Source organism: Anolis sagrei, chromosome 4, assembly GCF_037176765.1.
Source record: "Anolis sagrei isolate rAnoSag1 chromosome 4, rAnoSag1.mat, whole genome shotgun sequence".
Lineage (NCBI taxonomy): Eukaryota > Metazoa > Chordata > Lepidosauria > Squamata > Dactyloidae > Anolis > Anolis sagrei.
The window spans coordinates 76,657,469-76,796,878 of NC_090024.1; the positions used below are offsets into that span (position 1 = coordinate 76,657,469).

At 40.4% G+C, this 139,410-nt stretch overlaps 1 protein-coding gene across 1 annotated transcript; it reads right to left on the reverse strand.

Moving 5' to 3' along the window:
• Window positions 1-285: 285 nt before the first annotated feature.
• PARD6G (par-6 family cell polarity regulator gamma) lies at window positions 286-93,751 on the reverse strand. Its single transcript, XM_060774927.2, has 3 exons — window positions 93,295-93,751; window positions 68,393-68,615; window positions 286-2,230 (listed from the first exon to the last, which is right to left on the reverse strand). The coding sequence occupies exons 1-3, from the start codon at window positions 93,364-93,366 to the stop codon at window positions 1,371-1,373; spliced, it is 1,155 nt and encodes a 384-aa protein (XP_060630910.2). The 5' UTR covers window positions 93,367-93,751; the 3' UTR covers window positions 286-1,370.
• Between the last annotated feature and the right edge of the window lie 45,659 nt (window positions 93,752-139,410).

The following is a 139,410-nucleotide window of genomic DNA, read 5'->3' on the forward strand; positions in this document are numbered from 1 at the left end:
CTGGGTTTTTGATGTGGTGCCGTGCTGCTTTTAAGGGCTGTATATTGTCTTTTAATAAATGTTAATGTTTTAATGTTTACTGTATTAACTATACATATACATACATACATATATATATAACTTATATTTTTATTAATGTTTTTGTATACTTTTTAATTTGTATTTATTGAAATATGCTGTTAGCCACCTGGAGTCCTATAACTGGGAGAAAGCCAGATTAAACATGGATAAAATAAAATAAGTAATTAATTTTTTTAAAAAAAAGGTTCTGAGTTAAGCAATATAAACATTTCTACGGTTTTATTTCAAGTACAAGAATAAAAAGCCTTATCAACCCTTCAAGGGTTTAAACCCTGCATAGTACAAAGAAATGGGGTATAAGGGATTGGGACTATAAATTAGAGAAAGCACATTCCTTTAGAAACACTTTAATACACAGCACTACACAGTAAAAAAACAATAATGACAGCTAAAAGTAGAAAAATACATTGTAAAACAATAAAAAAAACTTCCTAAATATTTAATGAATATATTCTTTTTTTTCTATTAAACCATTTTAACAACTTGTGGCATTTTACCAAACAGAAACACGGAGCTGGGAGTAAACTCCCCTCCTTTTGGAATAGTTTTACTGGCATAACTTATAGAGAACTACAATAATGATAATTTAAAATAAATCTTATTCAAAACATCTAATATATTGCTGAATTGTAGAGTCCAGGGCCAAAGTTTTAACAAAGTAGATCAAAAAGTCAAACAATATATATCAAAAGAGAAGGATCAGCTTTTGAGATTAAAGACTCCATGGGTTCAAGTTAATTTTAAACAGCAAGACAAATTTAGATGGAATTCTTATAATGTCTTAGAAGAGTCATAACATGTGTCTAAGACAGGCATGGGCAAAACAAATCAACTTTCAAAACTTAAAACATTTTCGTATAATCCCCACCCACCCCCCATATTAATTTATTAATGCTTATTGCAAGTTCACTGTGTTTAGTTATTTATCACCCAAATATACACCCATTTCCATGTATGGTGGCAGGGCACCTTCATAGATGCAGCAGATATGTAATTCAATAGACAGCATTTTCAGCAACCTATCCAGAGGGATTTCAGAGGAGTTGTTTTAAAAAAGATGATTATTCCATCCCTTATTCTGGGTCCAAAAATCATATTTACATTTTCTCTTGGGTTGCAGTAGGTAACCCTTTGATGTCTAACTGCAAACACCATCCTTTCTGGAAAGCTCAGCTCATCTCACACACCAATAGGTCCTTGAGAATAAAGGTCCTGTCTTTCTTCAGTGTGTGGCTAGATTTGTTCCAGTTGGCACTTCAGACTAGAAACACACACACTTGGGAAAACCATTAAAGTGTGATCACCGTTCCATCCTCTTCAATGCCTCCTTTGGGAAGAACCAAGCTATGGCGAGGATCAGATTTTAAGGAACTTAAAATTTTGTGAATATTTCCATTGCTTTCCCGTCCCAAACTGTTGTTGATTACCAGGTCCCTCTGTGCTTTGGGGCTAAGACTATTGCCGTTAAGTCGGGAAAGGCTACCGGAAGGAAGGCTATGTGATTTTGGAATGGGCTGAGGCTCCAGACAGCCCTCAATGACAATGTCAGCATCCTCATCGCTCTCCATTTCATCCGGGTGGAAGTTTTGCAAGACGTGAGTGGAAGGCAAACTGTGGTGACTTGTGGTACTATCCGTCGATTGGCCAGAGCTCCCAGACATCCGGCTGCTTCTGATGATATTGTTCCTTTGATTTGCTGGTTTGACAGTGATGATAAGATTATGGCTGTTGGCAATCATCATGTCCGTTACTTGATCTAAAGTTTTTCCTGCAACTTCTATGCCATTTACTTCCAGGACCTCGTCATTGACAGCAAGTAAACCTGTACTCTCAGCTAAACCACCAGGAACCATCCGCGAGATGAAAATGCCAGGTACCTTCTCCAACCCATGAGGAGTTACTCTTACACTTGTCCCATCCCGAATGTAAAATCCTAATGGTTTCTCACAGCCGTGCCGATACAGTCTTACTCTCCTGTGTGTTTCTGGCAGAATGTCCACATCGATGATGGATGAAACTGGTCTAAAGTCTTGAGGCATGCTAATGTTAACATGGGGACGCTTGCGAAGATTGTCATTCCGGAGGGTCACCAGTGCCTTCTTTTTTCTGGTTAAGGTGTTTGAACCAAAGTTACCATAATCGGCTTCATCTGGAAAGAGAAGAACATAATTTCAGTTGCACAAATAATCAAACTATGGGCTACAGCTATTATAAATTGTTAATATATGTGTAGCACCTCAGAGTAGAATCACCTTGCTTCAGACACCAAACAGCACACAAGCAATAGTCTTTATGGTTGATTAAAGTAAAAGATAAAAAGTTCAAAAAGGCAAAAATATAGTTCCAAAGATCAATATAAGGTAGCACTGGAAAACAGGATCCACGAAGATATAAGCAAGGCAAAGTCCCATGAGAACATGACAAAGTCCTGAAACCATGAACATGAAAACTGCAAGATCAATCCTAAGTCTCTTGGCTGAAGCGAGAAGTTCTCTGACACTGGGATATTTTCAAACAGCCTGTTTAATACCCCTTGGAAAACATGAAGGCGTTCCTCTGGCCCTTGGCCTCCCTCTCTCTCCTGCTAGCAATTCTCACACTTCTTCAAACCTTAAATTCCAAACAATTAGCTCGATCTAAAGCTCCGGCCTCATCTAGGTCAATCTGTTCGTTAGTGCTTTCTTGCTCATTATCTGGCTGAGAACAACCACCCTCCCTTCCTGAATCAAAATGCTTTCAGTAGTTTCATTATCAACAGCGTCATCCCTGGCTGTGGGAAACAACTGAACTTCTCTACCCTGTTCTTCCTCATCTATCACATCGCTTTGCACCTGACTGTGAATCTGAATCCCATCAGACTCATTGACATTATCACTCTGTGATTCCAGCTGAGTCACAACAATATAGATGCTGAAATCTGTGCTTTAAAAGGCTCTCGGTTTCATCCAGATAGTGAATGAACCTGTCAATCAATAAGTGCTGCTGCTGAAAAACTACATCTGTGAGTCTCTCTTCAAGAATGTCAAGACCAGTGGTTCTCAAGCTGTGGGTCCCCAGGTGTTTTGGCCTACAACTCCCAGAAATCTCAGCCAGTTTACCAGTTGTTACGATTTCTGGGAGCTGAAAGCCAGATTCACAGATCAGGCCAGGGGCAAATATGAAGCAAGTAGCCCAACCTATGTCTTACTCATTAGTTGAAAACATACTTGCACGAAACCCACCAACTATTATTGAGATGAGAAGTACAGGACAACAAATGTTTCGAGGAATAAGCAAATATACTTCTGGTTGTTGACCATACCTTCAAAAATCAGGTAAGAATCAATTTTAGAGCCCAAAATCTCCCATCTCAGTGGTGAGCAAAATGTGGTCAATGGTTTCAATAGTTAGCAATTCCTTTGTATTTTTTAACAGGTAATGGCACACACATTTTCGCAAATTCCATTCCTTTTCTGTTTATAAACAATCTGTTTCCTGGGTCTCAAATGGCCAAGAGACACCAATCCAATAAGCCTTTATTGGCATATATATAGCAAAACATTATACAATACAGTATAAATTATAGAAAAGGGAACTTCACATTAGCTACATGTTCAGTTTACAGACACCAAAGAGTTGTAAAATAATTTACATGGCTCAAATGACTTTAAAAGGCAACTATTTGGGGGGGGGGGGGAGGGGATGTCACCAGGGCATCTGATGCATGTGTATCTTTGCAATGTCCAGGGGATAGAATATACAACCCTCTAGATCAGGGGTCCTCAAACTAAGGCCCAGGGGCCGGATGGCCCTCCAAGGTCATTTGAAAGCACACAACAACAGCAGCAATCCTATCTCATCAGCCAAAAGGAGGTCTATACTTTCCATTGAAATACTAACAAGTTTATATTTCTTAAAAGCAATACAATAATTGAAATGAAGAACAATTTGAAGTGTTTTTTTGCACTACATAGGAATTCATTCATGGTTTTTTCAAATTATAATGAGGCCCTCCAACAGTTTGAGGGACTGTGACCTGGCCCTCCGTTTAAAAAGTTTGAGGATCCTGCTATAGATCTTTTGAGGATATTCACTCCTGCATTTTTTGTAAAAAAAAAAAAAAAGACATTTGCAGCTATCTGCGCCAACATATAAAAGCTGGGTTTAACCCACTATCTGCAAGTTGCTTTCCACTGGTAGATAAAATATGGATTTGCAGATTGTATCAGATTACTTGATGGGTTAGTATTCTGTCCATCATTACCACATTTAAAAGAAGTAAACTGTTCTTAAATTGGACTGAATGGGAGATCTGTATCTTTACACCTTATTTATCTTTTAAGCATAATCTTCTCTCATTTAATGTAATTCCTTATGACATGTTGTGATCCTAATGATAAAATTATTGTACAACGTAAAATGTATGAACTATCATCTTTATGAAGGCACTATTAGAAACAAATGAATTTCCTGCATTAGTATATTTATTTTGTGTACTAAGGCACATATCTGAAAGTTGCTAGATATGCTAAGTTGTACATCTGAAAGTATGATGTACATGCAGAACTATCATCATCATCCTGTCACCTTTTTCCCAGTCTAGGACACAAGGTTGGTTACAAAGGTTAAAGTAGTTACCACATCATACAATATATATAGTTGAATTATTATTAGAGTAAAAAGCATGGGCATTAAAAAGCAGACCAATAATATAGAAAACACAACACCTTATAAAATACCTTTTCCCACAGAACACAACACCTTATAAAATACCTTTTCCCACAGAACACAACACCTTATAAAATACCTTTTCCCACAGTCAACCTCAAAGGGTCAACTGAAACAAAAATTGTCTTCACCTGCCCACAGAAGTATAGCAAGGAGGGTGCCAATCTAATTAATTGGTTAAAAATCTAGTAACAGAGGACAGATAACTCTTCTGTGCCGCAGTGGTGCAATTGGTTAAATCCTTGTGCCCACTGAACTGCTGACCTAAAGGTCGGTGGTTTGAATCCGCGAGACGGTGTGAGTTCCCATCTTTCAGCCCCAGTTTCCCACGCAGGGACATGAGAGAAGCCTCCCACAGGATGATAACACATCTGGGCATCCCCTGGGCAACGTCTCTGTAGATGGCTGATTCTCTTACACCAGAAGTCACTTGCAGTATGTTCTCAATTTGCTACTGACATGACAAAAAACCTGATACATTATCAGATATGTCAAAGGTACTTGGACTCTCAAGTTGAACATGCCACATCCAAGAGAAAGAATAGCAAAGGTGTGATGCTCAAAACCCAGTCTGTGGAAGAGGACTAGCCACCATTGCTGCTTTCTCCAACTTTCTGTTGCTGTTGGATGAGAGAACGAGGGAGCTATTGGTGAAACATCTAGCCTGGCAAGAAGACCCTGTCCCTTCTTAATCTCATGTTGCTATGGTCCTTGGAGCATAGACTTAGTGCTATCAGTGAAGGCTAGTGGTATTTTATTTTCTTGGTTTGCCAACTTCAATTTCTACAGAGATTTTTTTATTTCAATCTACTATTAAATATATCCTATTTTTGTCACACTGCTCTTGCATTGTTGGAAAGCAATGTGTTTGGTAAAATGCTTCCTCCTTCTTTTGTGTGACTTTTTCATTAGTTGATGTTTCTTGTGACTCCCTTTGGACACAGTCCACTCCTTCAATGCAATGTATAAATACATTCCGGTTTCAGACAATCACTGGGAAAGGATTATTAAATAATACACAAACAGAGGAGAATATGAGACTGTGCCAATGCCAACTAAGAAACCATCCTTTTAAAACCAGAACCTGTTAATCAGATTCAGTTAACAGGGGAAAAGAGTTGGAAAAAAGTATCTGTTAATTGGCAGCTATGCTATGTGTTTCTTATATTTTTTGTTGCGTAAGTGTGACTGTGAACAGGCTAGGAAATTAGCACAAGTCATTTGTATATTAAATTTTAGGGCACAGTATGTTGGTTATACACATGTGTGAAAAAAACAAAACAGAATGATAACAGAGAAGAGAAATGCTCCCTCAATCTTCAGAGTCTGACATCAGCAAATATGTTGAGCAAAAGAGGACAGGGCAAGCGTTTCCTGTCACCGCTCACTAGTTCTCCTTCTGCCAAAGACAAAATGAAGCCACAAGTGCCACGACAAGTCACAGCACCTGGCTGTGTGGGTGGGGTTGATGAATGGATAAGTATTTCCAAAGCTGCTTTGATTTATGGCTCTGGTGAAGCAACTGAGGTTAGGACACATCCACTGTAAGCCTCCCTCCTGCGTGTGGTCAAAACATCCGCTGAAAGGTATTATTTAAATTCCACACCGTTTAGGAAAGGAATGCAATTTGTTCTGCTCTCTTGACCTCCTCTCCATTTTGCCCATCTTGAAGACATTCCTCTTACAGACAGATCAGAAGATTAAACTTTTCAGAAAAAAATTATCACGGCAGTGTTTGGAGGAAGAAAAAGACATGCGTCCCGCCGATGATGTATGTATCAAGATTTTCTGGAGACAAGCACCCCTATTTGCTTGAACACATCAGGATTCAAAGTATGTGCAAGACAACCCTGTGGTTTTAAGTGGCAATACAAGTACAAATATTCAGTTATATGGCCTGATGAGACTGGTTTCTAATTGGACAGAAACTTCCAGGTGCCTTTACTCCCAATACTTTGCACTAAATGCAAGGAATACAACAAACAGGAATGCCCAAGGTAAGTCCAAAATGTACACTCATCACTCCTCCTAACCCCACATTTTCAGGCAAAAATGCTACAAATTCTGACAATTTTCTTGGTTTCTATTTTTAAGAAGTTTTTAGTATTCTGAATCATCACACAAGAAACTGTTTTTAATTGTAAAAGAGCTCTTTCTGGAGCAACAGAATCTAGTACATTTATAGAAGTGCTCTAAATATTAATCTCAGCAGATGTCTATAGGCACAATAGGTTAAACCCTTGTGCTAGCAGGGTTTGAAGACCGACAGGTTAGAGGTTCAAATCCAGGGAGAGTGAGGATGAGCTCCCTATGTCAGCTCCAGCTCCCCATGCAGGGACTCGAGAGAAGCTTCCCACAAGGATGGTAAAACATCAAAACATCTGGGCATTCCCTGGGCAAGGTCCTTGCATACGGCCAATTCTCTTATACCAGAAGCGACTTGCATTTTCTCAGTTTGCTCCTGACACACACACACACACACACACACACACACACACACACACAAAGCAGATGTCCCTGGATACCACTGTAATTATATCATCTTTAATATAAGAGCCACACTGGACCCCTGCAGATCCATATAAATATTAAGCTGGCCTTAGGAAGAAACAGCATTTTGAGAAGAGGTTACTAACTTCAAAACCAACACACACACATACCAGAAGCAATGCTCCCACTGCTTGGACAGCTGCCTTTCATAGGGATTGTCAGCCAGATGAAATACCAAAGCTTAGCCAGATAACATTATGTAAACAAGCAAGATTCCACAGAGAACCAGACTGTCAGGCTCCTATAGGAAGAATTCATTTTGGACTTTGCGTTTTCAGCCTGCTCATGCTCCTAGTGCATTATTTCCTTTGGGAACTGGGCGACATTGGTTAACAGCTCTGGAAACTACATCAAAGACAGAATTACTTCCACTAAAGAGAGCAGAAGCACTTCGGGCAGCTTTAGGAATGAAGCCAATGACTCATTAAGAGCAATGGGCTGCTCCTCAAACCCATAGATCTCTATTACTGAAGGCAAAAGTAAACAGACAACTTAACACTGGGATGCGGTTCAAGCCTTGTACGTATTGCACAATTGCTTTCCAGACAATTTACAGAATAATAATATTTTTATTTTAAAAAACTCTGTTGTCACACACACCTCCTCCATAGCGATCAAAACAAGCTTTTCTGCCATGTGATAAGCTTGGCAGGGGAACAGTCCCATCATTTGTTTAAAAAGTGATGGAACAAGCAGAGATACAGAAAGTTTTAAAGGAAACAGATATATAGTGAACTTTGACTCAAGCTGCTTCCTTTACACAGCAGCGATAAGCAAGAAAGAACAACAAGACAGATATTCTAACCAAGCTGATTTACACGAATGCCAAAACCTAGGAACAAAACAATAAACTCTAACAAACAAGAGTAGGTTTTGAAAAGCAAATCTCCTAAAATAAATGCCAAAATCTTTATTAGGATAATATCTTTGTTAGACCAACCAAAAGGCCATATGTGTACATCCATTTGCATGCTAGTTTTTGAGTTTGCCAGAAATTTAAATACAGTTAGATGGTAGCCAAAGCAGAGAAAGAGAAGAGTTAAGGTCTGGCTGATGCTGAAGCTACGTCTGCATTCATTTAGTCTCAAGAAAGAATGCAGGAGAAGGCTGCAAATGTTCAAACCAAACTTTTCTAAGTGCTATGGAGATTTCAGTTTGCACCTAGCTAGCACTTCTAGGATGACAAAACATACACATAGTTGAATTTCTGGGAATATAAGATCCAACTTTGCCCAACTGTGTGTTTTCTGGTTAAAGCAGTGGTTCTCGACCTGTGGTTCCCCAGATATTTTGGCCTTCAAATCCCAAAAATTCGAACAGCTGGTAAACTGGTTGGGATTTCTGGGAGTTGGAGGCCAAAAGATCTGGGGAACCACAGGTTGAGAACCACTGGGTTAAAGTTACTTACTTTCAAAATTCCATCCACACACCCTAATAAATTGTACCTCAAGTGTGTTTATGGGGCAGTAATCTCTTTTGATCTCTCCTTATAACGGATTCTGTCGTTTCTACCCTGAACTCACCTCTGTGCTTATTTCCTGAAGCATTTGTGTTGCTCTCCCAACAAAGCAGTCCTAAAAGGTACTCATATCCTGCCCACTAGAAGAACCAAAGCTGGAAAGCTTGCCCAAGGTGACCCATTGGGTTTCCATGACCAAGTGGGGATGCAAGTTTGGTCTGCACTATACCATTGGGTGGTTATGAAAAGATAATTAATACACAAAAGTAAATTAAAGTAGCATGTACTAAACCCATTGAAAAAACAGAACCTGAAAACCAGAACCCAAGAACTCCCTCTTTTTGCTGCATTCAGAAATCAATGCATAATTGCTTATATTCTGAAAAACATACTTCTTCATGCATCCTCACTCTCTAACTCAGTGTTTCTCAACCAGTGGGTCTGGGACCTCTGGGAGGGTCACAAGGGGGTTTCTGATGGTCTTAGGAACCCCTTTGGCAGAGAAGGCTGAAGACCTCTATGCCTGCCCTTCTCTTCCTTTTTGGAAATAAAAAGCCCACCTCTGTTGTGATTGGCTGGCCTCTCAGCCAAGCGGAGGGCTGTTTCTGAGTCTCCAAGCGGGAGAAGGGAAAGCAGGCATGCTCGGCACATGGCAGCATTGTGCGCATGTGTGGGCAAGGGAGAGCACGTGAGACAAGAGAGGCTCGCGCCAGTGACTCCCTTCAAGGCATGGGGGTTCTGCATGGAAAGTTTGACCCAATTCTATCATTTGTGGGGTTCAGAATGCTCTGATTTTAGGTGAACTATAAATCCTAGCAACTAATGTCAAGGTATATTTCCCCAAACTCTACCAGTGTTCACATTTGGTCAGATTGGGTATTCATGCCATGTTTGGTCCAGATCTATCATTGTTTGAGTCCACAGTGCTCTCTGGATGTAGGTGAACTACAACTCCAAAACTCAAGGTCAATGCCCACCAAGCCCTTCCAGTATTTTCTGTTGGTCATGGAAGCTCTGTGTGCCAAGTTTGGTTCAATTCCATCATTGGTGGAGTTTAGAACGTTCTTTGATTGTAGGTGAACTATAAATCCCAGCAACTGCAACTCCCAAATGACAAAATCAACCTCCTCCAACCCCACCAGTATTCAAATTTGGACATATTGGGCATTTGTGCCAAATTTGGTCCAGTAAAGGAAAATACATCCTACATATCAGATATTTACATTACAATTCATAACACTAGCAAAATTACAGATACGAAGTAACAAAAAAATAATTGTATGGTTGGGGGTCACCATATCATGAGGAACTGTATTAAGGGGTCCCAGCATTAGGAAAGTTGAGAAACACTGCTCTAGGTGCTACCTTGCTTCCTTTTTCATCCTTTACCTCCACTTCGGGTTGTATATCTGACCACTGTTGTACTGCTGAATTTTAGTGAAAGTGGGAATAGAAGTCTGCATTTAAATGCTTCGTTTTTTTTTTAAATGATTGGCATGTGTTTTATGGAAAATGCCAATCAGCTTGTAAACAAAGCACCTTTGCTTATATCCTTCTCTTTCCCAGCCCAAAGACTCAACGTGGATTGCAAATATTAAAGTACAGAAATTATTATGTAAAAAAACCCCTCTGTTTCTTTCCACTGCACCACCAGAATTCAACAACGGGGCATCAGAACCAAGAAAAGCAAGTATGGCAAAAGAGGGCAGGGGATAAAGCTGTACGCTGTCTATCCTGATGGAGAGCATATAAAGCCACTTCTTAAACTCTCCCACTGACTCCTGGTTTCCATCCAGATTCCTTATCTTTTTCTTTGAAGCCATCTGCAGTCTTGCCCTCCTCCACAAATAAATTCCCTATTTTAGGGGCTGGGGTGGTGCAGTGGTAATCATGCAACTTTATAGCTGTTGTTGGTCTGAAATTCCCATTGTAACCCAAGATGAAGAATGCTGGAAGTTCCAGACCAACAACACCTGGAAGGTTACATGAATATAACCCACTATGGCAAGAAATGGTCATCATGTTAAAAGCCTCTTCCAGTAAGATTCTGTAGCTGAAAGGAAATGGAAAGATATGGAGAAAATAGAGAAAATAACTGAAACATCTATAGCAATAGTCCACTCTCAACCTTTGGTTCTCCGGGTGTTTTGAACTTCAGGTCCCACAATTCCTAGCTAATAAGCTGGCTGGGATTTCTGGAAGTTGAAATCTAAAACAAATGGAGGACCAACGTTTGGGAACCACTGATCTATAGCCTTCTTTTCTTAACATGTCACTATTTTTGTTCGTTTATCCCATCTTTTTAAAAAGGGAATGATTTTACATGAAACTAATTAAACTGTATTTAAAATATATTTGAACTTTATCCTAAAATAAATTTCTCACCTTGAATATTAAACATTTGGGGAACCCTTAAGCAATGCTATGGACTATAATCCCAGGAATCCTTCATTATTAGTCATGCTGGCTAAGGTTTCTGAGAGTCAAAGTAGAAAATACCTAAAGGCCAAAGGTTTCCCACCCAGGCTTATCAAGAAGAGAGGTGGGTAAATGTTTGGCTGGGTGGACCTATTTGTTTTTACTGGACAACTGAGGCTTACCAGCTGGATTCAGAGGCAAAATGGTGACATCATTGCTTAACAAAGTACATCTATATAACTTTTAGAACCAAAACAGGGATTTGCCCACCAATCCTTTCCAACGTTAATTTCATTCCTGCTCCCTCATATGCTATTTTGAATGTAATAGCCTGATTTAGGAGGAAATACATGCTTCTTGTTTTTTGCTGCTGTTTAACAGATGATTTAGCGTTTACTAAATAATCTACTACAAACCACCCAGACATCAACCTTCTCCATGGTCTTTTATTAGAGCCAGCTGCTTTATTTTTAGAAGTCTGGAAGAGCTCTGTTTTTACATAACAGCTATTACTGTTAACTTAATTGCACAAGGAGACATTGTCCTTAATAACATCGAGACTTGGCTTTGGAAGGTTTAATTGAGAGACAGAATTTTTGGATGAAATATCTCAACAACCACACAAAGTTTGGGTAGCATTAGGAAGGCCTTTGGTTCAGTTCAAATGTTTGAGAGTTAATCTTTCTCACTATAAGGCTTATTGTTATGAGCTAAGCATGGCGTTTCTGATTTCAAGCACTTCATGATCAGGACTAGCTATTACGGAAGATTTATATTCAGTTTTGCTTTCAGCAATTTGAGTCAATGACCACTGGAGGCCACTGCTCAGCTTCCAGATGTTTTTTACTTAGGCATCAAAAGCAAGAATGGCATTCTGTACACACATACCTATATGTGCACACACTCACATCCGTGCGTTTGCACAATGTTGAATGAGTCACAGAACTGGAACATTTACATGTATATGTTTCAAGCAAAAAAAAAAACAACAACTCTGGTGTGGAAAATAGGTTACCACGCATATCTCACGGCATCACTTTCTTTATTAACCTATGGCATGGAAATGAAAACTGGAACGGAAATGTTCCTTTCCACTTTCACAACCCTCACACTACCTACCACTTTCATTACTTTTGAGGCTACCTAGTTTTTACAATCAATTATGAATTTACACAGAGTAATATTTGTGGTGTAGAAAAATCAATTTATGTTGGGTTTTCCTTTCAGTGCAGGGATCGAAATTTGGCATTAGTTGATGAAAGGAAAAACCTTCCATATAATCTCCCACTTTGCATAGTGCATGAACAAGCATGGAAAACACACTGAGAAGAATACCCTTTGGTTTAAATCAGGGACTGTTTGCGATATTCCTACTTCAATATTTCAGTGAGCTATTGAGGACACTTGCAGGGCTTTTAGAAGATTTGGTAGTTTGTTGGTCAGAGTTTCATCAACTTCATAAATCCACTTGTAAATGTTTATTTAGAAGCTTTCTGGTGTCAAGTGAGTGTAGTAAAATTGGGCTGTTGTTTTTTAACAGAACTATGGAACAGAACTATGGGAATCTTCCCCAGGAGTATATTTATTTGGCTGCATTTTCAAGATAGTGATAGCTAGAGCTGCTGCCAGAGGTGGGAAGAATGATGACATTCTCAATCTTTTGTTTAACTGATGGGAAAGGAAATAATCATAATTCCATCAACACTCCCTCCATGGAACTGACTACTGTAGCCTGCAAGGTAACCTTATGTGCCCTTGAAGCAATGCTTATTCTTACCTTGACCATACCTTGAGAGGCCTGACTTGGCCATGGTGGTCCATGCATTGGTAACATCCAGATTGGATTACACTCTATGTGGGCTGCCTTTGAAGATGGCCCAAAAACTGCAATTAGTACAAAGGCCGGCAGCCAGGCTTCTAACTGGAGCTGATTATAGAGAGTGCACAACACACCTATTAAAGCAGTTCCATTGGCTGCCAATAGGTTTCCGGTACCAATTCAAAGTACAAGTTATGACCTACAAAGCCCTGAATGGTTCAGGCCCCACTATTGTTGTGACTGCATCTCCCACTATGAACCGCCACAGGCTCTAAGATCTGCTGGGGAAGCCCTCCTCTTGCTCCAACCAACGTTAGAGCAAGATTTACCTTTAAATCTATTTAGGGAATGTGTTGGGAATGTTTCCCCACCAACACAGGCTGGCAAGACATTGTCTGCCTTTTGTGTCTTCTGAATTGTAGGTTCAAAATACTTATTACTTTTGCAAATGGTTGTACAAATTGTGATTACTTTGTACTACTTTCTTACCACAGCAGGAGGAGCACTATAGAACGAAAGCATTTAATACTTCTTTTAAAATGACATATGGTCTTGCTGAAAGAGAAATCTCAGGGTATGCAATCTTGGCAAACAACTCACAAATTCCTCCTTAAGGTAGAGTTCATAGATTATACCTTTCTTGGGTTGCAGCTGAGATGTATTAGCATCCTTTCTCTTTGCATAGTTCGGCTCTCAGCTTCTAACTGGAACGAGCTATAAGGAGCACATAATGTCCCTACTAAAGCTGCTCCATTGGCTGCCGATAAGTTTCTGGTCCAAATTCAAGGTGCAGATTATGACCTACAAAGCCCTGAATGGTTCGGGTCCCAACTATCTTTGTGACTGCATCTTCCCCAATGAACCAGTGTGGGCTCTAAGATCGGCCAGGGAGGCCCTCCAACCACCGTTACATCATGGCTGGTGGGAACAAGAGAGAGGGTCTTCTCGGTGGTAGCCCCCAACTTTGGAACACCCTCCCTAGGGAGATTAGGCAAGCCCCCACACTGTCCTCCTTTCATAGGGATCTGAAAACCAGGATGTTCCAACAAATATTTGAGAATGACTAGTCCCTACTTATAAATGCCCAGTCCCTAGTTTGCTAGACAGTACTCTGTTCTCCACACTTATTCCAATCCCCTCAGTTTATGCTACGCTGTTTTGCACTAACCCATGCCCAGTCCTTTTTATAGCCTGATTATGCCCATCTCAGTATTTCTTTTCTTTGTCATGCATTGTTTGAGTGAGTCTTAATGCTGTTGTTTTATACCCTTCTGTTTTACTTAATTGTGCTTTTATCTGATTGTTATTCTTTGGTATGTTTATTTTAATTGTTTTTTTAATTGATTCTTTTGCTTTGATATTTTGTGGAAATTTTGTCCCATGTGTAAGCCACCCTGAGTCCCTTCGGGGAGATGTAGGTGGGGTATAAAAATAAAGTTATTATTATTATTTCTTATAGTCAAGAATTCATATTGCAGAAGGAAAAGAATGCCATGCCAAAGGAAGCCGTGTTCCACTCAATGATTTCCACCAATATGGCTTCCTGGGTTTTCTCTCTTTGGTAGCCTTGATACAGAGAATCTCCTCCAGCTTCTGATCTATACAACTAGATGTTCACACAAGCAGTTTTCTTAGGCCCCATCTACACTGACATATAAAATATTTGTTTTGAACCAGATTATATGACAATTTATTTATTTATTTATTTATTTATTTATTTGTAAACCGACTCAGGGCGGTTTAGACTGATATAATGTAGACTGATATAGTGTAGACTGATATAATCCAGTTCAAAGCTGATAATCTAGATTATATGGCAGAGTAGATCCAGCCTTAGTCACACAAGAATTGTTCATTCGCGGCATACAAGATCATGGGAAGAAAAACGTCACCTGGCATTGATTGGGAGCTCCCTTGAGTAAAATGAGTGGTATATGTTTTGCCTGTTTATGAATAAAAATTGAGATATTGATGTGGAGAAAGAAAACAACTGGGCCATAGAGATTAGAAAACTGTAACACAAAAGTGCATGTGAAATCAATTAAGAGTGAGTGGCAAAGTGAATCTTGGTTGACGGTTGATTCCCAGCAGGTGAATCTTGATTTCTTTCAGTAGTCTAATTTAATTTAGAAGGCTATATTGTCTAGATACGATTAAAGTGGGAGAGACTTTTATGAACCTCAAGCAATTAGTACAGTGACTTTGATTCAGCACAAAGCAAAGATGAAATCCAGCATCAATGCAATTCTGTTTAACTTTAAGATCCCAACCTATTATATCTTCACTAGCTCTGTATCAATACTTAGTTCAAGGGAACTGCCCCCTGTCAATTTGGCAATTAAATTTAGCTGGTGAATTCATGCATGAATTTATAAAAGAAACAATTCTTTGAAGACAAGATACTTCACTGAAGCTACAATCCCGTGGGCACTTTCCTGGGAATGATACTGATAGAACAGAGCAGAGCCTGCTTCTGCATCAATATAAGTAAATGTAAAAACAGTTTAAAGCTCCTCAAGAAACCAACTTTATAGACTTCATTTCACTGGAATGTGCCTATGGGAAAATGTAATTTTTTCAATGTACTGGGATGTGTACGTTTTACAACAGAGATGAACAACAATGAAACTCCTACCAGTCCTATCCAACAAAGTCAAAGTGAAGGATAATGGGGGTTGCAACCCAACAACATCCAGATGGCTTTAAGTTCCCCACATGATTCAAAGACTGGGAATAGTAAAGATTTGGGGTTTAGTGTTGAATACTAAGCTGTAGTTACATCCATAGAGATAAAAAGGTGCTTGTTTATAAAGCTATTGTCTTCCAACCCTGTTATATACCTGCGAAATGTGGACTGTTTACAGATGCCACACTCAACTCCTGGAATGATTCGATCAGTATTACCTCTGAAAAATCCTGTAAATCTCTTGGGAAGACAGGCGGACAAATGTCAGTGAGCTGGAAGAAGCAAAGACCACCAGCACTGAAGCAATGCTCCTACACCATCAACTCCATTGGACTGGCCACATTGTCCGAATGCTTGGTGACTGTCTCCCAAAGCAGTTACTATACTCTCAACTCAAGAATGGAAAACAGAATGTTGGAGGACAGAAAAAGAAATTTAAAGAGGGGCTTAAAGCTAACCTTTAAAACTGTGGTATAGACACTGAGATTGGGAAGCCCCGGCCCTTGAGTGCTCTAACTGAAGATCAGCTGTGACCAGCAGTGCTGCCGAATTTGAAGAGGCACGAAAGGAGGGCGAAAGAGGAAGGTGCATCAAGCCAACCCTGACTGGGACCACCTTCAACCTGAAAACCAATGTTCTTACTGTGGAAGAACATATGGTTCAAGAATAGGGCTCCACAGCCACCTACGTATCCCCTACCAAGACACTACACTTGGAAGGTCACCATCCTTGGGCTACGAAAGATCGCCTAAGTATGCAAGTAAGCTGTAGTTGTTCCAGATCTTAAAGCAAGACTGGGGCAAGTTCCCCAATTCCTGGGACAATCCAAAACCCTCACCTGAAAAAACAAACAAACAAACACCCATTCCTTTTCTGATACCAACAACATAAAAACATAACCAAAAGGTCAAGAACTATTCCCGAGTGTCTCCAGGAATGGCAGATTAATGAAAAGTCCCAACATTTACTTTTTAAAAATGGAAAGAGAAATGACTCCCAGTAACATTTTTAGGTGAAAATTGAATGGTGCCACCTACAACAAAAGCGAGACTTTGCCTCTGCTCATGCCACCCTTCCCAACTCCTGTTGCAAAGGACAAAAATATTCAGTTATTAACTCAATTGGCTTTGCTAAAGAGTAAACTATTAAATATTGCCCCTTGCTCAATATGAAGGCATTCTAAAAGAAAGAACATAGAAATAACTGGCATCATATTAAGGAGATGATACAAGAAACCCAACACTCTTTGAATTCCTGAACTTTGGAAGCCTCTCAACAATTGCTCGGAGAAGCTTAGTCAATCTCTAGATAAACACACATCAGGACACAGCTGGACCTTCTTCTTTAATCAGCTCTACACAGTTGCTATCCAGGATACAAAATCTTTTCCGAACTGGCAGCCCAACCTGTCCACCTGCACAGCAGAAGGAAAACAACTGTTCTCTCTACTGACTGAAAGGCTGGGTCCCTTGTTTCTTATCCATTTCATCATGGGGGATGAGGAATTCAATCCTCCAACTTCCGGACACAAGATCCAGTTCCCAGTCACTCATTTCAAAGGCTGCTGGGCGTGCCATGCATTACTCCAGAGCAGCTCCGCAGGGCACAACAAGGAGTGGCTCTCAGGAGCTCCAATGGAGAGTCAGATAGTCATAATTCTGTGTTTGGAAAATGGTTGGGACAACTTAGTGCCTTTAAGACAGGGCGTGGGTAGACCATGGGAACACAGGAAATTAAGAGCATGAAGAGCAAAAAGGATTGCAGAGTCAGGATGGATACTATGTTGTCCACAGTGCATGAGAACTAAGAGGAAACCCATAATTACTAAATGCTTCTCTCCAGCCAAATAACACATTAAAACTCAAATAGCTCTGATCTAATAGATTTGAGAGCTCTCTCGTGTTATTTGTTCCTCATTTTTTAATCTTTTCCCGCATTTGAGAACAGTCAGAAACCTGAGAAGTTTCCAGCTGGCTTCATTTATGTACCACAGATAAAGGAATGTAATGTAAGATAAGTAGGATTCCTCCATTATAGGATGTCCCTCCTCCCCAGTTCTCCAAGAACTTGGCAGCAATAGTGTCCTCCCTGCCTCCAGGTCATTTGTCCCACACTACCAGCATTCCTGGAAAAGATCAGACAAAGTACCATCTTCAGCAGCCCTTCCAGGCAATCCAAGAGTGCATCCCATGAAGACAGGGAGAAACTAACAATGCTCCTTTATATGAAACCAGGTAACAAAGAATTTGCACATTAAATCCTTATTTCTTTAATAAACTAATGACCTATCACATTGGCTGTAGCTCCAGCTTTGCCATATGGTTCTCAGTAAAGTTAAAGAAAATTTCTTGTTTTTTTACAGGATTATTCCAAGAACATTTGCAAGGTAGGGACGCCTGTACAACCACTGTACCCACTGGGAGGGAACCCATGGTTTCCCCTACCCACAATCCTCGCTAGAATTATATAGGTCCTCCAGGAAATGCTTCTGGCAGAAGATACCATAGAGTCACCCTGAAAGATGTAGCCAATTCCTAAATCAACTTCATTTCTAGGAATTTTTTAGTCCTTCAGGGTGATTCTATGATAACTTTTACAGGAAATTATTCATTTCAATAGAGATCACACTTAACCACAATTTCTTGTTTCTTCAGCAAGTTCAGGAACATATTCCCTGAAGAGACGAGGGTTATATAGTACTTATGGTCAAAAACTTTGTTTTCACAGATGTAAACTCCAACTGAGACAATTATCCCCCCTTTTCTTATCAGCTGTAGGCACCTCACCTCAAGCCCAAATTAATTATTTTCTACAAAATTACAGCTATGAAGATGTTATCGGATGTTTCTATACTTGGATTTATAATCTGGAACACTCACACATATTCTGTTCTCTCAACATTTTGCATCTACTCTATGTCATCAAAATGCCATTGTTCTCTTCCTTTTATTACTCTGTTTCTTCAACCCAGTGGTTCCCAACCTTTTTTTGACCAGGGACCAATTTGACTAGAGACCACTCTCCAACATTAGTATCAAATGGGTTGAAAACAGTTTTTGGTCAACTTTAGATTTGGTTTGGTTATTTGGGGTGCTGATTTAAAAAAATGCATTGGATAAATCACATCAGTTCTAGTTTTTGATAGAGAACATATACCATCCAGTAGTCATCATCTGCTCGCCCATAGAAAACCATATTTAATAATCTAGAGCTGATGTAGTCTATCGAAGGGGGCAGGGCTGGTCAGCAAGACGGAAGGAGTGGCAGACAGTGCAAAAGAAGTGGAAATAAAATAAAATAAAATAAATAAGTAAATAAAGAGGAAGGAGGCTCGCGTACCAGATTTTCGTCCTCGTGGTTCATTGGCGGTCTGAGGCCCACAGGTTAAGAACCACTGCTTAACCCAAGTGTTTTTTTTTAAACTGCAGAAAATCTCTACAAATATGGATTGCTTTAGTGCTAATTTGTATTGCACTCGGTAGGTGAATCTTTGATTATTTGATTACCATGGACAGGAATGTATAAGTATGACTTACTCAAGGCCAGCCAATATATATTTAAATTATTTTTAAAAATACTTTTTAAGAACTATCTGCATAGATTCGCTTGGTCCTCAGACAAGATTCCATAAAGCAACCATTGTAATGGGAAAGGCAGCATTCATTTTACTGAATTGCTAAATTGAGCAAGATAGTTCAATAGTTCACAGATGACAGCCACGAGGAAGAGGAGAGGGGGATGAAAATAACATGTAAACATGTTAAAGCTATCATAAAGGGAAAGAGACTTGAGAATCATTGTTATTTACTGACCCTGAGTGCCAGACAAGAAAAAAACATACTAACTTACAGAAAAGTCAACAAGGGTTAAAAATTAAAGATGTGTCTTAATGATTAGGGGAGATAGACAATGGAATCAGGTAGATGTGAATCGCATGGAACCCCCTCCTGTGTGTGTTTACAAGATCACGGGAAAACGTGACTGCAAGCTTATGAGTAAATAAATTATTTTGGCACCCTTCAATAACAATAACAATTTTTAAATAAAAAAACCTTACAAATTAGATAGGGAGCTAGACAGTAAATCCTAGACAGTGAATCCACTCCATCCCCAATGACTGGGAAGTAGCTAATGTGATCAATAAGGATCAATTTCTATTGATCCGGAAAAACTTTATCAACAATCCCCTTACCTCCTGGGAGTAATTTCCTTTGTGAGAAGTGGGGTCCCTGTCTCAATTATGGTATCCCTCAAATCAGATATTGCTTGTGTTAAGGGTAGGTGGGAATGTCAGCCAACTTATATTCAATCAACAGGAGACTGGACTCCTACTGCTCACAGTGGCGGCTTCCTGGTTTAGGGGAGATGGGGACCTTTACAGTCCCTATGTGACCCATAAACTAGAGAACATGTAGGGATTGTTGATGCCATATACAGCCACTTTGAGTCCCCTTTGGGTAGATAAAGCAGGGTATAAATAAATATAATAATAATAATAATGTATGTGGTTACATGTATTTGTAACTCCCCAACAAGATTCCAGACCATGTTTAAAAACGTAATTTCAAACAATAAACATCTGTTTCCATCTGAATTCATCTCCAAGAAGGAGCAACATTTCTATCCCATCCTAACAAACATCTGGTGTCACATTAATAATAGTGCACACTTAATGAGGTTATGCACTTTTAATTGCCCCTGTGGCACAATGGGTTAAACCCTTGTGCTGGCAGGACCAAAGACCAACAGGTCGGAGGTGCGAATCCGGGAGACAGCTCCAGTTCCCCTTGTGGGGACATGAGAGAAGCCTCCCACAATGATGGTAAAACATCGAAACATCCAGCACCCCCTGGGCAATGTCCTTGCAGACGGCCAATTCTCTCACATCAGAAGCGACTTGCAGTTTCTCAAGTCGCTCCTGACACACACATACAAAAATCCCACTGGTTTCAGAAATTGCATATTCTCTCACATTAATAAAATGCTCCGTGGATAGAACCTAGCATGTGCAGAGAGAATAACAGCTTTCTCTCTGAAGTAGTAGCTCTCCAGATACCTAGGGCATTGGAATGAATATAGAAACTGGGATACTGGTGTTAAACCCCTTCTGCCTAAAGTAGTGCAGGGCTTCCTTGACTGTACCATAAATGCTTCCCTTGACTTCGCTTGTTCGAATTTTATTGCAAAATATGAATGATTAACTGATTTCACTTCATCAGTTTGTGTCAGTTTTGTATCTCACGATGTTCTCCCACTCATGCCCCAGAACATCACCAAGGAACTAAATAATATTAATCAGAATTATGCAAAGAGTCCAGCTATTTCCAAGTCTTCCTTCAAAGCTTTGTTCTTCCTAAAAAAACATTGGGCAGGTACAACAAACCTGTCTCAAAAAATTACTGAGACTAACTAGTCAGCAATGTTAAATTCTAGATACCAGTAGTTCCAAGTGGATATTTTAAATGCAAGATAAATTGATTTTACAACCTCATTGCTGGAACAGAATTTGTTAATCCTTACCACCCAGCACCATCACAAAGCATAAACATGGAGACATTGTCTTTGGGTACAATCTATATAAATAAAAATGTAATGTTTGTTTGTGGAATTAACATAACTCAAAAATCACTGGAGGACTTAACACCAAATTTGGACACAATACATCTATCAGGCCAATGAGTGACCATCACTCATGAAAACACTGAAAAACACAGCAGAAGGGACTTAAAAGCCAAAAAAACCCCAAAACATTACAAAGCATGCACAAAACCACATATATACACACATACATGCACACACACATATACACACAAAACACATATACACAGACTGGGCCACAGCAATGCATGGCAGGGGATGGCTAGTAACTTATTATAAATGGTGATGTAGATGTTACTCCTTGAAACTTTAATGTGCAGCAATGGCCAGTTTTGGACTCAACACCTGCATGTTTCACTTAAATCTGGCTTGTTTGTGCATCCAAACACAACTCAGATAAATTGGAAGATCATGATCAAAAATCTGTTAAATACAACTCTGAAAACCAGGGTTCAATTCTCCACTTGGGCATGGAAATCCATTGGATGACCTTGGGCAAGTCATGCACTCTCAACCCCAGAAAACCCCATGGCAGTGTTGCCTTATGATCACCTTAAGTTGGAAATGATTTGAAGATACACAACAAACAGTATTTCCTGGAAATGCTGCAGAGTATTTTTCCAGACAGATATTGTATATTTCAGTTTTGCATGTTTTTGAGCATATGCAGTCAAAGGCCAGAACAATACAAAACAAGCTGGACTTCACACTGACTCCTTTCCCCCAAATGACAGCATATAATGATTTTGGCTAAGCTCCTCTAAGTGGTGTATTAATTAAAACCTGACCATAAACTATGCAGATCACAGGAAGTGAGAAGATTTCTGGACTTGTAACAGTTTTAATCAGGAACTCCTAACAGGCTGATCAAGCTGTGCTAAAAGCGGAAGAAGATTAGATAGGCGGTCTCCCACGTCTTTGTGTGGAGTCAGATGTAACTGGATTTTCCAAATTCTGTCCAAACAAAAATCCCAAACACACAAGTTCACTAAATTGGCTATGGCTGAAGCCTGAATACTCAGCTCGTATCTTAAACAGTGTGGTGACTCTCCTGATACAAGCTGGAAATGTAACTCACATCAGCCCTAGCCAGCATAGCCAATGATAAGAGATTATAGGAGCTGCAGTCCAGTAATATCTGTAAGACTTTTAGGTCACAGTTGCCAAATAAGAGACATTGCTCCATTTTGTACATTTCTGCGTATATGTTGTCTGACTAGGAAGAGCATTGAGCGAAACATGCAGAATAATCACAGGATGTCTTAAACCTACACCTGTTGATAAACTCTACAGTCTAGCTGGCATTCCCCCCTCCCCCTGATGTGTGATGGGAAGTTGCTGCTAACTGTGAGAGAAATGAGGTTGAACACTGTGAAAGCCATCCACTGCATGGCTATCAGTCTCCTTCCAGTAGACTCAAATCAAGGAAAAGTTTCATGAGAACCACCACTCCTCCTAACGTCCCCCCAGCAACAGCAAGAGCATCCCTCTGGGCAGCTAAACAAAGGAAATCCCCATTGGATGGCCCCCCACAAGGGTCTTCCTCCAGAGGCAAACCAAGAATGGGCAACTTGGAAGTCCCTGAACAGATTCAGAAGCAGAATGGGCAGATCAAAAGACAACCTGGCAAAATGGCACTACCTAAAAGAATCGCACAGCTTGTGTGACTGTGAAGCACAGCAGACAATTCCACATCTGTATGCTTGTCCACCATGCCCTGTCTCATGTACAGAGGAAGAATTGTTTGGAGGCTATATACAATTCCATTGCTGTTGCCCGTTTTTGTTCAAAAGATATTTAGCCACTTGTGCTCCATCTATTTTTATAAGTTTCATACTAATCTGTGCAATGCTTTTGATACGAAATAAACAAACAAAAAACAAACAAATAAATTAGGAAGACCATACAAAAGAGAGCTAAAGAGTAAAGGACAGAGGTACCTTCCCTTTCTGTTTCCTTAACAACCTTGGATCTGCAAAACCTTGTACGAAAGTCTGAACAGGTAAATGAAGAACCCTTACTGGCTGCATCCTCTACCCTCCACAATTGTGGGTTTAGCTATTGTGGATTTCATAGAATCATAGAATAATAGAGTTGTAAGAGACCACTTGGACCATCTAGTCCAACCCCCTGCCAATGCAGGAAAAGCACAATCAAAGTAATCCTGACAGATGGCCATCCAGTCTCTGTTTAAAAGTTTCCAAGGAAGGAGTTTTCACCACACCCTGAGGCAGAGAGTTCCACTGTTGAACAGCTCATACAGTTGATTAATATGTTCTTTCTAGGAAATCTCTAGGTTCTCCATTGTGTCTATGGTCAACTTATGGCACTTCTATAAGCTTTTATAGGTCTTCTGGTATGATTCTACGATGAACTTCTGGTGAAAGTTTACACTGGTGGACCTAGGGATCCCTAGAGAGGTATTATTTAAGGTTATAAAAAGTTGTGTTTTGATTCACCTTCCCCCCACTTTTGGGGATCCTGTGCCTCAACCCTGTAAATGTTGAGGGCCTACTGCATTCATACAGTTAAGTTGCTTTGAGTCCCCTTTGGGGGAGATAAAGTGGGGTATAAATAAGTAGTAGTAGTAGTAGTAGTAGAAGAAGAAGACAATGATGACAGAGTGGGACCGCAAGGTTCACATGTGCCCTGCTCTCTCTCACCACACTACCGTAGTTGTGTGAAGGCAATAACCCTCAAACAGGGCTTATCACTTATCACATCAACCCCTGGAAGACAGGGCTCCTTTGCTGCATGTCATGTAGGATAGAACTGATATTTGCATTACAACTCCCTTAATCTCTGACTATTGTCTATGGACCCATCTACCATTTAATGCAACTTTGAGTCAGATTGAAAGTGCGGCAACTATATAATGCACAGTGTGAAAGTGTGATGCCACATGCTTTAAACCCTTTAAACTGAGCTAAGATAAGTCAGTAAACATGCCAAAATAGAGTCCCTAAAGTACATCAGCATGCCATAGTTTAAACCACATCGCTTGGTGAAAGCAACTCGGTAGATTGTGAATCATGGTGCGGTTACCCAAAGCTCCGAACTGAATGCAAATACATATTTCTGCAGAGGGAGTTAAACAAACCTTCAACCTCCATGTATCAAGCCATAGATCCTGTAGATCCTAGAACTGGTTTGAGGTCAATCTAATCTAATCACAGCACAGTGAAACCAGTTTCTGACATTCCAGTGGTTAGTGTAGATGTGCCCTATGCTGGATGGGGGAGTCAAAAATATTCAAAACTTGTATGGCACCAGGCTGTCAACATTTCTTTCTGTAGATATATATGCTAATAGTACTACTGGGCTGGGACAATGGTACTATTAGTGAAAATGAGTGTGTTGTCTCAGGCAGTAGATGCTGGAAGGTGGCAACATCAAGTGTTGGGATGAAAGTGTATGGAGGACACTACTACTCCACTGTCGGTGTCCAGAGGAAATTCAACTGCATTTGCAGTCAGGTTTTGTAGATGGAATTGAATGGAAAGTGCCATCTTGTTCTTGTCAACAAAAGCCTTGATTCTACAATGTGTAATACTGATAACTTCACTGGTGGCAACTACATTATAGCAATTTACAAATGTACTGTATATACCAGAATATAAGCTGGGGTGTCTAATTATATCCCTCAAAAACTGGGAAAACCTATTGACTCGAGTATAACTTATGGACTCAAGTGGGAAATGCAGCAGCTACTGGTAAATTTCAAAAATAAAAAAACTGTAAAAACGTGAGCATAAGCCAACCCGAATATAAGCCGAGGGGAGCTTTTTCAGTCTAAACATGTGCTGAAAAACTTGGCTTATACTCAAGTATATATGGTAATTGTGTTTACCACTTACCTAGCTGTGACACTTTGCATTAAATTAATACAAAGAAGTGTGGCTACTTATTTATTCAAGCAATTAAAATTTCCTGCTTTTCACATCCTCACTCCTATCATCCATATATAAAAGAAATCAAGCTGCCATAGCTAGCATAGATAAATGGCATTCACTGCAGCAACCCCTCTTGTCTAGGCAATATATTCACTCAGATTGTGCTAGAGGAAATATCTGAATAAACTGTAGTGCCGATAATGAGGAGAAAGAAAACATTCCAGAGTGTTCTTCTAGTTGCAAAACTCATCTAGGTGGAAATTTCCCATCCAGCATAGTCTGCGGTCAAAGAAGAGCTAAAGGACATATAACTGGACAAACAAATGCCTCAAACCAGGTTAGGTATCGCAATGGAATGCCAGTAAATCATAATGAAAACACAATGGCTACCAGTTACTGAATATTATCCAAGGTAGGCCAGCATTTAGGATGGGAGGAAATATGAGTCACTTGGAACTGACTCTGCTAAAGGAATGCAATTTTATTTTGTAGGAATTTTTACAGAGGAAACTGCCATCCTGGTTTTGCAACTGACGCGATTCCACTGCCAGTGGCAAATACCTAGGATGGCTATAATTCAGTTGCTTTTGAAGCCTGTACTTGCCAACATTTCTCTGTTGTGTGTCTCACCCATCCTGGTGGCGACAGGAGAAATCAGTGACAATTGGGAAGAGGCCTATTTATTCTATGCAGTTCAGTAGAAAACAGATGGAGGAGGAGAGAGGAGCATTTTAAAAGTTGTCTGACAGGTAAACACACTGCATGACCCAAGCAAAAAAATGTGGGAAAGCGAAGCAGCGGTGTCAAGCAAAAGCACAGCTGACTTTTCATTCTGGGTAACCTCCAAATTCATCCTGGCCACAACGCAGTGTGATATCATCTTATCATAAAAGGGTGCAAGGATTTGTTGTCGATCTTCAGAATACCTTCAACAGCCTGTGTAATCCTGCCATTCAACTCTGAGGACTGAAATACAAAGGAGACTTCTACCATGTCGTGGCTTCAACTGCAGTGCCTACTCAAGTGAGTCTTTCTCCACCCTCCAGCTCATGCAACTCATGATAATTATGTCAGTATTTGTGGAATATTTATGGCTACTTGAGACAAAGGGTGCAGCCAACCATCTCCTTCTGTTAATGGAAGGCTCTTTGTTGCACCAGAGACTTACATTTACAGAAAAGAGAGACAGGGAGACTTCATTGTCTTTTGATAACCCCCGATCCTATCCCGATCCTACCTAGGGCTGGGGGAGCCTTCATAACATTTCAGCAGGACACTGGAGTTGGATGGAAAGAAATAAAGGGATTTGCAAGAATGGTCTCAACTTTCTTCTGTTCAGGAAAGATTTACATGCATAAAAGTGATTTATGTGGAAGGATGACATCTGATAAAACAATAATAAACATCTGATAAAACCTTTAAAAATAGCTCACAATCACCATAACCTAAAGAATGCACACTCTCAAGTTTTCATGTCACACAATTTTAGCACTATGATTGCCATTTTAAAACATTAGTCCATCACTTGGAATTCTGGGATTTGCAGTTCATGGAGGAGCATCTAGAATGCCCCAAGAGATATAATACCCCACCAAATGGCAGAACCCAGGATTTCACAGGTTGCAGTGGTGGCAGTTAAAGCAGAATCACAGTGCTATAACTGGATAGTATGAAAGAACCCCATGCCCTGTTTTGGGCCTCTACTTTCTGGCAAATAAAGCTATTTATTTATTTATTTATTGGACCCCTGGTGGTGCAGTGGGTTAAACCACTGAGCTGCTGAACTTGCTGATTGAAAGGTCGCAGGTTTGAATCCGGGGAGCGGCGTGAGCTCCTGCTGGTAGTCGCAGCTTCTGCCAACCTTGCAGTTTGAAAATATGCAAATGTGAGTAGATCAATAGGTACCGCTCTGGCGGGAAGGTAACGGCACTTCATGCAGCCACATGACCGTGGAGGTGTCTTCAGACAACACCGGTTCTTCGGCTTAGAAATGGAGATGAGCACCAACGTACATAGTTGGACATGACTGGACTTAATGTCAGGGGAGAACCTTTACCTTTACTATTTTTTTTAGATAAACCTGCTTATTGGTCACTTAGCAAAACAAACTCATGTGCTTTCTTAAAAACAAACCTCTTTCTTCCCTTCAAGGAGCTCGGGTTGACATACACATTTTTGTCCCCATCTTATCCACTTAACAATATTATGAGTGAGATTGGTTAGAAATATTCAGAGGTAGTGGTCTAAAGGCAGCACCAAGATGGAATCATCTACTAACTTTATCCCTACTCCTATGTCAGTTTTGAGGACCCACAAAGGAAGAGGATTTACTGTTCCTGGTCCCAAAGCCATTAGATTTTGGCCAGTGAATGACCGTGGGTTTACAAATGTGGGACAATTTGAGCAAATGACTCCCTCATTCCATCAGATTCTCTAAACGAAACTTCCTCAAAAGAATTGCCATGCTGTCTGAGAAATATGAATGTAGATCTGAGTCTCTCTTACTCAAAATGTTTGGGACCAGAAGTGCTGCATATTTTCAATTTTTTCAGACTTTGGAATCCTTGCATAGATGTGAGCCTTCTCAAAGATGGGACCCATGACTAAATACAAAATTCATTTACATTTCATATGTAGCCAAATAGTCTGTATTTTAAATAATCTGTGGATAAAACAACATGTGTGTACGTTGGGCCATCAGAAAATAAAAAAATATCACTGTCTCATCTACCTAAGTGGACAATTTTTGAGTATTTCAGATTTCAAAATTCCTAGTAAGAAATACACAAGCTTTTGTAGTCAGTGTGGATGGTAGAAAGTATAGCAAAGAGAGCCAACACTGTGTTGTGACTTAAATGTTGAGCTCAGAATCCAGGAGACCAGGGTTCAAATTCTTACTTAGACCTGGAAACAGATTGGGTGACCTTGGATTACTTCAGCCCCAGAAAAGGGTGAAACAAACATGTTGATAGGGTTTTCTTGGTTTTGCCAAGAAAACCCTATCAACAGTGCAACTCTTTGCCTCGGAGTGTTGTGGAAGCTCCTTCTTTGGAGGGTTTTAAATGGAGGCTGAATGGTCATCTGTCATGGATACTTTGTGCTTTTCCTATATGGCAGGGGGTTGGACTAGGTAGCCCGTGTGGTTTCCTCCAACTCTATTATTCCATGGTCATAGAGTTAAGGAAGGATGAAAGAAGAGCAGAAATCACTCTTTCTACAAACATACTCCAGTCAGCAATTCCAAAAGAGCTGTAGTTTTAGTATCATATACTAACAAATGTTGCTTGTTTATATAACTATTGCCATTCTATTCTTTCTTTTTTGAATAAAAAATCACATATGTGAAAAGTTTTAATTCTGTGCTTTGGGAGGCACTATTGCTCTATGATAGAAATTGGAGACAAAGAGCGATAACTTATTTCTCTTCTATACTGCTGTAGTTTCCAACTGGGGTTTTTCTCTTGAGGCAGAATTGCTCAAACCTGAGGCACTACAGCCAGCCATGGCATGCCCTAGTCATCCTTCTTTTGAGATAACTCTGGCAAGAAATCAAGGTAGAATTGGAAAGATACTTTTGCACTGCCTTTCCTTCATAAGGTAAGGTATTATCATGCAGTGAAGCAGGGACTTCTTCTACTTCCAGGATGTCCCAAGCATATTGGCCATTGTCCATGCTTACTGGGTATTCAGGGAGCTATGGCACAAAAAATTAACTTTTCCAAACTCTGGATATTTCCCCTTTACACAGAAAACACTTTCAGGCAACTGGAAGATATTTCAAAATCCACTTAATGTAGCAAACTATGAAAAAACGCTGTGTAAACAAAATATGAATGTTAGAGCTATGAGTTGCATAACTAGTTACTTAACTTTTTAAAGAAACTGAACATCCATATAATTTGAACTCTATATTATTTTATGTACTAGAGTACAATAAAACTTGCAAGGTAGGTTTTCCACACTGGTTTAATTAATCTTCAACAGATGTTCAGTCAAAACATCTGTGTATACACAAGCTTCAGGTCAAACAGAGGCTATTATTTTGCAGCTGCTGGATCTGTTGCCTAAAGTGTTAATTCTGATAAAATGTGAAAATACTTCAAAAAAGTAGGTACAATTAACACAATGGCCTAGAGTGGCTTCTTTCTTTTTTCTCCAAGCGTCCTCCATATTAAAAAAAGAGAAATATGGCTAAAGAAATTAGTTATGTAAGGGAGTAACTTTTCAAATATTGGTGCTGGATCTTTTCCAGCTGGAAATGTTTTTTTTAAGACAACTCTTTCAATTTTCCTGAAGAGCTTGGGAAAGAGTTACCCTCATGCACGTGATCTGTTTTCATTTCGTTAATACAAGGGATTTTCTGCTTCGTTCTGTGAGGAAAAGCTCAACATTAACAAACGGGCCTTTTGTTTTTAAAAATTTTGTAGTCACCACGTCATGCCCAAACATTTTTATGTTTCCCACCAGCAACACTGACCTGTGCCAGCAGAGCCCTGGGAAAATATGGTATATGAAAAGAAGAAAAGCTCATTGTTGCTACAGAACCAGCTGAGGGTGCATAAAAACTTTAGTTGACCGCACAAAACCCTGAAAATATCTCTAATGCACAGAAGGAATCTGGAGGAGCTCTGTTTACAATTCAGCACAGTTTTAGAACTGAAACAAAAATACCCAAATGACTCCTCAAAAACAAAACAGTTGTTCCTTATTCTTTCAAAGGGGTTCAATAACTAAATTAAGAGCTAAACCAGAACTAAATGCTTACAGTCCCGAGAAGTAGTGCAGGGAGATAGTCAAGTCATAGAACTCTTGTGAGCCAGTTTCAGAGTCTCAAGTCACGATTTTCTTCCATGGAGGAATGATTTGGCTATATGATGAATAATAATGTTTTAAATGTATTTTAATGTAATGTTTTATCTTTTGTATAATCTTGTTTGTAATGTGTTTTTGTATGTTGTCAGCATCACATTGCTGCCGTTGTAAGCCGCTCTGAGTCCCCCCTCAGGGGTTGAGAACGACAGGGTAGAAATGTTGGAAATAACAACAACGACAACAACAAATAAATAACATTTTTACAATCTGTCATAATGAAAAATTAATGTAGAATTTTTCAAAGAAGATTTGAACATTAAAAAGTTTAATTCCTGCTCAAGGGAGACTAAAAAAACACCTCTCTGCCATTTACTGTACTTTGTTGGATGAGAAAACAACCTATTTGTGACTATGTGCCTTCACGTCACCTGATGATTTATGGCAATCCCATTAATTTCATAGGGTTTTCTTAAGCAAGGATTAATCAGAGGTGGTTTTATCAGTTTCTTCCCTCTGAAATATAGCTTAAAGCTGAATACTATCCCATAAAGCACAATTTCATGCACCAAAGAGATGGCTTTTCAAGCTACAGTTATTACCAGGATAGAATGAACAACTCCATCAGAGATGAGTTTTGCTTTTGTTGCTTTTGCTGTCACAGAAGAGTATTAATAGTTACTCTTGACTATTAAACCTTAATTAGCTTGGGACACTATAAACTTAGATGGCTTGCTGAGGCTCATGATTATTTTTAAATCTGTTTACTGGTCAATTAACTGTCTAAACAAAGGTGGGTAACTTCAGTATATCTGTGGGGTCATTTTCTAACTCAGGACTGTTTGCGGATCATACAGACTTCCAAACATGACCATAAAATGTCAAAAACAAAACTGAAAGCAGCTACCTCGAAGCCTCTCTTTTTATATCTGTTCAAAGAGAGGCTTCCAGGTAGGGCAATTTACTCTTTTATTTTACTAGAAAAAAAGCAACATCTAGGGAAAATGGGTAGTATTTTGCCCACTCCTGGTCCAGAGGAAAGGAAACATCACCCAGAAAACCAAAATAAGGAAATGAACACTTGTTGCTGTAGAAAGCAAACTGAAACAAAACAAAAACAACTCTCAAATGACCATTTGTAGCTACATCAATTCAGAACATTGATACTTCATAAAACACTTCCACCTGACCAGAGATTGGCAGCCAACATTTCTTGGACAATGAAGAAATGAGGAAGCAAACATATTTTGTGGGAGCAATCATCTTCCAGAAAGTAGCTCCCACAAATATTACTTGTTGACCAAGAATACTTATCTTCTCATTTGCAACCATCATGTTCCTAAGAGAAGACCCTGTTATTCTAGAGGAGGACAACTCCTTCAAATAGGAGGACAACTGCCTCCAGCCACCAAACAAAGGCAGAAGAAAACCAACTGTCAACCTAAACTTCCTCTGAATTTCCTCCCTAGGAAAATAGCTTGGATGCAGTGTTTTGTTCAGGGTTGCTGTTCACAGGTAAACTGCTTTCCCACTCGCCATTATGAAATAATTAATTTGATGGAATCAAGACACTGTGTCTCAAAAGACAGTTACCCCCAAGGAAGTAATACAGTCACTACATAAACATTTTCCCTTAACACAAATGCCTACAATATTATTACTAAAAGAGAAACATAAAACCCACTTCAAACCCACAGACCTAACTTCTAAAACACATTAACATAAGAGCAAGAGTGATTTAAAACCCAGCCTACCCACTTTAACTAAATATGGATGGAAATGTAAGACTTTAAAATCATGCCTAAAAGAAAACAAGAAGGGATTCAAATGGTATTTCTCAACTGAGTCAGTTCTGCAAATAAGGGGCTGCCAGAGAAGAGACCTTGTTTTGTTTGCTTATCAATCTAACTAATCTTGTTGGTAGGTTCACACATGTACAGATGATCCTCCACGTAATCCACTGCCTTCTTTCAGCTATATTACTTTATTATTCAGAAGGAGAAAAGGTGTATAATGCATATCACCTCTCTTTTGACATGGATCTAACCTTTTGTACAACCCACATCAGTCCTTACCCATAAAGTTTGAGCAGGTCTCTTCTGAGGAGTTAGCGAAACTACCAGAAGAAAAAGAATAGTTCACCTTGGGGATGCAGTTGTTACCAATTCCACAGGCAGGTTCTTTTAAGCATGTTCATATCTCTTTCAGACGCACTGAATAAAGCATAGTGAACTACTATAGACCACCAAGTCCATATCAGCAAAGCAAGTCACTTGCTTGCTGCTATTGGCTCCCAAAAGCTGCAGGCATGGCAAAGCTCAGTCCAGAAAATGAAGCTGCAAACATCCTGCTAGCCCACATAAACCATACGAGAAAAGTACTAACATATGCTAGTGCAATTAAGATCCATTTCCCCTAATGGCTAAGATTTCAGCTTCCCAGCCTTACGTAAAGTGAATACCAAAGTACGAACGGTTGTCATTGTGTGGTTTTGCAAGCAAGAGCTGTGGGCTTAGTAGAAATGAAAGACTCAAGCTAAAGGAAATTGGGAGGTTTCAGTGCCAAAGGCTAGGGAGAAAAATAGGGCCAACCTTTGGTGTTTTGGCATGAATCCTAGGAAGTTAGAGTCCACCCTGTTTGGTTCAGGGGTTTACCGAGTGCCTCTGTGCCCTATTTTAGAATAACTTCTGCTCCTACATCTTCCCCCAAGACACAATCAGTGTGTTCCTTAGTTCAGGTACATATCACACCACATTGATCGCATTACATTAGGGAATTCTGGGAACTATAGTCCAAAAAGTAACTTTTCACACTGCCAATGTTTATGTCCTTCAGCTTTGACTGCAATTAATTCAAGATTAGAGTCTCTTTACAATAGTCAGCTCTGGATATTTGCAGATTTGATCATTCACGGTTGACATTAGTATAGTGGTCCTGTTGTATGTCAGCTTGTGATTGTGTCTGATGTTCATGTTGATGTTCATGATGGGAATGGGGATGATGGTGGGGTCTGGGTCTGTTGGCATTAGGAATGGGGGTTTGCTTGGGCCTGAGTTCAGTTCAATCAAGAGGCCTGAGCTGTCTCAGGAAGGTTCACAAGGCCACATTCTTGGGAGAGGCCCTTCACAGCTTCTCAGAACAACTGTCTTAAGCTTGGCAAAAACTTGGTACATGAAACTCAGAGTACTTGATAGCAAGACCATGATAAAAAAACAACATTGACCTGAATGAGTCAACTCTTTCCCATGAAGCATTATAAAGCTTTTTCAGAATCCCAAAACTGAAAGGAAAGCATTTCTCCTGACCTTCCCATCAGATAAAGGTTTATTATCTCTCTTTTGCTGTAGATGAACTGATAGTCTCAATCTCTGAAGATTTGTCAGGTGCAGAAGTTAATGAGAAGATAGCAAAAGCTTGGACAGAAAGCAAAGTTTTAGTAAACAGAGGCAAATTTTATAGTGTTGTTTTATTTTCATTTTAGCATTTTATGGTGGGTTTGCACCCATAACCTCAGTGAATATAAGCCAATACATCTGTGTGGGGAGCATGGATTTGCAGAGAGCAGCCAGTAAAGTTCTGATGACCAGGCATGAATCTTCGCCATTCTACTTTCCTAAATAAGGAAAATTTTTCCTTTTTACCTGCATAAGCAAAGCATGACAGGCATTCCAAATCAACTGAAAAATGTTTCTTTTAAATGAAAGAAGAAAGAAGTAATTTCCCCTGAATGCAATTTGGCTGTTCCTTATAAATTGGAAGAACTTGGCAGATATATACAATATATAAGGGTTGATCAAATATCTCCAAACAGAGGAGGTGGCATTTAAGATATATATATTGAGAGGATGGCTTTCAAATGCCGCAATGTTTCTTTCAAGGGCCAAGGAAGGTTTACAAATTAACATTTGCAAATTATTCTGAAATCTAGCCCAAGATATGGTAAAAAGCCAATCTTTTGTTTTCAGTGGAATGACAATGAGATTAAACACAAAATTACAGTGTCTTTTAAACACAAAATTACAGTATCAGAAAATGGGAACTAGAAGTAAAATGAAATGATAGGGTGATAGGTGGCTATGTTGACTGGGGAATTTTGGGAGCTGCAGTAGAAAAGGGTATGTTTTACTATCTACAAAACTATAATTTGGAAAGTGATGCCTATCCCCCACCCCGGTCACTGGGAAATGTTATCATGGCTAATCTGGCAAGCAGATGGCATTTAGAAGTGTCCCATAATTGCAAATGATATTTGAAGTTTCATTTTTATAACTGATGATGTGTGGATTATGCGGACCAAATACAAATCTATTAAGGCAAGGCATAACATCAACGCCTCAGAAAATTAACTAATCCTAGGGTTTAGCCTCTGTCAACAGGAACAGCAGTAAGAGAGATAAGAATGCCTGCAAGCTTATGCCGAGAACCCTTCTCCAAACATGCCCCATAGACAGATATAGAATTACAAAAGCAGAAGAGCATCTGGTTCAGAACAAGGCTTTCTGGTCAATTTTGGAAACCGGGATAAATGCGTTAAGCTTAGAGCTAAAATGGCAGAACTCAACAACCATTAACAGCAAGCCATTTCATGGAGAGGTCATAAATGCATCTGCATTAACTGAACTGACCTAATAATGTCAAATATAGTTGTAGACAACAGCCATTGTGCTTGCTATATATTTTATTTCAGAAAAACAGAAACATTCAGATCAGCAAGTATGAGAAAAACAAAAATGTACAATACTAATTTCTAATTGAAATCTGGTAGCATAAGATTTTTTCCTATTATAATTCTATTTTCTTAATTTTTTAAGGTCTTATAGATAAGGGGGGTTGTTGTAATTTATTAGTATCTCACCCCATGTTCTCACCCTGGGAAGGAATCCCACTGAAGCATTGCACACACTAAAATATCTGGGAGTTACTCAGGACCGTTATCTGACTTATAAGAAGCACTGCTTGAATATCAAGCGAAAAGTGGGTGCCAGAAAAAATATCATATGAAAACTGACTGGCACAACCTGGGAATCACAACCAGACACAATGAAGCTCATGCGCTTTACTACTCTGCTACTGAATACACATACCGAGCATGGAATACATATCACCACATTAAAACAATGGATGTGGCTCGTAATGAGACATGCCACATCGTCACAGGATATCTGAGCTCAACACCTCTGGAGAAATTATACTGTTTAGCTGGTACTGCACCACCTGACATCCGTTGGGAAGCAGCAGCCTGTAATGAAAAGACCGAGGCAGAGACATATTCGGCCCATCCCCTGTTCAGATATTAGCTAGCATGTTAACACACTAAATCAAGAAACAGCTTCCTAAGATCTACAGAGATACCCACAGGAACACCTCAGCAAGCGAGAGTCCAAAAGTGGCAGGCTAAAACCCAGAACCTCAATCAATGGCTGATACTAGATGAGAGACTCCTCCCGGGCACACAGAAGACTGGGTAACTTGGAAGGCACTGAACAGACTGCACTCTGGTATCACGAGGTGCAGAGCCAACTTTAAGAAATGGGGTTACAAAGTGGAGTCCATGACATACAGTACAAATGTGGAGAAGAGCAAACCAATGACAACTTAATACAATAGTGCCTGAGCCCTGCTACATGCACAATGGAGGTCCTTCTCACAGTGATACTAGAGGTACTCCAAGTGGCCAGCTTCTGGTCAAAGGAAATCAGGTGCAATGCCAATTTTCATCTTTGTTTGTGGGTTTTTTAAATATATTATAACTGTACCCTCAATTTTCTTCTGACATGATAAATAAATAACCCCCACGTTATTTCTGAAGTGGGTGGGAATAGGAATAATATATGTATAAATTTATTTCAAAGTAATATTTTATTTTATACATCCTGCACATTTTTCCAGTCCCAGCTTATTCAAGTCTTCCCTCTATAGCAGCTGTGTAAACTGATTCAACATTAGAGAAAACAGTGGAAATAAGAAACAGAGGCACATTTGGGGCTTGCAGTAATAAGGGTAACAAAACAAAATAAAGGAAAGACTTGTAAAGAATACATGAGGAAGACTACTGGGTAGCTATATTTTACTGATACCTGGCATTTGTATGTTGAAGAGCATGGAGAATGCTAGGTTTCTTATTCCCAAGAATGATCGTGGAAGAGGCTTATAAACACCATTAAAAAAAATAACTTGAAATATTCAAATTTCTATCCCTTGTGAGTGTGTGTGTATAATAAAGCCTGGTAATTTTCATGACCAGGCTTTATTATACATATAGAGACATGTACTTATCAATAAAAATCCTTCTATGCCTGTGGTCCCCTACTTTGTACCTTTGTCTCAGATCAAAGTGCTGGCTTTAGCCTAAAAAGCCCTAAATGGTTCTGGCCCAGCTTACCTATCCAAACAAATCTCTCTCCATGAGCCAGCTAGGAGGTTATGATCGTCTGGGGAGACCCTGTTCTCGGTCCCGCCCCCTTTGCAAGTGCGACTGGGGGAGATGAGAGACAGGGCCTTCTCAGTGGTAGCCCCTTGGCTATGGAACTCCCTCCCTAATGAGGTCAGATCAGCCCCCTCCCTCCTGACTTTCAGGAAAAGGCTAAAGATGTGAATGTGGGATCAAACATTCAGTTAGTAACCCACTAGATAATTATGGAATACTGCAATGACAATTTTGCAACAGCCATGAACTATGATTTTGGACAACATGATTTTAACAAGTGTTTTTAAGGTTTGATACATTTTTTTATTATTGCTTTAATATATATATTTATTATATATATGCATGTTTTACATGGCATCAAATTGTTGCCTATATACCCCTACAGGGTTGAGAAAGGTGGGGTATAAATAAGGTAAATAAATAAAATATCTCTTTCCACTATGTATCCAAGATTTCCATATCTATCCCCAAACACTTCTGAAAATGCCCCCTTCTCTAAGTGAGGTACCTCCAAACCTTGCTTCAAGCACCAGAAATACCTCTAATTCTTAATTCACAACTAAGGTGATATCCGGTTAGAGGGCGTGACCAGGCCTTCCCATCCTCCTCCCTTCAACTATTCAACCTTTCTCAAGATTGAGGCCATGAAGCTCTTAGGAAGGATTACAGACACATACTTTTCAAAGTCAAAGAATACCAGCCAGCCACAGATCATTTCATCCTCCACGTTACGATCATCCAGAACTGCTGCCACATCATAACACTCTGCCTTACAAATCTTGTTACCTTATTTTGTATTGGCAAAAGGCATGAAAAGCTCATCTGAGGCTGGGCTGCAGGTCACAGGATGCCTTGCAATAACAGCTTCCAGCCTAAGCTTGTTGAAGCACAGAGAAGGCAGCCCATCTCCGACTGCGCCTTTTGGAGCAGCAAGAATCTGGTATAGCTACACTCCCTCCTTCGAAAGCATGTCTGTTCAAGCCCAAACACTTTGACACAGCCTACTTGGAAAAAACCCTGTGTATACTTCATTACTAGTCTACTAGGAGCCAGCTGGCTGATTTACCCCAATCACTATGCCTGCCGCCAGAGGCAGAAGAGTCATCGCTTTGTGCAAATTATTGAGGATTTCACATTAGTCACCCAGGATTGATGACTGCCTAAGAAACTTGTTAGCCCCCATGACATGTAGCAGGTAAAACTCAACCCAAAGGCTGCTGTCATGTTACACAACACAATTTGTTATTCAAGCCTCATGTCATATTACTGAACCCATGACTCAAATCTACAGTATCCAGATCCACTCCTAGCACCTGATCACAAGAATGGTGTGTCTTGGATCAGAAGTGATCCTGTGCTTTGTGTTTCTTAAGCCAGGACAATTCCTTGCAGCAACCTCAGTATCTAGCACATTTCTCAGTGCCCCAGGGATCACGTAAACCAGGGATGACCTTCCAGATGTTGTTGAATACAGTCCCTATAAGCCAGTGGTTCTCAACCTGTTGGTCCCCAGCTGTTTTGGCCTACAACTCCCAGAAATCCCAGCTAGTTTACTAGCTGTTAGGATTTCTGGGAGTTGAAGGATTTCTGGAAGTTGATGATGTTTTATCAGGGAAGGGTTAATTTTGATGTTTTATACTTTTTTTTATCAATGGCATTGAATTGTTGACAAAATTGTGTCAACAATTCAATGAGTCCCCTTCAGGGTTGAGAAGGGTGGTATAGAAATACCGCAAACAAACAAACAAACAAGGCCAGAACATCTTGGGACCCACAGGTTGAGAACCACTGCTCTAAGCTCTTACCAATGGCCATATGGGGACTTGTTTTACTATTAACATTTCTTTATACCAAATATAAACTTTTCTCAAAAACAAGGACACAAAGCATCTGGTCTCAGTCCTAGTTTGATGCTCTAAATACTACCCGATACTCAAGGAATGGGGGAAATATGGCTCTCTAGATGTTGTTGGAATCAGCTTTATTCATCCTTAGACAGCAAATCCGGGGGTGATGGATACCAGGAGCTGTAGACCATTAATAAAAGGGAAGTACTCTCTTTCTAACTATAGATTTCCCTTTTACAACTCTTGCCTTATTGGAAATAATAGAATACATCACTTCCATAGAGACAGCAAGTGTGGCACAGAGATTTGGGTGCGAGGCTATGACTCAGACAATTAAACCCACTGGGTGACCTTGGGCAAGTCCTGCTTTCTCAGATCAGAAAATGGAAAGACAAACAAATTGCGCCCTGTGGCAAGTTGATCCAAGGCCACCATAAATCAGAAATGACCTGAAGGCACACAACAACACTTGACAGCAGGGCTTAAGAACCTGTTACCCTCTAGGTGCCGATGGATGCCAATTCCCACAATCCCTAGCCAGCGAAAACAATGGTCAAGAATGATGTGTACAGCTCTACTGGCTATCAGTTCGTTTCTGAGGTCAATTCAAGGTGCTTGTTATGAGCTATAAAGCTCATAATTAATTAATTAATTGTTTTTAAACAGTGGTGGCCCCTCGGCTATGGAATGCCTTACCGGCAGACATCAGACAGGCACCTTCGTTGCTGGCGTTTCGGAGAAAGGTTAAGACCTGGCTTTATGAACAAGCGTTTGGTTAAGCAGTGCAACCAATCAAAGGAAGACGGTAAATGGAACATAGGAATGGCACAAGGACTATGAGAACGGATCTGATTTCACTGAGGCGTTATGTTTCATTTTGTTGATTTGTCTTGTTGTGATTTGTTAATTGTTGTGGATTGATGTTGTTGATCCTGTTTGTTGCATTGTTATGTTTTAATTGCACTGACATTGTTTGATAATTTGTACCATGTAAATCGCATTGAGTCGCCTGTTTGGGCTGAAAAATGCGGTATAGAAATAAAGCAAATAAATAAATAAATAAATAAATAAATAAGTCCCTTTGTAGAGAGAGAGTGGGTTATAAATGAATAATAATAATAATAATTATTATTATTATTATTATTAACACAACAAGATTAGTACACAGCAAACAAGATCACTATGCTGGTTGTTGTATTAGATCACATGTCGGACACTTCCCAAATTCTAGGACTATGTGATGTATTGGTGAATAATGCGTGCAGATCCCAGTAGGGTGGCCTTTGGCAGGTGATAGATGGTAATTTTGTCAGTGCCGATTGTGTTTAAGTGCGGGCCAAGGTCTTTAAACACTGCACCCAGTGTACTGATCACTAGTGGGACCACCTTTACTGGCTTGTGCCAGAGTCTTTGCAGTTTAATCTTTAAATCCTTGTATTGTGTCAACTTTTCGGGTTGTTTCTCTTCAATCCTGCTGTCGCCTGGGATGATGATGATGATGATTATTATATTGCTCAAGTCCAAACTATTTGGCTGATGGTATCTCCATGTTTGAACTTGCCCAGCCTCCTGAGGTTTTCAGGGGAGGCTCTTCCCTCAGTCCCACCACCACTGCAAGCACAGCCAATGGGGTCGCAAGAGAGGGCATACTCTCTGGCTGCCTGTAGGCTCAAGGACTCCCCTCCAAGGGAGGCCAGAATGGCCTCCTTCTTGTTGTCCAACCAGTGGCAGGCTAAGTTTTTAAATTGTTTTAACACTGGTAATACTTGTGATTTAATATTTATGTTTTGTAGCTTTTTAAACTGTATAGTTTTCAAAGACTGTGAACTGCTTTAGGTCTCGGTTCCTGAAAAAAGTGGGATATCATCATCATCATCATCAGAAGTTGTATCTAGTATCATCTAAATGCCCTATTATCTGTCCGAATGGGAGTACAGATTTTATTGCTCAGTACAAGTGTTGATTACTAAACCAAACCAAGAACATCGTTTGAAGCTGTATAGCAATGCACAACGTGGTTCACCGGCTGCCTCTATTCTCTGGTGGATAATTTTCTTTCCTATGGCAGTCTAAAACCTTTTTATTTAGACAGGCTTTTAAAGATGAAGGTTTTTAAAGATAAAGTCAGGGTGTGCTATGTTTTTTAAACTTGTGAATATGCTTTAATGGATTTTACCTGAAAATTTAAATATATTGTTTATATTTAATTCTGTTTTAATGTTTGCATATTTGTGTATTTTAAATTGTATGCTAATGCTTTTTTGTTAAGCCACTTTGAGTGTCCTTCAGGAGAGATAAATTGGGTATAAATAAACATAGCAGCAGCAGCAACAAACCTTTGTGAAGAAAATAATGTTAAAATGACTGACTTTAAGAAAACAAAACTTATGGTGATGTGACAATTTACCTGAAGCCAGAGAAAATGTGTACAATGCAGTCATCTTCCTAGTCCCCCCCCCCCTTACTTCCTTACACAAAAATCTCAGACTAAACCCTTGAGCAAAAAGACTTGTTTAAATTTTCACTTCAAGGTTAACTTTGTGATTCTAAACAGAGAAGTGATTTTGTGTACAGATCAAGGGAGCGGTAAACATGATTTGGATGAGGAGAAGCTAAAGTTCACCTCTATGCAATCTCCTTCAATGTCTCTAAAACTCGTGGAAGTGAACATAGTTCATTGCACAGGAGACTGAATATAGATGAGATTAACAGGATCTCTTTGGAGGTCTCTCAATGAACAGTAAAGGTCTAGAGCACAAACCTTTGGGAATTTGCTTCAACACAGTGAAGGCCGAGTTGCTTACATCTGTGCATACTGGTGGCTAGTAGCTCCCATGCCAGTGGGACAATGAATTCACTCCAGGTTTTGGATAGCTTGAAAGAAGGCACTGAAATTACTTGAGCAAAAGCTTGGCACCTTGGATAGCTCTTTTAAAATTCAACTAAAACTTGGGACAGAGCCACTTCTTCACTAACCACCACTGACTGCCTGTACATGAGTCAATTTCCCATCTGAAAAAGTTTACATGGTATTAACTGCAAGTATGTGCATATCCACTGAAGTGGGTTTTTTTTTTGGGGGGGGGGGAACCACTTCAAGACTTCCTCACCATATATGGCCACTGGCCATGATGATAATCAGATTCTGGTTCTTGCAGCTGAAAAAGCATTCAATTATTAGCTATAATTAATTAATTAATTAATTAATGTTAAACTTATCCAAGCTCTAGTCCTATGCAGTGTCTAGGCAATCGGGGCTATTCTTACTGGTTGCAAGCTTTGCTTTTACTTTACCTGCTCTGTAATATACCATTTCTAGTATAGTAAGTTAAGACAGAAATCAGATCAATGGTTTGGCCTGTAACTGCTCTGGCTTACAAAGCATCTGGTTTCTAATTTTTAAACTCTTGCATTAACTGTTGAAAAGGTTTAGAAGCTTCTGCAGAAAGTGGAAAGGGTACTAGACTGAAGTTCTCAAAAGACCCTGTTTGTGTCCTGTTTTTAATACACACACAGCAAATTCCAAAAGAAAATAACCAAGAAAGTAGATGAAACAAATTTATAAACGAAGTAAAATCAGCAAGATCATAAACTAAGCTTATAAAAAGACAGGAAAAAACCTCAAAAGGAACAATAATCTGAGTTGAGTGGTTTAGATTGTGGATGAGGAATGCACTTCTGGATAGTATCCCAACAGACGTGCAATAAGTCACTACCAGAGACACAGAGATTGCTTTTTACAGGTATCCTTTCATCCCTTATCTTGACAAAGTGACTAGTGCAAATTGACCTACCATTCTTTTGCCTGCTATGGGCTTATACCAAGAGTGCATTGGCAGCCATGTGGTCCATGAATGATAATTAGATTCAACCTCTATTAAGGCCCCCCTAATTGCTACAAAACTGTGAAAGATAATCCATTTCTTCAAGATTGAACAAATTAAGTGGTACTAAAATTCGGAAATGAAGAAGGAACAGAATTTACTCAAAAACTAGACCAAAGTTGAGACTAAGAGATCTCCAGTTAAACTCAGTTCCAAATGGAGACTGCATACTGAATGAATCCTTAATAGATATACAGATATCCGAATATACCTAGTGATGCTATTGGGGTGAAAAACTGACAGCTACAGTAAATTTCTGAAGCACATGGATGACTGTATAACTCAGAAATAAAGACAGTCATGTATGGTCATACTAAAGAAAGCCAAGTAGAATCTACTATTCAATTTAAGGCTCTGGATATCACTATGGTATTTATACTGTGTCAGAAAACTCTCCATGTACAGTAAAAAGAAAGTATGAATATTAAGACACAAGAAAGCAAGAATTTCTGTGCATTCATTTCAAACTGTGCATTCATTTCTGTGACAACTACTTCTTCTAAATGTTTAGATGTACTTTTAATAGTTGTACCAAAGAACTGCCAAACTCTAAAGAGTTTAGATTGACATTTTCCCTAAAGAAGCCAGACTAGCTATTCTTCCATAGGCATTATGTTCATTTCAGTGAACCATTGGGAGCCAATTGCTCAAGGGAAAGGGTATTTCATAATGTGCTGCATTGCTTATATCTATTAATTATCTTTTAATAGTCATAGTTTTGATTTTGCTAATAATGTAATTATATTTTAAACTTTTGTATGATATACATTTTAAGCTTTTGTTGTCTTGCATCACAGACTGGGGAAAAGGTGGGATGATAATTATAACAATAACAAAAGCAAATGACACACAACTCTACTACTCTCCTTTCCACCTAACTCCAAGGAAGCCCCCTGGATCCTGGACCAGTGCCTGGCAACCGTGACGGACTAGATGAGGGCCAACAAGCTGAAGCTTAATCCAGACATGACAGAGGTCCTCCTGGTCAGCCACGAGGCCAATCGTAGTTTAAGATGGCTACCTGTGCTTTACGGAGTTGCATTCCCCCTGAAAAACATGAACAGATCCGCAGTCTGGGGGTTTGCACACTTTGCGACCATACCTCGAGAATTCAGTCCATCACAAGCGTGGTTGGTGGGGACAAGGGGGAGTGCCTTTTCAGGGGTGGCCCTCCAGCTTTGGAACACCCTCTCCAGGGAGATTAGGCAGGTCTCCACAGTGTCCTCTTCCCATAGGCATCTGAAGATGTTTAAACAAGCCTTTGAGAACGTCTAGCCCCAATTGTCTGCAATCAATGACACAGCACTGCGTTTTCATCCCATGCCCTGTTCCTTATCTACAATTTGTGTTATCCTTGCCTTTGCCTTTGTCTTGTTTACAGTTTGGCCATGTTTTACAGTAATTGTCACCATGGGTCATGGGGTGCTGTTCTGAGTTTTCAACTGTTGTTTTTATATGCTATAGTTTTTACTTTATTGTACTGTATGTGTGTTTATTTTATGCTTTGTCTAAGCACATTGTACCATATGTAAGTCGACCTGAATCCCTTTTTTGGAGATAGAGGTGGGGTACAAAAATAAAGTTATTATTATAAAGTTATTAAAGCAATTGTTAAAAGCAAGAACCACATTTTTTAAAACCATTAACAAAACCATTAAAAACCTCAAAGTGTTTTGAGAAATATTTGGCTTAATGCACTATTAGGCATTTTGGATACTTAGAGAAAATGTTCATCCACAATAAAGAACAATAAATGGAAGGACTATAGTCATCATTATTTAGTAAGTTCAAACATATTTGAATTGTTCACATTAATAACCTGAATATAAAACAAAATTTTCTTACAATTAGAAGTATTTTGACGTCTATATAACAAGAAGAATGTGTAGAATAACCCTGAATTGATAAACATGAATTTAATTAAAGATTGAGAAAGTTATTTTAGGCCACAGTTCCCAGAATCTCCAGCTGCATCGTACAAGGTGGGGATTTGGGGAGTACAATCCAAAAACAACATTTCCACCAGCAAATCACTAGATAAAACAATATTGTGCATCTCTTTTTACAATCAGTGGTTCAAGATTTCCCTTGTCAAACTCTGTAATAGCTAATAGTAGGGATGGGGAGAGTCTGTGTCTTGTTGCCAGTCTTCCTAACACTCTTCTACAGCTGGCTGCAACCTGCATCTGTTTTTTACCGGCACTGCAGCTAGTCTATCATTTGGAATATATGTTTCAAAACTGCAAGGCTGAGAGGCCATCTTATTATCTTTTTCCTCCCCTCAATATGAGAAAAAAACACATGACTCAAGATAAACATACCAAGCTGGACTTGAAAGGAAGCAAAGACATGACATTTATTGGTTTCTTTGGGAGGATAAAGTTTTTAAAAAGCAATGTCTCATAAAGCTATGCTGAGAATAGCAAGGATTCAACTCCAATGCAAACTTGGACTGGAGCAGGTTTAAAGTAGCCATCATTTTGTTGAAGACTTTCCAAGTTTTTCCAAGTTTGACTAAGAGTTTGAGACACATTCCACAGGCCTTTTGTCGGTCTACAGCACTTAAAATATATGTATGCATATTAGTAAAAAATATTTTAAATAAAATCAAAAGGGCCAGTGAAAATTGTTAACTGAAAATATTTCACAAAAGCACAAGCTTTTCTGTATACAAAAAGCAGTAAGCAGACAGTAAAGCAAGAAGTAATCCTAATTTGAGGAAGGGGGAATCATACCTACAGATTCCTAAGTGAATTATTCTCACCCACTCAGCAAACAAAATAAGGCTGGAAGATAGTAGTGGCATGAGACATTTGGCACAGAACCTTCCCCATAGGTAAAGGTAAAGGTTTCCCCTTGACATTAAGTCTAGTCATGTTTGACTCTGAGGGGTGGTGTTCATCTCAATTTCTGAGCTGAAGAGCCGGCGTTGTCTGTAGACACCTCCAAGGTCATGTGGCCAGCATGACTGCATGGAGCACCATTACCTTCCTGCCAAAGTGGTACCTATTGATCTACTCACATTTGCATGCTTTCAAACTGCTATGTTGGCAAAAGCTGGGGCTAACAGCAGGAGCTCACCCTTCTCCCCAGATTTGAACCACCAACCTTTCGGTCAACAAGTTCAGCAGCTCAGCAGTTTAATCCACTCCGCCACCAGGGGCTATCTAACTCAGTCCTACTCAGTTTGTAAAAGCCTAATGGCTCCAAATATTTTCACTGGGCATAGAAATACATTACTATGTATTTGTTGTTGTTATGTTTGTTGTTGTGTTACACACACATTTTGTCTTCTTCTCTTTCTTTCCCTTTGTATTCCCTCCCCTTTTAACACTCCTCCCAACACCCTTCACTCCTCAACTGTCTCTCCCCTAATCACTATATTTGGAAAATTTCAATAAAATTTTATTTTAAAAAAGAGAAATAAATTGGCAAACAGTAGAGCTTTTACAATAAGGAAGTTGGGTGCTCTGTGTTGCTAGTAGCCCCAATTAACAACTGCATGGAGCTGTATAAGTGGTACCTATTGATCCGTATATTTAGATCTAATACTCATCTTTCCATCCTGTGTTGGACCCCTGCTAATGTGGAACAATAACAGATCTTTCCAAAAGAAGAAAATAAAGACAGATTTAACTGGAAAATGAAGAGCTCTTCAGCAGAAGTCATCCTGTCAACACTGTATTTGGTCATTGCTGAAAATGATTTCAACTTGGAACAGAGCAACGAGAAGCGTCATTTTCATTTGAAAGGGTGTATTTCAAAAATCCCTTGAGAGAAGACACTCCAATAAATCTACATTCACAAAATATATACTCAGCTGCCAGAAGACAGTAGCAGAAGCACACAAAAGGAACTAGGACTAAACCTTTTGCTGAATGCATCCACTTACAAGTAGGGTGTAAGCTGTTTTGGAAGCGACTGGCCGAGTTTCTAGTTGTGACTACTCAACACAGGTCCTCTGGGACAGAAGACTCCAGCGTCCCAACAGCATTTCATACACACTGCCTGCTCTAAATGGCTGGGGTGGACATGTGGGATGAGGGAAATGGAATTTGCAATTTACTAGTAGCTGAACTGCTGACGACAGTTGTTTTGTTGATCTCCTCCCTAAAGAGCAATTCAAAGTTTGGCATGATGAAGATAGCGGACACAGCACATGTGGTTCTGGCAGGAAAATTAATTCCTCTCAGAAGCCTGAAGATTGAGAATTTTGGCACTGGCCTTTGGAGAGGCAAGTATTTAATTTTTTTTAATGACTGTGCACAATGAGGGAGTGATTTCGACACAGCTAGCGTAGGCTCAACAGGAAGAGGCAGGGTGTGGAGACAGGTGTCCCAAGATTCTCCAAACCAGGTAGGCTTGCTCTTCAATGAGCAAGAGAGCAGAGGAGGGAAAGTCACTGGCACCAGAGTGCCTACATACCAGCCAAACTGGATTTTCCCATTCCAACAAAACACAGTCATGGGTGAAGCGAGCACATTCCAATTTGTGGGAAGTAGGTTATTATATTCAGGGCCAACGGTTGATAGCAAGTAGAAAATGAATGCCACAAAGAGCAGCCAGAGCAGCTGCTGTGGCATAATCTTATATATTCACAGGATAGAAGGGTGGGAGATAAAGACAAGTGATAAAAATGAGTAATGTTCATGAATGCTGAGACTGTTAATGCTTTGTAAAGGATAGGCTACATGAGTTAAGGAGGATTCCAAAGGGAGTTTTAATGAAGGCAGACATGCCCTACATTGTCTATACACAGCATGTATGACAGGTTATGTTTGAAATTTGTATCTCTCCTGAAAATTAATTAATTTGGGGCTTTTGTACATACCAGGTACAGTCCAAAATGACAGTGCAGAGGTTGTCCAGCTCCTCCAAAGTACTTAAAGTTCCGTAACACATCAAAAATTATTCTTTCTGACACTGTTTGCTCATTTAGATCCATCTGGAAACTGGTTCTTGCCCCTGACTCTTAGATAACTCATTAAATGTTACATAGCACCAATCAAAATACATATTCTTGGGTACTGGATAATCTTCTCTAATGGGAGAACTATCCATTTTTATCTAGCATGTGTTTTAATTATCAGCCAAATAGAGAGCATATCCTCGTATTCCATGATTTCTATATCTACTTAGTAGCATTTAGTGAGGCACAGCAAAAGTCTTTCCAAAGTCCAAATATTGTCTATTGCATTGTATACCCAGGTACACACATACAATTCCAAACCATTGAGGTGAAACGTCCTTATGTGGAATCTCATAATTATTTATTATGAGCATTTGTAAATCATACTTCAGTTACACTTCCAGGAGAGTTTATAGAAACAATATAAATCAGGACAGTAAATAAAGAGCAACACCAAAAAACAAAACAAATACAAGGGAATTCCAGACATGAAACAATCAAGGCTAGCTAACACCTCCCCCAACAAAGGATTCCCCCAGGCAGGAATCAGCCAGGCTTTGAAGCTGCAAGGCCATTAAATGGTAATCAAGGTGGCCATTTGCAACATTCACACTTGCCTCTAGCAGACAAGAGTTCTTTTTCCCACTCTGGACACTCCACACATAATCCCCACTTGCCCCATTTCCAACAGACCTCACAATATTTGAGGAAGCCTACCATAGATGTGGGCGAAATATCAGGAGAGAATGATTCTGGATCATGGCTATACAGCCCGGAAAACTCACAGCAACCCATCAACAGAATTGTTTTTTCAAAAATAAACAAAAAACCACCAGGTAACAATGAAGCAATGGTAACACAGTGTCTCTAGTTCCCATCCAAGCCAACGGAGCCCCCGGTGGCACAGTGGGTTAAACCCCTGTGCTGGCAGGACTGAAGACTGATTGGTCACAGGTTTGAATCCGGGGAGAGGCGGATGGGCTCCAGCTCCTCATACGGGGACATAAGAGAAGCCTCCCACAAGGATGATAAAAACATCAAATCATCAGGGCGTCCCCTGGGCAACGTCCTTGCAGACGGCCAATTCTCTCACACCAGAAGCGACTTGCAGTTTCTCAAGTTGCTCCTGACACGACAAAATAAAATAAAATATCCAAGCCAACGTATCAATAAGAAGATGAAATAGCAATGGTATTTTAATCTTTTGAGGAGCTTAGGAGAATCAAGAGAGCCAGATTCTCCCATTTCTAGGTCTGTCTTCCAGTACAGGTTGCCTATCATGCCAATAAAAGCTATCTAAACCTTTTTTCAGTCCTCAAATCAAATGGAGCTAAAAATTCAGGAACCTTGTAGTATCTATAGTAAGAAGATATTATTAAAGAGGCTGAGATGCCCTCCAAATTATTTGGACAAACCACAGAATCCACAACTCAGCATAAAAACCCAAAGGCAGCATCAGGCCTTGAAAATAATTCACAAAACAGAATGTTCTGTTTTGCTTCTGCTCTCCCTGCTTCCCAAAGGAATTCATCTTCCACTCTATCCTCAGAAACAAAGCTTTCTTGGATGAGCAATGCTAGAAATCTGGGACTGACCCAAACTCCCCTTTTTAAAGAAGTAGCCATGTTAGTCTCCTGCAGCAGAGAAAAGGGAAAGCAGGGAGAGGATAGAAAGGAATGCAGTAGCACCTATTAAGACTAACTGGTTTTTATTTTTGTGAACTTCATGACTAAGGACTTCCTGCTATAGCCCTAGAACATATCTACTTAACCACCTGCCAAATGAACCTATTGTGATGAAAGAGAAAATGGGTGGGGAGAGGAGAATAAGGTAAACATCAAGTGTATACCATACTCAGCCATTGGCTTGAATATTCACTTATGTTGGCTTAAAAAAAAAGATTTAAATTTTCTAGAGTGCACGGTAATATCTAAATATTTCTATACTGTCAAGTAATTACTATTTTTTTATGTCAGGAGCGACTTGAGAAACTGCAAGCCGCTTCTGGTGTGAGAATTGGCCGTCTGCAAGGATGTTGCCCAGGAGACGCCCGGATGTTCTGATATTCTCTCATGTCCCTGCATAGGAAGCTAGAGCTGACGAAGGGAGCTCATCCATGCTCTCCCCGGATTCGAACCTGCGACCTGTCAGTCTTCAGTCTTTCTGGCACAAGGGTTTAACCCACTGCACCACCGGGGGCTCAGCAATATAGCAATTACCATAATAACTTACAAGGGCCACTGAAAAAAGTCTTGAAATAAAGGGACCTATTAAGTATATTTTATAGTCTTCTATAATGAGTGTGAGAGTGCTTTCAGTGCTGGAGAAGGAGGGCAAATGGACATCCATTTATATAATTGTGTAATCCAACAATAGTGGATTAGGCAGTACCGCAGCCAAAAATTTAAGAAAATTGGGGGAAAAGGGCAGATAGCCAGGCATGATTACTCATATAGTTTTGAAAACTAGATATTCTTTCACGTTACGCAGTTGATATATTTCAAAAACTAAGTCATGGCTTTTGGGGGTATATCCAGAAGAGATAATGTATCACCACTTGGCCCCCCAAAAGGTCAGTCAAAGTGAGTTGGAGAACTAGAAAAGGAGTGTAGGTGTGTGCATGTGTGTGTGTGTGTGGGGGGGGTGTCCATTTAACTCAGTGGTTCCCAACCTTTTTTTGACCAAGGACCACTTGAACACAGACCATTCTCCAACATTAGTGCCAAAAGAGTTACGAATCAGTTTTTGATCAACTCTAGATTCGGTTTGGTTATTTGGGGTGCTGATTCAAAAAATTGAATTGGACAGATTACATCAGCTCTAGTTTCTGATACAGAACATATCCATGCAGTAGTCACCATCTGCTCACCCACAGAAAAAAAACCATATTTAATAATCTAGAACTGATGTGGTAGTAATGTTTCGTGGGTAGTCAGCCTCTCCCCTCCCGACCTCCCCCTTGCTGCAGCACCACTATAAGAGGGTTTTGTGAGACCAGTCACTCTCATTGCTGTGTGATGTAGTAATTGTAAGGCCGCGGACCCTATTTTCATTCTGGCGGACGACTGGTGGTCCACAGATCACATGTTGGGAATCACTGATTTAGCCAAACTCTAGCCTATTGTAAGTGAAACTGTTGGTGTCTGTGTTCAAAGGTACATGTTGGGCCCTCTCAATGGTGAGCTACACTTCCCATAATACCCCAACCCTAACTTTTCTGGCTGGGGCTGTTGGCAGTTGAAATCCTGGAACATGTGTGGTCATGCATGGGCCAACCTGGCTATAGACAAAGCTCCTTTCTAGCAAGAGATATTACCTATCTACTGACTTTTCAGTAGACCTCGGCGGGTTTAAAACACCCTTTAAAAAGAGTTTGGAAGGGAATGAATAGTCCTGTACATGCATTGCTCCAACCCTGAGGGAGGGTTACAGAGGGACATTACATATAATATTGAGCAATGGAAAGGACAGATGGCTGAACTAACCCCATTTGCACTGGACAGTACTGGGCAGTCAAAGGTTAAGCTGGGTTCACACAAATGCAAGCTTTTTGAAAGCCAGGAAACATGACAATGATATAATGAGCGCTAGAAAAGCACTCATTATATCATTTGAGCCTCCTTAGCAGACATGTGTTTATTTTTGTATACAGCAAAGTTATTAAAAAAGCCTCCTGCTGACCCTAAGAACTTAATAAGATAAGAGAAAGTTGGCATGACTGTGCACTTCCTTGATCTTGGCTAGAGGAGCCACCATGAAAAGGAGTGACTCATGAAAGAGAAGGAGATGTGGAGAGCACAAACAAGCCAGCAACCCTATGTGATACACAATACTCTGGATCCAGATGTAGCCACTTTGAAATAAAAGGATCTCTCACTTACTAACTGAAGCCCTCTTCAAGTAAATAGCGCTATCAGGATCTACTTCAGGTAAACAACAAAATCTGGATCTAATCCAGTGACTATACTGTTTACAAAAGGGGAAAGGCTGTAGCTGGACAAGAACCTAAATACAGTGGGTTCTTGGAATCTATTGGGCTTTGGTTTCACAACCTCCTGTGGATACTAAAATCAATGGATGTTTAAGTTCCACTTTATAGAACTGCATAGTATCCCTTTTCCAAATGATATATTTGAGGGGGGTTTTTGGAAATGTAAAAAAAAATATTTTCAAACTGTGGATAGTGGACTCCATGGATGCAGAAACTGTGGATATGGAAGGCTGAGTGTCCTACTGTAATATCAAAAAGTCTTGGTCAGGCTGCTGAAGATATTCCGGGAGCAAGTGTAAACACTTTTTTTCCTGAATTTTGAGCATAAGGTACTAGTTAAAAACATTTGTGAAAAAAAAATTCGACTGATCTGTTCTTATCACAGACCTTTTTGCTTCTCTGTCGATTGAGAAGGAATAGAAACAAAATGTTGGTATGTGAGAGAGAGAGAGAGAATAGAGAAAATCCCCCATAAATTGGATTAAGGGGAGTTAGTCACTCCTGGCTGCTTCTCAAACAGAAGTCAGACACTAAAGACTTTGCCATTCACAGAACCCATGTGTTTACACTGAGCTTTATTGGATGAGAAGAAGACCAGCAAAGAATGGGGAGCAGTTGCCTGTTATAATATGTGATCAAAAGGGGCCCCAAATCTCTCCTCATTTCTATTCCCACAGCATTTCTATTCCCACTGCTGCAAAGTTAACTAGCACAACTATTGCTACTATTCATGGGTGCAAAACAACGCAAATTCAGCATTAAACACTTTCATACTTTCCCTCTGAGGCAACACTGAAAAGCCTAACCACAATCCAAGCTCCTATGCAGCATCTTCCAAGTGAAACTTCCTGTTGCTACTCTCCCAAGCCAAAATATCCCTGACCAAGAGATATTTATTTATCAAAAGCAGTCCAGATCTTTAAAAAAAAAAAAAGGGGGGGGGAAGGAGAGAGAGATAAGAGAAAAGAAGGATAGGAGGGGGAGGGATACTGCTGTAAACGTGTCTTTTCCCCCCACCTCGCCTCACCCCGGACTGAGCTTATTCATTTAGCGGCTTTGCTATTGCAACTCAGCATACATTTACATGACACGAGTGCGGTTGCCAGAGGGAGAACAAGAGAGTGAGAGAAAGAAGGCTGTAATTGAAGCCACCAAAAATAACCCATTGGCAAAAAGGCACTAGCTATTTAGCTCTGCACCCCCCTGCCTCTACAATTCTCATGGACATAATTCAAGAGTTAGTTTTGCCAACACACTGAAATATAAGTGAGTGCCTTTTTACCCTTGGAGAAAAGGCGGGGAGAAACTGACCTACTGCAAGATGTTACAAGTCTGAGAAAGTACGCCAAACGGTTCAAGCTGATTCAATACATCCTGGTGGGAGCAAAGCAGACAAGACCACCAGTTGTTTGAGACTTCTTTGAATCTCCTCCCAAATATCTTCCCCCATCTCTTGTTAGGCAATTCCTGTAGCCTGACTCAGTAGGCTAATAGGAATAACAGCCTGCCTGTAATGAAATGCTGGCGTAAGTCATTTAATGACTGCTCTTCTTGAGAAGCACACCAGACTCAGAGTCATAAAAAGATGCCAGGTGAAGCATTTCCATACGCCTTGATCGAAGCAAGGAGCAGAAGGAAGGAAGCTGATCCACACACTTGTCTCCATTCTAATTTGTAAAATTGTTTAGCAAGCCCGCAGATCAAATGGAGCTTTGCTAAAGAGGTGAAACATAAACATACCATATGAAACATCAAGAAAAATAAACATCTAATCTACTTTCCAACACACTTCACAACCTCTGAGGATGCCAAACATAAATGTGGGAGAAAAGCTTTTGGAACATGGCCCTACAGCCCAGAAAACTCACAGCAATACATCTAATCTAGTACTTAATAAGTGCATTGGAATGCAATCCTCACAACTGCACAGCCAAGTACATAAACTAAATTTACATGGATTACATTCCAACATATCTTGAAGGTTCCTGATTAGGACCTGTTTCTTTAGAGCAGTGTTTCCTTAACCTGGGGGTTGAGACCCCTGGGGGATTACAGGGGGATGTCAGAGGGGTCGGCAAAGACCATCGGAAAACACAATATTTTCTGTTGGTAAAGGGGGTCTGTGTGGGAAGTTTGGCTCAATTCTATCATTGGTGAGGTTCAGAATGCTCTTTGATTGTAGGTGAACTATAAATCCCAGTAACTACAACAACCAAATGTCAAGTCTATTTTCCCCAAACTCCACCAGTGTTCACATTTGGGGGTATCAGGTATTTGTGCCAAGTTTTATCCAGATCAATCATTGTTTGAGTTCACAGTGCTCACTGGATATAGGTGATGTACAACTCGAAAACTCAAGGTCAAAACCCAACAAATCCTTCCAGTATTTTCTGTTGGCAATGGGAGCTCTGTGTGCCAAGTTTGGTTCACTTCCATCATTGGTGGAGTTCAGAATGCTCTATGCTTGTAGGTGAACTACAGATCCCAGATTACAACTCCCAAAATCAACCCCTCCAACCCCAGCAGTATTCAAATTGGGGCGTATCAGGTATTTGTGCCAAATTTGCTTCAGTGACTGAACATACATCCTGCATATCAGATATTTACATTACTATTCACAACAGTAGCAAAATTACAGTTATGAATAATTTTATGGTTGGGGGTCACCACAACATGCGGAACTGTATTAAGAGCTTGCAAATTAGGAAGGGTGATAAACACTGCTTTAGAGTATGTATCCCAAGCTCTCTTGCAGCAGAGAAGGAAAACAACAAATTTTCTGGGGAGCAACAAATTAATGATTAACATTATAATGTTAATGATATAGTGTGTGCATATATATAATAAATAAAATGCACTTGTTATAGTACAGTTGGACTTTGTTTTTCTTCTGGGTTTCTTTTCAGGTGCCTATACTACTCATCCCAACAAACGTAGAGAGCTGACTGTACTCTTAAGCATTGCTTCAGGGGAATGGCATACCTGTATTGTGTGAATTCATTTTTAATTTTTTTTTAAAAAAACAACATGTTTGTTTTACTCACACCTTGATGTATTTAAATATACAGGCACATTTCTTGTCACATTAAACTTTAAATCATTTCAATCTTTATTGAAAAATTATCTAAATGTTTTTATCATATTCCGTATGCCATTCATTTAATAAAAACTTATTTAAGAAAAAAAAAGCATTGCTCTCTGAGGGGGATTTAGAACCATCTTTGCATATGTAAGTGAAAGTCATCATGATGAGAAAAAAATAACACATTGTACAGTTCAACAACAACCTTTTTTTCTTGGTGTCTTGGCTTTTAGGCCTGTTCCTGGGGTTATTTGGGGGTGTTGATTCAGAAAATTGCATTGGATAGGCCACATCAGTTCTAGTTTCTTAAATATGGTTATCATGTGGGTTGTTGTAGGTTTTTTTGGGCTACATGGCCATGTTCTAGAGCAGTGGTTCTCAACCTGGGGTCCCCAGATGTTTTTGGCCTTCAACTCCCAGAAATCCTAACAGCTGGTAAACTGGCTGGGATTTTTAGGAGTTGTAGGCCAAAACACCTGGGGAACCACAGGTTGAGAACCACTGTTCTAGAAGCATTCTAGGAGAAAATGCCTCTAGAACATGGTAATATAGCCCGAAAAAACCTACAACAACCAAGTGATTCCGGCCATGAAAGCCTTCGACAATACATGGTTATCATGGTTTTCCATGGGCAAGCAGATGATGGCTGGTATACTGTACATGCCATGTATCTCAAAAACTAGAGCTGATATGGCAAAACTGGTGCAATTTTTGGAATCTGCAGATCAAATAAATAACTGAGAGGTTGCAAGCTGCTCCGAGTCCCCTTGAGGAGATGAGCAGGATACAAATAAAGTAATAATAATAATAATAATAATAATAATCAAACAAACACAACAAGATTAGTACACAGCAAACAAGATCACTATGCTGACTGTAATAATAATAATAATAATAATAATAATAATAATAATAATATACCCAGAAACAGATCTAACATTTGAGGCACCAAATTGTGTGTTGGCCAGTGTTATCATTGCAATGCTCTTTCAATTATAAGTAAAAAGCCTGTGAGTTGTTACATCCCATAAAACCTGTAGTTTAATTCTTACTGAAGAATTTCATTTGTGGCTAAGAACACTTTACACATATGCAGAAAATAAGGACGCAAGAGACTGCTCACACGATTTGTTCTTTGGAATTTAAAAAAAGTGTGGGATGTTATTGTATTTGCCCACTCAACAGTGCCTTGTGTTTAAAGCATGGGAAATGGAATTCCTGAACAATCATCTTGGCTATTCAGATGCAAAAAGACAGTCCGTGGCTGCAATTTGCAAGGGTAAGTGAAGTCCAATGAGATGACTGTATCCCGTTTACATGCATACTTGTGATTCAGCATTGGCGGGAGCGGTGAAAAGCGGTGCATGCTTAATACGACCATCCATGCCCACCGGACAAAAGAGAAAGTCACCCAAACCTAATGGCCATAAATATTCACCACTGTATGGATACATGTTCCTAGGCAGCCTTCTTGTAATGCTATCATTGTGTTGTCGAAGGCTTTCATGCCCGGAATCATTGGGCTGCTGTGAGTTTTCTGAACAGTATGGCCATTTTCCAGAAGCATTCTCTCCTGATGTTTCACCCACATTTATGGGAGGTATCCTCAGAGGCTTGAGACCTCACAACCTCTGAGAATGCTTGCCATTCATGTGGGCAAAACATCAGGAGGGAATGCTTCTGGAACATGATCATACAGCCCAGAAAACTCATAGTAATCCAATGCTATCATTAGTTTAAATGTGCCATTATTAAAGGAAAAAGAGCAAGAACAAGAAACAATAAGGAACAGCTAATCACCTCCCAACAAAGGATTACCCTCAGGCAATAAGCAGCCAGACCTTAAAGCTGCAAGGCCATTAAATGCTAATCAGGGTGGCCAATTGCAACATTCACACCTGCCTCAAACAGACAAGAGTTCTTTCTCCCATCCTGGACTTTCCACAAATATATAAACTCCACCTGCCTAGTTTCCAACAGACCTCATAACCTCTGAGGATGCCTGTCATAGATGCAGGCAAAACATCATGAGAAAATGCTTCTGGAACATGGCCATACATCCTGGAAAACTCACAGCAATCCAGTGATTCCAGCCATGAAAGCCTTCGACTATACACAGAAAGAGCGAATTCTGTAAATTTGACAAATGCAATCCCAGAATGGCAAGCGATCCCGATGTGCTTCGCCGAAAAGGAAGAACTGTCCTTATTGTGCTTTACAGCACTTCGGGGGGGGGGGGGGGCGCCAGGGGAGGTGCACCACAATCTCTCCAAACAAAGCTATTTTCTTTATGGTCCAGTTCACAAACTCATTAAAACAAAGTACTCCCACTTTTAATGGCCTCCAAACAGCTTTTTAAAAGCACTTGGATGGTAGTTATTGCTATTAGAGTATAGCTCAATTTACTTACCTGTAAGCATTGTAATCTGCTTCATCAGAACAGAGAAAGAGAGCAACGCCAATTAGGTATCATTTCCCCATAGAGAACCTTGAATCTATATGAAGTAAGCTTTCTTCAGCAAAACTAACTTATTTTTTAATATTAAGGGCCAGCAGTTAGTAGTTTCATTCATAACTTATACTTATGCTCTATCTATACTGGCAAAATACCTGATCTAATATTTCTTTGTCTGCAATTGCACATTCCACAGAATAGCGATCTGAAATATCTCCTATAGCCTCGCCTTCGATTTTGGGTGCCATAATACTGCTTCTCAAATGTTTCTCCTAAGTAAGAGAACAAGAATGGACAAAGTGAGGCCCATCAGTCACACACAGCTTCTGGCTTTTTATTGTGTTACATACTGTACTTATTTTTTAATCAAAATCTGCAGTTCAAAACTTCAACAGGCAATCTCTAAGTGGTCTATAGTTAATGGGAAAAGGAGCTAAATGCATTCTAAATAGTGGAATAATGTAATTTATTTTTGTTCAATATCAGTATTTAGTCAATTTTAAGTACAATTAAATATTCACTTGTATAAGTACTATAAAATCAGATATGACTCGATTTATTAACACAAAGTGAAAAGAATTTTAATTCATTTCATCATATGTTATCAAGATTTTAGAATTAGTCTTATCTAATTTTAGTCTATTTACATGTTCCCTAACTTCAAGAAGGGAAAAAAGGATGACCCAAACAATTACCACCTGGTCAGCCTCATGTCTATACCGGGCAAGATTCTGGGAAAGATAATTAATGAAGTAGTATGCAAACACTTAGAAACAAATGCGGTCATCACTAATAGTCAACACAGATTTATAAAAAACAAGTCATGCCAGACTAATCTGATCTCTTTTTTTGATAGAATTACAAGCTGGGTTGATGCAGGAAATGCTGTGGATGTAGCATATCTGGATTTCAGTAAGTCTTTTGACAAGGTCCCCCATAGCCGTCTGGCAAACAAATTAGTCAAATGTGGGCTAGGCAAAACTACGGTGAGGTGGATCTGTAACTGGTTAAACGGACAAACCCAGAGGGTGCTCACCAATTCTTCCTCTTCATCCTGGAAAGAAGTAACGAGCCGAGTGCCGCAGGGTTCCGTCCTGGGCCCGGTCCTGTTCAACATCTTTATTAATGACTTAAGGGTCATTAAGGCATGATCATCAAGTTTGCAGGCGACACCAAATTGGGAGGGATAGCCAATACCCCAGAAGACAGGAGCAGAATTCAAAATGATCTTAACAGCTTGGAGAGATGGGCCAAAACTAACAAAATGAAGTTCAACAGTGAAAAATGCAAGATACTCCACTTAGGCAGAAAAAATGAAAGGCAAAGATACAGATTGGGGGACGCATGGCTCAACAGCAGTACATGTGAAAAAGATATTGGAGTCCTCGTGGACATCTAGTTAAACATGAGCCAGAAATATGATGTAGTAGCTAAAAAAGCCAATGGGATTTTGACCTGCATAAATAGGAGTATAGTGTCTACATCCAGGGAAGTCATGCTACCCCTCTATTCTGCCTTGGTTAGACCACACCTGGAATCACGCCATGTCAAATTCTGGGCACCGCAATTGAAGGGAGATGTTTACAAGCTGGAACATGTCCAGAGGAGGGCAACTGAAATTATCAAGGGTCTGGAGAACAAGCCCTATGAGGAGCGGGTGAAAAAGTTGGGCATGTTTAGCCTGAAGAAAAGAAGGCTAAGAGGAGACATGATGATGATGCATAAATACGTGAGGGGAAGTTATAGGGAGGAGGGCGCAAGCTTGTTTTCCGCTGCCCTGGAGACCAGGACACAGAACAATGGCTTCAAACTACAGGAAAAGAGATTCCACCTGAACATAACTTCCTAACCGTGAGAGCTGTTCAGCAGTGGAACTCTCTGCCCCAGGATGTGGTGGAGGCTCCTTTTTTGGAGGCTTTCAAACAGAGGCCATCTCTCAGGGATGCTTTGATGCAATTTTCCTGCTTCTTTGCAGGGGGTTGGACTGGATGGCCCATGAGATCTCTTCCAGCTCTATGATTCTATATGCCGAAATTTTTAGGTATTAACATTTAAAAAATCCTTAAAACGCAAGGTCCTTCAGCACTTGCCCAAATAAAGTCTCACAGCATCCCCTGGATGTAGGTGATTTTCCTTTTCATCCCATCTACTCCTTGATGACTCAGGTCTGTGTTTTTCAGCTGCAAGAACATTTAGAGATGCTGTTCCATCTTCTCTTCTCTGAATTGAATTGTCCCAAAGATACATGATTGTTCTGAATCTTTAGTTGCTATTCATTTTGTGCAACAACAGCTTATGTACCAAAACTGTAAACTCAATAAGTTTTTATTTAAAAAACCTAGCTCAATGCTAATTAACATGTATTTCTTTTGATTTGGGGTTACCATGTTTTTCTCCAAAGCACTGGCTATGTGCCAAGTACAATTCTTTTTTTTCATGTGCGCCTTCAAGTTGTTTTTATGGCAAACCTATCATGGGGTTTTCTTGTTCAGAGGGGATTTGCCTTTGCTTCCTCTGAAGTCTAAGAGAATGTGACTTGCCCAAAGTCATTTGGCGAGTTTCCATACCCAGATTAGGATTTCAACTCTGGTCTGCAGAGCTGCAGTTCAACACTCAAACCACAACATTGCCATGTACCATACTATGTACACCATAAATGTAATCACTAAGATATCTCCCAAATTACTTTTAGAAGTATAGAATCTGTGACAGAGTGGTTCCTTACTCCTCTTTTGCTTGGAGATGCCAACTCCAAACTCCCATTGGAAAGAGTCCAGGCTGCATTACAATGCCACCCCTTCCAAGAATACGAGCCAGGGAGGGAGGCATGGCATGAAGTCCTCTCGTGACACCTCACTTCAAACATTGCTAAGTTAAACAGAAGGAGCTTGCAACTCTCAAGGTAATGTCAGAAGACACTCTGCAAAAGACAAAGCTACACCCAGTTACATTTCTGTCTCTTCAAAAGTGAATGCAAGAGCTTCCATCGAGCTAGAAAAAAAACAACCCAAACAAGAAACCCTCCATGTGCTTTAGTCTTTGGGCATTTGTTAATGTCACAATGAAAGAACTATCTCCCCATGTTGCCTGCATCATGTACTCCCAAGGATATTGTTAGTGGGAGGTTAATTCAGAAGTATTTACTACATTTCCTGTTTAAAGTTTCTAATTTTAGCAGGGTTTTTTTATAAGGCAATATATTGTTAGTTCTGGACTTAATTTCCAATTGCGGCATACTGTCTGCCAAAAGATCTAATGACTTTCTATGTCCTTCTGAAACAGAGAGAGAGAGAGATGAGAAGGCTCAATGATATAGCTTCTATCTCTGCCTTCTCTGCATTATGTTGGTGAGAAGCCATTGAACTGTTCCTAATTTGTGCATTAGACTTAATGCAAGTATTTGTTCTATTTAAAAGGTGCGTAGGACCATAAAGCTCTCCTAAGCAGAACCACTGTGTTGAGACAGAGAAGGTTCTTCACTTGCCAAATAAACCAACCTGGCCCAGTGAGACACCCAATTAAAGTGTCTCAAGCATTTTAGCTATTTCTTCTATTCATACCAAGACCCGAAGTGCACGTTATAGGGGGAGGGGAGAAAATTACAACGCCCTTATGCTACCAAATCTTAACACAACTTCTAAATTTACAATTTATTAAAAAATCACTGCATGTTGCTCATCCCTAATCTCAAATGTTTGAGATCAGAAGTGTGCTGAGTTTCATTTTTAATTTTTTTTTGGAAAACCTGTATTTGCATACACATACATAATAAGATATCTTGCAGATGAGACTCAACCTTAGACAAAATATTCATTTGTTTTAAATATAACTTATACAAGGTAATTGTATACAATATTTTGAAGCAATGTATGCGTATCATCAGAAAGCAATTTTGGAGTATTTTGGAATTCCAAATAAGAGGTGCTCAACTTCTAATAACTGAGTTCCTACAGAAGACAAGTTGGTTGATCAGTTCAGGTCTGGCAGATAGGAGATTTATTTCTTTATTTCATGTCAAAATCATTGCATAAATAAATAAGTTTAAAACTGATAAAATAAAGGGATCATAAGCAGCGAAACAGGTTTGGACCAAAAATGCGCAACAGTGACTGCACTGACTATAGCTTTGAACAGTTCTTCCTCTGTGCATGAGGCAAGGCATTGTGGGCAAGCACATAGATGCAGAGTTGTTTGTTCTGCTCCACAGTCACACAAGGTGGAGAATTCTTCTAGGCGGTGCCATTTTGCCAGGTTGTCTTTTGATCTGCCAACTTCACTTCTAGGTCTGTCCAGAGACTTCCAAGTTGCCCATTCTTGGTTTACCCTTGGAGGAAGACCCTTGTGAGGGGCCATATAGTTGGAATTGCCTAATTTTGCTGCCCATGGGGATATTCTTGCCATTGCTGAAGGAACATTAAGAGTGGTGGTGGATCTCATGAAACTTTTCCTTGATTTAAGTCTACTGGGAGGAGGCTGATAGCCATACAGTGGGTGGCTCTCACAGTGTTCAACCTTATTTCTCCTGCAATTGAGAGCAATGTTCTATCGCACATCGGGGGGGGGGGGGGGGGGCAATGCCAGCTAGCTTATAGTGTCCACCAACAGCTGTAGGTTTAAGACATCCTGTGATTATTCTATATGTTTCATTCAGTGCTATATTCACCTACCTCACGTGGGTAGATTTATGCCAGACAGGGCAGGCATACTCAGCAGTTGAGTAAGATGAGGCCAGGGCAAATGTTCTTATTAATTTTGGATCTGCACCCCATGCTCTATTAGTAAGTTTCTGCAGGATGTTACTGCATGCAGCTCCTTTGTGCTTGGTGTTCGCACAGTGTTTCCTAAATGTTAGTGTTCGATTTAAGGTGATGCCGAGATATTTAGGATGGGAACAGTATTCAAGCTCTTGGCCTTCCCAGGTAACTTCCAGTTTCTGTTGGCTTCACGATCACGTAGATGGAGAGCAGACACTTGTGTGTTAGCAGGGTTAGGCTTCAGGTGGTTACCTCTGTAATAGCTGGAGATATCTTTCAGGGCATTCGTAAGTCAGTTTTCAACTGTTTCAAAGTTTTCTGCTTGTGTTGTTAGGCTTTTTGTAGTAGTTGTGACTGATAGTTAGTAAAAAAGAAAGTTAAACAAGGTCGGTGCAAGAACACTGCCTTGAGGTAGCCCATTCTTTTGCCTCCATCACCTACTTTTCCTGCCCTGGAACTCCACATAGAAGCTAAAAAATACCACATAATTTAGATTCAATGTTGGAGGATGGAGAAAACATTGGTACAGCCCAAAAGCAGCAAGGGGCACTTATGGTGTAATTCTCACCTGATTAAGACTGCTTTAGAACTAAAAACAAAAAACAGGAACCTCCCCATCTTTTTCTATCAGTCTGATAAATGGGCTTAAGTATCCTAAAGGCTCTAAATCCCTTCTGATCCTAAAAGAAAAGGAGCATCTGCTATGTTTGGTACATAGGAGACCACCAAAGAATACTAGGTACTGTAGGGTATTTTTCAAAGGAGGAAATTGGCACAACCATCTCCAAATATTCCTCGCTCAAGAAAAACACTATGAAATTGATGGGTCTGCCACAAGTCAAAAGGCAACTCAAAAGGCAATTCAAAGACGCACGCGCACACAATCTCTGATGAAGCTGACACATGGTATTACAGAGAACACTTCAGGTTGGGTTGCCTTAATTACTGAAGAACAAAGCTATGAGAGCTCATACCACAACTCCGACTGTCCAAAATTTTCACGGATATTAGCAAAGGGCCGGGCGTGTGAAACAAAGCCTCAGAAAGGCACGTGAGAAGCATCCTTTTAATTTAAGCTGAAGAAAAGATAGTCAACAGTTTTAATACTTTCCTTTTAATGACTGTTTGATGTTCAGTTAAGCAAACATTCCGTCAAAATTGGTCAACCACATCTCTCCTCCAGGCTGCCTTTTAAGGGGAGAAAACACCATTGTACTATTAATGATGCTTGAAATAGGCTGCTAGGAGAAACCAAGGAAGCAATTGCTAGTTTGGGAGTTGTTTGCCAGAATAGCTTAATGGAGCTGTTCATGTTTATGGACCAAGTTGGCACTCTCAAAGTATAGGTTAAGCATCCCTTGTCCATCAATCTGAGATCCAAAATTCAAAAACTGTTTACTGAGGTAGATGAGATGGTGACACCTTTGCTTTCTGGTGGTTCAGTGTACACAAACATTATTTCACGTGCAACATTATTTAAAATACTGTATAAAATTACCTTCTGGTTATGTGTGTGTAGGGTATATACGAAACTTACATAACTTTAGACTAGCGTCCCCTTCTCCAAGGCATCTCATATATGCAGACGCAGATATCCCAAAATCTGGAAAAATCTGAAATCCAAAACACATCTGGTTCCAAGCATTTTGGATAAGGGATATTAAACCTGTATCCACAAAGCAGTAACTAGACTACTACACTACCAAGGGGCTTACATGTCCCAAAACCAAAATGACAACCCACGGGACATCTTGCCCGGAAGAGCAGGGTTTGTACAAACAACTGGTCGGTCACTGTGTAAACAGCATGCTGGACGAGACACAGCTTTGGTCTGATCCAGGATGGTCCTTCTTACATTCTTGGCACACTTTCAGGATGTTCTTAGTCCACTGCTAACAGGAAGCATTACTTCTAAGCTGCTGAATTCAGCAGTGCGAATGTTATGCTGTTTTTCTGTCTCTTTCTCTGTCCCTCACACACCAGCCTACAAATCTGGAGTCTTCCACAGGATTCATGAAACTTGCTACCCACAACAAACATGAAAGTGCACTGTAGAAAAACAAGACTATTTTCCCCATGAAAGTTTTCTGAGCTCCATTATCATGCTAAAAACAAAACTGATGCCACTGAAAGATATTACCAAACAGACATCCTTTCAATCAATACCACAGACTCAATGAAATAAGAGAAGCATCAGACTGTGTTCATGGGGGACAAAACACTATTAAAGGTGGCCTGAAGGCATAGTGCTTGTTTATACCTGGGACACAATGAGATCAAGGTCTGGGCAGAGCCCGGACTGGAGACCTTTAGGACCCAGCTTGAGCTCAGGAAGGCCAAGATAAGAAATAAATACTATAGGATAAGGAAAAGGACATGAGCTACAGCCTGGAGTACCAAGGGCTGTTTAACTGTTTTAACAGCTTTCTGCTGTGATTCCAATATTTGCATGAAGCTAAAAAGGATTAAGTGCTCATTTCACTGCAAGGCTGCTTCTTCCTCTTGTAATGAATGAGCAGGGAAGTGGTAATGGCAGAAGCTCGGCCTCACATTGAACACTGAGAAAACCAAAGTGCTCTTCCAGCAATCACCAGCCAATCCCTCTCCAATGCCAGAAATACAGCTTAATGGTGTAACATTAGAAACTGTTGACCATTTTCGCTACCTTGGCAGCCACCCCTCCACAAAAATCAACATTGATGCTGAAATACAACACCGCCTGAGCTCTGCGAGTGCAGCATTCTTCCAAATGAAGTAGAGTGTTTGAGGATCCATAGAGAGACCAAGGTGCTTGTTTATAAACCCACTGTCCTCCCAACCCTGCTATATGCCTGCAAAACGTGGACTGTCTACAGATGCCATATGCAACTCTTGGAACAATTCCATCAGTGCTGCCTCTGAAAAATCCTGCAAATCTCTTGGGAAGACAGGCGGACAAATGTTAGCATGCGGGAAGAAGCAAAGACCACCAGCACTGAAGTGATGTTCCTCCGCCATCAACTCCGCCGGACTGGCCACGTTGTCTGAATGCCTGATAAATGTCTCCCAAAGCAGCTACTCTACTTCGAACTCAAGAATGGGAAACATAATGTTGGTGGACAGGAAAAGAGATTTAAAGATGGGCTTAAAGCCAACCTTAAAAACTGTGGCATAAACACTGAGAACTGGGAAGCCCTGGCCCTTGAGTGCTCTAACTGGAAGTCAGCTGTGACCAGCTGTACTGTGGAATTTGAAGAGGCACGAATGGAGGGCGCAAGAAACATGTCAAGAAGAAGGCGCATCAAGCCAACCTTGACCGGCACTGCCTTCCATCTGGAAACCAATATCCTCAGTGCGGAAGAACATGCATATAAAAAATAGGGCTCCAGAGCCGCCTATGGACGCAACGCAAAGACACCACATCTGGAAGACTATCATCCTAGATCTACAAGGGATCACTTAAGAAGAAGAAGGTGATAGCAGAGAGAGGAGAAAAAAAGGCAGAAGTTGAAAGTGTTTTGCATAGTCATTTTAGAAGATTGGCAAGATGAACTACTTTGCTCACTGTCTGCTTTCTAGAGAGTGGGCAAAGCCATCCCTTCCTCATTAGCCAAACAAAAAAAATCTTCTCCATCCATATCTAAATAGAAGTATTTTGCATTACAACCCACATGGATGCTCAAGGGATTAACAGCAGCAGCAGGACACAAAGACTGCCCTTCACGAGAGACCAGGGGTTGTCTGGTCACACCAAGGCAAAGAGCAAATGGCTCACTTATTACCTGTCCTACATTTTAATTTAGATATGCCTCTTTCTCTAATCCCCAAGGCTCAGGGCAGATAACCATTCTTTTCTTATCACAGCCAGTGAAGAAAGGCACCTTTCCCAGTTTGCAAAGAGAGTACAAAGGCTAAATGAATACAATGTGCCCCAAGGCCAACCCAGTCAAATTCAGGTGGGATTTAAACCCAGGTCCACGTGCCACAGTGTATTAACTTCTCCACCTGTGAAGCAAGTCTGTTTCCATTGTGATTAGCAGCCCTGATGTCTCAGCAGACTTAGCAGGGGAAAGAAAAAAACCTGGAGCAGAACAGCTGTGCATTTCTCTTGATGTTGAAATGAGAGCGGGATATTGGTCCAAGATGACAATCTAGTTGCAACCTGCTCAGCCACTGTCAAGCGACAGCAGAAAGTCAGATGGCGCATGGCAGAGAAACACCCATTTCCTTCTTGGGAGTTCCTGAGTCCCAGGAACTAATAGAGGAACTGACCACCATAAGTTCAACCTTAGGTCTAAGGTAAAGGTTTCCTCTGACATTATGTCTAGTTGTGTCTGACTGGGGGTGGTCCTCATTTCCATTTCTAAGCTGAAGAGCTGGTGTTGTCCGTAGACGCCTCCAGGGTCGTGTGACCAGCATGACCGAATGGAGTGCCGTTACCTTCCCGCAGAAGCGGTACCTATTGATCTACTCACACTTGCATGCTTTCGAACTGTTAGGTTGGCAGAAGCTGGGCATAACAGTGGGAGTTCACTTCGCTCCCCGGATTCAAACCATCAACCTTTCGGTCAACAAGTTCAGCAGCTCAGCGGTTTAACCCACTGAGCCACTTAGGTCTAAATGGAAGTGTTAATCCCAAATGAAGAAGATTCTTTGAAACCACTTCTGAAGGAAACACAACACTTACAAAAACTGCACTGATTCTGTAGGTCTTGTTGAAAGACATCATTAGATTGAGCTCTTTTTATCATAATCAAAACTCATACTTATCCATAAGGGACCCTCCAGGTAATAACATCTGCATTGTAACAGAGCAAATGCAATAATATTGCAGAATAAGAATAAAAACCTATTCAAACAGCCGGTAAATGAATCAGGGTGTTTGTTTAATGAAAAAGAATCAAATGCTTAAACAAGAAGGAATGCTTTATTTTGGGGACAGAAAGAGAAGTCAGACCAAGCCAACTATACCCTGCTTTGTAGGTCTTTTCAGATATCTGTGGCTCCCAAACACATTCCAGAGAAAATGTTACAAAAAAGTTTAATTCGTTCTACATTTGAAGCTGTGAAATTGAACACCAGCTGGAAGATTATAATGGTTGGTAAGGGAATACAAAAAGAGGAACACAGGAAGAAGATGTACTTTACTGCAAACAGATTTAACACTGGCTATGGCTGTAGGTATAACACTCTACCGCCTCCAAAACATGATTGCCAAACACAGCAGCGTGTTTACTCCAGGACTCAAGGAGTAAGCCATTTTCCCCACCCCATTCCTCCTCCTCCTTCCTCTGCGTTCTTTAAATAAAGGAGCATTGTAAAAATGTGATGCAAGATCAAGCTAAATCAAAAGTGCATCTTGTTTTTTCAAGAGAGAATGGATCTGGAAGTATAAATATGGATCTGGAAGTGTAAGTAAATCTGAATGGACATTGTCGGAACAAAACAAGGGGCTGTCCTTCATTATTTAATTGCCATTTGCAGTAGTATTTGTTGTGACCAAGAGACAGCATATATGACCACCACTTTCCATGTTATAAAATGCAATCCCTGTATTCGCTGAGTATACTTTCCAAGACCCACCGTGGACACCTGAATCTGTGGATAATAGTGAGGCCTATATTTTGACTACACTTGAGCTGGATCATACCACAGAATAGCTCTGGGGGACGTAGACAAGCTTACAAACACTCACAAGGTAGAATATTTTGAGGGGGAGTATACTGAGTCCAGAAATAAGAGAGTCTTACTGTACAATGAAACTCCACATTCCAGTTGTGAAAAGTAATGGACAGTCCCAGAAGACTAAATCACAGTTAAGACTCATTTATATCTTATAACACAACACATGGATTGAAACATCATATTAAATAAAGCTCCTGACTATGTGCAAAAAAGGTCCATAGTGTACCTTTGGTTTGGGTGCCACTCCTAAGAGAGTTTATTCACATTTGTACTTCTCAATAACTTTGTCTCTCAGTTATCTCAATCCAACTCTAAACACAACCACATGAGAACAAAGACTTACTCCTTCAATATCTCTGCAAATCTGAGAATGGTTTAGCAATAGTTTGGTATAGTTAATATGCAAGTCAAATAAATTAGGCACCAACCAGGTGGAGTGGGAACTAACGCAAGAGTGGGAAATAAGTAATATAACATAGATTGTTTTTTCCCTTGCAATCTGTGTATTGATTTACCTGTTTTAAAATAGGTTGATTTCTAGAGTGTAATTTTTTAAAAAAGTTTCTAGCTTTTTATGGCCGCAATGAGGAAGGAAAGTGGAGATAAAAATAAATTCAGTATATAGGCAAGGAAACACCCGTATAGACTCGAGTATAAGCCGACCCGAATATAAGCCGAGAAATGTGTTTACATATCCTTCCAATAATAATGAGAGTAAAATAATAAATGTAATAATAATAATAATAATAATAATAATAGAGTTAACTAATGGAAATGTAATAATAACAGTAATAATAGAGTAAAATAATGAATATAATAATAATAGAATAAAATAAATGTAAATGTAATAATAATAATAACAGAGTAAAATAATAAATAACTTTGACTTGAGTATAAGCCAAAGGGTGCTTTTTAGCCTAAAAAGGGGGCTGAAAAATTCGGCTTATACTCGAGTATATACGGTAAGTCATTGGTGGATCATGGGTGGTTCACTTAAAATTCACCAAATTTCAGTTGCTATTTTTTTTCAATAAGATCCAAATTAAATGATCTGCATATCAAGAAAGATTTTAAAATAACACTAAAGCAGATGCAACATCAATTGCATTTGCCATATTAATGAGAGGAATATGCAATTTTTCCTAGGTGCATGCTATTTTGATATGCTGATCCATTTCAGTTCTCCCCTTCAAGACAAAATCCTGCTTCCATTATAACAGATTATACTCCTTTAAATACTGTGGCTGAGGACCCAATACATATAATATTCTCCTCTGAAGTGGGGCTTCAAAAACTGCAAATCACTTGAAAAAACACAGAGTGGATACTTCCAGGAGATGAGCGACCATGTCCTCTTACCTTGTGGTTGTATAAAAATTCTAAGCAGTGGGTTTGCACTTGAGACGGCCTTAAAGAAGTTGTCATCATTGTTAATAGGAAGTAGATCCCCATGTATATCTGCATATCCAATCATTACTTCCATGTTGGATATATGATGAATGTGAAGAATAAGTTTGTAAAAGTCTTCAAACTTTCCTGGCTTGTAGCGATCCAGGGAAAATCTTCGGAATTCAGCACCAAACTATAATCAAAGAGAAACAGATGTCAGGATTTAGCAAATATATTTGATACAATATGAAACAAAGTAAAAATATGAATAATAAATAGGGTTGGTAAACAACATTATTTTCTTATTACTATTCCAGATAGAAGTAATAATGGAGCGCATTGAGTTCCAAATAACCGATCAAAAGGAAATCTTCCATATTTTCATCCATAAAGAGACATTTCTCAAATATTGACATATTGTTTTAGTTGCTGTAATTCAGTTATTATGGCAAGCTATACTTTGAATGCAGTTTCTTTCAGGATCAAAACTCTAGTTTGAATGAAAAAAAGCAAACCATGGAGCTCCCTTTCTCATTCCATTCCCCAACCTGAGTTCAGTTTCATAAATTCAGGCCGGTCTCCACTTAATGCACAATCTGGAGGCAGAGCAATAGCTAACCATGGCTCTGGACATTTAACTACCATCTCAAACCACAGTTATAACAAAGGTATACCTTCTCCTATGACCCCCCACCTGAAGAAGAGCAAAATACATCTCAACCAAAATGCAACATTTCCACTTTCCCGTTTACAGTGCTTCGTTTCTCAGCAACAATTTCCTCTTGCAAGATCTCCCTGAAATTTATTTTACGGATTTAATTTTATCCCTCACTTCCCAGGAAGATTCAGTTCCCACCCTGCAATATCAGCATCTTCAAACAAAAGTACAATAGACACTTCAAGTGCTTTTGAACACATCTATTTACAAGCAGAGAGTTTGGGAATAAGACTAGTTTACCATTTGGTGATCAAAACAGAATCCCTGCTGGGACAGGTGACTAATTCTGGAGCGGATTTTGCCTCCATCTCATCCTTGAAGATTACAAAAGGGCAAAAGATCTCAGAAGCCCTGTGCTATCTTCCTCCAAGCCTTATTTTCCAACAGCATCCCAAGACCCAGCAAGATCCAATCACTATTGCTATTGTGTGCTTTCAGGCTGTTTCCCACTTAGAGCAATCCTAAGGCAAGCCTGTCACGGTGATTTCTGAGGTTAAAAATGAGCGACTTTCTCAAAGTCATTCAGTGGGGTTTCACAACCAAGCAGGAATTTGAACCCCAGAGTCATATTCCAACAAACCTACCACTCACAAATTGTAAGTCGGTTCTGCTCAATTCAGTGAGTGACATTTGAGAACATTCTTATGAGAGTTTCCTTAACCCATCGCCATGCATCAATTCTGATTGAGACAGCACCAGAATAGGTTAAGGAGTAGAGAAGATACAAACTGTTCTTGGGGGAACTCACTTCAGTTCAAGTGCTCTTCACATCACCATATTATAAAAAGAGGCCCATGGGAAGTCTTTTAAAAGTGTTTTTAAAATATTTTAAAATATACTGTATATTCTTCCCCTTGGTGGCATTGGAAACTGGTCACAAGTGCTGGTAATGAGTATCTTGAACTCACTGCGTGATATCAAGTGCAAGATATGTCAAATGCAAGAAGGCACAATGTTATCCAAGAAAACAAGAAGTCTGTTCAATCAGTGTAGGAGAGGTATATGTGAGTACTTGACAACAGAAGCCACAGATAAATGTTAAGGACTCTCACAGAATGACTGCAGGTAGACAAGATGGGAATGGACTCGATGAAATATTGAAAAATAGAAATACATTCAGAATATAGATGCAATCTGGGATATAAGAAAGAAGCACAGCTAATAGCTACCCATTGCCATTCATTGTGAAGGGTCTGTGGTGTAGAACAGTCTTTCTTAAATCACCTGATGTCCGGAACCAGAAATGCTATTTTTCTGATGTACCATGGTACAGTATCATATTTGTGTCCATTGGCTACAACTGCTTTTTCTGCTTAATAAGCCCAATTTTAAGTTAATGGGAATATTGGAACAACTCATGAAACTAAAATATATCCAGTATATATCTGAACATAGACAATGAACTTACTTTTAACTTAACGCAAGTCTCATGGAATCCTTCCAACATAAATAACAACAACAATGACAACCACTATGATAAGAGAGCTAGCATGGTATCATGATTTGGGTGGTAGACTGGGAATTTGACTCCCTGCTCAATCATGGAAACTCACTGGCAGATCTTGAGCAAGTCACACTCTTTCAGCCTCAAAGGAGGCAGTAGCAAACTTCCTATGAATAACTTGGAACTAAACCTCCGTGGACACCAATGGTGCACTATAATAACAAGAGCAATAATAGCAACAACAACTAGATTGGAAGCTTGCATACCCCAATGAAAACTGATTTAACAATTTATGAACTTTAGTCTTTGCCAAACAAAATATCAGCTTTTTAAGGTCCTACAAGGAATTGTCTGACAGAGTGATGTCCAGATGTTTGCCCACAAATACACATGTGAAGTCATAAGAGATATTCTATCACCAACAGTGTAAGGATTACAATGGAAAGATTTAATGCGGCTTAAAGATCTCCCAAGCGCCTTGAAAATGCATTGGACTCTGAGTTAGTTATGCTACTTTTAAGACCCATTTTAATCTAACTGCTTCATATTGTTCTATACATACTTTCTCACCGCTGTGCAGTCATTTACATTATCTTCTCTCCAATTAAAGGCTGGTGAATATCTGTGCTACACATCTCAGTATCACACTGATAACTGCCTGCCTCTCCCTCTCCTTTCCTCTCTCTCTCTCACAGAATGTTTATCAGAAGTGTCTCCTCTGTCACTTTTGAGTCCTCCTATCACTAGTATGCAAAATAGCTTTAGAAGGGCTGTATGTCTCCCTATCATCCAGACGACACTAAGACACCAACCAGAACAATCCTTCATTATGGGAACCTAATCTACTTATTAGGGCAGTTTTTGCACAATGAAGTACAGTAATCTACTTTGACCCACTTACCTAATGCAAACATCCCTACTGACATTACAAAGCTAAAGAAAGAGGAGGGAGAGCAACAAGGGGGTTGAAGGTAATTTAGGCTGACAGTGCTACCAATGGTGACTAACAAAATAGAATTACACATGCTTACTTTCCAAACAATGGGCTCTCTTCCTAAGACTCTCCTGAATATTAGTCATCGTCTGGTCAATTCTCAGCTAAAGCAACAAAAGCTATCCAAGGAACCAACCTGTCTTAACAGAACATATTTTTTTTTGTCTTTTCTCATTCAAAATCAAAGTCAAGAACAACATGTACACTATTATGTCAATCAAAATGAAGAGAAGCAAATGCCATATATATGCATTTTAAAAACAACTCTGATGGAAAGAAGACTGAGTTTGATCAAGTAGCAAGGCAGCCACTAAACAGGCAAGTGCTTCTCACTGTTTTTCTTAAATACTGTGCAAAGTCAAAACCGTGGTACAAAACCTGATCTTAGAAAAAGGGATTCATTAGTGTTCAGATCAAATCGTTCTATTTTGCAAAAAAGTGTAAAGAATCAGGCCATCAAAGATATGCACCATCTTTATCTTCTACCTTTCCAACAGCTCTGTTTTCCCAGCAGGGAAAGTCTCATGTGAATTAACCAAGGAATTTCCAGGGAAACATGGTGTGATAAAATGAAGCAATTGGCTTAAACAATTAAAGAGAAAGATTTAACACCATCACAACAAAGTTACTTTTCCAGACTCTGGTAATGTTACAGGATTAGTAATACAGATACAATGTGGTGCTCAGCGTTTTAAGGGTACCAACAATGGAAAGTAAATTCCACTTTTCAAATTAATCCAGCTGCATGTTGCATTCAATATGTACATGCAGCTCCCCCTATATTTTTATTTACTGTTAAATAAACATGCAAGGGCACGGTTTAGTCAAGGACCACCACATAGCAGGGAGATTTAAACTTTCCCTTCATTAGTTTCCTTCCCTTTCTCCACTACAAGAATGACAAAAGACTTGTGCTGGTACTAATGGAGGCTGTATATCTTAACTGATCTGCAGATAACTCTCAATAGAGCAAGACTGACTTTATTTAAAGTTATCTTCAATATCTGGTTATCAGAAGTTAATTTGCATAGTTAAAGCTTTCTGAGCACTTCTCTTATGTCAGCAATTCTCAACCTGGGGGTCAGGACCCCTGGGGGGATCCCAATGGGAAGTCAGAGGAGTTGCCAAAGACCATCTATTGGTCATGGGCGTTCTGTGTAGGAAGTTTGGCCCAATTCTATTGTTTGTGGGGTTCAGAATGCTCTTTGATTGTAGGTGAACTATAAATCCCTGCAACTACAACTCCCAAATGTCAAGTTTATTGCCGCTAAACTGTACCAGTGTTCCTATTTAGGAACACTGAGTACTTGTGCCAAGTTTGGCTCAGATCTATCATTGTTTGAGTCCACAGTGCTCTCTGGATGTAGGTGAACTAAAACTCCAAAATTCAAGGTCAATGCCCACCAAACCCTTCCAGTATTTTCTGTTGGTCATGGGAGTTCTGTGCACCAAGTTTGGTTCAACTACATCGTTGGTGGAATTCAGAATGCTCTCTGATTGTAGGTTAGCTAAACACTTCACCAACTGCAACTCCGAAATGACAAAACCACCCTCCCCCCCAAAAACCCCACCAGTATTCAAATTTGGGCGTATCGGGTATTTGTGCCAAATTTGGTCCAGTGAATGAAAATACATCCTGCATATCAGATATTTGCATTACGATTCATAACAGTAACAACATTACAGTTATGAAGTAGCAATGAAAATAATTTTATAGTTGAGGGTCACTACAAAATGAAGAAATGTATTAAGGGGTTGTGGCATTAGGAAGGATGAGAAACACTGCCTTATGGAATTGCTTAGATGCAATCTGACTTGAAAATAATATCTGATACAATACCAATTGGTGTTCGATTTGGATCCCCCTGTGCATGCAAGAATAATGAGTCCTGTTTCTAAACCCCAAAAGATGTGTGTATCCGTGGAGAGGCAAGTGCCACCACATACAGGACAAATTCAGAAGATGGTGTTAGACTCCTTGGCTGTTAGTATGTGGAAAATCTCAGTTTCTTCTTGTTCAACACATACTTGAAACTGCTGGGACAGGTTATTGGGAGGTTTGAAGTTCAACATTGAAGAGTTAATGATATGTAAATTTATTCCTTTCTACTAAATTCCAATGTAGCATTTTGGTTCAAAAGCAATGTCTCGCAGCAGTAAGGAGCTGGATGAGGGTGAAAACAATAATAATCATGCTTAATCCAGACAGTTCTGGTTATCTGAAAGGCAAATCAGACAACAGCGTATGGTGAATGGGATTACATACTCTCTGACATTTCATGCTCATAGCTTGAATGTACTCCTAGATTTAACCCTGAGCCTGGATGTCCAAAGTTCTGAAGTGGTCAGAAATGCATTTTCACAGTTAAGATAAGTTTATTGACTGCACCCATTCCTGAAGTTGTCAGAAATGGCCAAAATAGCACCTGTTATACCCTGTTTGGATTACTGTAATATTATTACATGGGCTTTGTTTGAAGAGGGTTTGGAGAAACAGAATTGTCCTCTGTTTTTATAGTTTCCTTGATGTCCTTGATACCCTTAAGACAGTTGGAAGAGACCTCATGGATCATCCAGTCCAACCCCCTGCTAAGAAGCAGGCAAATCATGTTCAAAGCACTCCCATCCAGCCTCTGTTTAAAACCTCAATAGAAGGCACCTCAACCACACTTTGGGGCAGAGAGTTCCACTGCTGAACAGCTCTCACAGTCAGAAAGTTCTTCCTAATGTTCATGTGGAATCTCCTTTCCTGTAGTTTGAAGCCATTGCTCTGTGTCCTAGTCTCCAGTGAAGCAGAAAACAAGCTTGCTCCCTCCTCCCTGTGACATCCCCTCACATATTTATACACGGCTATCATGTCTCCTCTCAGTCTTCTCTTCTGCAGGCTAAACACGCCCAGCTCTTTAAGCCACTCCTCATAGGGCTTGTTCTCCAGACCCTTGATCATTTTAGTCACCCTCCTCTGGACACATTCCAGCTTGTCAATATCTCTCATGTTGACATGTATATGCAATATTCCAAAATCCAGATTAATCAATCCAAAATCCAAAACGCTCTAGAACTGGGCATTTTGGATAAGTGATATTCAGTTGGTACTCGCAATACTTCAACCATCTCATCAGTACTGGATGGGATGCGCCAAAGGTCAAACTTAGTATAAAGCATTTTCTTAAGTACCTAAGGAACTTCAAGGTAGAATTTGCTTCCATAAATTAGCATACACTTGTGAAATAATGAGAAAGTTACAACCAACTAATGAAAAATAAGGAAGGAGGTGCAAGAGCACCAATGACGTGGCAGCAGTCATTAGAGTTCCCACAAAAATTGGCAGCTCAGCAGTTTGAATGATGCAGGGAATATATGCTTCACACAGATTGCACCCGATAATGAGACCAACTCACAAACTTGGAATACAATCAAGCAGCTGAACAACCAAATACAAAAAAAGAAGTTCCCAGACTTGGAAGCAACTCAGTGAAAGAGTTGTAACCATCTCCGAAGAAAAACAAAAATGGGTAAATTCCATTATAATAGGCACAATTCCAATGTGTGATGGGTCAGAACTAAAAATGGCCTCAGACATTAGAAAGCTAATAAGTCTGTCAAATCAACACTGGAAACCGGCTTCTCTCTGAACAAGCAGATAGATGAGGCAGATTCAAATGACAGCATCTCAGATAAGGCAGGGCTTAGGAGAGATGCAAATAAAGACCAATCAGAGCATTGTTTCAATCATTTAATTTTTATCAGGCTTTTATCACTCACGGAGGTCTTTGACAAGGACCAAAGATAAGTCTTACGGCTTAAAATGTAAGCACAAAAACTGACAATTAAACAATCAGAAATCTCTAAATAGATTCAGCAGTGTTCTTAATAGCTGGCAATTGTGGGAAACTGAACAGAGGATTAGCTGGACTCTGATCTCATCCAGGAAGGTTATTTTTAGGCAAAGACAGAATATGGAATTAGGACCAACTATCTGGAAAAATCTCTACTATCGATAAAGAAGAGGCAGAGACGGTAAATATCTGGTTGCTAATAAATTTATGTTAAAAGACACATTCAGCATCAGGGTTGATGCCATGAGGAAGAAATGAGGAGGAAAAAAGACTTGAGCTCACATGAGAAAAGGACAAATAAATGCAGGAAATAAGTTAAGGCACGCAGATTTCTTTTCTTTTTTTAGTTACAGTCATGGAAATTTTATAAAACATATCACTCCAGCAGTATGGTTTACGAGCATCCATTTAGTATAGTAAACACATTTAGTATAATTAGTATTTATCTTTTTTTTTCTTTTGGGCAGACTATCTCATAATTTTTGAGATGGTTTGACCCAGAGAAAAAGATAAATGCCAGTTATAATAAAAAGGCTTACTTCTGGCATTCGTTCCATGTGCCACAAATGGTCTCGACTCTCTAAGCAGCCATGAGCTTGGTAATTTCAATGATCTGGACAATTATCTTTTTCTGAAAATCAGTTGGAATACTGACTTGGGTACAGCAAGAGTGAGGGCTTTAAAAATAATAAAGGGTTTGGGTTTTCTGATGACATGGAAAAGGGAAATATGAACATTAAGGGAGCATATTCTGAGAAAGTGATCCCTTAAATGTTAATTTTACAGGGCAGAGAAATGGGAGCCGATGGGAATTAAGTTTTTTCTACAAGAAACCTGGCAGAAAAAATAGAATTAAAAGTAGGCATTGTGCTAATAAACACTCAGATTCTCTTCCATTTTTATTCAAATTATGGAAAAGTGGTAAAAATGGAAGTCCCTCAGAAGTGCAGGAAGGAGTTAGAATAGTCACATGCTTCTTTGTAAGGCTAAAAAGGAAATAAACCCCCGAAAGCTTAAGAAGTTAAAGCACAGAGCAGTTACGGAAATCAGCAGTGGGAGATACTCTACTGAAGTGTATGGAGCTAGTGGAGACTTCACGGTTCTTTTCATACTAACTAGGAATGCCATACAGTCTCCTTCTAGTTATATTTCTGGCATCCACATGGTGTTTACTGTTGCGATGTCATTCATTTTTTTCTTTATTTTATTTATATACCACCTTTCTCCCAGAGCAGGACCCAAGGTGGTACGTTAGAAATATTTACAGGAAAAATTTAATAAAAATATCAGTTCATAAAATATTTTAAGATCAATTAAAACATACAAATGTTTAATAAATAAATAAAACATCCCCAATCAATTTTTTTAAAACCACTGCTTAATATATGTTGTTGGTTTTTTTTGTCGTGTCAGGAGTGACCTGAGAAACTGCAAGTCACTCCTGTTGTGAGATAATTGGCCGTCTGCAAGGACGTTGCCCAGGGGACACCCGGATGATTTGATGTTAAAATCCTGCTTAATTAAAATATATTTTATTGCCAGTGTAAGGACAGCAGGAAGAAGGCCAGCCTAGGATCCCACAGAAGAGCAGCCACTGAGCAGGCTTTCTCGTGTCCTTACCAGGGGAGCCTGGGGTGCAATGAGAGAGAAACCTTCCTCTGAGGACTTTAAGAGTCTGTCAGGTTCATATCAGGAGATACAGTTTTCAGGTAGTCTGGACCCAAGCCATATAACACCCAAGCCATGGCCAATATTTTGAATTGTGCTCAGAAGGAACCAGTAGCCAGTGAGGCTGCTTTAACAAGTAAGTTATATGGTCCCTATGTTGGAAATAGCAACCTTCTTCAAACCTCCACTAGTAATTCCTTTATATATTATCATGTTTGCTTACTGTATTGTATATGTATGTTTTTGGTATGCAGCTTTCCCTTTAGTCTATGATTCTTGTAGTTGTGGGAGGGTCTACAGACCAAATGATCAGATCTGGGACTGCTCAAAGCTCAGACTCCATTTTAGAATTAAGAGATGCTATTAGACTTTGGCCTAATAGCATGATATAGAAATAAGATGTTTTATGGGAGAGTAGATGTTTTTGGGCACTGAAAAGAACACTTCTGAAGGACTGCTATATTTTGTACATTGGCATAATCTCTGTTCCTAACAGAGACAACTAGGTTATCTGTCTAACAAATGAAAACCAAATTGCCTTCCATAAGTACATGTGGTTATATACCAGTGAAGTGAAGATTTCACTCAAACGTTTTTGTGGCTCTTCTCTGGAAGATTACACTTTTTATAAAAGGTTGATTTTCAAATGGTTGTGAATGCTATTTTCTCCAAAAGCTTATGGAGATTCTGGTTTTACAAAAAAAAAAAATGACACATGCAGAAGAAGAACAGAGGGATACATTTAAAGATACATGACTTTATAAATTATTTACTTTCTTATGCATTGCTTGATGTTAACCTTCTCCTGTCATAACAACACATTGGATGGCACACTATGCACATAATAAACTTCAATGGCTCTCTACGTGGGGTTGCCTTTGAAGACGGCTCGGAAGCTCCAACTAGTCCAACGGGCGGCAGCCATGATACTAACAGGAGCTGAGCGCAGGGAGCATACAACTCCTCTGCTGTACCAGCTCCACTGGCTGCCGATTTGCTACCGGGCTCAATTCAAAGTGCTGGCGTTGGCCTTTAAAGCCCTAAACGGTTCTGGCCCAACTTACCTATCCGAACGTATCTCGGCCTATCAGCCCACCAGGACCCTAAGATCTCTGGGGAGGCCCTGCTCTCTATCCCGCCTGCTTCACAGGTGCGGTTGGCGGGGACGAGAGACAGGGCCTTTTCTGTGGTGGCCCCTCGGCTTTGGAACGCCCTCCCCATAGAGGTAAGATCAGCCCCCTCGCTGATGATGTTTCGAAAAAGATTGAAGACATGGATGTTCGAACAAGCATTCCGTTAAGCCGGTGCAATGTATTTGATGATTAAGGATTGGTAACCATGGACGACGAAATTGGATGGCGGTTCTAGTTAAAAGATGCATTGGATTTTATTGGTGGCCCAATATTGTGTATTGTGTATGTTGTTTTTTATGCTTTTTAAACTGAATATTGTTGATTGTTATAGTGTTGTAAACCGCGTTGAGTCGCCAATTTAGGCTGAGAAACGGCGGTATACAAGTGCAGTAATAAATAAATAAATAAATAAATAAATAAATACAAGTAACTAGAGTACAAGTAGCTACAGTATACACCTGCAAGTGATTTCTTAAAAAATAAATAGTTACCAGGAACACCCTTTATTTGTAAGAATAATTTCCATACATAGATAAAAAATGTACACATGCGTAAGACATATTTGTTTGTATCAGAGTCCAATCCTAGATATGATTCCCATACAAACATTGGCTTTGCCACATTGGAGAAGTCAGAGAATATAGGTTGGTCTGGGGCTGATGAAGAATATGAATTCAATGTTTACTCAAAGCTGCAACTGAAGCATTCAGTCCTGCTCACACAGCTGTTATTTAGACAATACCACAGCCATCCATAAACACAAGAAACCCAGTACTAAAATTAGTGACCGAAATCTGGCATTTTGTCTTCATTTTTAAAAAGCACCGGCAATATTCCCACACAATACTGTTTGTTCATTTCTCATGTTTGGAAGGGATCCACAAAAAAACCAAATCAACTCTTAAATATTAAAAAGGATTTTTAAAACAAGACTTTAAAAAATCAGTTACCAATGGCCTGATCTCCATCTGGGAAGAAACCTAAAATCTGTTCTAACATGCCCCAAAAGCAGAAGGTATCACATTTCTAGTGGCACATCATTATGAAACACCAAGAGCTCAGAAGAATAACTATATCTACATTTGTGGAGAAAAACATTTGACACAAAATGTATTTTAAAAAACGATTGCCGTCCTTTTAATCCCATTACCACACAAGTGTTAAATGTGAAAAGAAAGAACTCTGCTTCAAACTTAAGAGAGTACTCGCTTAAGATTTAATTTGTGTAGATACACACACACAGTCTCAGTAGTAGTTTTAGTTACTAAATGTCAATACACATACTTGTAGTTTGATGTCTGCAAAGATTTTTTGTGTGTGCACGTCAGGAGCTACTTGAGAAACTGCAAGTCACTTTTGGTGTGAGAGAATTGGCTGTCTGCAAGGACATTGTCCAGGGGATACCTGGATGTTTGTTGTTTTACCATCCTTGTGGGAGGCTTCTCTCATGTCCCCACATGAGGAGCTGGAGCTGACAGATGGAGCTCAACTCACTCACCCCGGATTTGAACTGCTGACCTATTCATCAGCAGTCCTGATGGCATGAGGATTTAACCCATTGCGCCATGGGGGGCTCCTCTGCAAGGCATGATAGACTGAGTATGAAAGAAATCTTAGTCATGGTTGCAAAAAACTTGGATTTCAATTGTCAGTGTATATTAATATATTCACAATAATGCATGAGCAAGCAAGACAGGTTACAAGCTGATCATATTGCTTCACCCTAGCTATCATTCATAGCATAGAAGTGCCACATGACTAACCAACTTCAGTATGAGCTAGAAATTGAAACTAGTACAATGCCAGCAGTATTCACAGTCTAAATCAGAACCATCTTGGAAAAAGATATTTTTGAGAATAAGTCAGATTACAAGCCAAGCAATTTCTGTTGAGCCCAAAACAGGATTCCCTCCAACATTGTGTGACAACTAGAAGGTATTACGGCAGAGCTTAGCATAGCAGGTTGAACCGCTAAGCTGCAGAAAATCCTGCCGATTGAAAGGTTGGCAGTTCAAGCCTGGGGTCAGGGTGAGCGCCCGACAGTCAACCCCAGCTTCTGCCTACCAAGCAGATTGAAAACAAAAATATGAGTAGATAAACGGGTACTGCTTTAAACAGGGATGTAAATAAAGGCATCCATAAGGACATCGAGAGGACGTCTACGGCCCTCAGCATGGAAGATGGAGCGACAGCCCTCTGTGGCCAGAGTCATGCACAGTCTCCAAATGCTGGAAATGGAAAAAGATGAGAAAAGCCTTTACCTCTGTTTATGTAGTGCCCGTCTTGTTAATTTGCATAACAGCACTGAATGTTTGCCATATATGTGTTCTGCCATATAATGTTTGCCATATAATGTTTGCCATATATGTGTCCCCTCGGGAAGAGAGAGCAGAATATAAATAAAGTATATTTATTATTATTATTATTATTACTATTAAATCACAAAAATCTAATTATTCTTTTTGTTTTGTTCAAGGACTGATAATCACTCAGAATTGGAAGAAATCTGTACACATCTCCACTGAGCCATGAATTTAAAAAAAATGGAAATAGCACTTTTAGAAAAACTGACATTTACAGTACACGAGGACAGAAATGACTAATTAGAATTAAGATTCTTTTCAAAATGATTTCATTCTATTAATTCCATCAACAACAGCCGAGAGTTTCCACCTCCTTCACGGTCACATTTGAACCTATGGAGGGACACCTTAATTGGATGGTAAAATGTTTTGTTATTTTCTCGTGCTGTGAACCAATTACCCAAAGATTTCATATAATTCCTTGAACGTTCCTTTTGCCTGGCAAATTTCTTGTTTGTCCTATTTTTAAAAAACTGTTACATTAAGGCACTAAGTCATGTTGTTAATAACTTAATACAAATTAAAGCAAGCAAACAGAACAATCTAGACATTGTTACATGGCAGAGGAACATCATCTATTTTATTAACTTGTCCACAGAATGAATCAAGGACAGAGGCAACTAAGGATACTTGAGGGAGTTTGATCTTTGTGAATTCTGACATGACCTGACTTGCACTGAATAGGCCAGCAGTACATAGATCAGAACTCTGGTTAACTATCAGATTCTGTACTTTGTGTTCCAAAGCTGTCCTCCTTTTGTGAAATACCAAAGTTTTCTTTGAACTTTCAAACAGTTTTTTTTAAAGAAGAAAATCCACAAATGAATGCAATAATGGGAAAAATGAATGAGAAAAGTAGAACCCATACAAATGTGGAATTGACTCTAAATTGATTTGCTAGTTCCATTTTAGCCCCATTTTTTGTGTCAGAAGTGACTTAAGAACTTGCTTCTGCTGTAAGATAATTGGTTGTCTGCAAGGACGTTGCCAAGGAGATCCCACATGGGAACCTGGAGCTGACAGATGGGAGCTCACCCCATCTCAAGGATTTGAACTACTGACCTTCAAGTCAGCAGTTCAACCAGTACAAGGGTTTAACCAATTGCGCCACCGCGACTCCATTTTAGCCCCATATAAGATTCTATGTCAAAATGTGGTTCCTTCACAAAATGCATGGAGAACTCGAGGGTCTGTTGGAAATAGTACCCTTCTCAAGTCTCCACTAGTTATTTGTTATGTATATACTGTAATTGCTTACTGTATTGTAAATGTGTGTACTGGTTTGCCTCTTTGTTTTGGGAGGGGGTACAGACCATGTAATCAGAACTGGGCTTGTTCAGGACTCAGGCTCCATTTTAGAAGTAATGTGCCATTTGACGACTGCAGGAATAGTACAGTTTAGACTTCGGTAGAGAAGTATGCTTTAGAGACTTCACTAGGAACAGTATGCTTTACAGAAGCCATTAAACTCCACTGGACTTTTAGACTAAACAGAGAATCTATTAGACTCTCAGAACAGAGAGATTCTTTGGACTGCCGATTCTAAGATGCCCTGTGTTACCTACACAGAGAAACTACTTCAAATTCTATTTGTAACTGGATGGATAAGCAAAGTACCTGTATGCTGAATACACTAAATTTGTGAGTGAACCAACTATGTTATTTTAGAGAAGTCTGTTTATTTTTGTCTCTTGAGAGCATGATTTAAAGGCAAATATATTTTAAGGATGAGTAGATGTTTTGGGGCAACTAAAAAAGAATACTTCTGATTCTCTCTCCCTCTCCCTGTGTGTGTGTGTATGAATGAGAGAATGCTGGTGAATGCCATTTTCTCAAAAAAGGTTATGACCCTAACAGGTCATACTTTTATCAAGAGGTTATGGCATCGTTTTTCAAAAGGTTGTGACTTCTAACAAGGCCATCCCTTTCCAAAAACCATACAATCTCCAAAAGGTTCTGGAGATTTCCATTTTCCAAAAGGGTCTCATTTTTGACTGCATGTTCTCCTTGAGGTAAGGAAACAAGGCTTGTCAAGCCTTACATGCTGGATGTTTGCCTCAGATGTTATCTTCTTCATTTTTCAGGCTTATCAGCCACCTTCCCAATATAGTAAACAACTTATTGTTGTTGTTGTTGTTTTAAAAAAACAGCACTAGCAAAACAGGAAAGAATGTGGCAATATCCCAATACACCTAAATGTGATTAAGGGTTATCCTGTCACAAAGCTGTTCTACTTGATAGAAACTAGCCATTTAAATACACCTAACAATTATTTCTTGTAAAGACACTATTCAAGGAGTTTGATTTTTTTTTTCAAGAGAAAGGTTCTCCTTGGTAAATTCTAAATGCCTGAATTCCCACTTCAAAAGAGGACGTCCAAACTATAGTTATAATAAGTTTTGGGGAAAAAATGTTGTGAGCAAGATCGTGTGGGGAAATAAGATGTGGAAGACACAGTTTACCCAGATCTCAGTTGAGATCAGGCTTGAAAATGTGTGGAACCTCCAGCTGTTCTAGAACCACGTCTTAGATCAGTGGTTCCCAACCTGTGGCCCACAGACCACCAGTGGTCCGCAAGAATAAAAATCTGGTCTGTGCCCCCACCATTACAACGAGCGCAACTGGTCTCACAAACCTCTTATAGTGCCAAAGCAATGGGAATGTTGAGAGAGGAGAGGCTGACTACCCATGAAAGGCACAAGAACAAGCCTCATGACTGTTGCTTCTCCTCCTCCTCCCTCCCTCCCCCTGAGCGGAGCTGTTCCATGTGGTGCCTGGAAGCAGGGGTGCCTTGGTGTCTTCATTTTTAGCCCTGTTCCTGGGGTTATTTGGGGTGCTGCTTCAGAAAATTGCATTGAATAGACCACACATCAGCTCTAGATTATTAAATATGGTTTTCTGTGGTTGAGCAGATGGCCAGTACTGGATGGCATGTGTTTTTTTAACAGAAACTAGAACTGATGTGGTCTATCCAATGTAATTTTCTTAATCAGCAACCAAAATAACCAAACCAAATCTAAAATTGACCCAAAACTGATTCATAACCCTTTTGGTACTAATGTTGGAGAGTATTCTCTGGTCAAAGAAAAGGTTGGGAACAACTGCATTAGATTCTTCGAGCACTATTTCAACTACTGTTTGTTTGTTTGTTTGTTTCGAGCATTTATATCCCGTCCTTCTCACCCCCAAAGAGGAACTCAGGGTGGCTTACAAAAGGCAACCATTAGATGCCAAACAATACATTAAAATACACAGTTACAATTAAAACAGCTATTAAAAACAATTATAAACATTCAACTTAAAGTGTTTGTCTAGCTTCCCTACCTTCTCAACTGTCCCAACAAATACAACACTATATTTACAACACTAAATCATTTCTGTGATTGAAGAACTATAACAATTTATCATATAAACACAGCAGCTTTCCCAGGAAACCTGTATGTGTGTTAATAAGACTATAAGTCTTAGACGATGCTATGAACAGATTTATTAGATCAGCATCTCTGAAGTGTTAAAATCAACAGCCATGCATAGAATTTCAAAAGCTTCAAACCCCAATTGCACCTCTCTAAATTTAAACAAAAATTAGCTTGCAAAGTTCACATAGCACTGGACGTTCCTTAAGGCCCAATGAAATGTTGAACACAAATGCTCTTTTTTAGACAAACAGTAGCTTCTAGAAGGAGTAATGTTGACTGGAGAGACCACCACTGTTGTTTCTAATGCTTTACACTCTCCCAGTTGTAAATGTTGATGTTGTTTTAAAAAGCTTTCCAGCTAGACGGAGGATGGGAAGCAAAAGAGGGGCTGGGCAAAGATAAGAGGTACATTGTGACAAAGAACATCTTTGTCGAAAGCTATGTTAACTGAGGTATGTCTGTATTCTGAGACCGTTTCTCTTTCCAGTTACTTGTTTAAAGCCTCAGAGCCAAAGGCAGAGCATACAATTCCACCATTCCCAGTTGTGTCATCTTTCCCCCTTTAAACACAAGAGGAACACCACAATTCCAACCCTATTGCACCTGAAGGCCCAAGATGCTGAACTGCACCCACTCATTCCTACTTTTTCCATTAGAGGATAAGCAAAAAAACATGAGTACTCCCTCTCACCTTTCGAGTTCTTAAGACAGGTTTTGACAAGCTGTGACTGCTTACAACATATGAGTAATCTAACTTTTTATTTTATTTTTTAAAATAACATGACAGCATGAACATATTCCAGGAAGAGTATAGTATGCCAACTGGCATCCTGACCTGCATCTGATCTAGAGTGAGCCAGCCAAGCAGTGCTATTTTCACAGGGCTTTTAATTTTAATGTAGTTTGTTTAGATCAGGGGTCCACAAACTTTTTAAACAGAGGGCCAGGTCACAGTCCCTCAAACTGTTGGAGGGCCAGATTATAATTTGGAAAAAAAATGAATTCCTATGCACGCTACACATATCTTATTTGTAGTGTAAGAAACAGTTTAAAACAATACAATAATTAAAATTAGGAACAATGTTAACAAATATAAACTTATTAGTATTTTAATGGGAAATGTGGAGCTGCTTTTGGCTGATGACATAGGATTGTTGTTGTTGTTGTGTGCTGTCAAGTCGTTTCAGACTTAATTTGACCCTGAGCGAGGGCCGGGTAAATGACCTTAGAGGGCCGCATCCGGCCCCCGGGCCTTAGTTTGAGGACCCCTGGTTTAGACCTTATTCTCTCTTAATCAGTGATTTCCAATCTTTTTTTGAACAGGGATCACTTTCCAACATTAGTACCAAAAGGGTTACAAGTCGGTTTTTGGTCAACTTTAGATTCAGTTTGGTTCTTTGGGGTGCTGATTCAGAAAACTGCATTGGACAGACCACAGCAGCTCTAGTTTCCGATACAGAACATATGATACCTAGTAGTCGCCATTTGCTCACCCACGGAAAACCGTATTTAATAAGCCTCAGCACTATCAGAGGATTTCATGAGACCAGTCACTCTCATTGCAACACTGTAGTAATGGTGAAGCTAAGGACCATAATTTAGTTATTATGGACCACTGGTGGTCCATGGACCACAGGTTGGGAACCACTGCCCTGAATGAACCTTGTTCAGTATGAAGATCCTCATGCAAGGGCTTTCTCTTGATCCCACTAGTTACAGGTCTGTCTAATGAGGATATGTGAGACCCCATCTACACTGCCACATAATCTAGTTTCTGAATCCAGATTATCTGCTTTGAACTGTATTTTATGGCAGTGTAGACTCATATAATTCAGTTCAAAGCAGATAATCCAGATTCAGAAACTGAATTCTATGGCAGTGTAGATCTAGCCTGAGCGCCTGCTTGATGGCTTCTCAAGATTATGGGAAACTCTCCCACAAGAGGTTAGCCATCCCCCATATCTGGAAGGTGAAGGTCTTTTTGTTTAAACAGGCATTTACCAACAAACTGGGTGCATAGAAGGATCTTTAATTGGTACATATTCTAACTTTGATTCTCATTGTAATGATTTTACATACTTTTTAATACTGTTTTAAAATTCAAATAATTTTAATAAGTTCATTCAATTTTTAAAAAGTTTTTATATTATCAGGAAACCTTCCAAGCTCTTGTATTTTGCTCCCTTAGGAAAATAATAGATGCTCTCTTATCAACCCAATCATATTTGGCATTTTACAGAATGTCCACCTGATGTTTTGACTACTCAGTCTTAAGGCATGTCTGAACATAGTAGGACATGCTTCTGAGTAATCAGGGTTATTCCTAAGGGAATGTGTCACAAACTTAATGCAATGGCGAGACCTTGTAGCATAGAGCCTTTTCCACCCATGTGTCCTCTTGAGGCACTGTACTATAACTCTCATCATCCCCACCCAGTTTAGTTAATGTGTGTTGTAGTCCAATCTGTTTGGAGGGAGCTGGGGTGGAGACGGGTGTCATGGTGCATCACCTACAATTCTTGGTTTGATCCCAACTGATTCTTTCCCAACTCTTACCACCTTTCTAAAAGGATGGATAATTTCCATGCTAATTCACAATTTGATTCAATAACCATAAAAGACAATCCTTTACACAATACATTAGAAATAAACCTTAGAGGATTCTGGAGATTTAGAGCTCAAACAGGTAAAGGTCTTAGTCAGTAATGAACGGAAACTTTGATTTGATTTAAACATAAGTTCTGTTTTAAATATCACTGCACTGATCCATAAAAAAAACAAATATTCCTCAAAAACGATACATTCTTAAATTAAAAGACCTTCCGCATTTCATAAATTAGAGAAATGAATCTGGCCAGCTATATACATTTTTGCTACCCAACAATTCACATGTGTCTGTGTGGAACAATGCCGATGCATCACATCACACAAACAATCAGTCAAGAGAAGCAGTTCACATATTCAACTGCCTGTCATTAAGCACACAATGAATTAGTCAATACAAGGAAATCAAGGGATGTACATGTATGTGTGAATCATCCCATGGAGAAAAATAAACATTCGAAAACCAGCACTCACACTTGTCATTGAATGCACACACAGGGAAGCATAGGAGTTGTGGTGGTAATATGTCAATGGTAAGAAGCTGCTAATTGCCGTTCATGAGCAAGAACAAACATGCTACATGCTTCAGCAATTGACAACTATTAGAACAGATCTGCTTCAAATATTAGACATATTTAATCCAACCTACAGGCAATCTTTATTCAAAATGCGGCCAGTCATAAACACAAGTTATCTATGTGAAGGATCCTGAAATAAAACTGGGCATCTCTAGCAGGATTAAGATAACTGGATTAAGAGGGAGATTCTCAAACCCAAGTGGAAAGAAAAAACAGCACACGCTTTCAAAAATTTGGATTGTTTACTTGATTTTTTCCCCTTATAGGCAAGCCCCTTCACCTGAATATTTCTCAAGACGCTAGTAAAAAATTGTACCATTGCCTGGGGAAAAAGACCGCAAACATGACATGCTAATTATCATAATCGATTTAGTAGGAATGTACTTGTGTGGAGTTAATCACCCAGAAGAATGCTACTCTTCACCAAAACATTTTTTTCTTTAGCTTTTTTAAAACTAACATCTGCCTTGCCGTCTAATGTCACAAAGCCAGTGTCTCAACTTCATACCATTGGTGCTTTTAAAAACCAAACAAACACAGATACATCAGGGCCATTTCCCCTTCTTCGGTTTTGCAACAGAAAAGTAGCAACCATGACATCCATGCCAGCACTACACTTTAACTTTTACTAAAGAGAGACCACCCCCTACTTTCCTTTTTTTCATGTCAGGAGTGACTTGAGAAACTGCAAGTCGTTTCTGGTATGAGAGAATTGGCCGTTTGCAAGGACATTGCCCAGCGGACATCCGGATGTTTTACCATCCTGAGGGAGGCTTCTCTCATGTCTACCCATGAGAAGCTGGAGCTGACAGATGGGGGCTTACCTTACTCTTCATCAAGCTATACCATATTTTTGACCCTTGAATTTGCCATAATACATAAGATCAACATATACACAAGTATTTATGGAAGTTTTGAGTTCATTAGTTCATTTCTTTGGAGTCACAAATGACCTTTAGGAAACACTGCCAGAGTTGACAGAACATCAGTGCTGTCTTTTCACCATCAAGGCTCACGATCCTAATCAAACAAAGCAGTGTCATCCCTGGTTAGTACTTGGATGGGAGGTCAGTGCTTCTCAAACTTTTTTTGACCAAGGACCACTATCCAACATTAGTACCAAAAGGGTTACGAACCAGTTTTTTTCCAACTTTAGATTTGGGTGTCCATTTGAGAAAACTATTTTGCTTGGCTGGTATTATAGGCAAATTAAAGTGTACATATACAAGTCAATGTGGTGTACTAGTTTGAGTGCTTGACTAGGTCGTTAGATCACTTTTCGAGAGATCAGGGTTCAAGTTGGCACTCAGTCATGGCACACCTCCTTTGAGCAAATTTTGTCCCTATCATAGTATTGCCCTAAATTGGAATCAACTTGAATGTAACTAACAACAATAAACTTATACATAAAGTAAAGGTTTCCTCTTTAAGTCTAGTTGAGTGCAACTTGGGGGGGGGGGTAATCTCCATTTCTAATCCTAAGAGACAGCACTGTCCGTAGCACCTCCTAGATCATGTGGCCAGCATGACCACAAGTGTTATATAATAACACTTTCTGAGATTCAACAGATTCAATGGGTCTTCTTTAATTAGAACATTGACTAGTATCTTCACTGCTGTACCCAGAGCAGCACAGTTCAAGGGATACTAGTCGTCCTACCAAATGTGCTTGTTTCTGATCTTATGCTTCTCTGCTTCAGGGGTTCTCTGGGATCTCACAGGACATTCTGTGATGTCATCAAGTATGTCATAGTCATCCTGGGCCATCACTTGTGGCCGAGTATGTTTGCCTTACAAGTGTAGGGTGAACAAGTATGTCATAGGCCCTTTGTCCACTGATTATCTGCTTTGAACTGGATTATATGGCAGTGTAGACTCATACAATCCAGTACAAAGCAGACAATGCAGATTATTTGCTTTGATAAACTGGAATATATGGCAGTGTAGAAGGGGCCTGGTATGGAGACATAGCTCAAAAGATCCTAGAGGGCCAGACTGTTTTAAATCCATTTCCAATGAAGAAAGATTGACGCATCCAAGAATCATTCTTAGTTAAGTGGGAATGATCAGAAAAGATGCATAAAGAGGTTTATACAATTACTAGCTGTACCCGTCATACATTGGTGTGGACAACGTTCTCTCCCTCTTTTCTTCCTTCCCTTTCTTCCTTCTCTACCTCTTTCCTTCGGTCTTTGCTTCTATCCTTACTTTGCTCTTCCCTTCTCTCATTCATTCCCTCTTTCCTTCATTCCCTGGTGCCAGACCCACCACTGTGCCATCCGTTCCTAGATCCTGCTCTGGCTGGAAGAGGAAGGATGGTTGGTGGTTCCTCTTGTGCTTGCTGTGTCCTCGTGCAGGAGGGGCCGGGGCCATGAAATTCATTTGAACACATGTGCTGCATTGTCTTTTCCTTTTTTTGGATTTTAAGTTCTTTTGCTGTGTTTTTGATGGTTTTTTGAGTGATGGTTACACTTTGGGTTAGTAGGTGTCTTGTGGCCAAATTTGGTGTCATTTCGTCCAGTGGTTTTTAAGTTATGTGCGTCTCATAAACAAACATTACATCTATATAAATAAAAATGTAATGTTCATTTGTGGGATTAACATAACTCAAAAACCATCGGGTGAATTGACACCAAATTTGGACACAATACACCTATTAGGCCAACGAGTGACCATCACTCATAAAAACACTCAAAAACACAGTGGGAAAGACTTAAAAAGCCAAAAAATAAAAATACATTAGAACGCATGCGCAAAACCAGATATATACATATATACACAAATATATACACACACAAAACATATACAGAGACTGGGCCACAGCAACGTGTGGCAGGAGATGGCTAGTTTTTATATATAGAGATAAATAAAAGTGTAGATGGGGCCTATGTTGAATTGGTTGAGATTAGATATTCATTGAAAAACTATAGAAAATGTGCTGCAAGATGTCCCACAAAAACGAAGTTTTTTGCAGATTACTAAACTTTTTTTCATGTTTTAATGAAAGAACCAATTAGGGAATGACATTTATAACCCAGGGGGGAAAATGTGTTACACAGTGTAATACTAAACTTTGAGTTCACTTGGTGAAAACGGTCAGCCAGGCATTATGCTACAAAGCTGACCTGGAGGCTTATGACAACAAGTCAACATACCTACCATATTTGAAGGTAGCAAGCCATATAGGGTTTCATTGCATGAAACACACAGCAGTCTTCCTATTGCACCCTAAAGCGACTGCTTCACTCTGCCTAATGATAGGCCTGGTTCTACGTTTGGGAGCATATTCAGCAGTGGGAAGTACTGTCCCACACAACACACAGAAACATGTGAGACTCCATTGCCACTAGACAGGGAGATGTCTACCAAAAAGATTTTTTTTAAATGACTATGACCCAGGGCAGATGGGTCTATCAACAGCTCTTAGGCATGATGGCTAAATGATGCGTACATGTTCAAATATCATCTTCAAATACCAAAAGAACTGTGGAAGCTCTGTCCAACATCTTCTAGCAGACCACTCGGTTTCTCTTCCATGAGACAATATGCTTGTTTGGACTAGTTCCCTCAATCCATTGGGTTTTTTTTTACTATTTTGTTTTTCTTTTGTTTTTTACTATTTTTAAAACATTTTGGAATCTGAGGTTGACTACCAAGCATGTGAACCAGAGGTATGTAATCTAGGTCTCATTATCCAGGCACACACCCTGTCATTGGCCAGGCTCAGTGCGAGGGCAAGAAAGGCTGTTTTCGCTCAAGTTCAATGTTCCTTAGAAGGCTCTTCCAAAAGCCATGGGGAAGGGAGGGGAGTGAGCCTACAGGCTGAGATGCAGTTTAGACTACACTGTAGAATTAGTGCATTTTAATTGCCAGGGCTCAATGCTATGGAATCCAGGAAGTTTGGTGAGGAACCGGCACTCTTTGGAAGAAGACTGCAGAAAACTCCAGCTCCCATGATTCCACAGCATTTAGTCACAGCGATGAAACGGCATTAATTCTACTGTGTGGATACATCCCATGTCTAATGGAGAGAGCAACCCACCCCCCACCCACTATAAAGACCCACTTCAGCCCCCCCCCCCGAAATTCTCATGGTGGTTCGCGAAAAGGCCTTACTGGTGCATTATTTAAACTGTTATGTTTATTCATATCATGATCTGATCACCATGCTCAATATATCCCATATGCATGGGGGCATTGGGGTAACAATACAGAAGGTTTGCTAGGGTAGACCCTCTTTCACTCAGACTCGCCCCCCCCCCCCCCGAATCGAAATCCTGGCTATGGGCCTGCGTGAAGAGATTTTGTGTAGAACCTTTGAGGCTAACTGAGTACCCTTCCAGACAGGCCCTATATCCAAGGATCTGATCCCAGGTTTTCTCCTTTAAACTGGATTATATTAGTCCACACTGGGATAAACAGAAAACCTGGGATCAGATCCTGGGATACAGGGCCTGTTTGGAAGGGCCCAGAGAGAATTAATTTGGTGGCACCAGTAGATGAAGGGTGTATCTCTACTGCAGAATAAATGTGGTTCGACACCACTTGAACCACCATGGCTCAATGTGATGGAATCCTGAGAGTTGATGTGCTAGTATTCTATGGCAGAGAATCCTCAAGGCCTTGTCAATCTACAACTCCAAGGATTCCATTGCACTGAGTCAGGGCAGTTTAAGTGGCAGTGTGGACTCATATAATCCAGTTTAAAGCAGAAAACCTGAGATCAGATCCTGAGATATAGTCTGTCTAGAAGGGCACTGCGTTATCTGAGTCCAGGCTGCCATATAGTCCAGTTCAATGTGGATTTTATACAGCTGTGTGGAAGGGGCCCTAGTCCGCCTTGAGGAAGCAGGCTTAGGCGACCAGCTTCTTTCCCACATTCAGCGCCCAGAAGATCTCTGTGGAGAGATGGGGCGGCTTGGGAGAGGCAAAGAGAGCCAGAACAGGAGAGGCGCAACTGTCCCAACAAGTTGAAACAGGATGAGCAGAGGAGCGAGTTGGCGGAGCTGAAGGCACGCAAAGCAGCATCAGGGGCGCCAGGCAGAGAGAGAGAGAGAGAGAGAGAGAGAGAGAGAGAGAGATGTTCCAAAGAGAAAGAGGGGGAGGAGGAATGTGTGGCCATGGAGAATTTGGGGAGGCAGAGGAGTTGGGGGAAGCGCAAAATCACTAAAAAAAAAAAGCACCCTGAAAAAGAAAGAGAAAGAAAGAAAGAAAGAAAGGAAGAAAAATGGAAGGGAGTGAAGAAGAATCAAAAGAAGGAAAGAAGGAAAAGTTAAGAAAAGTAGGGAAGGAAGAGGAAAGGGAAGAAGGAAGAAGGGATGGTAGAAGGAAGGAAAGGAAGGGAAAGAAGGAGGAAGAGAAGGAAGAGGAAGGGGAAGGAGAAGGGAAGGTAGAAGGAAGGAAAGGAAGGGAAAGAAGGAGGAGAAGGGAGGGAGGGAAGAGGAAGGGAAGGAAGAGAAAGGAGGAGGAAAGGAAGAAAGGGAAGTTAGGAGGGAAAGAAACAAGGAGGAAGGGAAAGAAGGAGGAAGAGGAGGAGGAAGGGAAGGAAGGAAAGAAGGAGTAAGGGAAGGGAAAGAAGGAAGAAAAGGAAGAAGAAAAGGAGGGAAAGAAGGAAGGGAAGGAAGAAGGAAAGGAGGGAAAGGAGGAAAAAGAAGGGAAAGATGGAGGAAGGGAAAGAAGGAAGAAGAAAAGAAAGGGGAGGAAAAGAGAAGAAAGGAAGGGAATAAAGAAAGAAAGAAAGAAAGAGAAGAGGCAAAGACCACCAACCCTTCTGCGGAAAGGCGCCTTGAACAAAAGCCTTCGGGATCCAGTTTGTCCCGACAGTTTGACCCTTTCGAGGCCCCGTCCTCCCCCCTTTCTCCCTCCCTCGGGGCTCCTTTTGGGAGGGAGGGAGGCGTGGAGACCCCCGGCAAGAGGAGCGGAGAAAGGCAACAAAAGGGCAGGAGAAGCGTCTTCTGGGAGGGCGGGGGGAGAGTTCCCAATCCAGCAGCCCCCCCTCCCCCCCCACCACGTGAGAGGCACAGCCGGGGATGGAGAGAAGGGCGCAGAAAGTTCTCCTCTCCATTCATTGGGGGGCGGGAGAGAGAGGGAGGGGGGGAAGGGGGCGGCTTACCTTGCTTTTGACTTCCACCGGCTCGTGGCCCAAACTCCGCAGACTCTGGGACTTGTTAAAGCTCCGATTCATTTTCCCGGGCGTCGGTCCCCCCCTCCCCGAGTCGTCCTCCTCCTCCTCCTCCCCCCACGCCGCCAACTCGCCGCCGCCGTCCTCCTCCTCCTCCTCCTCGCCGCTCCCCCGAAAGCCTCCGACCTCCGTCTCCTCCTCCTCCTCCGAAGAAGGCAGCGGCGCGTTGGGCTCGGTGCGGCCGATACTGCCTCCCAAGGAGAAAGCGCCCACTCTCTTGCTCTCTCTTTCTCTCTTCCGAACGTTCGGGCTCCCAAGATTCCGCGACTTTGTCCCCGGCCGCCAATCAGCGCGCCCGCTTGCTTGCCTGCCTGCTTCTCCGGGGTTCTGTTTGTTGCGTTCGCTTCCCAGGCAGCCCGCCCGCCGCGCGCCTCTGACTCAAGGGGGAGGCGTGGCCCAGACGGGGCCACGCCCACCTCCTCAGCGGCACCGCCCACTTTTCCTTTTCGTATTCCGACTCCCTCTGGCCGCCAGGGGGCGCCGGAATGGAATTCCAAGGGTGACGTCACGCCACCGCTCTCGCTCATTGGCTGGGTGGCTTTTCGGTCAGGATGCCAAACGTCTATTTATCTTTGCCCCATTAAAGACACTCTAAGACAGGGAGGGGTTCTCAACCTGTGGGTCCCCAAATGTTTTGGCCTTCAACTCCCAGAAATCCTAACAGCTGGTAAACTGGCTGGGATTTCTGGGAGTTGTAGGCCAAAACACCTGGGGACCCACATGTTGAGAACCACTTCTGTAAGACATATATATTTAGGGTATTTCAGGTTTCCAAATCAGGAATGCTTATTGTATATTTAATATATATATCCTCTCAGTTAACCAGAACTCAAGCAGCCGGGACCCTCTTTTCTCAAAAATATTTTTTATTTAAACATATAAAACAAAGGAAAAGCCTAGTGATAAAATACACCAACAGCTTGTTGGCCCTCATCCAATCCGTCATAGTTACCTTATACAAAGTAACTACCACACCTTTATCTACAGCTTTCAAACTTTGCTTTAGTTGTTGCAAATCGAAATACATTTTATCATTGCATGTTAAATGTAATATTTAATATGCAAGAAGCTGGAATTCTCAAGCAAGTGGCCAAATGTTTTTGAAACAATCCTTGAAATGATGATTAAAATAAAATCAATTTTAAAAGTACTATAAAATCAGTTTTTATAATATAAAACTGTGTTACATTAAGCTAAGTTAGTCTTTATTTGCTTTCAATTGCTGTATTTCACTAAAAATATCAAATCAATACAGAGTTTATGGTTTAGTATTAGGCTTATTTTTAGTAGCAACTCAAAGCAACCAGAAGCTAAATTTACACACTTCCCAAGAATTTACTGAGGGCCCTTCCAGACAGGAACTATATCCCAGGATCTGATCTCAGATGGTTTTTTTAATCCCAGATTATCTGGCAGTGTGGACTCATATAATTCAGTTTAAAATAGAAAAGCTGGGATCTGATCCTGGGATATAGGCCTGTCTGGAAGGGTCCTGAGGCCCCTTGTGCACTATCCTATATCCCAGGATCCGATCCCAGATTATCTGCTTTAAACTGGATTATGTGAGTTTCCACTGCTAGATAATCTGGGATAAGACTATAATCTGGGATCAGATCCTATAGGTGCAGTGTGGAAGGGGTCTGAGACTCCATTGTCGTGAGATATCTATTAAATATCATATGTTAAATATATTGTACATAAAACATATATAATGAGATATCTCAGCCACATTAAAATACCCTAAAGCACATGTGCCAAACACAGAGCCCTCAAATTCAGACCGTCATATCATTTTATGCATCCTGCAAGCCTTCCAATGCCATAGTTATATTTAGACAGTCTTACAATTACAAACAGCCCTTTGAAGGCAACCACAAGGCTGGTGTGGCTTTCAGTGAAAATGGGTATGACACCCCTAAAAGCACCAGATTCCAACCCATCTTGGAGAGTAAGCAGGGTCAGTCGTAGCTAGTACCATGATGGAAGAGCACCAACAGACCCAAGAAAAAGATGAAAACTGTTGGACTAGAGAAGCTCTATTTCAGAAGTAGGGACTGGCAAAAACAGCTCTGAGTATTCTTTGCCTAAGAAAACCCTATAAACATGGACCATCACCAACCTACAACAACCCAAACCCTATAAAATTGATTGGGTTGTCATAGGTCAACAGGCAACATGTAGGCACATACACACATATTAGAAATGAAGCCTAAAGACCTCATCACACTAGAGAATGGATCCACTTAAAATACGGTTTCTGCCTCCTGCAGAATTCTGGGGTTTGTAGTTTAGGGAGGAGTCTTTAACAGTCTCACTAAACTACAAACCCCAGAATTCTGCAAGAGGCAGAAACAGCATTTAAAGTGGATTCATTCTCTAGTGTGGTGAAGTAGTAAGTCTCCTCACAATATTCATTTGTGTTTCATTTCCACACCTTACATAGCCTGAAGATAATTTTATACACAAAAGTTTTAGTAATTAATGCGCAAGGTTAGTGTACACTGAACCATTAGAAAGCAAAAGTGACACAATCTCGGCCACCCAGGTGGACAGTTTCAGAGAATTTCAGATTTCCAGATAAGGGATGCTTGAACTCTCAATGTTCACTTCTCTGTGTTGCCTTCAAGTCACCTGTTGACCTATGGCAACCCCATTAATTTCACAAGATTTTTTTAGGCAAGTAATAAATGGAGATGATTTTGCCAGTTCCTTTCTTTGAAACATAGCTTATGGCACCTGATATTCATTGGAGGTCTCCCATTCATAGAATCATAGAATCATAGAATCAAAGAGTTGGAAGAGACCTCATGGGCCATCCAGTCCAACCCCCTGCCAAGAAACAGGAATATTGCATTCAAATCACCCCTGACAGATGGCCATCCAGCCTCTGTTTAAAAGCTTCCAAAGAAGGAGCCTCCACCACACTCCGGGGCAGAGAGTTCCACTGCTGAACGGCTCTCACAGTCAGGAAGTTCTTCCTCATGTTCAGATGGAATCTCCTCTCTTGTAGTTTGAAGCCATTGTTCCGCGTCCTAGTCTCCAGGGAAGCAGAAAACAAGCTTGCTCCCTCCTCCCTGTGGCTTCCTCTCGCATATTTATACATGGCTATCATATCCCCTCTCAGCCTTCTCTTCTTCAGGCGAAACATGCCCAGCTCCTTAAGCCGCTCCTCATAGGGCTTGTTCTCCAGACCTTTTATCATTTTAGTCGTTCTCCTCTGGACACATTCCAGCTTGTCAATATCTCTCTTGAATTGTGGTGCCCAGAACTGGACACAATATTCCAGATGTGGTCTAACCAAAACAGAATAGAGGGGTAGCATTACTTCCCTAAATCTAGACACTATGCTCCTATTGATGCAGGCCAAAATCCCATTGGCTTTTTTTGCCGCCACATCACATTGTTGGCTCATGTTTAATTTGTTGTCCACGAGGACTCCAAGATCTTTTTCACACGTACTGCTCTTGAGCCAGGCATCCCCTATTCTGTATCTTTGCATTTCGTTTTTCCTGCCAAAGTGGAGTATCTTGCATTTGTCAACTTCACTAATCTTTCTTTAAAACCCTACACAAAGTTGTATGTTTTAACTCCTCTTAGGATATACATGACTGTGAGGCCCTATATACACTGCAATATGAAATCCAGATTATCTGCTTTGAACTGGATTATCTTTCTTATTTGCTTACTTAGGCGATCCCTCGTAGCTCAAAGATGATTGTCTTCCAGATGTGGTGTCTTGGCGGTGGGTCCGTAGTTAGCTGTGGAGCCCTTTTCTTGATCTGCATCTTCTGCCGCTGTGAGGACATCAGTTTCCAGGTGGAAGATGGTCCCGGTCAGGGTTGGCTTGATGCGCCTTCCTCTTGGCACGTTTCTCTCTTTCGACTTCCATTCATGCCTCTTTGAATTCCGCAGCACTGATGGTCACAACTGACCTCCAGTTGGAGCGCTCAAGGTTCAGGGCTTCCCAGTTCTCAGTGTCTATGCCACAGAGTAGATGCAGGCTTTCTATCTTTGATATGTTGTTTTATTGCCAATTGAATTATTGTCAATTGTAAGCCACTTTGAGTCGTCCTTGGGGTTGAGAAGGGCGGGGTAAAAATGTTCGAAATAAATAAATAAATAAATAAATTGTGTTAGATTCGAGTTTGTTTCTTGTAAACCGCTCCGAGCCCTAGGGGAGTGGCGGCATATAAATTTGAATAATAAATAAATAAATAAATAAATATAATCCAGTTCAAAGCAGATAACCTCAATTATCTGCTTTGATAATATGAATTATATGGCAGTGTAGATCCATCTTGACTGGTTTCCTGCCCCCCCCCCCCCCCGGTCAGAGATGATATAGTTGAAGGATTGATACATTGACAAATATATATATAAACCCATTGTCCTAATTCCAACAGACCTCACTACCTCTGAGGATGCTTGCCATAGATGCAGGCGAAACGTCAGGAGAAATGCCTCTAGAACATGGCCCTATAGCCCGAAAAAACCCACCTAATATATCAGAGTATTACAAACCAATAAAGAGATACCAACTTTGCATCAGAAGATTACTTTGTAACACTTGGCACTGGATACATTGACACAGGGTTTATCCCTGGAATCAGATGCAACCCAGACAGATCTAGTTTTCTGTCTCCTGTCCCAGGTGAATCATTGATCCAGAAAAGTCCCGCCTTTCTCGACTGAGACAAGAAAAGGTGCCAGGAATGGGATTACATCTGGAATCTCATTCTTTTTAAAAGATGCGCCACATTTCTTCAATTCTAAAATATTTCAACCATCATTTAACTGGTTTTAGTTTATTTTTTAAACACAGAAACAATGCAGTGCAATTTGAAATAAAAGTAAAATTAAACCAGGGAAAATAAAGCCCCAAAGAGGCATACAAGTTTCTATAATTATCACCTGATGCTAGTCCCCTCCTGACCCATCTTGTGACAAATAACATGCCAGAAAAAAAAGGCGGGGGGGGGGGGGTCAGAGATGATGCATCTGGCTATGTTCATCCACTGGATGCAATGTAGTGGTGCAGTTTTAAACTTTCAATAATGTTTTAATGTTTTTTAATTGTGATTTTAAAAATACTGTTTATATTTAATTCTGCTTTAATGTTTGCATATTTGTATATTTTAAATTGTGTGCTAATGTTTTGATGTTAAGCTGCTTTTAGTCTCCTTCAGGAGAGATAAAGTGGGGTATAAATAAATATAACAATAGTAATATTAATGTGATAGGAATGGACTTCTGGAGGTCATCTGAATATCCCTGGAGATGACGCTGTTGCAGCACATCCAGCGATAGAGCAATAGGTTATCACTATGAATGCATCCACACTGTTGAATTAATGCAGTTTGACACCACTTTATGGAATGCTATGGAACTCTCTGCCAAGAGTGCTAGTGCCTCACAAAACTACAAACCTCAAATTCCATAGCATTGAACCATGAAGGTTAAAGCTGCATTAATTTGACAGTGTAGATGCACCTGTTGTCATAGATCTCCTCATCTTCTGATAATCTGGAAGTGGCCATCTTAATGGGTGGTGGATGCTGGGTTTGTGGGGAGTTGGTTCTTGCAAGGGCAGAACAGAATTTTGGTCTATGCAACAACCCAAAAAGGTGAATTGTGATGGCACAAGTTAGACTGATCATAAATCACTGATGGGATGGCAGAACCTTTTGCATATTGAAAGGTTTCCAACTGCAATGCCTCACCACTGGAAGCAGTTTCAATTTCTGCATAAACAGTGGATCTACACTGTCATATAATCCAGATTATCAAAGCAGATCATCCACATTATCTGATTTGAATTATGGAGCCCCCGATGGCGCAGTGGGTTAAACCCCTGTGCCGGCAGGACTGAAGACCAACAGGTTGCAGGTTCGAATCCAGGGAGAGGCGGATGAGCTCCCTCTATCAGCTCCAGCTCCTCATGCGGGGACATGAGAGAAGCCTCCCACAAGGATGATAAAAACATCAAATCATCTGGGCGTCCCCTGGGCAACGTCCTTGCAGACGGCCAATTCTCTCACACCAGAAGCGACTTGCAGTTTCTCAAGTTGCTCCTGACACAACAAAAAAACTGATTTGAACTGGATTATATGAGTCTACACCACCATATAATCCAGTTCAAAGCAGATAATCTATATTTTATATGGCAATGAAGGGCCTTTCCAGACAGGCCCTATATTCCAGTACCTGATCCCAGGTTTTCTGATTTAAACTGGATTATATGAGTCCGCACTGCCAGATAATCTGGGATAAACAAAAAACCTGGGATCAGATCCTGGGATATAGGAGGCTATCTGGAAGGCTACGTAAATCCAGCCAATATTAATATATTGAAAAGAAAAGCAGTCCTGCTTTGCTACATTGCAGTTTACTGATCAATAGCATGAGATAATTTGTTCCAGTATTTTACATTGGCTTGGACCATGTCAAAACAAATCAAGTAGAACTTTTGGGAGGTGTTTTTGATTTGCATTTGTTTTGGGGTTTTTTTTTGTTATTGTTGTTGCTGTTCTTCCTGATGTTTTAATTATATGAGGGAAACATTGTTCATGGGAAATGGCTGAAATCTCAAAACATTGTTTAAAACTATGCAGGTAACAAAGAGGTAGAATGTCAAGATTGCAGATCTAGTTCTTTGGAGAGTCTGCAATAAAATGTGACTCCTAGGGAATGATTGCAAGTTAGTCCAGTGTTTGGTATCTGTTCTCCTTGAAATGAGTTGATTCTGCTGTTCATCATGTTACATCAAAGTATCTGGAGTGGGGGGAAAGGTTTAAGGCCATTAGGCACTCCTCCATTCCCATAAAGCAAAGATAAGCCATGGCTGTCTGTGATCATGAGCCTGAATTCCATCAGCAACTGGAATTATTGTCAGTTCAATTGGTTCCATCATTTATTTTCTCCACACACAGATCTTCATGTAGCTGTGCATTACTTTTATTTATTTGGCAGTTTCCTAGTTATTTGCTGTGATTTAACAGTTGTCCGAGAAGTCAAATTCTTTTAGTATGGTAAGGATTATAAACTTTAGCTGGCTTGTTATCTTTCAAGATTTACAGGAAAGGAGGAGAATATCTAAGTCGGTAGGCATTTCTGGCGCCACTTTTTCACAACTTGCTTTGATATTTTTATGTTGTCATATGTGCTTACATGGAATTCATGCAATGAAGATTTATCCCACAAAGAGTAAGACATAGTCTAACAGATTTTCAAAATACTTAGTTTTCTGATATCCATTCTGAAGCATTAACAAAACCACAACTGAATTGATAAAATATTGTGTTTGTAGAATAACTGTGGGTAGTATGACATTTTTATTTTGTTTTTCAAGTTTAGCACTCAGAATACATCAACAACAGAAACAATACTGAAAAAAGTGTTTCCATTACAGGCCTCTTTTGTTCTTCATAGTCACATCCCATTTATATTATGAGCTTGAATTTACATAATTTGGATATCCCTGACTGTCATTGCACATGCTTTTTAAGGTGATCATTTACGGACCTTTTAAACTATTATAGCAATCATACTGCCCTCCAGTTGTTATTAGACTGTAACATCCAGAATTCCTCATCATTGACTATGCTGGCTAAGGCTGCTGGGAACTGCAGTGCAACAACATCTAGACAGTGGTTCTCAAACTGTGAGTTCCCAGATGTTTTTGTTAGAACATTGGTTTAATTGTAATGAAATATTGTTTGAAGTTTAAACTCTGTGTGGTGTAGCAATGTAATGTAAGAGTTAAATGCATAGAGCTGTGCTCGATTCCTAGAGCATAACTTTTGAGTGTTCTGATAATGTGTTTATATTTCAGAGTATCAGATTGCCATGCGTGTGAGCTTCCAGCAATGTACAGCTTGCGAACGGATGTGCTTTATTCTGCTCCTGTAAATAGTGTAAATAGTGTAAGTGCCACTCCAGGCTTTGGAACTGACTGAGGTAGCACACTTCATTATTTGCTTTTGTGCCTTTGAGCAGACACTCAGGGGTCAATAAATCAACAGTTTTGTCCTCAACTCCCAGAAATCCTAACAGCTGATAAACCGACTGGGATTTCTGGGAACTGTGGGCCAAAAACACCTGGGGATCCACAGGTTGAACACCACTGATCTAGAGGGTCATACGACTACTATCTCATCAGACAGGCTACTTGGCCCATCATACCCTACTTGTTCTCCCCTTTCAGGATGGAGCCCATTACATGATGCACATGTACTTCTGGCTAAGCTCTGTCCAGAAAGGGGAGAACAAGCAGCATATGCTGCCACCGCGGCAACCCAGTAGCCTTCCCGCGTTGCTTTAAGAGCAATTGGGAGAAGCTGGGCAGCGATGCTTCCCTCTGTGAGATGGGGGCAAAGGCAAGTCACGCGATGTGGGGTGTAGAGGGATGGGTTTTCTAGCCCCCACCCAGGAGCCCATGGATTTGCCACGATTTATGGTGAATCCATGGACCTTTGCGATGAGATCCTTAGTCTAGAATATTTAATTCAAGCCTTGCTGAGTACATTTGTCTAGCCTAATATAATCTAGTTCAAAGTAGATAATATGGACTCAGAAATAGATGACATGGCACATCAGAATATTTCTTGCCTAAGAAAACGCTTAGGTTTTAGGTGCTACGCAGTGGTTCTCAACCTGGGGTCCCCAGATGTTTTTGGCCTACAACTCCCAGAAATCCTAACAGCTGATAAACTGGCTGAGATTTCTGGGAGTTGTAGGCCAAAAACATCTGAGGACCCCAGGTTGAGAACCACTGTGTAACAGGGTCAATCATTGTGTGGCCCCTGGTGGTGCAGTGGGTTAAAACATGAGGCTGCTGAACTTGCTGACCAAAAGCTTGGCAGTTTGAATCCGGGGAACGAGGTGAGCTCCTGCTGTCAGGCCCAGCTTCTGCCAACCTAGCAATTAGTAAACATTCAAATGTGAGTAGATCGATAGGTATCGCTTCTGCAGGAAGGTAACGGCACTCCATGCAGTCATGCTGGCCACATGACTTTGGAGGTGAAAATATGAATTTAATGGGGTCTCCATAAGTCAACAAGTGACTTGGAGGCAGATACACACAAGTACAGATTTCTGTTCAGGGTGAATGAACTAATTTATCACATAACTGCTCCCATTGGTTTTTCAGGCTGAAGCACTCTGAGAAAGAAGGGAAAAAAGAACATGGGCAATCTGTGCAGTTCAGTATACGTCTAAACATTAATTCAGATTTCATTGATTCCTATTTCTAAATATGGTACTAAAAGCAAAATAGCAGAGACGAGGAATATTTGGTGAGTCATGTTTATGGACTACGACTCCCACCATTCCTCAGTATCCATTGGTTTGATTGTTCCTCATGAGAAATAGTGTCCCATCCACATTAGGAAGGTCATAATCCTGACCTAGGTCTTGGAAGCAACTTGTATTTCTACAACTTGCATTTTGTATGTTGCATTTCGGCCAGGCTCCACTAAATAAAACAGTCTTGTGTAGACCTTCAGATAAAATTATGTTGTAGGCTATGAACTCAGTTGTTTCAGGCTTTACCATCAAAATGTATTAACTCCAATCAACTGAGAAAGCCCATTTCAGGGTCTTGCTATTTTTGTGACAGTAAACGGTCATCGTGAAGGCTATCTATCATTTGGATATTGTAGGTTTCTGCTTTCTGTATAACTTTTTGTGTATTGTGATGGCCTGTTAAACTAATCAAAGCTAAAATGGAAAGGTGTATATTAATTTCTGTGCAACCATTAAAGAACGTTTGAATGCAAAATGCTTCATTTCACCCACCAATCATTAGTTATTTCAATATGGCAGGCAGTGTACATTTAGAGTGGTGACATCATCTTTTAATGTATTTCCATCTAGTGTCCAAACCTTATAAATTATTTGGTGAACTAATAAATATTGTTCTATCAGCTGGCATGGTCTAAACTATGTAGATTTTAATGACCAGGCTGTCCCAGGAAATTGAAGCCAGAGATTTTTTTTTTAAATGACATCAGTGATTCTTTTCAGGGTTAATTTCTTTTCCCCTGGGTGCTTTCCTGTGTTCATGATAACAGTTTTTATACATATCTGGCAGAATCAGGTAACTAAAACATGCCATTTGTCTGCCTCACCTCCTTAACTCTCTTTCTGTTTCAGCATACCTGCCCTATGTAATCTCATTTTCTCTTGAGGAACAGAGACAGAGATGGACAGAGATGAGTTGTCTAGTATTTAGTGCCTGGCCGATCTGGAGGCCTCTGTGCTTGTTGCTTATTATGGGAGAGCATGCACAAAATTGGTGCTCCACGCCAATTTGACTGTCTTTGAAATAAAGTAATCCTGAGTCTTCCGAATGTGACCCTGTCTTGATCTGAAGGTCACAAAGCTACTCCAAAGTAATTAGCACAGAGAACATGTGCTGCCCTTGAAGCTAAGAGGCCCCTAAACCTGTTAGCAAATATAAATTAAGAAGCTCTCTTTGACATTTTTCCAATTAAGTCACAAGTCTACCAGTCTGTTCACTTTTCTGTTATTGTTTTGAAACTGATATTCTTGAAATTGGGGGGGGGGGGGGGGAATCAATTCAGTTCCCAAATAACTAGCCAGTTCTTAGAGAGAGAAAATAAAACGGCACATTGATTTCCATTAAAATTGAAGTAAATTTTTTATGAAATAAATCTCTCAGGCTTAACAAATAGCTAATGCTCCAAGAAAGTGTCATTCATCAAATCTTTGAAAGCAATGGGATCTCTCAATATATCATACCCTTGGGGCTGTGTGGAGCTAAACTTGGGTTTCACCTTACATCTGTTTTTTTTTTAAACATTGTTTAGTTATACAGGCTTATTGTTGACTTATTGTTTGGTTATAACTGTCTTTGATTGTTGTTATGTCCTGACCAAGTTAGCTGTGAATGAGAGATTCCCAAAATACTCTGTTATGAATAGCCTTGCAAACTCAAAATCATTCTTCCCTTGATGTCTATTATATCTTGCCCGGAAAAAGGCAAGATGCATCCTCACCCCAGGAGAACAAAGGAAGAGAGACCCAGAAAAATGGAGACAGTCCACATGACAAGCCCAGGGCAATACAAATATCTTTAAAGAGGAAATTACGTCTTCCCTGAAGATATCACATTACAAGGTATCCAAAGGGGGAGGAGACAGTGACATGCAGGATGAGTAAGACAACACTCTTTCTAAGCTCCTTCTTAAGACAGGCATGCAAAGTGAACTTGGGGAAGGAATCCCTCATTCTAATCTATCTAGGCTAACTACTCATTGAGGACTGGAGTCTTGTGCAGTCAGGGATGAAACCCAACACTCACCAAACTACAACTCCATAGCATTGCACAATTACAGTGTAGAGCAGTGGTTCTCAGCCTGTGGTCTGTGGATCACTAGTGGTCTGCAAGAACTAAAATATGGTATGCGGCCTCACCGTTACTATACCGTTGCAACGAGAATGGTCTCACAAAACCCTCTCACAGTGCCGAGGCTTGTTACATAAGGTTTTCTGCGGGCGAGCAGATGGCGACTACTGGATGGCATATGTTCTGTATCAGAAGCTAGAGCTGATATAGGCAATCCAATGCAATTTTCTGAATCAGCACTCCAAATAACCAAACTGAATCTAAAGTTGACCAAAAACCAATTTGTAACCCTTTTGGTACTAATCTTAGAGAGTGGTCCCTGGTCAAAGGGGTCCCTGGTCAAAAAAAGGTAGGGAACTACTGGTGTAGAGACACCTGGAGTCTATCATATTTTCCTATGGCCTTTCCCTACTGCCTTCAGCTTTACCAAGATGTGCTTGTTAGCCATTTCATTACAATCAGATGCTAATCATTTTATTTATTTCAGCTGTTCCTGTATTTCCCATTTCACTGAGCTTATGTGGTAAAACAGGACAGGGCAGAAGATGCACAAGTTTAGCAAGGAATTGCATCTAGGTGTAACTGCAGCATGCCTTTTTATCAGTTCAATACCCTATTAACTGATAACGCTTAGTCCTAAGGAAATGCGGGGTCTGTAGTTTTGTAAGGTAATTAGATCTCTCTGCTAGAGAGAGCGAATGCACTTGTATAGCAACCTGATTTAAGCCTTTTCTCAGGCCCCTTCTACACTGCCATATAAAATCCAGATTGTCTGCTTTGAACTGGATTATATGGCAGTGTAGACTCATATAATCCAATTCAAATCAGATAATCTGGATTATCTGCTTTGATAATCTGGATTATATGGCAGCATAGAAGGGGTGACAGAAGAATAAAGAAAAATATCACATTCAGGGTACAATCAAAAGGTTGGTAGTTCAAAGCCCTGGTCAGAGGTGAGCACCCAATCTTCAGCCCAGCTCACTGTCCACCTAGCAGATCGAAAACAGATGTGAGTAGGTAAATAGGTATTGCTTAAGCGGGGAGGTATTTTAATGACACTATAAGGAAATTCCAGAAAGTGCCAGTGATTTGATCAAAGGAGGAAGTCTGTGAACAGGGCTTTTCTGCATGTTGGATGGAGCGACAGCACCCGCCACCCACCCCGTGGCCAGAATTGAGCACAGCCTTCAAGATGCCGAAGATGGGGGAAAACCTATATATACCTCTATCTATGTTTTGTGTCTATCCTGTCAGTGTATAACGGCATTGAATGTTTGCCATATATGTGTTCTGTGATCCGCCGTGAGTCCCCTTCGAGGTGAGAAGGACAGAATATAAATACTGCAAATAAATACAAACATACATACATACTTTCTCCAAGTGAAGATAATCATTCTGTTGGGAAAAAATATATAAGTAGAACTTGGTGTGATGTCAATGCTTTTGGGCTGTATTTCAAGATAGCAGGCAACATTTAATGGCTATTGCTTTAAGCAATCAATTACTATCTGTGGTGTGTGACAGACAGAAACAAAATGCAGATGACTACTTTATACTTTTTGGTGCTAATAATCCAAGTCACTTTCATTTTGTTCACATTTCCCTAAACTTCTGATTTGCAGATTGCATCCCAAGCAGACACAACATCCCTTTTCCTCATGTATCAGGATTATTTGTATATGTAAGACTTCAGAAAGATCAGACCTGTAGTTCTAGTGAGCCACATAAGTGAAGACAAAATATTTTCCCAGAACGGCCTGATTTTATTGCATTCCACAGTCATGTGTACAAGTCGGGGTTACCATCTGTTTAACAGCAGTTCATGCAAATAGGATTCCACTTACTTTCTGTCCGACTATCCAGCTGAGCTTGAGACATGAGTTTTGAATTATGACTCATTCAGGTAGCAAGAAATCCCAATAGTTATCTCAAGAGCTATTGGCTCGTGGGTTGTTTTCTCTCTTTGTTTCTCGTAAAGAAATCAATCTGCTTTCTCCTCCTTAGGGCATTGTTTGAGTTATACAAAATGCAGTATTTAGGACAGTGGTTCTTCATAGACAGTATCCCTCCCTTTAATGTTGTAGACAGCCTCCAGCAATTGATTCTGACAATATTCACAGAATAATAGGCCTCTTCATTCTAAGTCAGTGATAGCAATGTATTCTCATGAAATAGAATGATCACAAATTAAGAAACAATTTCTAATCAGTAGCCCTCTTGTTCTATTGCAACAAAAACAATAATATATTTTCTGCTACTTTCAAACTCATAAATTGCATTATGCCGTAAACATTTCTAGCTGTTACAGAGGCATAAAGTATGATTTTTAAAAATATATTTTATACATTTTAAATCTGATTTTAATTGTCTTACATTTTTATTGTGACTATTTCAAAATAGTTTTGGAAGCTGCCTTGGGTGACATTGTAGGAGGAAGGAAGCAAACAAGTTTAACATATATGAGGGTTGAATGAAAAGTAATGCCTCCACCTTCGTAACTCCTCAACAGATGGCAGGACTGGTATGCGGCAGGTACTGGCTTGTTCAGTAGACTCTCCTCTACAGTTCCATTTTGGTGGGAAGCCTTAGCATTGAACAGTTGTGTTATTAAAGTGCAAAGTATGGAACCCTGCACAGATGGTCAGTCAATGCGACTTAAGCAACATGCAGTCATTGAATTCTTGACAGCGGAAGGTGTCACCTCAACATCTTTAAACTTACTCACCCAATGACACACAGCACTCACATCAACATAGTCATCATAAACAGCTTGTATTCTGTGATGAATCTCCTTTGGGGGTGACACCTTCTGCTGTCAAGAATTAAATGATTACACGTTGCTTAAGTCGCATTGACAGACTGTCTGTGCAGGGTTCCATACTTTAACAACACAACCATTTAATGCTAAGGCTTCCCACCAAAATGGAACTGTAGAGGAGAGTCTACTGAACAAGCCAGTACCTGCAGCATACCAGTACTGCCATCTGTTGAGGAGTTACGAAGGTGGAGGCATTACTTTTCATTCAACCCTCGTAAATAAATACACCGGTTGCAGTTCTACACAGTTGAGTAATTGCATTCTGATTACATACCCTCCAACTGTCCAGTCTGGCAGGAACAGCCCCAAATAATCCTTTGTTACCCCACTTTTCGGCAATTTTAATGTCCTAGTGTGCACCAACAATAGAATTAATTCAGTTTGATACCACTTGAACTGCCATGGCTGAATGCTACGGAATCATAGGAGTTGTAGTTTTACAGGTCTTTACTGCAAGTCATTTCTGGTGTGAGAGAATCAGCTGCCTACAAAGATGCTGCCCAGGGGATGCCTGGAAGTGTTACAATCCTGCGGGAAGGCAGTGGATGTGATTCTTAATGAGACATGCTGCATTATTACAGGATGTCTACGCCCAACACTGCTGGAGAAATTATACGGTTTAGCTGGTATTGCATTACCTGACATCCGCCAGGAAGTAGCAGCCTGTAAGAAAAGGACCAAGGTGTTGACATCTCCGGCCCATCCTCTGTTCAGATATCAGCCAGCAAGCCAATGCCTTAAATCAGTGGTTCTCAACCTGTTGATCCCCAGGTGTTTTGGCCTACAACTCCCAGAAATCCCAGCCAGTTTATCAGCTGTAATGATTTCTGGGAGCGGAAGGCCAAAACATCTGGGGACCCACATGTTAAGAAGCACTGCCTTAAATCAAGTAAACGTTCTAAGATATACAGAGAGACTCACAGGAACACATCAGCAAGCGAGAATCCAAAAGTGGCAGGTGAAAACCCGGGACCTCAATCAGTGGCTGACACCAGATGAGAGACTCCCTCCTGGGCACACAGAAGACTGGGTGACCTGGAAGGTGCTGAACAGACTGCGCTCTGGCACCACGAGATGCAGAGCGAACCTTAAGAAATTGGGCTGTAAAGTGGAGTTCACAACATATGAGTGTGGAGAAGAACAAACTACCAACCACCTACTAAAATGCAACATGAACAATGGAGGACCTTCTCACAGCAACACCAGAGGCACTCCAGGTGGCCAGCTTCTGGACAAAGGACATTTAGCATAATGCCAAGTTTTAAACTTTGTTCATGTTTTAAATACATTATAACTGTACCCTCAATTCGCTTCTGACACAATAAATAAATACAGGTCTTAAGCCTTTTCTGCCAAATTGTGCTCCCCCCCCCCCCCATTTCTCCCATATAGTTTCAAACATACTTTGCTTGATTAAGATTTAGTGGAACTTCAAAAGCTTCCATGATGTGTTTTGATCCTTTGTAGATTTTGGATTTTGTTTCATTTTTATGCTATGGGGAAAAGAAAGAGAGAAAAGAGCAGTGAATACTTTATTGTTCTGATATGTCTCAGAATGTTTTAAGAAAAGGCTTTTGGTGCTAGGATTTACCAGAATATAGTCTTGTTTAGATACAGATAGACGATATATGGATGGATGGATGGATGAATAGATAGACAGATTTTTAAAAATGAGAACTATGGAAACAAATAAACAACTCCCAGCACATTTGTCCCATTGGAGATGCCCATCACCAAAAATATAGTAAGAACATAATAGTGTTCATCTAATGCATACTTTTATCCTAAATACATCTTTCTGTTGTGCTATATTATCAACAAGGACAGATTTCCAGTCTTTCTTTTGGAGATTGTGAAAAGAAGATCCCAGGTGTTCTGAGGAATTTCTATTGGTTCCTGTATAATTTCCCAAAGATTTCCTGTTGAAGTTCCTCCTTTCTGAAAGCAGCATCTCCATTGTGTGTGAACTCTTTCACCTCTGACTCCAGCACAATGCCGAAACTCTAGAAATTGATGTCTTCCTGTCATTCAAAAGTCCATTTATTAACTCCCAGCAGACTGAATATATAGTTCTTTTTAGGATCCCCAGAGATTGTTGAACTCATTTTTATTACATGAAGACCAGCCTGTTAAAGTCCTTTTGCCATACTATCAAAATACTGAATTTTAGAACCATAGAAGGAACTGAGCATTGATTAAACAGATGGGATGTTCCATATTAAGACTCCGTAACTGCTAAAATGGAGTTAATCCTGATATGGAAAAGCTCCAATCCATCTATCTATCTATCTATCTATCTATCTATCTATCTATCTATCTATCTATCTATCTATCTATCAATCAAGAAAATTATTATATTTCTTCATTTCTAAGATGAACATTTTCCAATCTCTAAAAGTGGGGTGCATCTTAGAATTCCAAGTGTATCTTATGTATTTTTGTTGGTGGTGGCAGTACTGAAATTAGGTTGAGTCTTACAATGCCCCCTCTAGTGGTGCAGTGGTTTAAACTGCTGAGCTGCTGAACTTGCTGACCAAAAGTTTGGTGGTTCGAATCCAGGAAGCGGGATGAGCTCCCATAGTTAGCCCAGCTCCTGCCAACCTAGCAGTTCGAAAACATGCAAATGTGAGTAGATCAATAGGTACAGCTTCTGCGGGAAGGTAATGTTGCTCCATGCAGTCATGCTGGCCACATGGACTAGGAGGTGTTTATGGACAACACTGGCTCTTTGGCTTAGAAATGGAGATTAGCACCATCCCCCAGAGTTGGACTTGACTAGACTTAATGTCAAGGGGGAAAATTTACCTTATAATCAATCATTTTTTACAATGGAAGAAATATGGCATTTCATTATAGCAGGTGATTACTGTCCAGGACCCAATCAGTGATGGGTAACCTGATAGTGTCATTGAATCAACAGATTTACCTACATATAGACTCACTGTTCAACTTTTTTATTCAGTATCTCTACTTGAATGGAAGCTAGCTAACTGCGTATATATGTTTCAGCCATTACCTTCTTAAATTCTCCAGCCAATACGGTTATGAATAAAGTTTGTCTAAACGGACTGAAAACTTCATATTCACCTTGTAAGCTCTGTGATCCTGCAATGTGGTTCACAGGACTTTAATTTGTTTCAAATAGTCTTACCTTTTACCCCAAGGTTATACAGAAAGTCCAGACTTTTAAGCATGTGGACACGTCAGTCCTCTAGTGCCGGCAGGACTGAAGACTGACAGGTTGCAGGTTCGAATCTGGGGAGAGGCGAATGAGCCCCCTCTATCAGCTCCAGCTCCTCATGCAGGGACATGAGAGGAGCCTCCCACAAGGATGATAAAAACATCAAAAATCATCCGGGTGTCCCCTGGGCAATGTCCTTGCAGACGGCCAATTCTCTCATACCAGAAGCGACTTGCAGTTTCTCAAGTCGCTCCTGACACGATTAAAAAAAAAGTCCTCTAGGTGGCATTGCTTTGCTATGAAGCTGGAGAGAGGAGTTAGTGCTAGGTAGAATTGGTTGATGGGGAGGGAGCACCCCCCCCCCCGCCTCAGAATGTAGATTTCTCTCAAATTAAATGTTCAGTATCAGTGTACCTCTGTCTAAAAGAGAATACATTTATTTGCATATATGGTCAGGGGGGTGTATGTGTGCAGAGTGTCCACTGCTGTATGGTTGAAAGTAATGTGGAAGTTTGGAAATGTGGAACAGACTCTAAGGTGAGTGTAGCAGGGGGAAATGTGTGGCTGCTTATGGCAATCTCACTATGATGTAGATCACTGATGAGTCTGTGCAGACCAGAAACATGTGGTCCTAAATGGAATTTTTTTGTAAGTATACTCAGATCCTTAGATGCCTGGAGGTCCTGGAAGAGCTACTTTGTCAAGTCTGCCCTTGGTCCCAGAGCTTGGGTGCCAAACCACTCCCTGACCTTGCCTTGATATTGAGGCGCTGATGCCAAACTGTAGGAACTGAATCCTCAGCACATAAAGGCTCATCAGAAGTGTTTCCACACACCCTGATCTTTGCCAAGAAATGAAGGAACAACAGTAATAATTATCATAAAATTATTATGCGCCATGCGGCATGCAGCTGCAAAGATGCTGCATAGCTGATTATTGATTTATCAGCCAAACAAAGCCCCTGTTGTTCAAAAGCAAGAGCAATTTACATGGCACCCGAAAGAGTTTTGCCTCTCCTCTGCTCTTCTTTCAGCTGCTCAGTGAGCACAAGCCTGTTCTCAGCCAGAATGCAAGTTCAATATGAGGCAGCACACCATTCATCACTCTTGGAACAGGCCATGTAATCATTCTTCCAAAACCTGAAGGGAGAAGAGAATTTCACATCTGGAAATCTTCCACTCCAACGCACTATCAGAAAACTAGCCAAGGGGGCACAAGACCCAAAGCTGGCAAAAGATATTTGAACACACGCAATTGCAAAATAAAACTAATACCTAGTCAAATCATTGGTCTGCATTTTGCTTAAATACAACAGTAGCCCATTAAGGAATACCAGTTATAGAATTAATATAAAAGGAGGGAGGAAAAGGGATACTTGTGGCTTAGTTATAGCACGAAGCAGGCAAACTGGCATTGCAGCTGGACATTTGGTGATGGTCCCTATCACATAACACTGGGTACATCCCGTTGCCAATGTGTGCCCCTTCACTCTGATTCTCCCTTCTCTAGCTTTCAATCCTGCAACTTTCCCATCACCTTTCTTGGGATAGCAGCCCCCGGTGGTACAGTGGTTAAAGCACTGAGCTGATGAACTTGTTAACTGAAAGGTTTGAATCTGGGGAGCAGCGTGAGCTCCCTCTGTCAGCCCCAGCTTCTGCCAACCTAGCAGTTCGAAAACATGCAAATGTGAGTAGATCAATAGGTACTGATCCGGCGGGAAGGTATCGGCACTCCATGCGGTCATGCTGGCTGGCCACATGACCTTGCAGGTGTCTGTGAACAATGTCGGTTCTTCGGCTTAGACATGGAGATGAGCACCAACCTCCAAAGTTGGACATGACTGGACTTAATGTCAGGGATAAACCTTTACTTTTACCTTTACCTTTACCTTTATCTTGGGATAATGAGTCTATTACGCCTCTGGACCAGCATGCTAGCAATAAAGTGATATCAAAGGCTTGGATCAACCCCCCCCCCCCCCAATGCCTTCCCTTGGTATTAGTAAAATGGCTATTTTCCATTCATTTAATATTTATATTCTATTTGCCTTTTTAAATGCTGCAATTGCACAATTATCCTAATCATTTTTATCATCATCAGGAACAGCAGTAGTGTGGGAAGATGAGGTTATAAAGGCATAGAGAAAAACCATCATAGGACCATGGAGTGGCAGATTGGCACAATTGCACTAATTAATTGAGGTGTGACATTGAAGGTGCTCAACACAGTATATATCCATTAACAATGATGGTATTGCTGTAGTAGAATAGCAGGCTCATGTTGTCATGAGTCCTCAAAAAGGCACTCTGGATTTGCAGTCACAGACAGGAGTGATATCTGACATGCATGCTTTTCTGCACCTCTTTGCTCTTCCCTTGCCTCTGTGCTTTTAAAATCAAGCACCCTGGAACTTTGTATCTCTGCCAAGAGCCCTTGGTGGTTCATTGTTTATTACGGTTCCAAATTATTTACAGTTACTCACACTCAGGTGGTCATGGCGGAAGAGAGAGATCAAGCACATGGGCCTATATTTTTATCACTTCTTTTCTGTGCTTATCTCTGTGTTGACACCCTGGAAGTGACACCTGTCTCATTTGACTGGAGGTGTCATTTTGGTCTGGTTTCTCTAGGCACTGAGTGATTTTAATCCCTCAGTTAACTGTGCTACCAGGCACATGTCTTGGGAATGATTTTTCCTGGCATATAGCTCCACCAATCAATTAATACATGTGACAGTCCCAAAATAAATTATTGCATCATGTGCTTTTGTAGACCACAGTCCAGGTCTTCATTAGCTAATTACTCCCCCTTTTATCCATCTTTTTATATAATTAATATGCTGTAAAGCTAAAATCCCAGAGCACCCTATGCTTCTGTGACAGAATGCTCAGAAAAGTTTATTTTTTGTATTACAGTTTCCAGAATCCCCAAGTCATTTTAGACATTTTCCAATGTACTCCATTACTTTTCAATTCATTGCATTATTTGAAAAATTTACTATATAGCTCAAACAGTAGTGTAGACTTGCCTCAGCAAGTTGCATGGTGTCAAATTGGGATGCAGAAGCTTTACAGGGCAAGTATGGAACCACTTCACAAAGAGCAACACTTCATCCGAGAGAATGCCCTGTCTGCTGTGGTTTGGCACCTAACGCACTCATTTCAAAGATGTCAATTACAAAACTGAAATATACAAAATTATGAAACATGGTCCTATGAATCATGTTATTTTCCCAAGAAAGCTCTTGAAAAGTGCATGGAGGAAGGAATATAATTTCTTAAAGTCCAGATTTGTATGTTTTTCAAAAATAAATAAATAAATGTTGGGCCCAGATGAACCAATATTTGGTTGAGAGTTACTGTATGTGAAGTTGTCAGTGAAGGCAGTCAGTATTTACTCTGGTCTCTGGAACAAAGGCATTGGCTGAGATGAGAAAGAGCAGCTCTGACAGCTAGTATCAACCTGCTTTAGAGTTTTACATCTTGGCCCTCCCCTTGACTTCACCCCAGACTAACCTGTTTGCTTACTTTCCACAGACAGCACAGCTTTCAACACAGCTGAAGTGTGGCTGCCACCTACAGACAATTTAGGTATTTGAAACTACTCCAGGCATAGTTGGTCCTTAAAAAGAATACCCTAGAAATGTGTCTTTATGCTTACTCAAGGAGCAGGCAGAGCTGGGACTCAGGATCTAACTTGTTGGTTAAGCTGCACCATCAACTGAAGTCTGCTATGTAGGCACTTAACTTTGAGCCAGTGTATTCAAATGTATTCAAAGTCTACCAGATATTGTAGTCTATAATTCAGAGGCAGGAACTGGCAAAACTATCTCAGTATTCCCTGCTTAATGAAATTTATAAGGACCATAAGTTGATAGTTGGCCCAAATGAACATATGCCCATATACACCGCAGAATGGAGTTTAGTCCTTCCACACAAAATTCTACCCTTCATTCTCTTAATTTTAACAGCATAATTTAGGGTTGTGTGTGTGTATATGAGTGTCATTTTGCTGACAATACTGCAAACTAAGAAACTCTTGCTTATTCATTGCAAATCACAACCTGTCAATAGATGCAGGCCTATCTTCTGTCCTCCTCTGTTTACAGTCATGCCCCCACATTCACTGGGATTAGGGGGACAGAACCCCTGTGAATGTGAAAAACTACAAATAAAGAAATTGCTACTTTTTTGCCTAAGAGAACACTTCTCTAGGAATTCTGTAGACAACTTCTACTGAAAGCTGACTATAGAATCACATTTGAAAACCTAGAGGTTACTAGAGAGGTGTCCTGCCACTGTCACAAATGCGGTTGGTGGGAATGAGGGAGAGGGTCTTCTTGGTGATGCCCCCTGGCTTTGGAATACCCTCCCCAAGGAGATTAGGCAAATCCCCACACTGTATTCCTTTCATAGGGACTTGAAGACGTGGCTTTTAAAGCAAGTTTTGAGAATTCCTAGTCCCCGGTTGTTCTGCGTAACAGTCATGCAGCCCATGCCCTCTCTCCATTGTCACAGCCCTGCACTTATCCCATTCTCTTGTCCTATTGTCTACAGCAGTGGTTCTCAACCTGTGAGTCCCCAGATGCTTTGGCCTAAAACTCCCAGAAATCCCAGCCAGTTTACCAGCTGTTTGGATTTCTGGGAGTTGTAGGCCAATACATCTGGGGACCTATAGGTTGAAAACCACTGGTCTACAGCCTGACCATGTTTACAGCAGCTTACTGCCATTGATTGATGAGCGCAGTTTATTGAGATTTGGTTGGTGCTTTATACACGTATGTTTTCTACTTATTGTATTTTATGCTGTGTTTTATTTTATGTGCCATGTGTAAGCCGCTCTGAGTCCCTTCGGGGAGATGGTGGTGGAGGAATATAACAATAAAATTATTATTATTATTATTATTATTATTATTATTATTATTGTTATTAGAAACACAACAAGATTAGTACACAGCAAACAAGATCACTATGCTGGCTGTTATATTGGATCACACGTCAGACACTTCCCAAATGTCTAAGACTGTGTGATGTATCAGCGAATAATGCGTGCAGATCCCAGTAAGGTGGCCTTTTGCAGCTGACAGATGGTATGAATTTTGTCAGTGCCAATTGTGTTTAAGTGCACGCCAAGGTCTTTAGTCACTGCACCCAGTGTGCTGATCACCACTGGGCCCACCTTGACTGGCTTGTGCCAGAGTCTTTGCAGTTTGATCTTTAAATCCTCGTATTGTGTCAGCTTTTCTATTTGTTTCTCTTCAATCCTGCTGTCGCCTGGGATTGCAACATCAACAATCCATACTTTGGGTTGTTGAAGGTTTTTTCGGGCTATATGGCCATGGTCTAGAGGCATTTTCTCCTGACGTTTCGCCTGCATCTATGGCAAGCATCCTCAGAGGTAGTGAGGTCCAATCCATATTTTGTTTTTTCCCAAGATTGTGAGGTCAGGAGTATTGTGCTCCAAAACTCTTGTCAGTCTGAATCCAGAAGTCCCAGAGTAATTTATACGGTCATTTATACATTATTATTATTATTATTATTATTATTATTATATATATAATAGTGCTTATTTATCTAACTGTATTTATTTATCTAATTGTATAGTATTTATCAAACTGTTTTTGTGAAGATTCTTTATGTAAATCTCCCTTAAAACTGTAGGTGGCGGAATTCAACTATCTTGTGCTCTGCAAGCCAAAAGGCTGGAAAAAAACAGCAGAAAATAAAAGAAGAGGAGAATGGAAGGAACTGATAGAACTGATAATTTTTTTTCTCAGTAGCATGCATTTATTCTCAGAATTCAAAAGACAAGTGATTAGTTGGAGAATAAGATAACAATTTTCAGATGGAACCCACTGCGTGCCAACAGTGGCATCTCATCCATTGTTTCCTCTTGTCCAAGAGTGGAAAGAAAACACAACACAATTCCATAGATTCTTGCCTCCAGAAAGGAAATAGTAAAAGGCACTCAGGAATGAGAAATGAAATGCAATGCAGATGGAAGCTCACAATCAATGTAAAATATTCCAAGCATCTGCTACCTTCTTGAGGCACCCCAGGTGCTCATTGATATGAGAAACAGGTTGTTTCCCCTTTTCTGCCCCCTGTCTGTACACCTGGACCGGAGACAGGAGGGATTGTCATTCCAGATTCTGTTTTCGTATGAAGCCTGTTCTCATTAACCTCTTGAGCTTGTGACAGATGCCATTTTTGGCTAACCTGTACTGACCCTCTGCTGCAATTCCAGGGGCTTAAAAAGGTTGTTTGATATGTATTCTGAAGTCAGCACAAATCACCTTTTGACCCTTGACTGAGCCCACACTTTTCAGCTGGTGGCATCTGCTTCACAAATTATTAAGTCTCACGTAGAAAGTGGGTGACATTAAGAAAAATGAGAGGTGTACAATAAGATTCATTTCTTTTTCCTCATATTTTTTCAGACTTGTGAATTAAGTTAACTCACAAGTCTGAGATAAATGATTAAAGAGCATTTTCTCCAGTGCTTTTTTCTATTTTATGGGACTTGTCATTGCCAGGACAAGACTATCCATCATTTTATTTGTTGCAATACCTTTTATGGTTAGAAATCAGTATACAAATATTGTGAAATAAATATATCTGCGCAGAGTTCAGAAGGTGGTTTTGGCAGTTCAGCCCATGGCTAAATTTTCTCAGTGGTCTGAATTCAATATAACAGCTTTAGGAAGGATGCCAGAACATAGCATTTAAGGCATTTTAATCATCTCGATTAAAGATAAAGCCTTAGCTTTATTTTCCCTTAACAAACGGAATAATTCTATTTGCTTGATTCGCTATAGTAATTACTGTTAACTTGATAATTGCTGTTATGCGGTGTTGGAAGCTATGTATGTAACTCTGTATCATGTGTACATGGTTTGTGAGTTACTGGCATTAGGGTTGTGCGTGGAACCATTTATCTTCCTTTCATCAGTTCTTTTGTTACTTTCGTTACCTTCAGGAGCACAGAACAGGAAGGCCCCTCCTGATACGAAAATCAGCTCAACACAAAAGCAAGCGGGAGCCAATCCCAGCTTGCTTTGGCATCACAGTTTAAACTTCTTTTAAATCCCCCAGCAAGCAAAAAGAAAACCCTCATTCCCTGAAAATTACTACCAGTTACCTCTCCTCTTCCAGGAGGTCATTGCTCTTCCTTACCTGGAAGTGGGAAGCCACCTTAAAATGCCTTGGAAAGGGTGTGTGGCTGCTGGCATGCGCATGCACTTGCCTCCAGCCAAGCACCTCCTCTAGAGTAAGAAACAGCTATAAGAACTTGCTTGCCTCTTTTAAATGCCTTAGAATGGAAAGAGTGTGTGGCTGCTGTCATACGTGCATCTCCTCTAGAGTAAGAAACAGCTTTAAGAACTTGTTTTTTGTAAAGAGAGGTGTAATGAATTATCTACTTTTTAGGACAGGGGAAAGCTCAGGAAGTAGGCCCAAGTGTTTTTGGCAGCCATTTTGTGAGGTGGTGCAGGGAAGTAGCCATCTTAGGTTGGCTGCCTCCCTAATTTCCTAGAGTAGGCGGAGCTTAGGAGCAGCCTGGAGGAAAATGTGGAGAACCTTTGTGATTGGCTGGGAGAAAGTGGGTGGAGCTTAGTGAGAATGCAGGAAAAAAATTGCCTGGAAGGGTGCGTTTTAAAATCTGACAGTTTAGTCAGGTTCTTGGTGTTGAAGAGTTTAGTCAGGGTCTGTGTGTTGAAGAAGAAAGTCAGGTTTTGGGAGAGTTAGAAGAAAAGAAGTTAGAGAAACCAAAGTGGTTAGTTAAAGTATACTGATAGCTATTAGGAAGAATAGCTAGTATAGAGATAAACAGATCCAAGGGAAAGGATTGTTTGGTGTTTTAGGAAGTCTGCTAGTTTCCTGAGGGAGTGCAGAGTTATTTTTTTTTGAACTAAGCCTTGAACTGTTAAAGTAACCATAAGCTTCATCTCATTATTGCAACCATTACGCTTAAGTGCCTGTGTTTTTGAAAACCACACAAATAAACAACGTTGTTCTTTGTTAATCAACAACTGTCTCAGAGTGCCTCTGTGTAAAGAAGTTCTAAAGCAAATTAGGGAAACAGAGTTTCCAGAATGGTGACAACGACAATTTAGAAGAATCTCCATGTTATTCACCTCAGTGTTCTGAGCCCTGAGTGCAAATTCAGCACATTCCTGCTTTCTTAAAAGCCCTGGTCAAACACAAACTGAAAATTCCTTTTAAAGTTGGTGGTAGCCAGTTTCCACAGTAAATTTGCTCAGAATACAGTGTGCTGGGGGGAAAGGTCTCTACAGCCTCCAAACTTTTAAGACGTTTTAAATAATAACCTATTACAATTGGTGACACAGCGGTGGGATCTCCAAACTAATGGTGATCCTCTCCATGTAATAGATCCCCACTGCCCCTCTTTATTACAAGAGGCGAGTGGCATGCACGCCCAGGAGAGAAATCAAGCCTGCCTGCCTGCCTGCAGCCAAGCTCCTCTCCTCTAGAGTAGAACAGCTTAAATGCCTAAAACGATAGGCAGGGGAGCCTGGGATCCCCCCACCCCAATAATGGGCTGATAGAAACTGATATTTTGGCACCCCAGAGCGAGAACAGATATCTGCCCTCCTAATTTCAGGAGGCTCCCAAAAAACAGATCAGGACCACCACCGAAAGCGGGGCACAAAATGTGTCAAGGTTAAACCGAATGCACATCCCTAACTGGCATACTTATTCTGAGTCTGAGGTGATACCACTACCATTCACCTGTAGATGCCAAAAATCTCAGGCAGTTTAAAAGAGCTAAAAGGAAATCCTCCAATTACCATAAACAGGCCTGTCGTTTCACATGAAAACATTGGCCAAAATTCTGGAGCAGATAGATGTAGCACAACTTTCTACTTAACAGTATCATGCCAATTTCCTCCTTCCACCCACGGCTAACTCATTTTTGTTTGCTACAGTCCTTTCTAACTTGGATTGGTGGAAAATAGGAGGGCAGAGGAAACACCCAGTTATAGGGAGTGTCTGTAATACACAATTATAGCATTACATTCCACTTGAATGTCATAGTCCCATCCCATGAAATCCTGAGATTGGCATTTAGGAGCACTTTGGATTCTCAGAGTGTTCCAGAGCCATGTGATTCCACATGATATTGCCATGGCAATTGAAGTGAAATATTGTGCTATATTTATATAGTGTGGTTGGGCCTATGTTCTGTTAGCTGTTACACAGTAAAAAGGTATCCCCTGAGACTTCCAAAGGCTCCTCCAGAAGTTGCAGAGAAAAATATCATTGCTATGCATCCAGCAATATTTTATTTATTATTTATTTACCATATTTATACCCCGCCCTTCTCACCCCATAGGGGACTCAGGGCGGCTCACATACGTAGGCAGCGATTTGATGCCATAAGAACATACATCAATAAAATAAACCTATATATTAAAGCAATCATTAAACACATATCACACATTAAAAACCACTTGTTTAAAATAATGCGGTCCAGTATTGTAGTCCATGGCCGTTCCAGATTGTCAGTGCATTCTTCTATGTTCTCTTATTGCACTGGTAGATTATTAACCCAACGCTTGGTCCCACATCGAAGTTTTTAGTTTTTTTCCTGAAGGCCAGGAGAGAGGGGGTTGATCTATTTTCACAAGGGAGCAAGTTCCATAGCTGACAAGCCACGACTGAGAAGGCCCTATACCGCAACAACAGCACCTGACAGGGAGGCGGGACCGAGAGCAGGGCCTCCTTACAAGATCTCAACTTCCTGGGTTGCTCATAAAGGGAGATACGTTCAGACAGGTAAACTGTAGCCCTCTCTAGAAATATAGCTGAGTGGCTCCCCACTTTTCCATGACTGGCCAGTAAATGGCTCTGTTGGTGGACTGGAGCAGGAAGAAGGTAGCTTTGGGAAATAGGAGCCCCATCACATGAGGATTGGACTCTGTTCTTGGATGCTTCTAGGATAAAGCCCACCAGAGCCCATCACATGACACAGGGCTACTTCGGTGGCGCTCCGTCCTAAGTAAATAAGCAAGTAAGAAAGTAAAACTTTATTTTTATCTAAAAAGTATCCTAGGCCCAGATAACACAAGAGGCTTCCCATGTTCTTATTGCTTAAAGCAAGACCAGCGTGGGGGGATGTTGGGCAGTGGCACTTTCCCCTGTGTGATGGGGAAAGTGGTGATGTGGGACATTTCCTCCAATGCCCCATGGATTCACCACACTGCTCAGCAAATCTCCCTGCTGTCATCCACATTTGGGACCTCAATGCGATGAGTTCCTAGATTACTCTGAGTCTAGAGCAGCAATTCTCAACCTGTAGGTCCCCAGATGTTTTGGCCTTCAACTCCCAGAAATCCTAACAGCTGGTAAGCTGGCTTGGATTTCTGGGAACTGAAGGCCAAAACACCTGGGGACCTACAGTTGAGAACCACTGCTCTAGAGGGAAGGGAGAGATTCCATCCCTGCTCTTCTGACCCTTCTGCTGAGTTAATTGACAGCAAATAACTTTGAGGCGTTGATTTCAGTTTCCAGAGAATGAGGCCATCCGAGGACAGAGGGAGAAAGGAAGAAAAACTGGGACATTTGAAAAATAGCTGAAAAGTGGTACTACAGAGAATTAATCAGAACTTTCACTGCCAAATACATTAGCCTGCCAACCATTTTTATCTGATAGCTTTTAGAGAGTACATCTCAACAAATAATACTTTCTCAGTTCCACTCTCTTCTGATTTCATCCTTCAGCAGTATGTTGATTTAAAAGCTGATGAGACTCTCGCTTGACTGGCTGCACATCTTGTGGACATTGGTGTCCTGCCTATTTTGTCCAAAAAAGGGGGCATTGCAGAGACCCAGATTTGAAGCTGTCAGGCTTATTGCCACTTTTCTAATCTAAAACCCAGCCCATCTGGATATCTGCAGCAATGCGCCCCACGCTAATAAAATAAACAGTGCCTATCCAGGAAATGATATCAGTAACAATAGCCAGAGGAGCTTCTCCCTCCTGCAGGGTTGTTGGGAGTTCATCAGACATCCAGGGGATTTTTGAACAATAACAAAAGCTTGCTGCCTTTTGTTTTAGAAAGGTTTAAAACAGTAGTGTCCTCAGTGACATAGCTAGGATTTGCCAGGAAGCGATTAAGAAGTAGTGCGGGTGGTGGAAGAGAAAAATGAGGAGTGGCGAATGGATTGAGAATATTGCATGACGAACCACAACACCAGGCAGAGCGGCAGCCAGTCAGCTTTGATGTGGAGCAGATGTACCTCTGCATTCCACAGGAAGAAAAACGTCTGGGGCCCCTCAGAAAGGCAGGAGGAAGCAAAACAAACACAAAACAACCCACTTAAGCACACACACAAGCAAGCAATTCCATTTATTTAAATGCAGGAATGCTCTCCCCAAAGCTTTCTGTTTGAAAAATAAAATTTAAAATTTAAAATAGTTTTTTTTTTAAAAAAAGACTAATGTACAGTGTATTAGAAATGCAACTAATGGCACAATGCTTGTTTCAGTTTGTATGATCAGAAAACTCAAAGGAATTCTTATGGTTTCTCCACTCTCTTCCCAATAATTTATCATCTCAGTTCTCTTTTCTTCAAAGTTGTTCCCACATTTTTTCAACCAGATGTAGGTATTTAAAAAGTTAAAAGAAAAACTAATGTTTGAACTGTTTTGAACCATTCCTAGGTTTGAAGACTCTTGCTGCTTTCTAAGGGGACCTTGTGACCTTCCTTACAAAGCACCATTCATAAGGGTCACTTCTCTGTGAAACCATGCATGGTACACAGATGAACAGGATAGTTGAACCTTGGCAGAAGCATCTCTTAGCAGATATGCCTCCCAAAACTCATGCTCATGTATAACTATTTACAAGAAAGATTTAGTCTGACATCCAAGAAATCAAAACACACAATGATGAGTGCTGGACCAAAACTGCCAAGCAGAAACTCAAAGAAGTCTCCACCACTACCTATCACCACATTACTAACCTTAGATTTCAAAACATGACCCTGTGTGTATGAACAAGATAGGTTCTGTAGGTTTGTTCTTAAGTTGAATTTGTTTGTAAGTCAGAACAGGTACATTTTAAAGTGTAATTCTAGCCAAAAATATATGTATACAGTGTTCCGTCACTTATCGTTGGTGTTACATTCTAGGACCACCCGTGATAAGTGAAAATTCGTGAAGTAGGGATGCTATATATGTACTGGCTTAGCACACATGAGGCGTAGGACTGCCCTCTCCTAGGAGTGGCTCTGCCCACTCCTCTCTCCCTCTCTCTGACTCAGTCCCTTCGCCTTCTCTTTCCTCTCCTCTTTCCTCCTCCCTCCCTGCCCCTCCCCTTGTTGGAACCGCCCTTCTCCCTCCTTCCCTCCCCCCCTCCCTTCCTCCCTCCCTCCTTCCTGGCCTGAGGCTCTCACCCGGTTGCCCGAGAAAGAAGCCCCGGTGGAAGCTGACTTGATGGCCCTCTCCACGGCCCTTGCGGAGAGGGTTAGGGTTGGGGTTAGGAGTTAGGGTTAGGGTTAGGGTTAGGGCTAGGGCTAGGCTCCGGGAAGGATGGGGCTCTTTGCCAGCCACACACATGCCTCCATCTCAGCTCCCACCTTCACCAACCAGGGCAACGCTTCTGGCTTTCAGGAAGCACGTAAACGTCATTTCCTGTGCACCTACTTCACCACCAATGGGTTCCTGGCTTGCCCCCTCCCTGGAGCAGCTTTTCTTCTGCTCTTTGCAACTCAAGTCTGTGGCAGCCTCTACACTGGAGAAACAATGCACTTTGATGCCACTGTAACAGTCATGGCTCAATGCTGTGCAAACATGGGAAATGCAGTTGGCAGAGGCGCCAGCACGCTTTAGCAACTACAACTCCCTGGATTCTGTAACATTAAGCCAGGGGAGTTCAAGTGGTGTCAAATTGCATTATTTCTAGAGTACAGGTGGTCTCCTCCTCATGTACCTGGATCCCCCTCCCCTCCTATTTCCCCACTCACGCGTACCTTCTTCACCTTCCAGTGGCTGTGCTGGGAAACATGAGGTCAGAGGGGATGATTTTAACCAACCACAACCACCAAATCCGCATGGAGGTCCTCACAGGTAATGGGTTCCCTTGCTACTTGTATATTTTAAATTCATATTTTTTGAAAAACCGCAAAACAGCAAGTCCGCAAAAAGCAAACCACGAAGTAGTGAGGGAACACTGTATTCGCTTTGAACGTCATATGATTTTCTAGTATGTGTCTGACTTCCCCCTGTTGATTCCAATTGAACACGGGAAGCTTCCTGTGTTGCCATCACGGTGGCATATGTCAGATCCTCTATAGTCTTGTGATGGAGCCCAGCTGGAAGTAGTTGTACATCATGGGATGGGAGCCAGCAGACTCTGTCGCAAAACTATAGAGGATCCAGTGTATGCCTCTGAAAGTTACCCTGTCTGATGACGTCGTAAGATTTACATAACTGAAGGAATGTGTTCCCTCTTGCCACAGATTGCAATACTAGCCAACGTTGGTAAGAGTGACCATTACCATGGCTTCCCTATTTAGTGCAGAATTCAGAATAGCTCCTAGATCAGTGGTTCCCAACCTTTGGTCCTGCATGTTTTTTGGTCTTCAGCTTTTACACTCTGACTTACCTATTAAAGCAAGCAAAGCTCCATTGAAAGCCATTCTCAAGTACTGAGTACTCAAGCACAGAATTACCTATTAGATCCCTTCCCCAGTGACAAGTAAATAAGCATGTTGATTTATATTTCAGGAACATTGCTGTTTCCCATCAAGGGATTCTTTGCATTTTGGACTTCTCAAATGGAATTGATTTGACACATACAAAACAAATACCATGGGTGAGTAAAACTGAATTGTTTTCAGTTTCTTATAGTTACAGAGCCTACCATTTGAATACCCTGGAGGCCTCACTCAGTTTGACCCTATTATGCCAGTGAGACTATTGGTACATTCAAAAAGATTTCTAGATGAGTAATTTCCTTCAACGAGAATAGGAAAAAAAGGATTACTTTGAAAGCTTGTCTGATTGTCTAATATTGATCAGCTGTTCACTACGGTCTTGCAGGTCAGAAGAAGGAAAACAGTAAAGACATGCATGGTAATTACAGAGGGACACAACCATGGCAACTGGTGTTGTCTGTAGATTTCTCAAGTTTTAATTGAACATCATCAAAGTGAATGAGGCTATTGATCTACCTGTGCAGAAGGTAGAGCTAACAGTCACGGTCTGTTAGAGCAGGGCTTAAACTTTTCCCACTTGTGACCCCTTTCTACTTGAGAAATTTTTACATGATCCCAGGTATATAGGCATATAAAATAGGTATAAAAATCAAATAATTATTGATAATAAATCAGCATTTGCAAGGCTTGCTAAACAGGCTGACTTTCCTTTTTGTGGAGTACACCTGAAACATTTTCTGCAGAGCCCACTGTAAACATTATATCTTGTTGCTAACAGATTTGTGAAAATGGGTGGCATTCAGAAACCTTTTGCCGTTGCCAACTTTTTGAGGACCCCGACATTGAGCTAAGGGGACCCCGTTTGGGATCAGTCCCACAGTTTAAGAAGCAGTGTCTTAGAGAACTCAGAAAAGAGGCTTACTTACTCAGAGGAATGAAATATCAGCCTTTTGCATAGGAATGCTGTTGATAGATCAATCCAGAATTGGACCACAGAATTATGGCGGATGACTTAGTACTTCCTAGAGAAGTGTTCCTTCTAGGAATCTCCATGTCCTCCAGTGTGACTCTAGTGAAATTTTGGCAAAGATTGACCATTAGAGGCACCCTGGAGGGTCTAGCAATTCCTAGGGAGAACATATAATCAAATGGATGTATACTCTGTAAACATTAAGCCCAAAAATGCAGAGGGCTGGCTGTCAAGGTTTCTGCTTGACATTAAGTCTAGTCGTGTCCAACCCTGGGAGGTGGTGCTCATTTCTATTTCTAAGCCAAAGAGCTGGCGTTGTCCGTAGACACCTCCAAGGTCATGTGGCCGGCATGACTACATGGAGCGCCATTACATTCCCATCAGAGTGATACCTATTGATCTACTCACAATTGCATGTTTTCGAACTGCTAGGTTGGCAGAAGCTGGGGCTAACAGTTGGAGCTCACCACATTCCCAGGATTCGAACCACCAACCTTTTTGTCAACAATTTCAGTGGCTTAGCACTTTACCCTTCTGCACCACTGGGGGCTCCATACAGCATATGACTGGTCACAATTGGAGTTTCTTACTTTTTTTACTCTAATTGTTTCCCCTCTTTACCTGTAAACTTTATATATATTGATGTTCCTTTTTTGTATTTTTCTTTATATTAAATAAAAATTTAGTTAATAACAACAACAACAAAAAAAGAAGTTCGTGATCTGAACTCTTGTTTTCACCGACTGGATGGATGTCCGCCACCTTTGACTGCAAAGGATGTAGTCAATCTGATTTCAGTGAAGTCTATGTATAGAGCCATCTTTTAGGTTGTTGGAAGAGAGTGTTCATTATACACAGTGAGTTTTCCTGGCAAAATTCTATCAGCTTGTGCTATCAGCTTCATTATGTTGTCCCAGACCATGCTTGCCTGTGATCCCAGTTGTCATTTGACTTCCCACCTTGGCATTCCAGTCTCCTGTAATAAAAATAATGTCTCTTTTTGGTGTATTATCCAGTAGGTACTGCAGATCCTTATAGAACTGATCTACTTCTGCTTCTTCAGCAGCTGTGGTTGGGGCGTATATTTGGATCACTGTAATGTTAAAAAATGTAATGTAATGGAGGAGGCAATTTTGGGAACAGAAATTCTCAGGTGGTTGTTACCTCTCTTCAGGGTCTCAGTGTGCATTAAATATGCACACATGTGTGTAAGTGTGTTGGAATGAAATGTATTGGGTGAATTCTCTTGTAACAAGTTGAGTCCCAGCTAATCTTATGTATTGTCAATTTTGTGGGAGGGCAACACGTAGTGCCCGTGTTTCCCAGAAATAGACCTTGCTTCATTTTGAGAAAAAATGTGCAGTTACATTTTGGACTAGGGGATTCTCATGTGGAATACGGGAATTGTGGTCCAAAAACAAACTTTCTGAACTTTGGAGAAAATAGTAGATTGAGGGAAAGATTGACACAGGCAGCTTTTCCAACAGAGTGTTCCTGCTGCTGAAAATGAAGGGGTAAAGACTCCTCACATACTGGGACCACATTCAAATTACAAGGGCTAGAAATATTAGCATTCGTCTAGTTCACTGATTCTGCAGCTACCACCATGTCTTCAGTCCTTTCTTCTGCTACTTTAAGGCAGCTACAGATGTTATTTGTTTAGTTAAGGTTTAAAACAAAACAAATCAAATGGAGCTGATGTGAATACTTTTTTTTTTCTTTTGCACTGTCTCCTTTTGTCCCTCTCCATCTTTGAATAAGCCTGAGAGAAATGAAAAACATCCTATGTTATATTTTGGATGACCATCAGAAGAAGGGATTGGAGAGATTACATTGAGTAACAGCCTGTCAGTAAACAGCTTTTAAAGGGAGATGAGCCTTGCGGTCTTTCTGAAGTTAAATAACTCAGGAAGCTGCTGTCTTTGGTTTGAGTCTGCAAACTATGGGCTAAAGTGGAATTTATAATTAGGAAGTATTAGAAGATCATATTGGAAAGTCTTCACTAATCTGAGCATTTGGGGCAAAACAACGATTTTCATACAGCTGACAGGGAAGAAGAGATTATTGTTTCCAATCTGACTTCAATAAGAGGAGAAATCATTTTTCTGGAAATAATCCGTTTGTACCAAATTGGGACCTGCAATTGAGTTTTGCAGCATTTGTAGTGCCTGTTTCAAGGACAAGACTGTCTTCACAAAACCCCTGTACTTCCACTGAACATCATGGGTTAACCTGGTTTTAGTTAGTTTTTTCTTGCTTGAATTTGCTTAAAACCACACTTGTCAGATACAAAGCTCATGGGCCAAATCCGGCCCACCATATCATTTCATGTGGCCCGCAAGGTTTTCAATGCCAGTTACATTTATACAGTCTTACAATTACAAACAGCCCTTTCAAGGCAACCATAAGGCTGATGTGGCCCTTGGTGAAAATGAATTTGATATCCCTACTTTAAGCTCTGGCTTATCACACAGCTTTGGGGCATTGTGAACATATGGATCAAATAATTATAATTATATATTTAATTACATGTAATATTACTAATAATATTACAATATAATGGTATAGTGCAATATAGTAATATATACTGATATTGTACTTTGTTAATAATATAATATATTGTATGAAAATATATATTGTAAGCCGCTCTGAGTCCCCTTCGGGGTGAGAAGGGCGGCATATAAGCGCCGTAAATAAATAAATAAATAAATAAATCCAATTGGAACTCTTCACCAGTGCAGGGAAAAGGGGGTAGGCTGTTTCTGTTGGAGCATGAAAAAAAAATCAGTTGGTGAATGTGTTAACTGAAAAATACAAAGCATTAAGCGAATTGATTGGGCTATGCCCGAGAAGCTAGCTGAGCCTGGGTGTTTTGGCAACAGTTACATGTTTAGGTTTTTTGTGGGGGTTTACCAAGACAATTAGTATTTTTGCTTCTGGGCTGCTCGAAGAAGATCTTTCACATGGATACCTAAGGACCATTTGAATCTCTCTCAAAGGACATTGTGTGAGTCAATGCAACTGTTCACATGACTGTATATATGTTGCTTTGCATAACAAAGAGTAAACACCTTATTCTTTACTGATCATTTGCATGACTTATCTTTTCTCTAGCAAGACAGTGGTAAAGACATGAACTACCTGTGATTTTCTTTCCACCACAGTTTCCATGTCATGAAGCGATCCCCACACACACACCTGTTGTGTGAGTAGCTTTGCTGATGCGAGAACTGGGTGCCTATGACAGCCGAGAGCTCATACAGCGATCTGTGGCTGGTAGAGAATAGTGACAGTGACACAAAAGGTGAGGTGATGGTCTAACGGGGCTGATGCCATATTGTCCTGACTGGACCATGTGGATGCCAACTTGGTTCAGCAGTGGGTTTGGCAGGATACAAGTATGTGGCTGCTTCTGGGGCCAGTCTTCAGCATTTATGTTCTGAGCCAGTATAGATTTGCTCTACTTTTCACAATCAGGCAACCTTTTGTGGCTGTTGATCATTTACAATCCTCCCTGGGAAGAGGGATTGTGGAGATCTATTGGGGATAAACATTCCCTCCCTAATTGACACTTGCAAATGTCTTAGGAAGAAAAGACAGATTTTTTTTTCTAGATTGGACCTGCTCTTGGATAAAAGTTCTTGTATATTTGAACTTGGCCTTGTAAACTCATTAGCTGAGTGCTCAGTGGGTGGAATAGCAGTATAATAAGGTCTAGGGAGCAAATTGTAGTATCCCAAAACTTATATTGAGCATTTAGAAAATAAGAATGCAAAGAAATGCACTGGCAAAATTATAAAGGGAATGTGAACACAGCAAATGTGATCTAGGTGTGAACAATTTCCAGTGTCTCACTGTGCAATGTTAGAAATTTCCAGGGAGGTACAGAATTCTGATTTGGAGAAGCAATGCCTTCAGCCCACCAAAAGCCACAACTTTAAAGTGGCTTAATCTCAAGGCTAGATCCAGAGACATCAAGAATTGTCTGAACCCATTGTGTTGACCCACAGCACACTAGGAGCAGGAGTAGTATTGCCCAGTGAAACAAGTGTAACAAGCAACAGTTACTGAAATTCCTGTTTATACACAATTTAAGGAATGTGAGACCTGTCCCATTTTTCACCTGTTAACCCTGAGCAGGAGTAGTTGGGAACCTGGCTCTCTCAGAGTGGACAGAGATTCGATCCTTGGTTGTCCTTGTGTTGTTACAATAGGAACCAATTGAGAATCAATTGCATTTCTGCCTTCCTCTCAAATATAGGTTGTAGAATTTCCAATAAAAATCTCCAAATCTCCAAAATTATATGCAAAATGTTTGCAACAGTTGCTTTTTCAAGGTGGAGTGATGAACATCCCAAAAAGAAATCCTCCATTGCTGCTTAGCTAGGGCTTACCTCTAGAGGGAGTCAAAGCCAATGTCTTGAGTGGAGTTGCTCAGTCTTCTCTATTCACCTTCTACACACAGAAGGACATTCTGGGGACACTTGGGGACTGAAAACAATATAAGGAATATTGAGTGGATCAGAAACTGCATGTTGTGGTCCAGGAGCTAGCAAAGACCTAGGACACGGAACAATGGCTTCAAACTACAAGAAAGGAGATTCCACCTGAACGTGAGGAAGAACTTCCTAACTTTGAGAGCTGTTCAGCAGTGGAACTCTCTGCCCCAAAGTGTGTTGGGGGCTCCTTCTTTGGAGGCTTTTAAACAGAGGCTGGATGGCCATCTGCTGGGGCTGCTTTGAATGCGATTTTCTTGCTTCTTGGCAGGGGGTTGGACTGGATGACTCACGAAGTCTCTTCCAACTTTATGATTCTATGATTAAGAGAAGTGGTGCTATTCCAAGTCCAGACATTTTCTTTCTGACTTTTTTCTATCTCTCTGTTCTTCCCTCTACTTTTTATAGTTTGTCCCTAAAGAAACACAAGAAGTCAAATCCTTGAATGCCACAGCTGCTAGAGCTTGAAAATCTCTTTTAAAAAGTACATAGTAAAAGGATTAGTACCAAGTTTTAAGTGTTTTAAATGGTTTTAAATCTTATTTTAAAAACAACATTGTTAATTGAGTCTTTTTTTTCAACTTTGTAAATTAATGTTTAAAAATTATCCTTTTACAATTAGTGTAATCTGCCTTGAATCCCATCTTGGGAGAAATAAATGAATGAATGAATAGCAACTACTTACCTTTGTGGTTGTGTACTTATGGCCATTTGCTGTCAAGTCATCCATTAACTCCATGAATTTCATAGAGGCCTCTTAAGCAAGAAATATGTAGAGTTGGTTTACCATTTCCTTCCTCCAAAATATAGACTATAGCATCTCGTATTCCTTGGTCATTTCCCATCCACGTACTAACCAGGCCTTCCAAGATCAGATGGGATCTGGTGCCTTTGGGATATTTAGCTCTTTTTATCTTAAAAAAAATCCCAAACCCACATCTCTCTTTTTCCCACTACTGAAAAGTGATCAGAATAGTTACTTTTTACTTACTTTAAACCAGTGGTTCTTAATCTGTGAGCCGCAGTCCACCAATGTCTGCAAGGACAAAAATCTGGTCCGTGAGCCTCCTTCCTCTTTACTTATTGATTTTATTTTGTTTATATCCACTCCTTTCACGCTGCCTGCCACTCCTTCCCTGTCGCTGACCATGGCATATGTTGTGTATCAGAAAATACAGCTGATGTTATCTATCCAATGCAATTTTCTGAATCAGCATTCTAGACCAAATCTAAAGTTGACCAAAAACTGATTCATAACCCTTTTGGTACTAATGTTGGAGAGTGGTACCTGGTCAAAGTGATCCCTGGTCAAAAAAAAAAAGGTTGGGGACAGCTGCTTTAAACCAACAGCAATAGAATCATACAAGCCTTTGGTCTGTGGTTTAAACACCTACTTTCCTTACCTCAATGTCTCCTAAAACCAAATGAGGAGGTAAGACAGAGCCATCCTTGAAGCACAAGGCATTTTTCTGCCACTATTTAGTAATGTTCCAGTAACTTTAATGGGAAACATCAACAATATTTCAATAATAATAATAATAATAATAATATTTTAAAAATACCTTGTTAAGTCACAGTAGGGATAATTTTAACTGCTGGAGAAGGGATCACAAGTAATTACTTTATTTATTTAGTTACAGAATTTGTATACCACTTTTCTCACCCCGAGGGGGAATCAAAGCGGTTTACATTTAAGTAATGGCAAAAATTCAATGCCAGTACAAACAATTACAATTATACACTACAATTAGACATAAATTAAATTAAAAAAATACATCCATGAGCAATAAAACAATCATTAAAACAATAAAATGGTCTCGTCCGTCAAATCACCGTTCCAGTCATTGTCTTTCTGAAATGCTGCATACATTTACTTCTATTGCCCAAAGGCCTGGTCCCAAAACCATGATTTTTTTTTTTTTCTAAAATCCAGGAGGGAGGGAGCTGATCTTACCTCATTTGGGAGTGTGTTCCATAGGTTGGGGGGTGGGGGGCACAGCCGAGAAGGCCCTGTCTATCTTCCCCGCCAGGCGCATCTGTGCTGTTGACGAGAGCGAGAGTAGGGCCTCCCTGGATGATCTTAGATTACGAGGTGGGACGTAGGGGTGGATGCATTTGGACAAGTAAGCTGGGCCAGAACCATATAGAGCTTTATAGGTCAAAACCAGCACTTTGAATTGGGCTCAGAGATGGATCGGCAGCCAGTGGAGCTGGCATAGCAGGGGGGTGGTATGCTCCCTGTATGCTGCCCCAGTTAAACAACTTAACTTATAACTTCCAAACGTGTGATGGCTATAATCTTTTTAAGACAGTGATATACTTTTTATTTATTTATTTATTTATTTATTGTGTCAGGGGCAACCAGACAATTGTATTACATTTCTAACAGAACAAAACAAACAAACAAACAAAACACAAGGTTTGCAAGCTTGGTAGTTGATGAAATGTCCTTTGACCAGTATCTGGCCACGTAGCAGGGCTCAGGTTGTGCACGTAGCAGGGCTCAGGTTGCATTGCAGCAGGTGGTCAGTGCTTTGCTCTTCTCCACACTTACATGTCATGGATTCCACTTTGTAGCCCCATTTCTTAAGGTTGGCTCTGCATCTTGTGGTGCCGGAGCTCAGTCTGTTCAGCGCCTTCCAAGTCGCCCAGTCTTCTGTGTGCTCAGGGGGGAGTCTCTCATTTGGTATCAGCCATGGATTGAGGTGCTGGTTTGGGCCTGCCACTTTTGGATTCTCGCTTGCTGAGGTGTTCCAGTGAGTGTCTCTGTAGATCTTAGAAAACTATGTTTTGATTTAAGTAATTGACATGCTGGCTGATACCCAAACAAGGGATGAGCTGGAGATGTGACTGCCTTGGTCCTTTCACTATTGGCTGCTACTTCCCGGCAGATGATTCTCTCACTCCAGAAGCAACCAAAAATGACTTGCAGCATATACTTTTAATGCATAAGGTTGATTGACCTACAACTGGAGAAATAAAATTCACCACAAGGGGTAGCCAATGGTGTACTGGTAAATTTGGAAGTAAAAATGCTCATGATGGCAATTCTCATAATCCTGCCCTCCAGGAGAATTCAAAAATGGGAATTACCTCTCTTAACAAACCTGCTCTAGCCTTTCTCATGTCCACCAGAAGTAGGGCTTTGTAAAGTTAATGGGTCTTTATTGCTCCTTTAAGACCATGCTACTCTGAACTATTATGCATTGTAACTGTGATAGCAATTCATTGTTGCAGGATAAATCCATTTTCCTCCAAAATAACTGTGTGATTTGCAGTTGAGTTAAGAGGGGACTGGAAAGCTTGTAGTGCATTTCAGTGCCCCTAGTAATCAAACTGTCTCAGCATTTTGACACTATCAGTTTGGCTCCAGTAGGCCGCTGGCTATAGTAAATATTTATCCTCTCCTTGAGGTTTGCTAATCTCTTTCTGGCAGGGCCGTCCGCTTTGGAGAAGCCGTATGATGCGAGAATCAGTCAATGAAATTCCCCTCTGCCCATCAAACCAGGAGAAATAGAATCTGCAACCCTGGAACCTTGACAGAAGAAAGCTGGCAATGCTATTTTTCTGAGTCACGAGAGCCATGAAGAAAAATGCTCTTATTGTTTTAGAAACAGCTAGCAGTACACTCACTTGTGTGATGTTGCTTAATAAGATTGACATCCCAGTCCTCCCATAATGGAGCAAATGAATTTGCCCACTGTGCTGGCATAATGACAGATTGCATGAAGCCGTTCTGGAGTAGCTGTTAGCATGACCAATCTAAGTATCTATATGCAACCCCAAGTACATCTGAGGGCTCGTGCTACTAATTCAGTGCAGATGATTTCACCCTGCATAGTGGGGATCAATGTAATAAACATGTGCTTGTTGGGTATGCAGAAAATCAGCACACTTAAGCCTTTGTTTAGAAACAACAACACCAAAACAACAACAGATAAACCCTCAGAAAAGATGTTCAGCAATGGTAGATTTGGAAAAGGAATCTTACAGTCTCTCAGCACAGTTGACACTAAAGGATTGTTCAACAAAGATCACAATGCTTTTGACTACATAACACGGAGAAGCTGCTTATTGTTTATAGACTAAGCATAATACATCACTTAAATAATTTATTGATGTTATGGTGATAGTGTTATATGTATATATTTTCACAGAACATTTTCAAATGAAGTTAACAATTCAAACTATTGAGCTCTGCTTTGCAGCATAAGAAGTTGTTGCATAGGTCTCAGCTGTGCTTTGCAATCTAGGAAATTGTTATTTTATTTATTTATTTATTTACAACTTTTCTACCCTTCTCAACCCCCGAAGGGGGACTTAAAGCAGCTAACACTGGCAACAATTCAATGCCGCAATATCATAATATACAACAATATAAAACCATAAATACATAATAGATTAAAACAATAGCATTAATTATATAGCATTTAGCTCTGCTTTGGGAAGCAATTACACTGGGAATTACATTGAGAAAACCAAAGTGCTCTACCAGTAGGCACCAAGCCACTAACCAATCCCTCTACAGCAGGCGCCCTCAAACTTTTTAAACATAGGGCCAGGTCACAGTCTCTCAAACTGTTGGAGGGCCGGATTATAATTTGAAAAAAAACATGAATGAATTCCTATTCACACTGCACATATCTTATTTGTAGTGCAAAAACACTTAAAAACAATACAATAATTAAAATGAAGAACAATTTCAACAAATATATAAAATTATTAGTATTTCAATGGGAAGTGTGGGCCTACTTTTGGCTGATGAGATAAGATTGTTGTTATTGTTGTGTGCTTTCAAGTCATTTCAGACTTAGGTTGACCCTGAGCGAGGGCCAGGTAAACGACCCTGGAGGGCCGCATCCGGCCCCCGGGCCTTAGTTTGAGGACCCCTGCTCTACAGTGCCAGAAATGAAGCATAATGCTGTAAAGCTAGAAAATGTTGACAATTTCTGCTACCTAGGGAGCCACCTCTCCACAAAAGCTGACATTGATGCTAAAATGCAACACTGTCTGAGCTCTGCAAGTGCAACATTTTCTTGAGTGCGGCAAAGAAAGTTTGAGGATCGGGACATTTGTAGGAATACTAAAATGCTTGATTATAAAGTAATTTTCCTTCCAACTCTGTTGTACGCCTGCAAAACATGGACCATCTACATCTCTTGATTTCTGGAAAGCTTATATCAGCATTGCCTTCAAATCCTGCAAATCTCTTGGGAGGACAGGTGGACAAATGTCAGCATTCTAGAAGAAGCAAAGGACACTAGCACTAGAGTGATGATCTTCCGCCATCAACTTCACTGGACTAAACCACAAAGCAGTTACTATACTCTCAGCTCAGGAATGGAAAACTGCACAGACAACTGCATCAGACAACACAAGAAATTTAAAGATGGGCCTAAAGCAAAACTTAAAAAAGTGGAATAAACACCAAGAACTGGGAAGCCCTGACACTTGAGCATTTCAACAGAAGGTCAGCTGTTAGCAATGGTGCTATGGATTTTGAAGAGGCACAAATGAAGGGCAAAGGGGAAAACGTGCTTGGAGGAAGGCACTTCAAGCAAACTCTTGTTAGGGTCGCTTTCCATCTGGAAATCAACGTCCTCGTTGTGAAAAAGCATGCAGAACCAGACTAGGTCTCTACAGTCACTTACGGACCCTTTGCCATACTCAGCCATGAGGGATCACCTACAACATGATTACACTGGGGATTTCTCTTTAGTAGAAATGCATATAACAAAATTGTGCTTTATATGCTCGGTCTGAAAATACCCGATATAGGTTGAGTATCTCTTCACTGAAATATATAGAACCAGAAGTAATTTGGATTTCAGATTTTTTTCAGATTTTGCATATACTGTACGTACATAATAAAGTATCTTGGCTGTGGGACCAAAGTCTAAACCCAACCCTGCTGAGATCCGGGGCTCATCCTTGTTTCATGCCCCACCAGGGAGGATACAACAGGGCTGATATTTCAGTCCTAGCCAACAGTTTTATACATGCAGTCTGAGGATAATTCTATTCACAATATTTTAAATAATTTTGCACACAAAACACATTTAGTGTATATTGAACCATCAGAAAGCAACAGTGATTCTCTCTCAGTCTCCCACATGAATAGCATTTGGGATTCCCGAAAACAATTACATCTGCCTTCTACTTTATCTTAACTTTTCTTCGTGCTGCAATGTGGCCCTTCCACCAAATTAAAATTCAGCCCCTGAGCCAAAATAAGTCCCCATCCTTGCATGAATTAATGAAGTACTCTAGTATGCTGATTAATCAGCTAGCAATGAATAACTATCCCATGAAAGACCAGAGATTTGGCCTTCTGTTTATTATCTGTATTCATGTAAATGTTCCCTGATAAGGATACCGATGGCTGTCAGTGTCTTGTGCTGTTTTAGCATTCTTAAGGACAATTTAAATAGGTCAAATGATAAAACCACCTGATGGATGGTGAATTAAACAGGTCTGTCCCTCAAACTACTTTCTCCTTCACACTTCGTTATCATCTGAATCCCATCTGTTTCTAGCCAGGCACCAAAACACATCAGCCTGCTCAAATGAAGCGACGTTTTTGCCTTCAAGCAACCTCATTTTCCGCCTTGTGTTTTGTTTTCGCATTTGCTCACTCTGCTGGGCTAGAGATACAACCTACTTGATGGCTGCTCAGCAACAGAACCGCTAAGTGGCCTTCCCAACAGCTTGTTCTGTTTAATGCCCCACTCTTTCCTTCCCTTGAAAAGGAGTCATCAAGGCTTCATATTATTATGCCTCACAAGGTGAGTTAAACAGAAACTTGGAACATAATGTAGCTTAACTAGTTGGTAGCTGAAAGCTAGAAATTATGAGAAGAGCTCATTTCAAAAAGCATTCTTACTTCTGATCTTTTCATGCATTTATAGACCAACTTGATGCATGTGTATGTATATTACAAGCATTCAGGGGGTTGTTCTCAAGTCATTTTGTTCACTTCTGATTGGGAGATGTTGAAATGGAGGTGGGAGTGTGGGAGAACATTGCCTATGGATCCTGTCCTTGAAGTCCCACAAGGTACATCATAACACCTATCAGCATATATATGAAATGACTCAGAGAAACACAGTGACAATTTGAATGTAGGTGTTATCTATATGCTGATGAAACCCAGCTTGAGATTTCTTTATAATCTGCTTGGATTCCCAGCACAGTCTGAACAGATGCCACTGAGCTAAATGAAACTGAAGCAAGGCAGATAAGAGATTGAACCAAAGTAAGGTACTGAAGGGAAAGGTCAGAGATTGAGCTCTGCGAGAGGAAAAAATATATTCAAAAATAAGGAAAAAATTATAACTGGCAGCATTAGGAATCACAAGAAAAAGCAGATAATGCATTCTGACCCCACAATTGACTAACTGGCATTTTCTACTAACAACAGTCTGAAATAGAGGAAAAAATACAACATAAATGGTTTTCATGTAGTGCTTCTTTGGTAATTTTCTGTCATACCTTAAGGTCAATTGTTCATGCTTAGTTAATATAATAATAATAATAATAATAATAATAATAATAACAACAACAACAGCAACAACAGCAACAACAACATCTGGAAAAGCTGACATGATATGAGGATTTAAAGATCAAACTGCAAAGACTCTGGCACAAGCCAGTCAAGGTGTTCCCAGTGGTGATCGGCATGCCGGGTGCAGTGCCTAAAGACTTTGGCCTGCACTTAAACAGAATTGGCGCTGACAAAATTACCATCTGCCAGCAGCAAAAGGCCACCTTACTGGGATGTGCACGCATTATTCACCGATACATCACACAGTCCTAGACACTTGGGAAGTGTCTGACGTGTGATGCAATACGACAGCAAGCAGAGTGATCTTGTCTGTTGTGGACTCATCTTGTTGTGTTTCAAATAATAATAACATTATTTCTAGACTGCCCTCTCCCCCCCGAAGGGATACAGGGTGGTTTGTAGTCACAAAATAAAAGGCAATACTTCAAATGAATACAAGCATATCAAAATAATACAAGTTAATGCACAAAAACAACAGTAAATGTACAATGAAGAATTAAGAATCGAGATGAAAATAATAAGAAACAATCCAATAAGACATAGTAAACTAAAATATGAGTAAAACATTACAACTTATACCCTAAAAGCAATTATGATATAATTACATTAAAATGGCTTTAAAATGGCTAATATATCTTTAGTATCCTCCTATAAATTGTTATACATTATTGTATACTGTTGATAGGTAGATTGTCCAAAACAACTTTATGGTATTGCATATGTTTATTTTTGTGCCAGTTTTCCCAGGTTCAATGTTGACACCTGGACTACCACTGTGTTGTTATATATAATACGTTGTTCATTCTACATTATTGATTGTATATTTCAGCTTATTTACATACCAAAATGTCAACCTTTGCTTGGAATCCAGGCCCAATTCCTAGGGTATAACCAAGATCACTGTTAACTTTCTTGCATTATTGGCATAGTTCCCATCAAGAGAACCTCACTGATCTTCCCCTTTGGATGGTTGTCAGGAACACCAGTCTTCTTAATTCCTGGGAACTTTGGAAAGTAATCATGCTGAGCTTCCTCATAGCAGTCTGATCCCTTATGTTTGCAGTGATGCTCTTGGACTTGTACTCCAGGGTCTGTTTCATGCCAAACCTAGATGATTGCTACTGGCATCTTTTTTGTCCTTGAATGCAATCCAATGCTAGCTGTGTTCTCTATAGAGACTTTTAGTTTATACAGCACTGAGACTTTTACTGTGTTATAGTTCTCTCTTTGATCAGTAAATTATTCCCTTAATTAGTCTATGAATATTAATAACTGCTAAGCACATTGAAGACAGGTGTCCTGGCACTGCATTTGTTGCTTTCAGAGCATGTTTGGTTCATAGAAACATGCTTGGTTTTTGTTTTGCTTTTTTTTGCAAAAGCCATTTTTTAAAAATGGAATGAGAGCCAACTTTGGAGGAAAAAGGCACTCACACCCAGCTACAATTTAAATCAAAATATTGCCAAAATCTTAAAATGGGAAATAACAAGTTGTTCATAGTAGCAAAGATTACATATTTCCAATTCTGGATGGGGGAGGAATGGCATTTGGGGAAAAAAGTACAAATGAAAACAAACAAACAAAACAAAAACAAAACAAAAACACAACGCTTAACAAATCCAAAACAAATCCAAATGTTTTTAGTTCTGGGTGGCTGTGAGTTTTCTGGGCTGTATGGCCATGTTCCAGAAGCATTATCTCCTGACATTTCACCCACATCTATGGCAGGCATCCTCAGAGGTTGTGAGGTCTGATCAGATTTTTAGTTCTGACCACTGATTCAATGGGGCTTATCTATGTCTTTAAACTTTAAACTATATCTTTAAACTTCAATCATTTCTTCATTTGTTTCCTCTAATTGGGATTAACCAACAGGATTTCAGGCTAGGTATCTTTAATTCTTCTCAAGACAATTGAAGCCGACATTTATAGGATATGCAGTAAGCATGTTATATACCTACAGAG

Bases quoted from the DNA above. Each gene is read 5' to 3' on its own strand.
- PARD6G (XM_060774927.2), bottom strand. From the start codon at position 93,366: ATGAATCGGAGCTTTAACAAGTCCCAGAGTCTGCGGAGTTTGGGCCAC. The intron at 68,616-93,294 runs GTAAGCCGCCCC...CTTTGATTATAG, and splicing joins CGGTGGAAGTCAAAAGCAAG to TTTGGTGCTGAATTCCGAAG. The intron at 2,231-68,392 runs GTAAGAGGACAT...TTCTCTTTCCAG, and splicing joins AATTTTTATACAACCACAAG to ATGAAGCCGATTATGGTAAC.